Source organism: Lutra lutra, chromosome 3, assembly GCF_902655055.1.
Source record: "Lutra lutra chromosome 3, mLutLut1.2, whole genome shotgun sequence".
Lineage (NCBI taxonomy): Eukaryota > Metazoa > Chordata > Mammalia > Carnivora > Mustelidae > Lutra > Lutra lutra.
The window spans coordinates 29,509,178-29,615,131 of NC_062280.1; the positions used below are offsets into that span (position 1 = coordinate 29,509,178).

At 49.4% G+C, this 105,954-nt stretch overlaps 6 protein-coding genes across 19 annotated transcripts; 2 read left to right on the plus strand and 4 right to left on the minus strand.

Moving 5' to 3' along the window:
- Positions 1 to 1,837: 1,837 nt before the first annotated feature.
- LOC125095116 (tubulin alpha-4A chain-like) lies at positions 1,838 to 12,023 on the plus strand. 2 transcript variants are annotated; one of them, XM_047721105.1, is made up of 2 exons: positions 1,838 to 2,782; positions 12,012 to 12,023. In XM_047721105.1, exon 1 carries the CDS (start codon positions 1,931 to 1,933, stop codon positions 2,765 to 2,767), a length of 837 nt encoding a protein of 278 aa, XP_047577061.1. In that variant the 5' UTR covers positions 1,838 to 1,930; the 3' UTR covers positions 2,768 to 2,782; positions 12,012 to 12,023. The 2 variants fall into 2 exon arrangements, with proteins under 2 accessions (XP_047577061.1, XP_047577062.1); XM_047721106.1 differs by lacking the exon at positions 12,012 to 12,023 and adding an exon at positions 5,536 to 5,554.
- DNAJB2 (DnaJ heat shock protein family (Hsp40) member B2) lies at positions 10,198 to 17,771 on the plus strand. 3 transcript variants are annotated; one of them, XM_047721104.1, is made up of 10 exons: positions 10,198 to 10,336; positions 10,626 to 10,726; positions 11,348 to 11,457; positions 12,801 to 12,854; positions 13,041 to 13,163; positions 13,897 to 13,989; positions 14,213 to 14,315; positions 14,506 to 14,576; positions 15,473 to 15,679; positions 16,825 to 17,771. In XM_047721104.1, exons 2-10 carry the CDS (start codon positions 10,662 to 10,664, stop codon positions 16,833 to 16,835), a joined length of 837 nt encoding a protein of 278 aa, XP_047577060.1. In that variant the 5' UTR covers positions 10,198 to 10,336; positions 10,626 to 10,661; the 3' UTR covers positions 16,836 to 17,771. The 3 variants fall into 3 exon arrangements, with proteins under 3 accessions (XP_047577060.1, XP_047577058.1, XP_047577059.1); XM_047721102.1 differs by having other exon boundaries at positions 15,473 to 17,771; XM_047721103.1 differs by lacking the exon at positions 13,897 to 13,989 and having other exon boundaries at positions 15,473 to 17,771.
- Positions 17,772 to 19,375: 1,604 nt separating this feature from the next.
- On the minus strand, positions 19,376 to 37,512 carry PTPRN (protein tyrosine phosphatase receptor type N). Of its 3 annotated transcripts, none has more exons than XM_047722765.1 (23): positions 37,238 to 37,512; positions 35,558 to 35,608; positions 35,209 to 35,322; positions 32,240 to 32,336; positions 31,144 to 31,405; positions 30,704 to 31,058; positions 30,133 to 30,264; positions 29,494 to 29,528; positions 28,560 to 28,834; positions 28,253 to 28,339; positions 27,755 to 27,834; positions 27,544 to 27,608; positions 26,602 to 26,820; positions 25,964 to 26,164; positions 25,718 to 25,865; positions 25,483 to 25,556; positions 25,169 to 25,246; positions 24,964 to 25,083; positions 23,889 to 24,055; positions 20,873 to 20,926; positions 20,130 to 20,194; positions 19,900 to 19,973; positions 19,376 to 19,649 (listed from the first exon to the last, which is right to left on the minus strand). In XM_047722765.1, the coding sequence occupies exons 1-23, from the start codon at positions 37,350 to 37,352 to the stop codon at positions 19,578 to 19,580; spliced, it is 2,940 nt and encodes a 979-aa protein (XP_047578721.1). In that variant the 5' UTR covers positions 37,353 to 37,512; the 3' UTR covers positions 19,376 to 19,577. The 3 variants fall into 3 exon arrangements, with proteins under 3 accessions (XP_047578721.1, XP_047578720.1, XP_047578722.1); XM_047722764.1 differs by having other exon boundaries at positions 30,133 to 30,267; XM_047722766.1 differs by lacking the exon at positions 37,238 to 37,512 and adding an exon at positions 36,503 to 36,524 and having other exon boundaries at positions 30,133 to 30,267.
- A 13,376-nt stretch (positions 37,513 to 50,888) lies between these two features.
- Positions 50,889 to 71,691, minus strand: RESP18 (regulated endocrine specific protein 18). The gene is given in 7 exon segments (XM_047722012.1): positions 50,889 to 50,900; positions 51,836 to 51,925; positions 52,048 to 52,087; positions 52,305 to 52,431; positions 53,853 to 53,958; positions 55,655 to 55,737; positions 71,652 to 71,691. Coding segments are annotated over 7 exon segments (498 nt in total).
- On the minus strand, positions 67,910 to 74,643 carry LOC125095820 (regulated endocrine-specific protein 18-like). 5 transcript variants are annotated; one of them, XM_047722344.1, is made up of 7 exons: positions 74,482 to 74,643; positions 73,539 to 73,589; positions 73,261 to 73,365; positions 72,128 to 72,260; positions 71,848 to 71,887; positions 70,932 to 71,736; positions 67,910 to 67,980 (listed from the first exon to the last, which is right to left on the minus strand). In XM_047722344.1, exons 1-4 carry the CDS (start codon positions 74,597 to 74,599, stop codon positions 72,160 to 72,162), a joined length of 375 nt encoding a protein of 124 aa, XP_047578300.1. In that variant the 5' UTR covers positions 74,600 to 74,643; the 3' UTR covers positions 67,910 to 67,980; positions 70,932 to 71,736; positions 71,848 to 71,887; positions 72,128 to 72,159. The 5 variants fall into 5 exon arrangements, with proteins under 5 accessions (XP_047578300.1, XP_047578299.1, XP_047578297.1 ...); XM_047722343.1 differs by lacking the exon at positions 71,848 to 71,887; XM_047722341.1 differs by having other exon boundaries at positions 70,932 to 71,887.
- A 9,307-nt stretch (positions 74,644 to 83,950) lies between these two features.
- Positions 83,951 to 103,715, minus strand: DNPEP (aspartyl aminopeptidase). Of its 5 annotated transcripts, XM_047722335.1 has the most exons (16): positions 103,527 to 103,715; positions 94,642 to 94,689; positions 93,595 to 93,688; positions 93,419 to 93,507; positions 93,190 to 93,303; positions 92,812 to 92,937; positions 92,465 to 92,595; positions 92,117 to 92,192; positions 91,892 to 91,999; positions 90,894 to 90,971; positions 89,887 to 89,970; positions 88,683 to 88,843; positions 88,280 to 88,319; positions 88,054 to 88,155; positions 84,403 to 84,570; positions 83,951 to 84,082 (listed from the first exon to the last, which is right to left on the minus strand). In XM_047722335.1, exons 1-16 carry the CDS (start codon positions 103,584 to 103,586, stop codon positions 84,032 to 84,034), a joined length of 1,530 nt encoding a protein of 509 aa, XP_047578291.1. In that variant the 5' UTR covers positions 103,587 to 103,715; the 3' UTR covers positions 83,951 to 84,031. The 5 variants fall into 5 exon arrangements, with proteins under 5 accessions (XP_047578291.1, XP_047578292.1, XP_047578293.1 ...); XM_047722336.1 differs by lacking the exons at positions 94,642 to 94,689; positions 103,527 to 103,715 and adding an exon at positions 94,318 to 94,397; XM_047722337.1 differs by lacking the exons at positions 94,642 to 94,689; positions 103,527 to 103,715 and adding an exon at positions 94,231 to 94,380.
- Between the last annotated feature and the right edge of the window lie 2,239 nt (positions 103,716 to 105,954).

Genomic DNA, 105,954 nt, shown 5'->3' on the forward strand with positions numbered 1-105,954 from the left:
CTGCTTCTCTCACCCATGGGCCTTCATTTCTTTCTGAACATGAGTGGATTGGACTATTATGCTCTGCCGGACTCATCTGACCTCCTCAACACTCTTAAGATGCTTAGTCACTGAGTGAGACTCTATAATCTTAGAACTAACTGCCCACATCTGCTTCCTCTGAGGGTTTTGGCCCAGCCCCTGGAGCCACTGCCTGTGGGTCCTCAAGGCCACCAGTAAATCCTTAGACACAGGAGGTGGGGCAAGGAGAGCAGGAACCTTTGCCCTCAGCCAGAGAACCATGCAAGGAAGGATTTTGGGCAGGAATGGTGTCCAGGAACGACAGGCTTCTCTTTGCTAAGAGTGTTCTCTGCGCTTTGCCTGCTCAGTGTGAGTGCATCTCAGTCCATGTGGGACAGGCCAATGTGCAAATTGGCAATGCCTGCTGGGAGTGCTACTGCTTGGAACACGGGATCCAACCAGATCGACAGATGCCCAGCAACAAGACCATCGGTGGAGGGGACAACTCCTTCAACAACTTCTTTAGTGAAACCGGGGCTGGGAAGCATGTGCTCGGGGCTGTGTTTGTGTATCTGGAGCCCACGGGGATTGGTGAGTGACCATCCGTCTCTGTCACGTGTGTCACCTTGTCCTGGGCACCACAGCAAGTCCCTCCCCATGCCTGGAGCTCTCGAATTTGTAGCTCACGGGACCGGCAGCCTGTTAAACCACAGATCCGCTGCCACTCAGCCCAAGTCTCAGGGTCACTCTGTAACCCTTTCCTTTTCATTGATGAACACTCAAAGTCAAGGGCCATAACACCTGCATGAATGGAGCTCCTCTAGGGTAGGACTAGGGGTCTGGTGGCCTTGCCCTTTCTGGGTAACTCGGGGAGTCAGGCTGCAGGGGAGGGTGGGTGTCTAAAACTCTGCCCATTGCAGATGAAGTTCTGACGGGCACATACCACCTGCTCTTCCATCCAGAGCAGCTCATCACCAGCAAGGAAGGCACTGCCAATAACTATGCCTGAGGTCACTACACCATTGGAAAGGAGCTCATCGACCTGGTACTGGACCAAATTCGGAAGCTTGTGAGTGGTGGCGGGGGGCTGGGGAGGCGGGAATCTAGATTCCTGCAGTGAAGAAGTCTGGACACCAGACAGGAAGAGAGCCTCCTGGGTGAGTTTTATTTTGCTTTATTTTATTTGTGGATGAGTTTTAAAAGATGTAGGATCAGGACTAGTGAGGGGGAGCCCTGCATACTGATCAGGGGAGGCAGAGGGTATGCTCTGGCCTGGAGCTGGGTGTCTTCTTTACCTCCTATAGCAACTGGCCTGAGGCTGGGCAGAGTGGTGACAGGGGTAAACATGACCATGAGCTGTCTGGCCTAACTGTGGAGGTCCGTAGGCATTCCCAGAGTCTCGCCTTGTGTTGCAGGGATGTGGGGAGAGGGCCCTGTGAAAAAAAGGGATCCAAATAATCCTGAGCCAAGTATCTGTGATTGGGTTTGACCTCCATCAAGGATGGGGATCAGGATTCTGGATTGTTGATTTTAGTAGGGAAGCTCTCCAGAAACATGGGAAATTAAGTCAGGAGAAAGCACGTATGGAGCTGGATGGGTTATGATGTTATGAGGACAAAAATGACCATATCATAAGATTCTAGAGAGCTGTGTCTTAGAGACCTCAAGAGGGTTTAGAGAGGAGAAAAAACAAGAGTAGAGAGAATGGGTCCTCCCTATGATGACCTGCTTTGTGCTCTTGGAAAGGATTTAAGGAAAGTTTTGGGGAATTTGAAACAGTTGACTTTTTTCCCTTTCCTCCACTGTGCTTCGTATCCCGTATTTCCCTTCATAGCCCACGGTTTAGGCTGAGCAGTGCACGGGACTCCAAGGCTTCCTGGTCTTCCACAGCTTCGGAGGGGGCACCGGCTCAGGCTTCACGTCTCTCCTGATGGAGCGGCTCTCGGTTGACTATGGCAAGAAGTCCAAGCTGGAGTTCTCCATCTACCCCGCGCCCCAGGTGTCCACGGCCGTGGTGGAGCCCTACAACTCCATCCTGACCACCCACACCACCCTGGAGCACTCGGACTGTGCCTTCATGGTGGACAACGAGGCCATCTATGACATCTGCCGCCGCAACCTGGACATCGAGCGCCCCACCTACACCAACCTCAACCGGCTCATCAGCCAGATCGTGTCCTCCATCACGGCCTCCGTGCGCTTCGACGGGGCCCTCAACGTGGACCTGACGGAGTTCCAGACCAACCTGGTGCCCTACCCCCGCATCCACTTCCCCCTGGCCACCTACGCGCCGGTCATCTCTGCGGAGAAGGCCTACCACGAGCAGCTGTCGGTGGCAGAGATCACCAACGCCTGCTTCGAGCCTGCCAACCAGATGGTGAAGTGTGACCCCCGCCACGGCAAGTACATGGCCTGCTGCCTGCTGTACCGGGGCGACGTGGTGCCCAAGGACGTCAACGCCGCCATCGCCGCCATCAAGACCAAGCGCAGTATTCAGTTTGTGGACTGGTGCCCCACGGGCTTCAAGGTCGGGATCAACTACCAGCCCCCCACCGTGGTGCCCGGGGGCGACCTGGCCAAGGTGCAGCGCGCCGTGTGCATGCTGAGCAACACAACCGCCATCGCCGAGGCCTGGGCCCGCCTGGACCACAAGTTCGACCTGATGTACGCCAAGAGGGCCTTTGTGCACTGGTACGTGGGTGAGGGCATGGAGGAAGGGGAGTTCTCGGAGGCCCGGGAGGATATGGCTGCCCTGGAGAAGGATTAGATGGATAGCGTGTGTGTGGGGGGGTGAATACTAGCAGAATCCTGTGTGTCTGTCCTAAGTAAATTGCTGTATCCTCACCATCTCGCAAAGTGTCTTTTTCTCTTGGGAAAATTTGCGGAGCAGGGGTTTCTCCTTCAAGAGAGACAGGAAGGCTGGCATCTTAGCCTGGGTGCCCCAGAAACCAGATCTGGCTCCAGATTTTATTAAAGCGTGCGATTCCAGGAAGAACAGGGATCCAGGAGAATACAGCAGAGAAGGAGGCAGAATTCACCCTAGGGAACATGCAGCTGAATAAACTTAGAATCAGCCCTTGGGTGAGGGGGCAGGAGAGGAAGTAAAGGTGGGGAAAGGCAGGCACTGGCTTCATTCTGCCATTGCCGAAGCCTTCGCCCCACAACACAGGAACTCCCCTGCACGTCTGGGTGGCACCCACTTAGGCTGCAGCATCAACAGCAAAACCCCCAAGCCCCGGGGCAGGAGGGGAGTGAAGTTGGTCCCAGCCACCCAGGGCTGCAACAAGAGCGTGGCTCTCACCCAGGAGGGTCTCAAGTGCGCCTTCCAGCTGTCTGCCAGAGCAGGTGCTCACCAACCCCACCCCACAGATTGGTGGTTTGTCTCCTTCAGGCAGGAAGTTCGGGTATAGAGAGTCCAGAAGCTGGCATTAAGGCAGAGCAGTGGCGCAGTGACAGCAATGATGGGGAAATGGCTGGCATCTCCATCAATACTCACCACTTTTTGATAATGACAATTGACCCTTATTTCCATCCCATGCTTCGGGCTATGCAAGCACAGCTTCCAAACCCCCACTTCCAACTAAATGGCTGGCCCTAAAATCCTTATATATGGATTTTCTGTAGCCTCTGGTGGCCTGGAGGGATGATTTAACCAGTGGAGGGATTGAAACTAGAGCAATCCCCCGCCCCCCGCCCCCAAGAGATTCAATGCTCAGCATTGCCCTCAGCTCTGTCCTTCCTGTGCCTTCCCTTTCCCAGGACGGGAGGCTGAGAAGGCAACAGAAATGTCAGCAACACCAGCAAGCTGCTAGCGACCCAAAGGGCTGGAGGAGCCAAGGGATGAGACGGTGAAGCCAGACCCTTGGAGCTGGGATGCCAGGTGGGAGCTGGAGCCACAGCAGAGCCACCGGAGGGGGCAGGAGGCGCCAAGGAGGGAGGGACATCTGGCAGGGTCCACAGCCTCTGCCCAAGGTGCCCTCTGATTTAGAGCGAGGGGGAGGAAAACCCTGGCTTTTCCTTCCTCCCACCCTCAATCTCCGGCTAGCGGCTCCCATTCTCTGAACTCAGACGGGAGCTAGTCCGCAAGGGAGGCTAAGTACAAGGAAGGGCAGCAAGTGGGATACCAAGAGAAAGGCCGGGAAGGTGGGAGGAATGGATCTCAGAGCAAACACATACCTACACTGGGTCTAGCATTCAGGGCCTTTGGTGGATCAAATAAGAAAAGGAGAGACTCCTAGTCCCCGTCACCTGTCCCTGTCTTGTCCTAATAATTACTCTGTAGTCAGCAGAGGATGGAGGGGAAGCCACAGGAGGGTGAGGGGCTAGGGGAGAAAATGGGCATGCCCAGCACAGCAGTTTGCTCCTTCCGTTTTGTAATTACCTGCCCAGGAACAGCAAGTATTCTCAACTCCTCTTCTAGGATTTAAGCTTACAGGGGTCGCTCTGTCCCGGGCAGAGAGGCCTGCAGTTTTGTGTATGTATGTGTGTGTGGTGGTGGTGGGAATCTTTTAATTCAGTGGGAGCATTTAGAAGCCCATTTTGGCTGAAGAGCTCCGCTGTACCCTCAAATCCACCACCCACCCCTACCCCAAAAGGGGTGACTTTCAAATCTCTACTTGACTCCTGTGTCTTTCACTCTCTCAGCTGGTTTCAGACGTGGGAAGAGAAGAAGGGTCATTTGGAAGCCCTTCAAATCCCAAGAAACACCATTTATTGAGTACCTACTATGTCCTAGGCCCTGTACCCATATCACCTTGTTTAATCCTAAGGTAAATACAGTGATACGTACTGGACTGGAAGCTTCAGGGGAACAAAGTTTGTTCTAGTCTCAGCACCTAGAATGTTGCTGGATGAACATATTAGGCAACACGTGTGTTGAATATTTGTCGGATAGACTTGCTGAATGAATGGCTCTTCTGCAGAAGAGGAGACTGCGGCTCAGAGAAGTCACAGCACTTCCCCAAGGTTACTCAGTTATGAATGGAGGAGTTGGGATTCGAACCCAGGTCAGCCTGGACAGAAACTTCTGCTGCTGTCCTCCCCTCCTTCCCACTCCTTCCCACTCCTGCCTCAGCGGTTCCAGGCACCCCTCCAGACGCCACTCTCTGAACCTGCTAGTTCTCTAATGCCCAGAGAGTGACTCAGGCACCTCAAAGGCAAGGAGGGAGTGACGCCTGACACTCCCTTGCCCAGGCGCTGGGGTGGAGGGCACAGGGGAGGGGGGTTTGCAAATAAATAGCTTCTGGGACCGAGTGAGGGCAGGTTTGGGAGCTATCAGTGTCCTCTGGAAAGGGCCCCGGCCCCAACATCTCATAGAAAGTAAGGTAAGGGCTTGGGAGAGGCCAAAAAGATGTGAGGTCTTCACCTGTCAGGATGTCTGGGCATCCAGTGTGTGGGGGGGGCCCGGCACCCCTTCTGTCTGCTGCACCAGCCCACCTGCCCACCCTGGGCAGCTGTGTGGCCATCTCAAACCCTGAAAGGCCTTCCCAGCTAGTAACTCTGCTGGCAGGCACTGGCAGTCCTCGGTTACACTAGGTGTGGGTGTGGGGAGGTGGCAACCCACCCCTCCATGAGGCAGCCAGGAGCGCCACCCAGCCTGGCTCCCCGGGACTCCCTCAGTGCAGGGAATGCTTTCATCCCTGATGCTTCTAAAGCCAGGGTACAATTACCTCCTGCAGGCAGACACAGGAGACAGATTCCCAACTTGGATTTCACCTAACACATTTATTCCTTCATCTCTGGTGTGTCGGGAACATGCCTGCCTCCAAAGCTGCGTTCTCACCATTCCCTCCTTCTGGAACACCAGCTCTCCCTGCTTGTCTCGATGTTGCCGTTCCTCCCAGCTTAGATCACAGTCACCCAGAATGAGCCAGCCCCGGGGAAGCTCCCTGCTCGAGTCTCCCAGCACCTTCTGGCTGTCTCTATCACTCATTCAGTGCTTAGCATGGACTGCCTTGTATGCGGGCACTCAGCTTCTTGCCAATATCTCATTTCTCCAGCTAGATTTGGAAAAATGCTGTATATAGTCAAAGTTATTATGTGAACATGCTTCCAAATTGAAAAGACACAAAAAAGATTTCCAAACAGCAAACATAAGGCTATAAGTGAAAATAAGTCCCCTTCTTTTGTTCTGCTCTTGACAGCCTCCACTATTAACTTTTTTGTTCATGTTTCTTTCCAGAGACATCTACATATGTTAATGTGTATGCAGTATGTTCAAGACATATGTTCAAGACCCCCACGGATGCCTGAAACCAGGGATAGTACTAGACTCCATATATATATATATTATGTCTTTTGCTACACATGCATCCCTATGATAAATTTACTTTGTAAATTAGGCACAGTAAGAGGTTAACAATAACAATAAAATAAAACGAGTCTAATAATACTCTGTAACAAAAGTTAAGCCAATGTGGTCTCTCTCAAAATATCTCGTGCTATACTCCCCTCCTTCTCATGATGATGTGGATGCTTAAATACCTACAGGACGAGATAAAGCAATGTGAATGCTGTAGGTATGGTGATGTAGTGTTTGGCTACTACTGACTTTTTTTTTTTTAAAGATTTTATTTATTTATTTGACAGACAGAGATCACAAGTAGGTAGAGAGGCAGGCAGAGAGAGAGAGGAGGAAGGAGGCTCCCCGCTGAGCAGAGAGCCCAATGCGGGGCTTGATTCCAGGACCCTGGGATCATGACCTGAGCTGAAGGCAGAGGCTTTAACCCACTGAGCCACCCAGGTGCCCCTACTACTGACTTTCTGATGGTACATCAGAAGGAGGATCTGCTTCCAGACTGTAGTTGACTGTGGGCAACTGAAACCGTGGATAAGGGGGACTACCGTACACACACTTACATATATGCGCTTTGTCTTACCCTCTTTTCATTTAGCAAAAAACCCTGAAGATGGTCCTTAACAGTCCATAAAGATGTGCCTCCTTCTTTTTTTTTTTTTTTTTTTTTTTATTTGACAGAGAGATCACAAGCAGGCAGAGAGGCAGGCAGAGAGAGAGGAGGAAGCAGGCTCCCCGAGAGAGCAGAGAGCCCGATGCGGGGCTCCATCCCAGGACTCCAAGATCATGACCTGAGCCGAAGGCAGCGGCTTAACCCACTGAGCCACCCAGGCGCCCCTGCCTCCTTCTTTTTGGTAACAATGTAACAACGCACGATTCTCCAGGCAGTTCCCTTGCTTGTTTCAGGGGGGCTGCTACTGGTGAGAATTTAGGTTGTTTCCAATTCTTTGCTTTGGAAACAAATTCTGGAACCCTTGTACATACTTCTTTGCCCATATGTACAACCATAAACTCTCAGAATCAGAACCGCTGGGTCAAAGGCTCTGCACTTTTTTTTTTTTTAAAGATTTTATTTATTTATTTGACAGAGAGATCACAAGCAGGCAGAGAGGCAGGCAGAGTGAGAGGAGGAAGCAGGCTCCCTGCTGAGCAGAGAGCCCGATGCGGGGCTCAATCCCAGGACTCTGAGATCATGACCTGAGCTGAAGGCAGCGGCTTAACCCACTGAGCCACCCAGGCGCCCCATGGCTCTGCACTTTTAACTTTGATACGCACAGTATTGCTCTCCCACTACCAATGTACTAGCATGCCTGTGCCCAGAGCCTTGCCCACCCAGTGTATAAAACATTTTGATCTTTGTCCATCATCTGATAAGTGAAACAAAGTATTTTATTGCCACTTTCCTTATAACTCTCTTGCTATGAATAAGGTCGAGGATCTTTTCATATGTTTAAAAATCAATAGTTTCTCTTCTATAAACTCTTGTCTGTGCCTTTTGCCCATTTAAAAAACTGCAGTGTTGGGGCGCCTGGGTGGCTCAGTGGGTTAAAGCCGCTGCATTCGGCTCAGGTCATGATCCCAGGGTCCTGGGATCGAGCCCCGCATCAGGCTCTCTGCTCAGCGGGGAGCCTGCTTCCCTTCCTCTCTCTCTCTGCCTGCCTCTCTGCCTACTTGTGATCTCTGTCAAATAAATAAATAAATAAATAAATCTTAAAAAAAAAAACAACTGCAGTGTTTTGACTTTTCTTGTGAACAAACGAAATTAACCCTTTGATTGCTACATGTGTTTGATATAATTTCCCTTGGTTGTCATTTGACAATGTCCCAACTAGATTTTTACCACCTTGAGTACAAGGACTGGAACTTAAACCCCTTTGTTTTCCCAATTCTTAATATAATATCACATACACAGTAGGTGCTAGACAAACGTCTGTTGAGATAGGAGAAGTAAGAAGAAAGAGATTTGGAAGATTTTGGAGTGACCTAACCTATTCCTTCCTCTTATACTAAGGCCAGTCAAGACTCTCACTGTAAACAGCAGAAATTAGCTCTGGCAAATTAAAATAAAGGAAAAAGACATCCCCCTCCCCACCTTCCTGCACACACACACACACACACATTGGAGAGACACTGGGTAGCACACAGAATTAATACAAGGGTTGTCAGATAAGATTCCGTGAACAGGTAGGCATCAAGGGAAGCCAAGCATCCAGCACCATAGTCAAGGTCAGGGCACAGGACAGCCTGCCTAAAAGACCCCGCCCAGTTCCCTACAGAACTGGCGGCTGCAATGAGGGTTCTTCCCACCTAGGCTCTGAGACCGACATTTCCTCCTCCAGACACTAGAGGCTGCTGCTGGCTCCGCTGTCACAATTACCGCAGAAATGAATTCTCAACTGCCCCAGCTTCTCTGTGACTTGCTCCACATTCAAAGTCCCAGTTGGAGCTTTCAACTGGCAAAGTTAATGACCACATACCCCTAGAGCCGACAAGTCTGGGAGAGCATGTGTCAGGGCTTTGTGACAGGGGGTGGCCTGCCTCCCATCAAGGCCTACACATGGGGAATTCCCCAAAAGTATTCGGAAGGTTCAAACTGTGGGCAGCCAGGGAAAGTGGGCAAATGGATGTCACCTTCTTTCCTCTTGTCTGTCTTAAGCCGTTCCCTTTGGTGAAGCATTTCTGGGCCACCCAGCAGAAAACACTCTTCTGGACTCACATAAGCATGACTGCTTGGGCCAGTCATGATGCCAGAGAGGTACATACTAAGACCCAGATGAACCATGTACCACACCTCGTTTGACTTTCAAACAGCCCTAGTCATTACCTGTATTTAGGTAGGAAAAACTGAGTTCTTAGAGGTTTTGCCAAGTCACACAATAGTGCCAGGTTGCAAAGCCAGGTCTGTCTGTTTTTAAAACCTTGGAATTTCCCACTGGGCTGTCTTGTTGGGCTGGAATCTTATCACACTGGAGCTCTGTGAAGCCAGGGACTGGGTCATACTCTTCATTTTACATCCTGACTGCATCTACTATGTAGATGTTCAGGGAATACTTATGGATTAGCCTGAAGGATATCAAGCAGGAGCCAATTCTGGAAAGTTCTCTGTTTCATGAGGCCTGAACTCAGGAATCATTTTGAGGTAAGATATATTTGGGATCACTCTGGGAGGGGGGGTGGATCCCACAAAAGCAAAAAGCCAAAAAACCTTGAATCTGGGGAATTTCCTTTTCCCTTTTTTTTGTTTGTTTTTCTTTTATCCTTTAACCCCACCTTCCCTACATGTGTCAAAACTGTCAACAATCCAACAGCTATTTTTGAACCCCACAACTGCCCTAAATACTCAAGGGCAAAAAAAAAAAAAAAAAAAAAAAAGACACAATTTCTGTCCGGTGGAATTTACATTCTAATGGGGCAGGTGAATGTCCATCAAAGAATCGAGCAGGTAAGGGCAGATTTGCAGCTCTGACGAGCGTGATGGTGTCACGAAACGCTGACAGGCAGGTCTGACCTACTCAGGGAAGTTAGGACAGCCTCTTTTCAGGACCTGAGGCGGGAGCAAAGATCTGAAGGGGGAGGATTTAGACCCAGAGGGTTTGTCTGTGAGTCCTTGATATGGGGGATTTTTTCCGGAGTGAGTAGCAGTCAATCACCGAGCCTGTTACAGGGAAAGGACAGAGGGACCGGGGCCGGGCGGCTCGTTGGCCCGCGAGTGCGTCACGCCAGGACGCAGCCGGCAACCGTCTCCCAGGTCCCGTCTGGGGATGACGTCGCCCGGGAGCAAGCCCAAAATAGCCGGCTCCGCCCCCATCTCCCGGCAGCCCCTGCAGCCGTCCCCCAACCCCCCTCCCCGCTGGGTGACAGGCCCGGTTGGCCTCGTCTGGGTCTCTAGTAGTTTCCGTGCAGCTGACGCACGCTTGCGCGCACAGCTGGGTCGGGCGCGTCCTACGCAGCAGCCGCGAGCCGGGGCGGCCGGTGCCAGACGGTTCCGGCGGGGGGCAGGGGCGGGGCGCTGCAGGAGGCCAGGGACTCCCGACCGAGGAGGTGCGGGCGGGGGGCCCCGGTCAGGCTGGGAGGCCCTGGGCAGGGCTGCTGGAGTCTCGGGGCTGCGATAGGGCTCCCCGGGCCCTGGGCGCCAAGATAGCCCGCGGCCCCGGCCTGCGGGGGCCAGATAAGGCTGCCGGAGGGAACCTCGTTACTGGTCCCAACCAGAACCCAGTGGGCGCCGCTTCCTCCTGGGAGCGCCTCCCGCTCCCTCCGGGGGGTGGGGGTCTCCAGGCCCAGGGAGGGGACCCTGGATTCTTCCTGCCTGACTCCTCCTCCTCTCCTGCAGCCCCACGGAGGCCCATCTGACTCCTGACGAGTTGCCATGGCATCCTACTACGACATCCTAGACGTGCCGCGAAGTGCGTCCGCTGATGACATCAAGAAGGCGTAAGTGCCTCCGTTGCGCATCAGAAAACCTCTCACCCCCCAACCCCTCCCCATCACCACCATGGGGTCCTTCAGAGGCCTCGCTGAGAGACCTAGGTCCTTAGGATTGGGGGCTCCCTCCATAGGAGGGAAGAAGACCCCTGGAAGAGTAGGAGAAGGCCCCTAGCATGAAGAAGTTTTGCTGGGAGCTGCACTGTGGGTCCTTCTCCAGTGGATCACACCCCCCTTCCCCATCACTCCTGCCTCAAGCGTCAGCCCCTAGGTGTGGGCTTTCTCAGGATGCCTGCAAAAATGTCCAGGCCCTGTGACCAGGAGGGTCCAGAGCCCTGTATGCCATGGCCACACAGATTTCCAATTTTTGCAGCCCCTGTGAGCTCCAGAGGGGTTAGGGCGAGGGCTGTCTCCTGCCCTTGTTTTCTGCTGCTACAAGTCATCTTAGCACTGGCCGCAGAGGGGGAGAGAGAGGGACTCCATTATAGCTGGGCAGCAGAGGCAGCCCTAGCACCTGGGACAGAAGGGGATCTGAATGGGGAAAGAAATGGGCAAGCAGGTCTTTCTGTTTCTTGGCAAGAGGTGCTTTCTCATGTCTTCCGACCTGCCCACTGGTCCCACTTCCCGCAGGTATCGGCGGAAGGCTCTTCAGTGGCATCCAGACAAGAACCCGGATAATAAAGAATTTGCTGAGAGAAAGTTCAAGGAGGTGGCGGAGGCCTATGAAGTGCTGTCAGACAGTAAGGGGGGGGCAGGGCAGGGCAGCGCCTAACGCCCCCATTTCATGCCCCATCCTACTCCTTCCCAAAGACATGCTGCCACCTCCTGTCCCCTCCATGCGTGTTTCTAACCTGGCAGTTAAGTGCCCCCTCTGACAGGGAGCTCTGCAACTTTCTTTTTCTTTTTTTTTTTTTTTTTGCTTCAGTTCAAGTGAGCACCTACTATGTGCAAAGCACCCTTTTACTCTTTCCCTAATCCCTGCGCTCAGTGTCTGCGCCCTGGGATCTGGTATGGTAGTTGCAGCATGGGTCTTGACAAGGGGATGGGAGCAGGCCCGGTAACCTACATGTGTGCCAAGCCTTCTTTGTGCCATGCATCGGTGGGTGTAATCCCCAAGGGTCTGACAGCCATCCTGCCAGGCAGAATTTATCATCCCCACTTTATAGGCAAGGAAACAGGCTGAGAGAGATGGGGTGGTTTGCTCAAGGTCACACAGAGCTGGAATACAAATCCAGGTCTGTTGTTGGTTTTGTTTGTTTTTTTTTTTTTTTAAGATTTTATTTATTTATTTTAGAGGGAAAGAGAGAGTGTGAGTGAGGGGGAGGAGCAGGGGGGAGGGGGAAGGAGGGGGAAAAGGTCTCAATCAGACTCCACACTGTGCGTGGAGCCCTATGCTGGGCTCCATCTCAGGACCCTGAGATCGTGACCCGAGCCAAAATCAAGAGTCAGACACTTAACCGACTCCGGGTCTGTCATTTATTTATTTATTCATTCATTCAAAAAATATTCATTAAGTGTTGATGGTGCTGGGCCCTTGCTGAGTGCTGGGAACAACGGAGGACAAACAGACACTGTCCTTGTCATCATGGGTTTATTGCGTCTTGTCCCCAGAAACCCAGCATTAACCAAGGAAATACATAACCACCAGTATTCTGCAGGGGAGCCACTGGGTGTTGTTGTTGGGGAATATGGGCACCCCTCTTGTTACAATGATCACAGAAGGCCTCTCTGCGGAGGCAACATGGAGGCTAAGCCCTGATTAATAGCATAGTAACAATTAGCTGATATTTGCTGAACACTTTACTGGGTTATCAGGCACCGTGCTAAGCAGTTTCCGTGGATTGTCTTATTTAATCCTGGCAATGACCCTGCGAGGTCAGTGCTGTGATTGTGCCCATTCTACAGATGAGAGGGAGCCACACTGCAAAGAGCTGGCACTGCTGAAACCTATGGCCCATGTCCCCTGTGCACCCTGCTGCCCCCCCCCAGCCTCCGTCACTGGGCAATCCTCTGAGGGTTCTAGCCTAGAAGGGGAGGCCGTCATCCCAGAGGGAGGGAGAAATGATTGGGTCTCTTTTTCCAGAGCACAAGCGAGAGATCTACGACCGCTATGGCCGGGAGGGGCTGACTGGGGCTGGTAGGTGGAGCGGTGGAGTGGGGGTGGGGGTGCCCAGGGAGGGAAGTGGGTCACAGAGGAGAGGGGGAGGGCAGGGTAGTGCTGTGGATGCTTTCCTAAGGCTCCAGGCCGTGCCTTCGCTGGAGTCCCCTGGCTCAGGGCAAGATGCATGCCCTGAGCCCCCTCTTCCTCCTGCCTCTACTCCAGGAACTGGCCCATCCCGCGCAGAACCTGGTGGTGGTGGGCCGGGCTTCACCTTCACCTTCCGCAGCCCCGAGGAGGTCTTCCGGGAGTTCTTTGGGAGTGGAGACCCTTTTGCGGAGCTCTTTGGTAAGTGGGCTTGGGAGGCCTCTGACCAGCTCCAACTCCCGCTCCAGGCCCTGCCCTCCATCAGCCGGGAGCCCCTGAGGGAGGAGGCCGAGAGGGCAGCAGAATTCCGCAGACAGAAGATTTTGTTGGGGTAGGTCTAGGGACAGCGAGGACAGAACCTGACACAGGCCTGAACCCACAGAGACTCGCTTTATGAAACGAGGGCAACAATGGTATATTGTTAGGCTTGCACAATAGCAGCCGTGAAAGCAGGACTCAGGGCACCGTGTGACCATCACAGTGACATCACACATGACAGATAGCATGTTCGCAGCGAAGACCGTGAGCCCTGTGAGGTGGACAGTTTTCTCCCCACTTACAGACGAGAGCACAAACGTTCTTGCACGTAACTTGCTTAAGAGTCACCCAGCCAACGGTAGAGTTGGGCCTCCTCACCGGGTGGGCCTGATTTCATGCCACGCCTACCTGCCTGTGCCAAAGGAGCTAGCCAACCCCCCCCCTCTCTTTTCCCTTCCCTCCTCCATTGTCTACTGTGGAGGGAATTTGCCAGGGATCTTTTTCATACCTAATATTAAAAAGAAATTTAATTTGTAAACAAGTCCACGATCAAAAGAGGAAAAAAAATCAGACATGCTTAGTAGGCTCTATTTCAAGGCTGAAAGGCAGGGCGCACACATTTTGGGGGGAACAGCACTCTTTGCCCAATGATTTTTAATCTGTGTGTTTGTTGCAGATGACCTGGGCCCCTTCTCCGAGCTTCAGAGCCGGGGTTCCCGACACTCGGGCCCCTTCTTCACCTTCTCTTCCTCCTTCCCTGGGCACTCTGGTATGTGCTGTCCGTTAGTGTTTTTGCAAGCTCTGGGTCCTGGAACCCCTCATCCTGACTCGTTCCTTTTCCAAGCCTTCTCTCCTGAGTGTCTGGAGACCTGTCTTCAGGCATCTCTGCGGGGAGACCCCCACAGTGGTTCCCGGCCCCCTCGTGACTGCGGCATGCCAGCGCCATCTTCCCTCTGACCACCTCTCTGCTTCCTCCCTTGTCTCCATGCCAGATTTCTCCTCCTCCTCTTTCTCCTTCAGTCCCGGGGCTGGTGCTTTTCGCTCTGTTTCTACGTCCACCACCTTTGTCCAAGGACGCCGCATCACGACACGCAGGTGAGGGCCCCTTTGGGATCATCCTGGGGGCAGGGGTGCGGGGGTGAGGGGTAGAGGGGGAGTGGCATACGACTAGGTCAGCTGCCTGTGGGCAGAATCTGTCCCGTTCGCCATGGCTATCCCAGAGTGCGGACAGGCACCTGTGGGGTTTGTGCGTGGCTCGCTGAGTGAACTATGCCATCCCCCACAGAATCATGGAGAACGGGCAGGAGCGGGTGGAAGTGGAAGAAGACGGACAGCTGAAGTCAGTCACAATCAATGGTGAGGAGTGGATCTGCCACCCAGTCCCTGGCAGGAAGCCCCAGCACCAGGCCCCAGGCGCCCCCCCCCCCCCCCGCAACACTGTCCTCTCTCAATTCCTTTGGGGCAGGGGAGGAATGGTGGCCACAGGCCCCACTGGTGGAATCAGAGAGGCAGCTCCCTGCGAAGGGGCCGGGAACTGAGGAGTCCTGGATGCCAGGCACCCACCGTCATCCTTAGTGGGTGCCTGGCGTTTGCAGAGCATGGACTGTTTTGAAAGCACTTGTGCACAGAACATGGGCTCCATGCGGAAGCAGGCGGGGGGAAGGCAGGGTTTTGGTAGCCATCCTGTTCTCCACATGAGGAGAATTGTTACCTCAGCAGGGTTAAATGGCCCAAACGCCCAAGTAGCCCCAGGCCCAAGGCTTTGTCCCACTTAGGAAGAGGAGAAGCAAGGAGTGACCCTCAGGACGCAGGATTCCTGGGCTAGAAGCCTTCCCCCAGCATCCCACTGAGTGGGATGGTCAGAAAGGACCTGACCTTCCTGGAAGGATCACAGAAGGACGCCCTTCCGTGCCTGCCGCCTCTCAGAGCACTGCACGCCAAGTGTGCTTCCTGAGCTGTCTTCTTTAGTTGTGGGAATAGTTTGACAGCATAGGTGCTCTCACTACCTCCATTCTATAGACGAGGACAGGGAGGCTTACGGAGGTTGAGTGACTTGCTGAAGGAGATGGCTTGTACCTGCTGGAGCTGGGTACCTGCCCACACGCACGAGCACCGTGCCAGCTGCCGGAATGCGTGCGTGCCAGTTCCAGAGGAGGGGCTATAAGTGGTCCAAGTCGCCCCTGCATGAGACAGCCTGGCAGGATTCCTCTGGCCTGGGTTGGAGGGTGTTATGGCGGCCATGACTCCTGCAGGTGTCCCGGATGACCTGGCGCTGGGCTTGGAGCTGAGCCGTCGAGAGCAGCAACAGGCTGTCGCCTCCAGGTCCGGGGGCACACGGGTCCGGCAGACTCCTGCCTCCCGCCCCTCTGACAGCGACCTCTCTGAGGATGACGAGGACCTACAGCTTGCCATGGCCTACAGCCTGTCCGAGATGGAGGCGGCTGGGAAGAAACCCGCAGGTGGGCGGGGGGCGCAGCGTCGACGGCAGGGGCGGCCCAAGGCCCAGGACCGAGATCCCAGCACAGGGGGGACCCCTGAGGCTGCAAGGGGGGATGCGGCCAAGCCTAGCCCATCCCCAGAGGAGAAGGCCTCTCGCTGCCTCATCCTCTGATCACCAGGCCCAGACCACCACCCTTTGAGGGTGACCGGGGGTCCTGCTCACTGTCAGGAGCAGAGGGGCAGGGCCTGAGCTGTAGAAGCTCTTCTCCACCTCAGTGCCGCCCCCACGGGTTTCCCTCCCATGTCCACTCGCACTCCAGTGTGGACTCGGGATTTGCTCTGCTCAGCCACAGCTGATAGGTCCCTGGCGAAGCCCAGGGTGGGGAGCCAACAGGGGGCCTCCGGGCAGTGGGAGGGCCTCCCAGGAGCCAGGATGCACTTATTCCTACTAGATGGGGAGTTTCTGAGGGGCATTAGTGGTTTGGGTCAGGCCTTTTGTGCCCAGGTCTGTGGCCACCTGTGTTGCTGATGACGTCAAGGAAGGAGGACTTGGCCTGGGGTTCTCTGGGCCGGAGTCGGCAGCTACAGCAGGGAGTCTCCCGTGCTCCTTGTCCAGCTGCAGATATCCCACCCTGGTTTCTGTGCAGCGTTGAGTTCTGACATCTCTGTTGCTTCCCTTCTGGTGCTGCTGCTCCTCCCTCGCTCTCTTCTCTCTGCACTTCCCTGCGGGCCGCATCGCTTGCTTTCACTGCCATCTGGCTAGGACTCCCTCCTTCCTTCCCCGAGAAAGCCTCAGTGTGACCAGGAAGATGCTGTGGCCGGTAGGGCCATAAGGTCTTCTGGGGAGGCTAGCTGGGTGGGGCGGGAGCCTCTCATCCAGATTCGGAACCGGAGCCCACTCCTCCTCCCTTCCTCTTGCTGCCTCAGCCTGCCCCAGGCCTCGGGACTAGGCAGAGGTGAGGCTGGCTATCCCTGGAGAGGTGGGATAAGGCCAGGGTGCCCCAGGAGGGAGGCTAAGGAGGGGACCGGACCCCATCCTACTTCACCATGCATCAGGGCTCAGGGAGAGGCCACAGGGCTAGCCCAGGTCTGCATGCTCAGCTCCGTCCTCCACGGCTTGCTGCTGACCCTGTCTCCTATCACCCCGCCCCCGCTCTCTCCTCAGATGTGTTCTGAGCTGGATGTCCGGGATCCAGAGCCGCTGCACAGTTCCAACAGGACAGCGCCCTCCCCTGTGCGCTGGGAGGGGACCCACCATTCCTCTCCCTCACCCATGCTAAGCGCAGAGCTGGGCCTGGGTGGTGGGTGGGGGCCGGGTGGGAGGCATCCTTAGTCTTAGCCTGTGAACTCTTCCCTGGGTGTTTGGTGCTGTCTCTTGGGGACTACAAGTCCCAGAATGCAACACACCCTGCCTCATTTCTGATAGATCATGCTAGGGGAAGCGGTGAGTGGTTGTGGAGCTGTGCATATTGGGACATGTAGTTCCAGCCCAGGTCGGCTTGTCACTTGCTGTGAGAAGGGGAGATCTTGTCATCTGATTGGACTCTGGCGGGGGTGGCAAGAATGTGGATGAAGGGGTAGTGGACCAAGCTTCGGTTCCCCTGACACGGCTTGCTAGCCTCTGGCTTAGAGTGTACAAATGAAAACCCTGCAGCATCTGGGAGAGGCTCTTCTGCGCAGTCGGATCCGATGGGACGGATGAGCAGGGCATGGCCCCAGGAGGCGACTGACAGGCGTGGGCGGGCAGAGAGCTTGGAAGGGGAGGCCACCAGTGTGAGAGAGTGTGTGCGTGTGTGCATGTGCGTGTGAGCGTGAGAACACGCACGCATGCGCGTGGCCGGGGTTGGTGTGTGATGGGTCCTCCGGGCATGTTGCTGCTTGTATGGCTTCATTGGCCTCTAACCCTGCTGCCCATTCTTCTTCTCCAACACCACAAATGAGCTGCCTCTCCTCCTCCCTGCCTGGGGAGCCCCGTGGCCAGGGAGGGGAGTGGTGGAAACAGGGTGTTGCCTGCCCTGTGACCCGGCATCCCAGAGACCTATCAAAGCCAGCTGGGCTGAGCTCAGACCGAGAGAGAAACACTGGAAGTCAATAAATAAAAATGTTTTGAGAGCTCGGTGGTGTACTGTGTTCCTGTGTTCTTTCTTTACGGGGTGGCCCCAAAGGGGACCCTACGGGACCAGTGGGTGACATAGCCCCCTTTATTGCCCAAACACCCAGAGGTCACAAGGCTTCCCAGTTCACAGCAGAAGTCCCCTGTTTGACCAGGCTGCACTCCCCAAGTACACTGTTGAGTCCCAAGAAATTCATTCTTCTGGCCTTGCCTCTTGTGGTTCCACCACTGGCCTTTCCCAGGCAGGGACCCGCTGTCCACTAGCCTGCTCCACAGCAAGGACCAGGCTAAGTTATGACTCAACCACAAGTATGGGAACGACAGAAAGTAGGGAACACGTGGTGAAAACGTGTAAAAACTACTCCTAAGGCCCACAGACTGAGCCCCTCCCTGGGTTCCCTCACCTCAAGGCCGGGGCCAGTCTCAGAGGCCTGCCTCTCCCAGGTGGAGCAGTCCAAGTCCCCCCCCACCCAGGGTCCAGGTCCTAAACTTGTCAGGACCCAGATGGGAAAAAGCCAGGGACCTCCTCCTCCCTGCTCTCCAGACACCTTCAGAGATGCCCTTCACGGGACAAACAACTTACCCCTGTCAAACAGAGTGAGGTGGCTCCCTTGTGACTCTCTCTTCCATTCCAGGAGAGTTGCCTAGCTTCATGTTCTACAGCCAGAGGGCCTGTACTGTACTTTTCTCAAAGCAAGGAACCAGCAAGGAAGTTCCTTGAAGAGGAACTTCAAGCCTCTATCTTGAAAGAAAGAATCTGCTGGAAGTTTGTAAAATGGCTGTTTTGCCCACTCTTGGTCTTTGAGATGTCAAACATTGGATCTGAGCCTCAGCAGAGCACAGGTGAGGTGTAGGGGGTCCTGTGGTCTGTTCCCAGGTCTGTTTGCTCCCTGTGCCAGGCAGGTGGCAGTCACCCTCTGTTGTTTATATGAGGGGACAGCCTTGGCAAGGTTAAGTGTTCCTAATTCCCAAGTTGCTCCAGGCCCAAGGCTCTTTTTGCCTAATTTCTGTGTCCATCACCTTTGTCCAAGGATGCCTCCTGATATGCACGTGTGGAGGACATGGGGCCCTATAAGAAGGAGGGTTGGGAGAGGGGGAGGAAGTGCCCCTGCCCCCAGGTGGATGGATGCCTGTTGTGATGTCTCACAGGCCTGGTGTACAAGCTACTACCAGAGTCTAGCTAGTTTTGCTTGTGGTGTGCCAGGTGCTTGGCCTGCATGAGGTTCATTATCCTGGGGCAGAAGGGCACAAAGAGATGGAGTCTGGAAGCAGAGACGACACAAAAGTGTAGGAGTCCGGGTTGCAGCTGCACGCATGACACACTAACTTTATTCACATTGATACAAAAGTAGATTTTTCTAGAAATGTTCTCTTGTGCCAGAGGGCGAGAGTGGAGTGGCACGTGGCAGGAGGGCAGGGGAAGAGGCCCTAGGGAGGCAGGGAGGGCAGGGGCCAGAGTGTGGGCCACAGAGGCAGGGCGGCAGGCAGCGGGGGATGGGCAAGCAAGGAGGACGGGCCCTCCACCGGGTTGGTCCATACAGACATCCTGGGAGCTCTCAGAAGAATGGGAGCTGGGCTGGGGAACTCCAGCCCCCCCCCTGCCTCCCATGGGACTTCCTGGGGGCTCTGACAGGTGAGAGGCTGGATAGGTTTGCCCCTTCCCACATCCCCTGCTTTACAACTGGCCATGCCCAAGAGGGACCCAGGTGGTGGGGTTGGGGGAAAGGAGTGGGTACACAGAGAGATGCTCATACAGGCAAAGAGGGAGCAGAGGCTGGTCTGCCCACTGAGGGGCCCCAGGGGTCTCACTGGGGCAGGGCCTTGAGGATGGCGTTCACCTCCTCCGCCACAGCTGTCAGAGCAAATTCAAACTGGTCCTGGTGAAGGGCAGGGGGAGAATGGTCATGGAGAGGACTGACCTCTGCTCTTGCCCTGTGGCGGGGGGGCATGGGGAGGCGGGGGGCTTTTGGGCAAGGGAGGGGGGCTTTTGGGCAGGGGAGCCAGGGAGGTCACTTAGGCCAGGGGGAGTCCCCCCGGAGCAGGTGGGGGCAGGTGGGGGAGGCAGGATGTTGCCGGTCTCCCTGGGTGAGGCTAGCAGCTCAGGTCAGTGTGGGGAGGAACAGTCACCTTCGAGCGGACAAGTCCAGGCCGTTGGTCACGGACGTGCTCCAGGGTGGCAGCGATGTCGATCTCCTTTACTCCTGGAGATTGGAAAGGGCCCAGGGTTTGCCCAGAGGACAGGACCCAGAAAGCCTGGAGTGCCCTGGGCTGGGAGGCTTGGAGGACTGGGCAGGAGCCTGGGTGCTGGGATAGCTCATCGGGGGCAGGGCTGCGGGTGCTGTGGGGAAGGTCCTCACCTTTTGCCATGCGGTTCAGTACCATATCAATAAGGATGTAAGTGCCAGTCCTCCCCGCACCGTCGCTGAAACAGGAGAGGATGACAGGCTCGGCTCAGGACCCAGCAGAAAGGGGGAGGGGCAGAGGAGACAGGGAGGCTCCTCGGGGTGGGGAAGACACTGGTGGGGCCAGTAGGCATGGTTGAGGAGGCATCAGTCAGAGCCCCGGGGGCCCCTGGGAATTGGGCCTTGAGTGGGGGACCTGTGAGCCACAGGGTGTCACTTGGGTAGTGGGCCAGCCTAAAAGAAGAGCCCTGGCTCAGTCTTAAGGTGAAATCAGCTGGGGCAGAGGCGGGATAAGAACGGTCCTTTCCAGCCTCTGGGCAGGCTTTTGTTCAGCAATCTTTTGGTGTAAATGGTCAGAGGGTAAATATTCTCAACTTTGTGTGTGACATACAGAGAGTCTCCGTCACACATTCTTTTTTACTTTTCTTCAACCATTTAAAAATGTGAACACCATTCTTAGCTCATGGGCCATTTAAAAAAAAAAAAAAAACAGATGGTATGTTGAACTTGGCCCATGGGCTGTTGTTGGCCAGCATCAAGGGGCCAGACAGGCAGCATGCATGGGAGATGTGCCCAGAGAGGAGGACCAGAGAGAGGGGTGGCAATCAGGAATGCCCCACCTCAGGACCCTCTGGCCTGGGCTGTCCTGTCCAATGTGGCCCCACCCCCACCCCTGCCCCTAGCCCTTCCGCACGCACCTGCAGTGCACAATGATGGGGCAGGAGCGGCCCCGGTAGCACTTGTTCACTTTCCTGCAACAAGAAGTGGATGTGAGGGGGGGCACTAGCACATACCTGGGGGCCGCTTTTTCTTCTTGTTTTCCCCATGTGCCCAGGGCAGAGGAGGGAAGAGAGCTGGAGAAATGAGTCAGGGTAGGAGGCAAAGAACCAGGATGATGTGGGTGGCCCTGGGCTTGCCTTGTCACTTAATGAGCTTGATGCCCAAGTGACGCACCTGGGATCAACAGACTTGGCCTCTTTGAGCCTCAGTTTTCTTGTCTGTAAAATGAGGGTATAATAATAGTAACCCTCTTCTTAGGGTTGTCACCATGATTGCATGAGATAATCCATGTAAAGAATTAAGTGTGAGGTTTGACATACAGTAGGTGCTCAATAAATGGTAGTACTATTAATGATACTACGTAATATTAATAGCCCCCTCTGCTAGAAGTCCCGCGAGAATAGGCTTTCTGGTGACGTCAAGGTTGTCAATCTCATCACATTCCTGCTCTGCCCCTCTGCCCTCCTTTACAACTGCCCAGGCTGTTCCACTCCCCAGTCAGGCTCCTGGTGGTCCTCACTAGCAATGAGGTCAGGTAGCCCTAGGCACAAAATTCCTTTCACAAAGGGAAGACAATCTTCTGCTCTGAATGTTATACAGCTCTCTGTCTCCCTGAATCAGCCTCATCCCAGCACAGGTGTTCTGTGGTTGGGTCATATTTAGACTTGGGGTCCACTTGGACCTCAGACTCTTTTCTGTTACACTGACAGCTGCCCTTTCAGCAGGGAGCAGAGGATTTCTCCCTTCCTCAGTGGCCTAGTCTAACCTGCCCTTGTCCCTTATGACTTTCCTCCTTTGAGAATTACCTGCAGAATCCTGATACCCCCAGTGGGCCAGGACCAGGGAGGACCACCTGAAGAGTTATTAGATTGTTTCAGGGGAAGCTTGGAATTTAATGATCTACCATTGAGACTCCCCCAGACTTGCAAGGGCCAGGTGACTCTGAATGATTTTACAGGTGTCCACATGGTTTTCTAGCAAGTTGGCTCATGTATTAGAGAGCTGGGGTTGAAAAGAAGTATCTGCAGTAGCTCCCAATCATTTAATAATAATGACAGTGAATCATATCTAGAATTCATTGAGCCTTTCCTATGCACAGGCACTTAAACGAGATTTTACAGACTTTATCCCGTTGACTCTTGTAACAATCCTGAAGTATGGGTCATCATCCTCATTTCACAGGTAAGAAAAACAGAAATCGAGCAACTTGTTCAGAGTCGCTTTTTAGCACTTAAAAAAAATGAGTTTGCCTTCCCTCTGTGTAGACCTCCAACAAACCATATTTATTAAGCAGCAGTTAATTTGTTCTGGGTGTCCGGTGCCAACTGAGTTTACATCATTCTGGCCTAAAGCAAAGAAACGTAATCTTTTAGCTTACCTGTGCAGTCTTAAAAATGGTCCATGCACTAATTCTATAAGGATTTTTTAAATGTGGAAAGCAAGAAATAACTCTATGACCCCTGGCATTGTTTTTGAGGACCCTGGGCCTCAGGCTCCAGGGAGCCCAGTGAGAAACCATCATCCTGAGGCTCAGACACTATCCCCAGCTGGGGCGCCTGGCTGGCTCAATGGGAAAAGCATGCGATCTCGGGGTCCTGAGTTTGAGCCCCAGGTTGGGTGTAGAGATCACTTAAATAAACTTAGAAAGAAAGAAGAAAAGAAAAGAAAGAAGAAAAGAAAAGAAAGAAAAAAAACTATCCCCAGCTTCTTCCCCCAGCTCTGCTCCTCTGCTCTCTGTCTAGCACCTGGAGACCTCAGGCCAGCCTGGCAAGAGGCAGGAGGAGGCTGCAGTGTGGGCCAGGGGGAAGACTGGGAATGCCAGAGGACTGGCCTGGTGGGTATTTTGTTGTCAGAACAGGGAAAGGCCCCTAGTTAGCTTCCTGTCCCAGCCACCACCTGCTCTACTGAGTCCCCAGTAATCCTGAGAGCCTCCCAACTGTCTTGGATAGTGTTTGTCTCCTCAGAGTTCCCCCACCCACCAGCTCTCCCAGCAGCCTTCAGGGGGCCCCAGGGCCCACAAGTCCTGATTAGATTGTCCTGTCCATGCAGCGGCCACGCCTTCCAATGATCACTTTTGTGACTATGCAACTGGAGAGAGAACACTAGCTGCAGATCACAAAAATGACACTGGCAGCCGTGAGAGGGAGAGAGAGACAGAGGACAGGGGAAGGACAGAAGGACAGAGTGGGGAGACAGACAGAGGGAGGGAGAGACAGAGAGAGGGCAGGGAGGTGGAGAAGGCAGGGAGAGAGGGGACAGAACAGCGGAGAGATGCAGAACAGGAGAAATGGATAGAAAACAGACTCAGAGACAGTGGGAGAGACAAAGAGATGGGGGCGAGGCAGGGGAAGGGGAGAGAGAGGGCAAGGAAGGAAAGAAGGTCGGGGGAGAAATAACAGAGGCAAAGAAACAGCGAGGGATAAAGGACAGATGGGCAGGAGGGAGTGAGAGATGAAGGGAGAGCAGACACACAGAATATGCTGGAGATCGCAAGAGCGGCACTGGAGGCGACGAACAGGAGAGACGGGAGCCGGGACCCAAGAGAGGGAGAGCAGGCGAGAAGAAGGGAGCTTGAACTGAGGTGAGCCCTTCTTGGGGGCGGGGGTAACGGAGGAGCCAGATACGGGGAGGCAGGGAGAGAAAAGGGGCGAGGGGGGACTCAGCAGGCAGAACAGCGGAGCGAGAGCAGCGCGGGAGCGGGAGCGCAGGGGTGGAGGGATGCGCGCAGCCAGCCAGAGCATCCGTCCGGGCTTGTGGGGTCTGGAAGTGGGCGACTGGAGGTCAGAGGCGGAGGCTCCAGGTCAGCCTGGAGGGCCCGCCTCACAAGACCGGGGCCCCCAGGAAGAGTGGTCTTGGGGTGGGGGGCGCGGTGGGGACGCCCAGCTCCCGGGCCCCCGCTCGCGTGCCGCTCTCTCCCCGCGCTCCCTCCCTCACCTGCGGAAGTCCAGCAGCGGCCGGGTGGACGCCGGAGTGCCCTCTGCCGGCCAGCTGAGGAAGTGGAACTGCGTGAGCGTGCGCGTCTCCTGGGTCTGCACGTTCTTCAGGTAGAAGCTGCGCACCAGGAAGTCCTCGCACCAGATGTGCTCCGACACCAGGTTCACCTGCCAAGGAGTGGGCCGGGTCTGAGGACGGCAGCGCCTCTCCAGATCCTCGCAGCCTCCCAGGCCGGCTCAAACTCTCCATCCTCCTGGAAGTTTACCCAACCGCCCGCTGCTACTGCCCCAGTTCTCCCCAGGATCCCCAGTTGTCTGTGTCACTTATTGGCTGCTCAGGACAACGGGTGGCTTTTCCACCTGGACACAGCCACTGAGGGCGTCTTGAGGCCAGAGTTCTTCTTTCCTCTTCCTCACAGAGTCTAGCACATGCCTGTGCTACACATACCATCAACCTGGATGAGATTCTGTATTTTTATTCATTTTTAACCATGAGCAACACCAATTAAAAAAAAAAGCTTTAAAAAAAAAGACTGCTGGATGCTTATCGGATGATGAAAAACTACTATTTGGTGCTCCCTTGGTGAGGAGAAGCTTGTTGTCTCTTAGTGTCTCCTGCTTTACAGGGGGTCACCTTCCATGTAGCAAGAATCTGTTCCTCTTTCCTCGGCTCTGCCTCTCCCCAGTATCCCCTCCCCCAATACCTATCTTCTCTCCTAATGAAAAAGCTTGTTTCTATTCTATTTGTGACTGGTGGTTATTTCTTTCCTGGCTTTGGAAACTCAGCGCTAAGTGAGGCTCGATTAATGTAGGTCTTAATGTTGGTCCCATCTCATACACTCTTGGCTCTCAGCTTCTTACCTCGGTTTTGGTTGTTTTATAGTTTTATTTCTGTACCTTTCATGATAGGTCCCTACAGATGCTTCCTGGCCCTGGCTGGACACACACATGTAAACATATAGTACATGTACATGTGTGTGCACGTGCATATATGCATATACAATTCATACATGTATGAATGGGTCACCATCCACTCTCTCCATTCCCTCGTCCCCCTGCCATGGGGTCTTGCTGACCTCATATACGTGGTAGAGGGAGGACCCCTCATCTGGCCAGTAGCGGTCACACTGCTTGACACCATCCTCCACCAGTGGGGTCAGCATGACAATGACGGTGCAGCCACTCTCCCACACCATCTAGGGACAGAGATTCCACTCTAACCTCTCCAGCTCCCCTCAAGGACCACTGGTCCCCGGAGAAGCCCTCCTTCCAAGAACTCACCTGCCAGAAGTCTGCGATGGTGTGTGACAGCGGGCCCTGGGTGGCTATGTAGGCTGGCATCCGAGGGTCGTGCTCAATCTGGGGCAGGGGAGACATGTCATGAGCCAGAATGGGAAATGCTGCTATGGAGAGGCTTGGTCAAAGGGAGCGGGTCAGGATCTGGGAGAGCTTAAAAAATCCCCATTTCCATGCCGGGATATCAGGCCCCATAATTCCAGGGCATCAGGTGGTATGGACAGTGACCATGAGGAAATGGAGTTTCCAGGCAGGATAAAAATGGGGCAGAGGAGGGGGCTGGAGCTAGGGCCACTTACAATGGGGCTGGCATTGATGTAATCACTCCGAGAAGGGCTGCTCTCCACCTTCAGCTTGATGCGCGCGTGATCATCTGCACAGACCCCACATCCCACCTCAGGTGCCCCTCCAGTTACTGGGGTCCTGGTACCCCTGCCACTTGGCCGGAGCCAGGAGCCTGGCCCTTCCCCCAAGCCCTCCAGAGCTCCCTGCAGAGAGAGGGCTGGGCCAGGCTGACCAGCAGGACTCACTCACAAGGCAGAAAGTCAGGGTGGCGGTTCTTTTTGATGTTGCCCTCCCCCTGGGCCGCAGCACAGGTGTTGGGCTCCGCCTGGTAGGCGCACAGGGCCTGCCACTCCTTGGCCAGGCGGTCCCGGTTCCGCAGGTGGTCCTCCATGTACGCCTGCAGGGATACCACAGCCTGCTTTGGCCCACACCCCGGGCCAGCCTCTTCCAGCATCCCAGCCCTTCACCCGCCCTGGGCCCCGGGCCCGTCCTGACCAGAATCATGTGTCCCGTGGAGATGTCCATGTTGGCCTGGGCGGGCTCCTCGCACCAGGACGGTGTGCTGCTGTGGGAGCTGGGGCTGGCCTGGGCCGCGTCACTAAACTGGGAGGACACGCTGCTCACCCGAGAAGGCTCCGGGGGACCCTCTGCCCGGCTGAACAGGGACTTTGTGGCCATGTGCTGGCGGCACAAGTCCTGCAGAAGAAAGATCAGGCAGGGGCCCCGGGGCCCCCAAAACCCTTTCAGCAGCGTCCTGGGTTCCAGTCCAGACTCCTCCCTGACTGATTCTGTATGAAACCCATCTCCTCGGAGAGAGAGGGGTAGGCTCTGCTGCCAGGACCCTCATTCTTTTCCAGGCTGTTCTGTTTGTGGGGTGCCTCTGACAAGCTCAGAGATGAGAATGGGATCCCGAAGCATGGCCCCAGGAAGAACCTTAGGAAGCATCTGCTCCCAATTCCCACCCATTCAAGATGTCCCCACAACACCCCAGCTTGGGTTTCTGTAGCCCCAGCAGGGCTATTCCCAGGGATGTGTGCTCAACCTCCATCAAACACCCACCCTCACCCTGTGTGAGACCCAGACTCCCAAGCCCCTTCTACTCACTCTCATCCACAAGTTTTTGGGCCACACACCTGGTACTCGAAGGTGGTGTCACCATGGGCCCCTTCGGGCCCTAGGGCTGCCAGGCGCTCCTTGTCCCGCTGCCGCGCATGCTGCCGCACACACAAGGCCACTGCCAGAGCCACCAGCAGCCCGGCCACACCCGCTAGGGCCACCAGAGTGAGCAGCACCGAGCGCATGGGAGATGTGCTGCGGGCTGGTCGGGGAAGGACGGCAGCCGCCTCCTCCCTCTGTGGGAGCAAGGCTAGAATCAAGGAGGGCAGTGGCAGGGGGTATTTAGGAGCTGTTCCTCAACCCCTGCCCCCCACCCCGGGGCCGCAATCCCTGCTAGGGTATCTGAAAGGGCAAAGCTGGTAGGGCAAGGGCATGGTGGCTCAGGCAGAAGGGCTCATTTAGACCCAAGACCCTCCTTCTCAAGCCCCATCGGACAACTGAACCACACAGCACTGCCTGAAACTTAGTGGATGACCCCCACCAGGAGTTTTTGCATTTAAAAAATGAATGTAGAGAAGTTTGGAGAGTCCTAAGGAATGGCATAGTAGAATGTGAGGCAACAGTGTTGCAGAATAGAAATACATATTGAGTTTAATGTCCTTACTGCATTGGGTTTTCCCTTGGAATTTAGAAACTTTGTTCCAGAAGGCTATGGACACCTCAGGTGGTGTTTCCATGCTGCAGGCCTTCCTATGGAAGGGTCGTGCCCTTGAGGAGGAGGGGGAGGAGGAGGAAGGGCAAGGAGAGGGAGGAGGAAGCGGAAGGGCAGAGGAGCAGCGCTACTGGAGCCATCTGTTGGCCAGAAAAAGAACTGCAAGGGGAGGGCTGCTTTGGTAAAGCTGGTGGGCCCACCAAGTACAAGAGGTTTCAGCTCTGGTTTTCCTGCCAAGTTTGCCCCCATCTCTTGTGGGCAATGGCAGCCCTCTGGGGTTTCAGCTGATTCTTCAGTTAGCTCATACCTGTCCCACTCCTGTCTGCAAGATCTGGAGCCCTGTCTGGGCTTCCAGCTCCGACTTCACCAGCCCTGCAGGGAAGATGTGGGTCAGACTCTCTCCAGCTCCAGGTGGTCTCCATAGGGCCCATGTGTGTTGGGAATATTTCAAGGGGGGCATCAGCCACAGGCCTGGGTATGTCCTACTAACGCTGGGGCTGGGACCGGGCAGTATTTACCAGCTTGATGGGTCACATCGGCCAAAGACAGGTTCTGTTCATTGTGTCGGATGCGGAAGGTGAGGGCTGGTCCCACCACACTGCCAAACAGGAGCTACATTACTGCCTCACCCATCACAGACCCCAGACTGTAACAGAGAGGCCAGCTCTGGCCCTCTCTCCATGAGAGGATGAAGCTGAGGCCAAACAGAGATGCCTTACAGGAATACTGGAGAGGAATGCTGGATGAGGCCAGCATCGTGTGTGTGCATGTGTGTGTGTGTGTGTGTGTGTGTGAGACCATGGGCCCCCTCAGGCCCCATGGCTGCCAGGTGCTCGTCCTGCTGCCGCACACACAAGGTGTGTGTGTTGTGGGGGGCACCTTCAATGCAGCTGGGACCCCACCGTGGCCACTTACCCTAGACTTTGTCTTCCCTTCCTTCCCCAAGCCCCTCCAGCCACCTCTCCCCTCAAGGCACCTTCTAGATCCTTTCTGCCCCAGCTAGATACCAGCCCCACCTGATATTGATGAAGCTGCCCGAGGACACGTGCACATGTTCAGCAAGGATCTCCAGCAGCTTCACTCCTGCAGCCAGACTCAGGGGCCTGAAGGTGGGGAGAAGGGAGAGGAAGGCAAGTAGGGATCCTCTTGGCCACTTTCTTGAAACAAGCTACCTCCAGGGGTGCAGAGAAGCCCACCCCCTGTCCACTTCACATCTGGATTTCTGTTCTCTGCTTCTTGCCAGGCAAGCCTGCCCATATAACATCCCCTCCTCGGGGGATGGGAGGGGGCGACTGGAAGGCTTCCCCAGGCTGAAACCCTTACTTCTGGTCAGTGACAATGTAGCCATACTCCTCTGCTGATGGCTGAGCTGACGGCTGCCTCGCTGCTGGGGACTGGCTCTGGCTCAGGGGACTTTTCTTCTCCAGCAGGACAGGTGTGGCAAGTTGGGTAGCAGCTTTGGGGGACTCGGAGGATCCAGAGCTCAGCACCTGCTGGGCTTTATTGGAAGTGGGGCTGGCAGTGGGGTATTCAGGCAGGGAGGGCGTGGGGGGTGGAGGCTCCACTGTGTTTTCACCCTGCACCTGCTCCTCTGTTGTCTGTTTAGAAGAGAGGATAGAGATGTAGTCTCTGGATAGTATAGGCGGTGGGGCGATGGGAGTCTGAGGTCCCTAAAGAGGACCTTGGGACTTGTTTCTTTCTAATTCCCAGGGCCCAAGGCAGCACTGGGCACATAGAGGTTACCCAGAAAAGTGAGTCAGCTGGATGGATGAATGAATGAATGCATAAAGGATTAAATGAGTGCAACACGGTCAGTAATGATCCACAGGATGGAGCTGGAGTAGGGAGACCCTCTGGAGTGAGGGGAGGTGGTGTTAGGAGAGATGAAGGCAGGCAATGATTTTTAGACTTCTGTTTAGCCACAAAAATCTCAGAAGTCACACATGTGGAAAAGATAGAGCTCTTCGGGCTACAGGGAGGGTCAGGAGCCTGCGTGCAACTCCCCTCTTCACCTAAGGATCCTCAGAGCAGGATCTGAAATGACTGTAGTGAAATAAAGCAGCAAATTGAGAATTCCAGCTTCTAGACCCAGCTCTGCCATCAGCTTGAGGTGAGAGCTTAAGGGAAGGACATGTGGTCTCTGGGCCAATGAGGAGGGTTGGAAGATACAGATCTGGGTCCCAAGGCTGAGGTTTAGATTCTGACAAGGGGGGTTGCTGCTAGGGGCACTGAGGGTCAGGGAGGTGCCCAAACTCACTTTCTTGATGTCGGCTCCAACATTCACAACCCCTCCTGTAGAGACAGGAAAAACAAGACTCTGGGCAAAGAGCCAAGGTGAAGGTCCGCACAACACAGGTAGGAGAAAGAGCCAGCGGCCCTGAGCCTGTTGCACTTGCTGTGGCCTCTTTGCCCTCAGTCAGTGACCCAGTCCAGTCTTTGATCTCATCCTAAGCATAGTCTCATGCCTGTTTGCTTCTACCTTATGATTGTTTTCTCAGCTCTTTCTGGAGTTATTGGCCACACTTGTCAAAACTATTCGTTGTTCAGTCCTCCCCCTCCCCATCGATTACTGGCTTCACTTGGCATTGGCCACTTCCTTTGAGGCTGTTATCAACCACTCACCTTCCCTGGTGCCTCCTGATCGCTGTTCATACCCCCTGTTGGCTTCTTCTTCCATTACTCCCATCCTCCGGTTCTTTCCCACTCTAACTCAGCTCACCACCCCAGTCCCTTGCTTCCTGCCCTTGGCAGGCAATGACCCTGTGCTCATGTCTCAAAGGAACTCTTTTCTCTGCCCCTGACCTTGCCCTCTAGGCTGCTCCATGTGGTCTTGAGACATGGGGCAAGAGGCCATCATGGAGCTGGTGGTTGCAAGTCTCTGTGCCTGGATACTCACCCAGGTTTCGTCCTGCGCCCTTGGGCAGCAGCTGCAACAGGGTTGAGAGGGTGGAGAGCTGCTCAGGGGTCAGCTGACGCAGCTCTACCCCATAGCCCGCCAGCACAGCTGCCAGTCTCTGGAGAGTCACATCTGCTGGGAGCCAGACACAGAGCTTATGGCGAGATGGTGGCAGAGAGGTGGTGGTGGCAAGATGAACTTGTAGGAGGCATTTGGTGGGGGGAGGGTACTATCACACTTAAGAATTTCTTCTCAACCCTAGGAGACTGATGCCCTCCACCTTCCAGCCCTCATCCATACTTGTGGGGAAAGGCCTTCTTAGGGCCAAGACCAAACTTCAGGCCCACCATGAACATCTTGACTCTCCGGCTGAAGAAGAGTTATGCCATCTCCATGCCCCACAGTATCCCCACTGCCTACCTAGTGCCCAGCATAGATCAGGTTGTCAGTAGGGATATTAGTTACACATATAATGACTTTAAGGACAAATTAACAAATGTGTGGGTCGTTGGGAAGGAGCCCCCAAATGCAGCCCCCACAGGAAGGGAATGGATGCCAAGAAGTCTGTTACCTGGCTGCTCTGCTGGAGAAGAAGGTTTCTCCCTGCGACCTTCTAGCCCTTCCTCCTCGTAGCCCTCTGAGGAGTCCTTTGCCTGGCTGCTGCCCCCTTGCTCTGGCAGCCTTGGTGCCCTGACCCTGCTGGGCACTGGCAACTCCTGGGCCAGGTAGAGAAGCCCTGAGTCCTGGAAGAGTTGACCAGGCGAAGGCCCTGGAGGGTCCCCATAGGAGTGGTCAGAGTGAGCCCCAAAGAGGTCCTTGGAGGCAGTTCTGCTGAAGAGGGTAGATGGTTCGGCCTTGGGCAGGGGGCCGACACTGATCATCCCTGGTGAGCCCTCTGAGCCCCGGGAGCCATCGCGGGAGCCAAACTGTGGGGGAATCAGAGATCCAGGTAAAAGCACATATCAGGGCTTGGGGACAGGTATTGGTGTGGGGCCAGTGTTTAAGGCTCACCTGGTGGAACAGGTAGGGCTGCAGCAGGGCGGGTTCATAACTCAGAGCAGGGTGCGGGGCCTGCGGGGGCAGTAGCAGGTGCTCCAAAAGAGGGGGCAGCAGCTCAGCCTGCAGAGGGGAGAGTGGAGAGCCCACCCCAGTTCCACCCCCACCCCCTGGAGGTTGAGGAAGTCGGTGCTGGGCTGCAGGGGTAGAGCCAGTAGGGATGCCCTGCAAGAGCAGCTCTCCGGCAGGACCAGGTCTCCTGGGCACCAAGCCAGATCTGGGGAAGAAAGCAAAGGGTATGTGTGTGTGTTGTGACCTCTTACAAAATGAGCTAGCCTCAGGGGAAGAGAGAGTAGCATGGGGAAGGGCCAGAGGGCCAAGCCTGGGCACAGGTCATTGCCTCCCCGGAAAGCATGCGCAGGTCCCTGAAACACAGCAGGGGAGGTTAGGGTTGTGTGAGACGAGGAATGGAGTAAAGAATGGGTGCAGGGAAAGGCAGCCACGAGCCTCTATAGATAAACTGAGGCTGCAGTTTGCCCCATTCCTCCTGTATTCGTGTCCCCACACCTGGCTCTCTAAGCGTGCATTCAAACACTCAGTTCAAACATTCGGTACCGTTCTCCCCTACTCTGCCCTCCTACTGTACTCTGCCTTTTTCATCCTGCTATCATCATCGGAGCCCCATGGCCCTCGTTGACTTTCCTCTGCTTGCAGAGTCTGAACAATGCCTTCAGAGGCCCCAACTGCAGAAAGACGATGGTCTCTCCACATACACTTCCACATAGTAATGAAATGGAACATTAAACATTTTCCGTATGACAAAATTCTCATTTGTCCCATACTGACTCCTTTGATGTTTCTTTTAGATTATGAAAATGTCCAAGTTTTCCAAAACTTTTTTCCCCCACCATTTTGCTGGATCCCTGGGGGTGAGCTCAGCTCATACTGAGCACGTGAACATGTCAGATGACCACTCTTGAACATCTTTAAACCCATGCCTGTGGCTCCTGACCTTGGTGCCCACTTCCCTCCCTCTTCCTTCTGTCAGTCAGGACAAGACCACAGACCCACCAGCCTTGCCACACGAGAGCTGTTGAAAAAGGATGCCTACCTGTCCCTTGGACGGGGCTCTGGGGGATGAAGCCTGGGTATGCGTTCCATCTCCTGGGAGATCACATACTGGGTCAGGTCATCGTGCCAGGACAATCCTGTCAGGAGACAGGATAGGTGAGGTTGGCTCAGGAGAGTCTGAAAGCCCAGTAACAGGGACCAGTGGAAACCAAAACCGCACTCCCTACCCTGTGGTGCATTGAGTTTGGCAGAGCAAGGGGGCAGTGGAGGTGGTCCAGAGACCTGGTGGGTGATCTGAACTGTCCCCTTCTCACACTCAGGTACAGATTTTGGAGTCAGACTGCCGCCAGTGAGACTATGTTTGAATCTTCTGCGGTTTACTCATTGTGCAACTTTGGGCAAATTGCTAAACCTGTCTGAACCTCAGTTCTCTCATCTGTAAAATGGGGGTTTATACCTCCTAAGATTGTGACAATTGACCCAATGTAACATGGTAAGAATAGGACCTGTCACATAGTGAACTTTAACGAGCTGTTATCATCATCATCATCATCACCATCACCATCATCATCATTACTTCTTTTTGTTGATCTTGAACCTTACTTTTCTTTGTAAAGTGGGAATAATTACATACTTCGTGGGGCTATTGTGAAGATCAAGTGTGATCAGAGAAATGAAAGTGCTTACAAAGTCCTAAAGCCCTATACACATTTTAAACATTCACCACCTCCACCACCATCAATCATCTTATGACTCTTTCCTTTCATGAAACCACTCTCAGGAAAGATTAGTTACCTATTCTTAAGACATAATCTCCCACTCTCCACCTCCATTCCTTCTTTCCTGCTTCTGAGTTAACAGTCTGTACCGCTCCTAACTCATATCCTAAGACTGACTAGCATCCATACCTGCCTTGTCGCCTCTGGACATTAGAGAACTCATCCTATCCAAGGCCAATTCCTCCACCTGAGCACTGGATTTCACCCCTTACTACCTGCTAAAGAACATCTCTGCAATTTCTCCCTATTTCCTACATGATCATTTTCCTCTGTTCTCTACTGAATTATTCCCTTTAGCATACAAACATGATGGAATTCTTTTCATCTTAAAAAGTTACTGCATGACCCCACATTCCTCTCCAGTGATCACACCATTTCTTTCCTTTTCTTTGCAGCAAGACTCCTTGAAGTTACCTCTACTGGCTGTATCCAGTTCTTTTCCTCTCCTTCCCTCTTCACCTACTCTATTCAGGATTTTATTCCCACTTATTCTACCAAAACGATTTTCATCCAGATCACCAGTGACTTCTGCTTATCTAAAGCCAGTGGCCAATTTGCCAATCTCATCTTACTTCACTCACCATCATTATTTGACACTGTTGATCACCCCTTCCTCTGCAATACACTTCCACTTGGCTTCTAGGACACCAAACATTCTTGTTTTTCCTCCTACCTCTGTGGCTCCCCCTTCCCAGTCTCCCTTGTTGGCTCCTCTCCTTGTCTTGGTCCTCTTAATATTATAATTCTTTAGACTTCTTCGTATACACTAAAACATTTGGTTATCTCATCTACCTCATGGGTTTAACTGCCATTAATATGCCAAAGAATTCCAAATTCCTATCTCTACTCCAGAATCCTCCAACTCTCTTTCAAAATAGAATTTCATACTTTCAACTTCCCGCTCTATTTGAATGAACATCTTAAATTTAGTATTTTCAAAACTGAACACCCCCTTCCCCAGGTTGGTCCTTTTGCATAGCTAATGACATCTTCATTAACCCACTTATTCAGGCAATAAAACCTGGTGTCATCCTTGGCACTTCCCTTTCTTTCACAGCACTGTCCAGTATTTCATGAAGTTTCACTTACTACTTTTAAAATATATGCAGAATTCTGTCATTCCTTTCTACCTCCCTGCAACCACCTGACCCATACCATGTTCATCTCTTACATGAGTTATTGTGGTAGCTTTTAACAATCTCCCCGCTTCTACCCTTGACTCACTTCTTTATATCATTGACAGGAGCAAGCATGATTATGCACCTCTATGCTCAAAATCTTGTCATAGGTTCTTCTTTTACTCAGAGTAAAGACAACATCCATCCATACATTCTGTTATAAGTCCCTGTGATGATCTGCATCCCTTCCCCCAACACCCATCTGACTGCATCTTCCATTTTTCCTCTCTATCACTCCTCTACAGCCAGATCATAGAGATGTTCTCCATGGTATTCCTCAAACTCGTGCTCCTGCTTTAATACAGGTTTTTGTTCTAGCTCTTTGATCAGGTTGAAACATTGCCCCCAGATAAACTTCTGGAAAACACTTCCACTTTTGATGTCTTTGTTCAAATTTCATAGTCTCAATAAGGTTTACCTTGACCACTAAATTTGATACTGAAGCTTTCTACCCCACCATATCTGCCCCTTTATCATGCTATAATATTTGTTTTTTTTCCATGACACTTATCACTTTTTAACATACTATATATTTTCTAATTTATATATTGTATTCCCCTTATGCCCCAAAATGCCCCAGTAGACAGAGATCTTTATCTGTTTTATTCCCTGATACAACCCAAGCACCTAAAACTAAGCTGGCCATGTAGTAAATACTCAATAAATAGTTGTTGAATGAGTGAATTTGATTAATTGGGGGGGGGTTCTCCTGGCTGAAGACTCCAGAATTCATGGTTCTGGAGCACTCAGACAGTTCCATAGAGTGGGTTAGTTCTAAGGAGATGGATGCTGGCCTCTTCCAGTGGCTCCTTCTGTGGAGGCCCCCTCTAGACTCCTCCAAAGAGTCCAAGTGTGAACAGCCCCTCTCTCTGGCTCTACCCCCACTCCTGTCTTTCCCCCTTCTCTAGCAAGGTCTGGGAAGGTAAGGTTCTAGAAGTAGGTGTGATAAGAATGTTTCATAAAGAGAAATTCTTGAGTCAGGTGGCCCCTCACTTCCCCACCCTTATCTAACAAAGCCCCCATGTCTTTCCTTCAGTGCAGCTAGACCTCACCTTGGGACATGAGCTGTCGGAGCACACTTTGTAAGCGCTGAAGAACTGGGGAGGTGACTTGCAAAAGGGGCCGGGCCTGCCCCACTCCCACCTGGCACTGTCCAAACAAGCCATCTAAGAGCACAAAAGTGGTGTCAGCAGGAGGCTTGGACAAGAGGTTTTCCAAAGTCCAGGTTGCAAATGGGCATCACTCTCTCCATCTCCTCTCTTGGCTTCAGAGAACTCTGCTCCTTCAGGCCATTTCCTATTTTCCCCAAGACTGGTACTCCATCCCCCTTCCAGGCCTCCCACACACTTCTTTTTTACTGTGTCCCCTGTCTGGTAAATCTTATGCCCAGGCCTCACTCACCCTGAATACAGACTTCAAGGTGAGAACAGAGTCTGCGGTCAAACAGACAGCCTGTAGAGGGAAAAGGGAGCAGAGGCTCAGACATCCCCACACACAGAATGGTCAGAGGATGGACATGCTGGGGAAGGGGGAAACAGATAGGGTCCATTCTTTCATCCTAAGAAAGGCTTTCAGCTGGGGGGGAGGGGGAGTAGGGAAGAAGCCTAGAATTCTTTTTTTTTTTTTTTAAAGATTTTATTTATTTATTTGACAGAGAGAAATCACAAGTAGGCAGAGAGGCAGGCAGAGAGAGAGGAGGAAGCAGGCTCCCCGCTGAGCAGAAAGCCCTATGTGGGGCCTGAACCCAGGACCTGGGATCATGACCTGAGCTGAAGGCAGGGGCTTAACCCACTGAGCCACCCAGGCGCCCCAGAAGCCTAGAATTCTTAAGAGAAGGAAGCACAGGTCTGAGAGTCTGGATCCTTTCCTTGAAAGCCTCAGTTTGCTTAACTGAGTGATGGGGAGAAGGCTTGCAGGTGTAGGGAGTAGTCGAGGATCAAATACTCCTACTCTCATAGAATTACTATAGGGGGGAATTTGGGGCCAAATTCTGAGGAAAACGGGACTTTCCTCCCCAAATCTCCAAAAGCATTTTAACTATGATGAGCTAGGGCCCAAAAAGATGGAAACCCTAACACACCTTCCTTCCATGTGGGAAAGGGGTATGGCTGAGGTGTCTCTAAAGCAAGGCCCCCCACACTGTCCCTATAGTCAGCGGCCCCCAGAGCCACTAGCGCTGTCCGCAGTGCTGAACTCTGAATCTGGCACCGCCGAGGGCTACCTAGCCTGGAAGCAGTTATGGGGGAGGGAAGGTTGCTAGGGTCAGGAGTCTCCACAAGACCTGACCCCTCCGCCGTTCCAGACTTCATTTACCACCCTACCATCCCACGGCGCCACAGGAAGTACCTTGCATTGGCCTCCAACCCAGGTGGGAAAGGAGGGCGTCAGATGATGAGGCTGTGCCCCTTCCCCCACGCGCCCCACCACCCCACCCTCCCCCGGCCCATGAGTCAGCGCTGACTCTCTCTGTCCGCTCAGATGTGAGTCAGCACAGGCCTGGCTGTGGGGAGGGGGAGAGGTAAAGACCCTTCTCTCTTCACCCTCTTTTGCCGCCTCCCCGGGCCTTTCTCCTCTTACTGGCGATCTGATAGCAGTAATCTGCCTTTCAAAGCTTAAAGAGAAACCCTGGCCCCTCCTTCAGCCTGATCCTCTCCTGGGAACTGGGACCCCCCATGCTCGTGTCCCCAACTCCTCCTGCTCGGACATCAGGGCTCTCTCTTCCTACCCCTCCCTCCCACCCCCATTCCCTCAGCGCGACTTCTCCCGTGGCCCTGTAGCCAGTCTCTAAGCCCTTCTGTCCATATGCACCCTCATTCTTCCTCCCAAACCCGCAATCTTGCCCTGAGCCTGCTTCTCTTAGGTCCCGCCCCCGTATTCCCAGCCCCACCTCCAGGCCTACGCCCCTTTCCTCTCAGACGCCCTCTCATCTTCCTCACCTTCCAGTGCTAGCCCCTACCCTACTCCAGACACATATTCTACCTGAACTTGCTACCTTCATGACACCCCTCCCCACCCCCCACCGAGTTTTGCTCCCAGCACCTCACTCCACCCCACCCCCCACCCCCCTCATTTCCTCCTGACCGTGGGCACTAATGGCGCTGCAGCCTCCCGGGCGGCTGCTCAGCAGCAGGAGGCAGAGGAGCACCCGGAGATCCCCGGATCCCCCGGGACCCCCAGGCCGCCGCGGGCGCCGCATCTTTCCGGGCTCCGCGCGCTAGCTCCCCTGCCACCACCGCAGCGACGCGGGCCGGAGCCAGCCACAGGGGCCGAGGCGGGACTTGCCACTCCCCACCCACCTACGAGGCGGGGTCTATACGCCCCTCTCGCGGCAGCTCGGCCAACCCTGGGCTGGTGGTGACGGCATCTCCACCCCCGGGTCTTACGCTTATTTGCGTCATACGTGGCGTAAGAGCTCTGGCTTTCCGAGGTGCCTACCCGCAGCTGTTCTCCACCAAATAGTAGGCGCTTCGCTAGAATTCCCACTTGGCCCCACCCCCTTTTGACATATGCTTCTCCCCAAGGACTACCACCTCTATCACCCAATCCCAAGGTTGGAGAAAAGGGCTACAGCTGGGTGGGGGCCAGGAAATAAATGTGAGTTGGCTGGTGTAAGCCCTAGGATGAGCTTAAAAGTGAGCAGAATAGGTACTGTTACGCATCTCACTTGTTGGTACCGGTATCATCCTTAGCGGGGATGGTTTTGCGTGTGTGCCTGGATTCCAGCTCTAGCAATGCCACCTACTAGGAGTATAACTTTGGGCAAGTTGCTTAACCTCTCTGCGCCCAAATTCCTAATCTGTAAAATAGATGTGCTAATAATTCCTACCTCACAAGGTGGTTGTGAGGATTCCACGAGTTAAACTCATCTGGCTCACTTACAGCAATGAATGCACTGGCGCATACTCAACACATGACACAGATTCGCTTTCGTTATTAGCCTTGACTCTCTTTTCTTTTAACCTCTCCCACCTCAAGCCTATCAACATCTTATGGTTTTCTACCTGCAAAATGGATCTCCCATCTGTCTATTTTTTCTTTCCTCCTTATTCTCTACTTTATCTAAACCACTGTGCTCTTTCATCGCGAATAGTACTGTAATCATCTAACAAATCTTTTGCTTTTACTCTTCACACCCAATAAGCTAGGGAGTGAGCTTTCTGAAGCTCAAATTTGATCACTTTATTCTCTTAGTTTTCATTTAAAAATTTCCAAAATACAAGAAAAGATAGGGTGCACAGTAAATACTCATATACTCATCATCTAGACTTAACAGTTATTGCTATTTTGTGAAATCTGCTTCTTTTAAAAAGTCAATTATAGACATCATATTTCCCTTATAAGTATTTCAATATGCATCTCCAAGAAGTAAGGCTATTTTCCTACATAATCCAAATGCTGTTATGACAGCTAACAAAATTTACAATAACTCTCTAATATCATTTAATGCTCAGTTCATATTCAAATTCTCAAATTGTTTCCAAAAATGTCTTTTTCCATCTGTTTTGTTCAGAATAGGAGTAAAAAAAAAAAATAGGAGCCAAAGACCACCATTGCATGTGGTTATATTTCTTAATTCTCTTTAAATTAACATAGACACCCCCCCCCCCATTTTGGGCACTGTCTTGTTGAATAGACAAGACAGGTTAGTTTTTTTTTTTAAGATTTTATTTATTTATTTGGGGCGCCTGGGTGGCTCAGTGGGTTAAAGCCGCTGCCTTCGGCTCAGGTCATGATCTCAGGGTCCTGGGATGGAGCCCCGCATCGGGCTCTCTGCTCAGCAGGGAGCCTGCTTCCCTTCCTCTCTCTGTCTGCCTCTCTGCCTACCTGTGATCTCTGTCTGTCAAATAAATAAATAAAATCTTTTAAAAAAAGATTTTATTTATTTATTTGACAGACAGAGATCACAAGTAGGCAGCGAAGCAGGCAGAGAGAGAGGAGGAAGCAGGCTCCCCGCAGAGCAGAGAGTCTGATGCCGGACTCGATCCCAGGACCCTGCGATCACCACCAAAGGAAGAGGCTTTAACCCACTGAGCCACCCAGGCCCCCCCCCCAGGTTAGTTTTCCTTACAACTCCCCACCTTCTGAATTTGTCTGATAGTTTCCATATGATAGTTTTCCCAGTATTTCCCCTCCCCTGTGTATATCCTATATATTCCCTGCATTTACTGTAAACTAGAAGTTACATCTCAAATCTTGATTGGGGGCACCTGGGTGGCTCAGTCATTACGTGTCTGCCTTAGGTTGGGGTCATGATCCCAGGATCCTGGGATAGCCCTGCATCAGGCTTCCTGCTCCGTGGGAAGCCTACTTGTTCCTCTTCCACTCCCCCTGCTTGTGTTCCCTCTCTCACTGTGTCTTTTTCTGTCAAAGAAATAAATAGAAAATCTAAAATAACAAATAAATAATAAATACTGATTGGATCAAGTTAAATAGTTTTTAAGTAAAATGCCTTATAGGTGATGCTTATACCTTCAATTGTCATTTCAGGAAAGGGGTAATGTCTTCCTGTCATACTCTTAGTGATGCTAAAATTGATCACTGGTTTAAGATAAAGACAGATCACTGTATGTAAAATTGTGTTTCCCTCTAGTGACTAATATGTAATCGATGGGATGATATTTTGGCACTGTGAAAATATTTAGTTCCCATCAACTTTTCACCTAATGGATTTGCTATTCCTTGATGGTCCTCAACTAAATTATTTCATTAGAGGCCACTAAATAGTGACTTCTAATTCTATCATTCCTTTAACATTTATTAGCTGATATTGTTTTATAAAGAAGTCTCTTCATCAACTGGAGTTATTTACCCTGAAATACAATTCCAACTGGAAAGGTAGCATACATTCTTATTTTTTTGGTTTACCAATCTGCAGCGTAATGAATTTAGGTATAGTAGTTATCTCCAATGGTGACAAATAAAATTTTAAAAAATATTTTAATGACGTTTCTTGTTTGAGCATTACTATAGAAGTATGGATTTTCATATATTCAATGTGCATCAATCAATTGCAGTAATTTTTTTAATATTCAAATTGCCTCAGAATAAGTCAGTGAAAACTCCTTTAAACTGGCCCTGGTGTTCTTTTGAAACATCCTATTAATCACTGACAGTTCTCTTGCTTTCTATCACTCAAGAGGTACCAGGTACATGTCTTTTATTCCCTGCCCTAGACATGGAAGCAGCCATTCTTCCAAAGAAACTTGGTAGCTTTTGGTAAGGACTGATTTTAGAGATCACAGTCAGGGATTTAAGGGTGATAATAGCAACTGAGATGACATTGCTTATAGATCCCTTCAGCACCCAGAGCTAGAATATTAAGATATACACACACAGACACACACACATTCACACACACTCACATTTCCAATTAAAATTTAACTGTGATTTTTAAAAAGATTTTATTTATTTATTTGAGAGAGAGACAGTGAGAGAGAGCATGAGCAAGGAGAAGGTCAGAGGGAGAAGCAGACTCTCCATGGAGCTGGGAGCCCCATGAGGGACTCGATCCCTGGACTCCGGGATCATGACCTGAGCCGAAGGCAGTCGTCCAACCAACTGAGCCACCCAGGTGTCCCTAACTGTGATTTTTACTGAGCTCTTTTGATTTTGTACTTGTATCTCTTTATTCTTACACTGAAAACGTTGGTTACTTATGACATTAATGTAATCGCTTATATGTGTAGTTCTACAATATAAATACAATAATTTACAAATAAGAATGCAAATATTACTCTACTACTAAAACAAAAAAGACAAATAAGATCTGTGGTAGTTTACTTTGTCCTTGGAATATAATTACTTAGGGTATACCATCAAAATACTGAATTCTAAAGTCATTTGAAATAGTTCTTTTGTTTGTGCTGTCATTTTTACCAATACGATATATAATCCAGTTTGTTTCAGTTTGTTCTCAACTTTAGTTTTTTTACATATAATTTTATTTTTTTGAATATGTAAAATATTTACATTTTTCAAAAATCAAAACTATATAATAAAGTATACTTCAGGAAATTCTTTGCATCTTCCACAGTTTCTCCTGCCATTTTAAAAGAAAAATATTTATTTATTTTAGAGAGAGACAGAGAGAGAGAGAGAGAGCAGGGGTGGAAGGAGAAGGAGAGGGAGGGAATCCTCAAGCAGACACCCCACTAAGCACGAGTCCAATATGAGGCTTGAATCCAGGACACTGAGATCATGACCTGAGCTGAAACCAAGAGTTGGACACTCAGCCAACTGAGCTGCCCAGGCGCCCCCCTCCTGTCATCTTTATCACTTCACTATTTATTTTCTTTTTAAAAGCTGTGTAAATTGTGAAATAAATTTACATAGAACAAAAATGAGTAGCTCAATAATTTATCACAAAGTGAGCACCCATGTAATCCAGGTCAAGAAATAGAACATGTCTAGACTCTAGAAAACTTATTATGTCCCACAGTCATTACCTCTTCTCAAAGGTAACCATTTTTTTAAAAAAGATTTTACTTATTTATTTGACAGAGAGAGAGAGAGAGCACAAAAAGGAGGAGCAGCAAGCAAAAGCGGGCTGAAGCATGCTCCCTGCTGAGCAGAGAGCCTGATTCCAGCTCCATCCCAGGACCTTGGGATCAGGACCTGAGCCAAAGGCAGATGCTTAACTGACTGAGACATCCAGGCACCCCTCCCCCACAAAGGTGACCATTATTCATTATTTTTTTGACCATATTTCTTTGATTTTTCCTTACAATTTTATAACCTAGGGATGCATGGTTAGGTTATGAAACTGTAAAGAAGAGTAAAGTTGTATAGATTTTGGATTATCCCCAGTCTTGGTTTATCATGAGTAGTGTGACTACGTATACCATTGTACATGTGTCCTGTTGCTCATGGGTGCCAGGGGGAGCAGACAGCCTGTAACAACCTTAAAGGGAGGAAGATGGGAGGAAAAACACACCTGTTCTCATTCTCCTTGTTCCCTCCCTTTGATCTCTCCTAGGTATTCCCATTGTCCTAAACTAATAAGAATCCAGAAGAAGAGAGAGCTCACTGAAGTGGTCCATACAGGTTAGCCTGTTGGGAGAGAAAATAGGGTAAAGTCAAATAGAGTAGATCCTAGTAATAAAGTTGAGATCTCTTGGTATCTGCTTTTGATCCCCTCCCCTCCTTTCTCTCTCTCTTTTTGAGAAATCATCTGTCAGTATAATTGTTACTCTTTTGTAGGTAACCTGTCTTTGATTGTCGACAGCTTTACTAGACTGTGATGAGAGAGACATTTCTTTTCTTTTATTCTCCTTGAAATTCAAAGAGCTTCTTGAATACATAGCTTGATGTCTTTCATCAATTTTGAAGCATTCTCAGACATTATCTCCTTAAATATTGATTCAACCCCATTTTCTTGTTCCCTTCTTTCTGGAACTCCAAGTAAATGTATATTAGACTGTCATGTATTATATTTTATGGTTCTACCTTATCTTTTGTATTTTCCATTCTTCTGTCTCTCTGTACTTAATTTTGGACATTTTCTTTTGAACTACAGTCCAGTTTACTAATTTTCTCTTCACATGTACGCAGTCTGATGCCTTGAACTCAGCCAGAAATCATGGTATACTCAATCTAGTTTAACTATAGAACTATTTATAAATGTATGGACAAGTAAAGAAATATAGACCTTTGTCAACTCACAACCCATCAGGGAGGGAGCCAGAGGAATGCATACCCTGAATTCTTTCCCTTTTTGGACTCTGATGTCTTGCCAATACCTTCTATTGGCCAAATCCAACCATAAGCCAGTGAGCGAGGACCTACAGTTGATACATTTCATAGACATTAACCTGGATCCATAGAGCAGGGTGAGGCAAGATGGAGCATGAATATGATAGAAAAATGGGGAATATCTAGCTTAATCCCGGCTTATACTCTTGTCATTTATTTGGAAGAAAACCCTGTATTCTTATGACAAGTGACACACACATTCTTTAATTCAAGTACACTCTCATATGAAACCTAAAACATAGTGCAATGCTGTTGTTCCTGATACAAAATAGCAGGTAAGAGAAATGGGAGGGAAAAAAGAAACTACTGTGCCAAGTTATTTTAAACACAGCTGCTAAAATCCCTTCTCCTGGAGGGGATCCTGAGGCCTAAACTGACAGCTACAACTTCCTTATGCTCCCACCCATTTCATGGCTTTCTTACTGTGGTCAGCACCTTGACTGGATCAGATTTTTGTACTGGTGGGTTGAGCCCAATCTTTATTTCTGCAGGATCTGAATCTTTGATGTTTCTGGCTTTGTTTGGCTTCTACAGCCAGTAGAAGTATTGAACCAGTACTACTAGGAAGAATAATACAAAGAGCCCAGGTTAATTCCTCTGGCTCCAGTTATAACCCTTTTTTGCCCTCATTTTGTAGCAGTAACTCAACTTCTCCCTGGCAATGGAGTCAACCACTACAGCTACTTTAGTGATACCCATATCTGTCTATCAGTTCAGTGGCATGAGGAACACAAAGTGACCAGGTGGTAGTCTCTGATTATAACTGTGGTGTAAACATTCTTTTCTTGGGCACTAGCACCTGCAAACTCATCATTCAGGAGATGGGAAGCAAAGAATCCTTCAGAGATTTTAAGGTATAATAGTCAGGGGGCCACTCGGAACTTTACCCTTTGGCTCTAAAACTCTTGGAGATGAGTAAAACAACCACTCTTTAAGTTCACTAATGGTGAGTGAGTGTTGTCAGAAGTATTGTGGACAGAAAGGGCAAATCCATATCCAGAATATAATTCACTGCCTTTTTTCATGGTGAAAGGGGTTCAAAATAAAAATCTGTCACCAGATGTACCATATTGGGACCTCAGTATTATCCTCTGCTGCTGGAAAATTGGTATTCAGAGGTGGCTGTAATCATACCAGTCATGAGGAGGGAAATTCATGTTGGTAAGCCCATGTGTAGCCTCATTTCCTGCCACCACATCCATTGATATGTGGGCTCATTAAGAAAGTACCAGGCTGGGGATGACTGGGTGGCTCAGTTGGTTAAGCGGCTGCCTTCGGCTCAGGTCATGATCCCAGCGTCCTGGGATCGGGTCCTGCATCGGGCTCCTTGCTCAGTGGGGAGCCTGCTTCTCCCACTGTCTCTGCCTGCCACTCTGTTTGCCACTCTTTTTATTTGTGAAGTAAATAAAATCTTAAAAAAAAATCACACACAAAAATGAAAGTACCAGGCTGGTTGGAGAAAGAGAATGACTGATATCCACAGAATTGGTCATTTCATAACATGATTATTGACAAGCTTTTTCTATAGTCTTTGTCTTTTCATGGTTATTTACACAGGAGACCATGACTATGTTCACACTCTGTGTTCATCCCAGGTGATCTCTCGTAGACTCTCTTGCCACAGATTTTCTTACATTGTTCTATTCAAACCCCAGATCAGCCGACCAACCTGTTAGTCATGGAATATTGTTATCAATATAAACACATACTTCAATTCTTTTCTTCTTCAATTCCAAGTGGACCACCGGATCTACCAATAAAACTTCCCACAGTGGGGTTATTCTTCACCAATGTAATCCACCAACACTTCTGAATTGTGTTGTAATGTAGCAGTTTTCGACTTCTAGCTGACACCTGCATTTTGTGCAAACACGTGTAAATTGGCTCTGTGCTTCCCCCCGCCAGTCTGTTAGCTAGTCATAGAGAATTCGCCATAAGGCCATAATAAGGTTGTGGGAAAGGCAGTGAAGCAAGGAAGCTACGTTCTCATGCAACTTATGATCTTATGAAGATCTTATGAACTTATGAAGATCATCCAGATCTTCTTGGGCCCAGTCTTGTGTACACCATTTCCATTTAACCTCCAATGTTATGGGTTAGTGGATTGGATGATACCCAATGCATAATTACTGGTTGTCCCATGGCCAGGTGTTCAGTATTCCACGGCCTGGTAGGAAATTAAGCTGCTCTTTAAATAGAGAATAGCTGATGGCCTAAAAGGGCACCACCTTCCTTTAAAATCCTAGGGATCTACACTCTAATAATCTTACTGGGGCTTGCCAGAGGATTCATATGACATACAGTCTGCTGCAGACCCTTCCAATGCTTCTGAGACCACTGGTTATAATTATCCAAGTGAAAAGACAACTTGCATTGCAACCTGGAATTGCTGCAGAATGTTTCCTTGTTTCGGGCCACACTAAAAGCTTGATGGGTTACTGGTAAATGGGTCAGAGTAGCACATTAAAATGTGTTTTAGGTTGCCTCAAATGCCAAAGAAGCTCATTCTTCCACAAAGAGGTTTGTCTCTTTTTTATTGTGGTAGATGTTCAAGGTTAATTAATTTGTCTCACTTTAAAGAGGGTAGCTCAACATGCCACAGATAACTGAACCCTAGAAACTTCATTAATGTAGCAGGGCTCTGACCTTTCTTGACATTCTTCTTCCATGCATGTGTCTTGCGACCTCTAGGGTACATGCTGTTCTGCCCACCATATCCAGTTGCCACAATATCGTCAAAATAATGGACCGTTGTGATTTCCTGTTTCCTCTGATGTCTTGGGTTGAGATCTGAAATGATGAGGCTCTTCGGCTTCTTTGGAGGACTCCTCATGCTTTTGTGTTGATTTGTGGCTTTGAGCAGGTGTTTGTAAGCTGTAATAAGCATGGGCTTCAGGTCAGAATTAAACAAAAGCCTTATTTGTATTACCAGCAACCCCAGTCTTATGAAATATACCTGGGAACTGGCTGTCCTACAACACGATGGCTGTTGGATTTCTTTGAGTTCCTTTACCCTCTCTCTTCTTGTGGAATCAAAGCTGAAGGGTGCCCATAGGGTAATTTCAATGAAAGTCAATCACTTGGGGCGCCTGGGTGGCTCAGTGGGTTAAAGCCTCTGCCTTCGGCTTGGGTCATGATCTCAGGGTCCTGGGATAGAGCCCCGAATTGGGCTTTCTGCTCTGTAGCAAGTCTGCTTCCCTCTCTCTCTCTCTGCCTGCCTCTCTGCCTACTTGTGATCTCTGTCAAAGAAATAAATAAAATCTTAAAAAAAAAAAAAAAGAGGGGCGCCTGGGTCGCTCAGTGGGTTAAGGCCTCTGTCTTCGGCTCAGGTCATGATCCCTGGGTCCTGGGATGGAGTCCCGCATCGGCCTCTCTGCTAGGCGGGGAGCCTGCTCCCTCCTCTCTCTCTGCCTACCACTCTGCCTACTTGTGATCTCTGTCTGTCAAATAAATAAATAAAATCTTTAAAAAAAATAAAAGAAAGAAAGAAAGTCAATTACTTATGAGCCAGCAAATTTAAATATCACTGGTTACCTCCCAATATCATACTATAATCAAAGTAAGTTTTTGCTCACCTTTGGGCAAAAAGAGATCAAGAATAAAAGTCGTACACATGGGGAACCATCCCAAGGGCGAGTGGGACAGGAAAAGTCAGTATTACCTCAAATGGAAAATGTGGGGACTCATCCATGAATGTCTTTTAGGTATAGTTGCCCCCCCTTTGGACCACATAAACTTTACCCTTTTCTGTAACGTGTGGGAATTAACCTATAAATTCTAGACAGTGAGGCAAACTTGCTGGCCTTGGCATGGTGACTGTCTGAGGATTGCACTGTGTATCAGAAGCTGCATGGTGCCCATGGATATCATCTTTTACCAAGTCATAAATGTTAACTTCCAATGAAGAACTTGCTCCAATGACTATATTTATGAACTCTTTGGGTAGAGGAAAAAAGAGCTTCCCTAGATTTCAAATTTGTAATAAAGGCCTATTTAAAAAGAAAAATGGCCTCAGGGATGTCTGAGTGGTTCAGTCGGTTAAGTGTCTGCCACCAGCTCAGGTCATGATCCTGGGCTTCTTGCTCAGGGACACCCTGCTTCTCTCTCTGACTGCCACTCCTCCCACTTGTACTTGTTCTCTCTCTCTCTCTCCCTCTCTCTCTCACACACACAAATCAATAAATAAAAATCTTTAAAAAAAAAAGAAAAAGAGAAATGACCACCACCACAACAGATAATGGATCAGTGTGATTTTCTGTGCAATAGCAAAGTAAAAAATATCTTTCTAAGCTGCACTTTTACAGAGAAAAGGAAACTTGGTGGAACCTTGTTTCTTTTTCACCTTTTAAAATATGTTGGGGCGCCTGGGTGTCCCAGTTGTTAAGCATCTGCCTTTGGCTCAGGTCATGATCCTAGGGTCCTGGGATCGAGCCCTGCGTTGGACTCCCTGCTCTTCGGGGACCCTGCTTCTCCCTCTCCCACTCCCCCTGCTTGTGTTTCCTCTGTTGCTGTATCTCTCTCTGTCAAATGAATAAAAAAAATCTTTAAAAAATAATAAAAAATAATAAAATAAAAAATGTAAGTACTAGAACATTTTTTGAAAATTTTAAGTTACATATATAATTATAAATTATATTTCTACTGAACAACACTGATTTAGAAAATTCTTTCTTTTCCATTCTTATCAGGGAAGATATCTGGAAGAAGTTTGTATTCACATGGCAGAGATAATAATATATCTTAAAACTGTCTTATTTCAATTGTGTTTATATATATTCGTTTTTAAAAAGATTTATTTATTTATTTTAGAGAGAAAGGGTGTACACAAGTGTGGGGAGGGGCAGAGGGGAAGAGAGAATCCCAAGCAGACTTACTGGCAAGCATGGAGCCCAATGCAAGGCTCAATGTGGGGCTCAATTGCACGACCCTGAGATCATGACTTGAGCCGAAATCAAAAGTCAGAACCTTAACCAACTGAGCTACCCAGGCACCCCTAGAGTTTATAGATATTCTTTATTTAGTGTACCTTCTTTTTCTTTATTTCTTGCACTTTCATTTCCTCTTTAAGAAATCTTTTCTAACCATTAGGACATGAAGGTATTCTTATATTATCATCTATTCTTTTTAAAGATTTTGTTTTATTTATTTATTTATTTGAGAGAGACACAGAGCATGAATCAGGTGGAGGGCAGAGGGAGTGGAAGAAGCAGATCCCCGATGAGCAGTGGTCTCCATGTGGGACTCGATCTAGGACCCCAGGGTCATGCCCTGAGCCAGGGCAGATACCCACCGACCAAGCCACCCAGGTGCCTCAATACCACACTTTTTTTTTAAGATTAATTACTTATTTATTTGATATATATATAGAGAGAGACAGCAAGAGAGGGAGCATGAGCAGGGGAAGTGGGAGAGGGAGAAGCAGGCTTCCCACCAAGCAGGGAGCCTAGTGTGGGGCTTGATCCCAGGACTCCAGGATCATGATCCAAGCAGAGGGCAGATGCTTAACGACTGAGCCACCCAGGTGCCCCACCACACTTTCTTAATTATTACAGCTTCCTACTGGGTATTGATAGCAGGTAGAGCAATTCATCCCATCTTCTTCTTGGAAATATCTTTCTTGTATTCACTTTTTACATTTTTTACTGTGAGAAGTTCATAGTTATTATTTATTATTGAAATATATCTTATAGCTGGGAAAGTCTGTAAACTTAGGTTTATAACTACTTGATCATTAGTGGAGGCATACAACTCCATAACTCCTTAGAGAAATCTAAATCCTGATTTCTGCCCATTTGCTTACACTGAGTATCCAGTGAGTGTGAGAGTACTTAAGATGTATAAAGCTCTGCAAACAAGGTATTCTGGTATTCAGCTGGGCTGAGTGCAGGTGGTCAGATTACCTACTCCCTTGCAGATTTTCAGCTACCAGGAGTAAACTGGCAAGAGCCATCAAAAAAATTTTTTTTTATTTGACAGACAGAGATCACAAGTAGGCAGAGAGGCAGGCAGAGAGAGAAGGAGGAAGCAGGCACCCCACTGAACAGAGAGCCCGATATGGGGCTTGATCCCAGGATCCTGGGATCATGACCCGAGCCGAAGGCAGAGGCTTTAACCCACTGAGCCACCCAGGTGCCCCAGCCATCAAAATATTTAATGTGTGTACACTTTAGTTACAGCCCTTCATCTTGATTCTTGGGAGGAGGATGAGTGGGAGGTGGCTGGCAGGAAGACCCTCATAGAACAGTAGGGTCCAGGCATGTCAGACACGGAAGGGAAAGCAACTGGACCTCACAGTGCAGGTAGGTGCATCCCAGCTGTGGTCTTTCTCTCACTTTCCCCACTTCAGGTCACTGGAGGGAAGACAAGACTGTTATGCCCAAATAATGGGTCCGTGATTAAAGGAGCGAGACTGATACAAAGCGAAAGTCAAGCAAAGCTTTATTTCGCGCCAAGCATCAAGAATCAAACTGGCGGGCCAGGGCCAGTTACCTCTTACAAAGAGAGGGCGACCCTTCCCTGCTTTCCACACTAACTTTTATAGAGCAAAGGCCATGTGGTTGGGCCTGGCCACACATAGGTGGCTAATTGAATTACAGTTCACCCCACAGTAGCCATAGGAACTAGCCCATTACCTTGGTAGCTAGGAGACAGTATGCGCCCCCACTGATCGGATGTCTCCACCTGGCCTGATCCACCCTTGTATTTGAGCTTTGTTACCTGAGGCTGGTTTCTGGGACTTGTTTTTAAGTAAGTCCTCTGGGGGAAGGGGAGCAGGGACAGTTTTAGGGTTAAGCAACAAAGTTATTGTTTAACCTCAATGGAAGCCTCTGGCTAAAATATAAAAATATAAAATAGGTCCTTTCAAAGACAAAACCCAGCCTTCAACCAGCACCGAAGAGCTGTGTCTTTTCCCTGCATACCAGTTCGGGTCCACTCTTACTCTCTCACGTTAGGAGCTCTGGCCATGTCCAAACCACACCCATCCTGCCTCAAGACAAATCACAGAAAGAGTCTGCATGAAAGTTCACTTTAATGATCCAGATTAGGGTCATCCTAGAACCGCCCCTCTTGAGGGTAGACCGGAGGGCACTGGGGCAGAGGGGCTCCACCTGAGGTCTCAGTCAGCAACAAGACTTCGGCCCACAGTGGGGGGTGGCTCAAAGAAGCCCTAAAACAAGAAGAAACAAAAGATTGGAATCAGTATATGGGGAGGTGGTCCCCTTCCTTACCTACTCTCCTTCACAAAATGCTTCAATAAGAGCCTGTTTTATGTAAGCTACAGTGACTCAGCCCAACCATTGTCTGTCCCCTTGGCTCCCACAAATAGTTCACCCTCCCTCCCATGCTTTTCCCTTGGGCTCTGGGCTGGAGAAGAATGGCAGCACCTTGTTTGCATTCACAGAAACACCATGGCAACCATCCCTCACAAGTGGGTCTGTCACTTAGCTCTAAATGCCTCGACCCAGCAACCAATCCAGGCTTAGGAAGACCAGCTGTCACTTGATGGAGTGAGAACAGGTTTCCTAGGAGAGCCTGAGGGGCTGGAAGCCCCCTGAGGTGCAGGTTCCTTGCAGGCTCTCAATTTTCAAGCTTGCCCTTCTCACAGATATTATACCCCAATATCATGAGAGGTGCCCTTTGAAATCCAGTATCACATTATGAAATCCCCTTCCTTGAAAGTTCACTGCACTTAAAATACAAACTTTTCACTATGATCCATGAGCCCCTGAATAGTCATTCTGGGGCCTATTTTCCAACCTAATCTTCTGCCACTGACTTTTCCATCCGTTCCTTAAAGTGAATGGTATACCTGCCTCGGGCTATTTGTCACAGTAGTGTCCTCTGCCTGGGATGTCCATCCCTTATACCGTCCTCTGGCTGCCACCTTCTTGCAATTAGGTCTTAGTTCAAACAAACAAACACACAAACAAAAAGACTTTCAGCAATATGGAGGAGTCTGACCTTTGGAACAGCCCAATTCTCACTGCAGTCCCTGAGAGGAAGGGCAGGGGCTATGCAAGGAAAAGGTCCAGGAATCAGGAGACCTGGGTCTAGTCTTGGCTCTGCCATGAACTTGCTGTGCAGCTCTGAGTGAGTCCCTTGATAAGCCTAGGCCATGTCTCATCTATAAAGATAGATGGGAGTGTTAGATGGGTGGGGTTTTTTTTTTTAAGATTTTATTTATTTATTTATTTATTTATTTATTTAGAGCATTAACAGGGGGAGGGGCAGAGGGAGAAGGAGAGGGAGAATCCCAAGCAGACTTTGTGTTGAGCGTGGAGCCCAACTCAGAGCTTGATCTCATAACCCTAAGGTCATGACCTGTGCTGAAATTAAAAGTTGGATGCTTAACTGACTGAGCCACCCAGGCGCCCCTAGATTGGGTTTTTAAATCTAGATTCTGAAGCATTCAAGCATCTCAAGGAGATAACCTAGAGCCTTGCCCAGGTCACATTGCCCAGGTTATGGAGTAGGGCAAAGAGAGGAGGGAGTGCTGAATATGAAGGCCTCTGGGCTACCTCTCCCATTGATCCAAAGGAGCCTTCCTATCCCTTGCTATATGCAAAGGAGTATATGGAGACAGAAGGACTTTTAATTTAATTTTTTTTAATTTGGCAACTTTCAATGCCTAATTGAGACTTGGCAATTTTCCATGCCTATTTGAGACTCAATGTCTATGCACAATCTTTAGATCATCTCATCCTTAGAGGCTCCTAGCATCTGCCCTCCCAACTTCTTGTACTGATACCCACAGGTGCTTCTGTGAGGGAGAAGGAAGATGGGATACCCTTTGATTGGGAAAGGAAAGAACTTTCCTTCAGCTTATCTGTTCACACCTCAATATCCATTCCCTTCTTCATAGGGGCCTCCCTCATGTAAACACATTGTTGGTAATTCCAACCACTGGAGAAAAAGTTAACTCTTTACCTCAACAGGATTGGCAACCTCTCATTGAAGGGTCTTCAAATCCACTTTGGTGGTAAAGCACTGCTCTCTCTTCACTTTGGCCATTGAGGTCTGGGAGGTGAGAAGCCAGGAGTCAAGAACAAGGCAGAAAATGATGACAGGGCTCCAGAAGGGAAAGGAATAGGACCCAAAGTAAGGGATTGAAAAATATAGAGGAGACACATAAGTCTTACCTTGGGGAATAGGAGTCGAAGTTTCTCCTCTTGCTTGCCCCTAAAGATACAGGAATGACAGACGGAAGCTAAACTTGCTAACACCCATCTCCTCTCCCTTTGCAGATATCACTAATGGCTAATGGATTTGTTTTTCGTGGATCCCAGACAGAACCTCTCATAGATCATTCTCATAGTCCTGATGGCAGTTTTAACATCAGTTCCCTCCCTGCTTTCTGTCTGCTAGATAGTATGGACCAACCATAAGTCTCACGAACCTTATTCCAGTGGTTTTCATTGGAAATGCTGCCTGCCCCTGCCTCAGACATGGATCTGTGGGGTGGAGTCTGCTGCTGTGCTTCTGGGTCATCATATCCTGGATAATGTCATCCTTCCAGAACAAGTCTGCAGAGTAAAAAGATGTGGTGAATTGACACCTAGGACACACTGACTGGTCCACTCCAGGAGCCAGAGTGAGACCAGCAATCCCTCTCTTCCTCAAGTAGATAAAGAATCACAACTTGTGCAGAGAACTAAATGAGCTGGTGTATAAAATTGCTTAGCATAAAGTCTGGTGTATAGTAAACCTTCAACTAGGATTGTATTCTGTTTGCTGATTCATTTGGTGCTATTGTGAGGACTAAATGAGATTTGTTGTGTACATGCTTAGAAAACTAGGCAGTGATTCCTAAACTTTAGTGTGAATCAGAATTTCCAAATTCTGGAATTTCCAATTCCAACAAATTAGGGGTACCTGGGAGGCTCAGTCGGTTAAGTGTCTGCTTTCAGCTCAAGTCATGATCTCAGGGTCCTGGGATGGAGCCCTGAGTTGGGCGCCCTGCCCAGTGGGGAGTCTGCTTCTCCCTCAACCTCTCTCCTGCCCCCACCCTACTCATGCTCTCTTTCTCTCTCTCAAATCTTTAAAAACCAAAAATCCCACAAATTACTGTTCCTCACCCCCAGAGTTTTTGATTCAATAAGTCTGGGGTGAAGCTCAAGAATGAGCATTTCTAACAAGTTCTCTGGTGATGCTGATGCTGCTGGTCCTGAGATACTCTGTGAGAACCACCGCTCTAAGTCATTACACATATATTAGACATCAGTAGTAGTAGCAGTAATATGAACTCAAGGTAGATTTCCTTTCTGACCCTTCCCCCATCCATGAAATTATACACTAAGGCAGGTCAGTCATCTGTCTCCAAGGGACTTTTCACTCCCTTTCATTCCTCCTGTCCACTTGTTATGCCATTTGCTCTGCTTCCTTCTCAGAGGCTGAGGGGTGCATATGTGTGTTCCTGAGAACCTAAGGATTGCTGTCTATGAAAAAGCTCAGATACCATGGGGGTTGGGACTCATCAGAAGGATGCTGGCCTCTTCCAGGGGTTTCTTTCTTTCTTTTTTTTTAAGATTTCATTTATTTATTTGACAGACAGAACACAAGTAGGCAGAGAGGCAGGCAGAGAGAGAGGGAGAAACAGGCTCACCACTGAGCAGAGAGCCTGATGCAGGGCTTGATCCCAGGACCCTGGGATCATGACCTGAGCTGAAGGCAGAGGGTCCAGCCCACTGAGCCACCAGGTGCCCCTTCCAGGGGTTTCTTCTAGAAGTCTCTGCTGGGCTCCTCCAGGGTGTTCAAGGGCAAACAGCCTACCCATCCAACTCCACTCCCCATTCCAGTCATACCCCCTTCTCCATGAGGTGAGCATGATAGGGAAATTTCAAGTAGAGACATCTGGGGAAGAAAGCTCATCCTCAGATCAAACAGCCCCTCACTCACCCAACCTTTCTGATCATGTCCCAGCCTCTCTTCCCCAGCCCTTACCCACCTTGGGACACAATCTGCTGGAGTACAACTTGTAAGTGCTGGAAGACCGGAGTGGCAAACCCTTGGAGGGGCCAGAGCTGCCCCACTCCCACTTGACCCTGACCATCTAAGGGTCAGAATGGTGAAATCAGCAAGGAACTTGGCCAGAAGCCTTTCAGATCCCAGCTGAAGAAAAGCAGCTGTCTTCCACTATCATTCCTGTGTTTCCTGGTCTCTGCCTGCCTCACCAGACCCCTTCTTCCTCTCAAGTCCTTCTTTTCATTTTTTCCTTCCCCCATCACCACCCACCCTGTTCTTCAGAATCGCATTCACCTTTGATGCCAACTTCCAGATAAAAACCATGCTTACAAGCAATGAGCAGCCTGTGGGGGAAGAAGTGAACAGAGACTCAGGAAGCTATAAACATGGAAAGGATAATCAGGCAAACAAATGGGGCATGGGAAGCAGGCAAACTGCATCTCAAAGCCTTGGGTGCCTGGAGGGGATTAGAAAGGAGGCCTGGAATCCTTTGAGGAAGAAACTATTTGTATGTATAGGGTTTGTGTGTCTGGATCTTTTTCCTGAAAGCCAGTTTATCTAACTGTGCATAGGGGAATGACAGAGTGTGGGGGAGGATAATCCCTAAAGCTATAACACCTTCATTAATCCAAGTAGATGGGGTAGAGTTGGCATAGAGTCCAGTTTTTATATAGTGGAATTACCATAAGTCATTGTGGACACGCGTTAAGAAAAGGGAATGGTCCTCCGAAGTCAAATGGATTCCCATACCAATTTCCTGTTTTTCGGAAGGAGCAGAGCCTCTAGCACCCTCATGAGAAAGAAAAGAGCTTCTTTCTGGAAGGGGAGATTGTTGTCTGAGGCATCGCTCCAGGACTGATAGGGAAAGTGGTAACCTGGACACCCTCTGCGAAACCCACAGGGAGGTTGGCGCTGTCCGTGGTGCTGAGGGAGTGACCGAAGCCTGGCTTAAGGGGCGTCTGGGCGGCAGAGAAGGCGAGGCATCCCTACAAGAACGTCCCCTTACCCCGCCACACACACATCTCTCCTGTCATCCGCTACCAGGTCTCCTCCCACAGTTCTTCGCGAGCCCTCTGCACTGGCCTCTAAACCCAAGCGGAGAAAGTTGGCGTCAGACTAGGAGTTTGCGCGCTCTTCCCCCACACTCCTGGCGCTGGAATCCTCGAGTCTGCGCAGGCGGTCTCTGGCCGCTCAGATCTGAGTCAGCGCTGGTCTACACCGAAGGCTCAGAGTGGAGGGAGAGGAAGGATGGATTCTTAACCCCTCTATTCTCTTTTACCCTAGTTTAACAATCCCCTTTCTATCAGAAACCAGAGAGCAAATACCAGGCTCTGAAGGCTTTTGGTGAAATCCTAGCTCGTTTCTCTGCCCAGCTCTCTGTCTGGAGCCAGGACCCTGTACCCGTGAGTCCCTGTTGCTATCGTCCAGAAATCCGGGTCCCCTTCCTATCCCTCAGCCCTGGTCATCTCTTCCTTGGCCCCTCGGTGCGTCTTACTTCTCCTATGGAGGCATAGACGGGCTTACTTCCCTCCGCCCACTCGTCTTTCCATCCTCCTACTGGATCCACAATCTTCCCCTGAGGTCGCTTCTCTTAAGTCCAATCCCATATGCGGAGCCCCACCTCAAGCCCACGTCTCTTTCTACAAGACGCTCTCTATATTTATCTCTTCTCGCGCTCCCCAACACATCCTTTTCCTCCTGAGTTCCTAACCTTGAGGCCCCCTCACCCACTTCTCTCAGGAGACCTCTCTGGCCTGCCCGCACCGCCCCTTCCCTAACCCCCGGGTGGCCACTAATGTTGCTGCAGCACCCTGGGCGGCTATTCAGAAGCAGGAAGCAATGGAGCAGCCAGACCCCCACCCCATCCCCTAGAGTACAGCAAGTGCTGCATCCTCCCCAGCTCCGCGCGCTCGTCCCCCCTCCTAAATCTCAGAGAAAGTTGAGACAGCAGCTGGAGAGGCTGAGCGGGACTGTAGTTTCCCACCCGCAATGTGGCTGGATCTGCACAACCCTCCTTTGGCCGCTTGGCCAATCGCGGTTGGTCCCTGCCGCTGAGGAAGTGTAGCCAACTCCTCCTTCCCTTTACCACCCACAGAGCCATCCCAACTCACCCCCAGGTGCCCGCTTCTTTACCCAGGTCCCAAGGACCACTGCCTCTACTCCCAGTCCCAAAGTTGTACAAAGGGATTGCAAGTAAGATGTGGGTGTGCATGGTACCTTCCTAATAAGCTTGTTATGAGGATTAAATATGAATAGTTCCTGGACAGTAGACAATCAATGTAATTAGTCTGTTTTTATTATCCTTGATGCTTACTTTACCCTCACCTTTTAAAAATCTTCAACATACATGAGTTCAACCTGCAAAATATATCGCACCTCCATCCACTTCTCTCCACATCCACTACCATCGTCTTGGTTCACTGTACTCTGATAATTAGCGAACAAGCTAACTGATCTTTTGCGTCCATTCTTGTTTAGTTATAGGCTAGTGTGTGAGCTTTCTAAACCATAGACTGGCACTTCAACATTGTTTTTTACATTAAAAAAATTTTTAAGTAATCTCTATCCCCAATGTGGGGCTCAAACTCATGACCTCAAGATCAAGAGTCACATGCTTTACCTACTGAGCTGGCCAAGCACCCTGCAATGCTTTTTTTTTTTCATTAAGCTTAACAAATTTATTATGAAAATTCTCAAATATTAAAAAAGAGAAGAATCTAATGGAACACTTATATATGTATCATTTAGACTTAACAGTTATTAAGATTTTGTCAGAATTGCTTTTTCCTCTTGAAGTATTTAAAAGTAACTTACAGGGAAGCCTGGGTGGCTCAGTTGGTTGGACAACTGCCTTCGGCTCAGGTCATGATCCCGGGGTCCCGGGATCGAGTCCCACATTGGGCTCCCAGCTCCATGGGGAGTCTGCTTCTCCCTCTGACCTTCTCCTCGCTCATGCTCTCTCTCACTGTCTCTCTCTCAAATAAAAAAAAATCCTTAAAAGTAACTTACAGACATCATGACGTTTCGCTCCTATATAATTCAATATGTCTCTCTTAGAACAAACAATAGTTTCCTACATAACCACAATACCAGACATCTGTGGTGGGCTGAATAATGGCCCCTAAAGATGTCCATGTCGGAGTCCCTGGAACCTAAGAATATGTTACTTTATATGGTAAAAGAGACTTTGCAGTGTGATTACTCTTAGAAGTTGATTAACCTCAGAAAAGATTAGCCTGGATTTTCCAGGTATATGCCATGCAATCACGATGGTCTTTATAAGAGAAAAGCAGGAGGGTCAGAGACAGTAGTGGGAGATGAGACATTAGAAGAAGTTGGAGAGATGCCAAGAAGAGGCTACAAGCCAAGGAATGCAAACAGCATCTGGAAGTTGAAAAAGGCAAGAAAGTGATTCTTCATTTAAGACTCCAGAACGGGGGGCACCTGGCTGGCTCACTGGGTTAAGTAAGACTCTGCCTTTGGCTTGGGTCATGATCCCAGGGTGCTTGGATCGAGCCTCCACAACTCCCCTTCCTTCTCTCATTCTCTCTCTCACAAACAAATAAAAATCTTTAAAAATAAATAAATAAAAGGTAGTTAAGTATTTGAGGGAAATTCGTATGTGAATTATGGGTTCACCTGTAGCTCACTCATTTCCCAGATTTCCTCCTCAATTTCCAGTTGCTCTGGCAACTGTGTTCCAACCTGTGTTTCTGAGGGTAGTCAGATGGCCACTTTCTGCCTGAGCTCTGTTTCCCCATGTGCTACAGGAAACTGTGAGGTGTCCTTAGGAGAGCCTGTGAAATGTAGGACTCACCTGTGAACTTCCTTTTTTTTCAAGGATTATATTCCCTCTAGCTTTTCTTGCTTTTGGGTGGTCTCCATGTTTTCAAATAGTTATTTTTATATTTTGACTAGGGTATATATATTCAATGTTGGAAGGAGAATAACACAAGCTGCTTTGTCACACCAGGAACTGGAGGTTTTTTTTTTTTTTTTTTTTTTTTTTTTTTTGAACTGGAGTTTTATCTGATTATCACTGACTTGTGTTATACGTTTGAAAATTGTTTACAGAAATAATTTGAGGCCTAAGAGCAAATGGGTCTGAATCTACTTTGATTCAGAAAGGAAAAAGGAGCATACCGGGTTTGGGGTAGTTGAGCAGAAATGGCACTGCTTCTCTCTTCCTTCTAAGATTTCAAACTGCCGAGGGAAGTAGCTAACACAATAATAACTTATGCTTGCATCGATACGGCTCTTCTTTTTGCTATTCGTCAGAGGGCATCTTAACATTGGAAGTAATAACCTCAGAAGACCAAGCAGGTTCTCAGGCCTATTGGGCCTGGAGTTCAAAGGGAAGAATTCCCTTTCCTACAAGGAAAAAGAGGACCAGAAAGTGTGGTGGGGTAGGAGGAGTGGGTGAGGAAACATGGCAGTTCAGCTGTGGTTCCACCCTGCCTTGCATTCACGTGATTGAATGATGTCTGGAAGGAGAAAGGGATCAGAAGACAGGCTACCATCTGCACCATCAGGACCCCAAATGTCTTCACTGTTCTGGCCCTACATATTTTACATCAGAGGCTCTGGTTGGAGCCCACCTGTCCTGCCACCAGACAAGCCCATAGAAAGAGTTTTGATAAAAACCCGCTTTAAAAATCCAGAAGCAATTGGCAGCAGACTTATCCACAGAGACCTGGCAGGCCAGAAAGAGCTGGCATGATATATTCAGAGTACTAAATGAGAAAACATGCAGCCAAGAATACTATATCCAGCTAGGCTATCATTGAAAATAGAAGGAGAGATTAAAAGCTTCCAGGACAAACAAAAACTGAAAGAATTTGCAAACACCAAACCAGCTCTACAGGAAATATTGAAAGGGGTCCTCTAAGCAAAGAGAGACCCTAAAAGTAGTAGATCAGAAAGAAACAGAGACAATATACAATAACAGTCACCTTACAGGCAATACAATGGCACTAAATTCATATCTCTCAATACTTACCCTGAATGTTAATGGGCTAAATGCCCCAATCAAAAGACACAGGGTATCAGAATAGATCAAAAAACAAAACCCATCTATATGTTGCCTACAAGAAACTCATCTTAAACCCGAAGACACCTCCAGGTTTAAAGTGAGGGGGTGGAAAAGAATTTACCATGCTAATGGACATCAGAAGAAAGCAGGAGTGGCAATCCTTATAGCAGATCAATTAGATTTTAAGCCAAAGACTATAATAAGAGATGAGGAAGGACACTATATCATACTCAAAGGAACAGTCCAACAAGAAGATCTAACAATTTTAAATATCTATGCCCCTAACGTGGGAGCAGCCAACTATATAAACCAATTAATAACAAAATCAAAGAGACACATCGACAAGAATACAATAATAGTAGGGGATTTTAACACTCCCTTCACTGAAATGGACAGATCATCCAAGCAAAAGATCAACAAGGAAATCAAGGCCTTAAATGACACACTGGACCAGATGGACATCACAGATATATTCAGAACATTTCATCCCAAAGCAACAGAATACACATTCTTCTCTAGTGCACATGGAACATTCTCCAGAATAGATCACATTCTTGGTCCTAAATCAAGTCTCAACCGGTATCAAAGATTGGGATCATTCCCTGCATATTTTCAGACCACAATGCTCTAAAGCTAGAACTCAATAACAAGAGGAAATTTGGAAAGAACCCAAATACATGGAGACTAAACAGCATCCTTCTAAAGAATGAATGGGTCAACCAGGAAATTAAAGAAGAATTGAAAAAATTTATGGAAACAAATGATAATGAAAACACAACGGTTCAGAATCTGTGGGACACAACAAAGGCAGTCCTGAGAGGAAAATATAGAGCGGTACAAGCCTTTCTCAAGAAACAAGAAAGGGCTCAGGTACACAACCTAACCCTACACCTAAAGGAGCTGGAGAAAGAACAAGAAAGAAACCCTAAACCCAGCAGGAGAAGAGAAATCATAAAGATTAGAGCAGAAATCAATGAAATAGAAACCAAAAAAACAATAGAACAAATCAACGAAACTAGGAGCTGGTTCTTTGAAAGAATTAATAAGATTGATAAACCCCTGGCCAGACTTATCAAAAAGAAAAGAGAAAGGACCCAAATAAATAAAATCATGAATGAAAGAGGAGAGATCACAATGAACACCAAAGTAATACAGACAATTATAAGAACACACTATGAGCAACTCTACGCCAACAAATTTGACAATCTGGAAGAAATGGATGCATTCTTAGAGACATATAAACTACCACAACTGAACCAGGAAGAAATAGAAAGCCTCAACAGACCCATAACCAGTAAGGAGATTGAAACAGTCATCAAAAATCTCCAAACAAACAAAAGCCCAGGGCCAGACGGCTTCCCGGGGGAATTCTACCAAACATTTAAAGAAGAACTAATTCCTATTCTCCTGAAACTGTTCCAAAAAATAGAAATAGAAGGAAAACTTCCAAACTCATTTTATGAGGCCAGCATCACCTTGATCCCAAAACCAGACAAGGATCCCAACAAAAAAGAGAACTACAGACCAATATCCTTGATGAACACAGATGCAAAAATTCTCGCCAAAATACTAGCCAATAGGATTCAACAGTACATTAAAAGGATTATTCACCACGACCAAGTGGGATTTATTCCAGGGCTGCAAGGTTGGTTCAACATCCGCAAATCAATCAATGTGATACAACACATTAATAAAAGAAAGAACAAGAACCATATGATACTCTCCATAGATGCTGAAAAAGCATTTGACAAAGTACAACATCCCTTCCTGATCAAAACTCTTCAAAGTGTAGGGATAGACGGCACATACCTCAATATTATCAAAGCCATCTATGAAAAACCCACCGCAAATATCATTCTCAATGGAGAAAAACTGAAAGCTTTTCCGCTAAGGTCAGGAACATGGCAGGGATGTCCGTTTTCACCACTGCTATTCAACATAGTACTAGAAGTCCTAGCCTCAGCAATCAGACAACAAAAGGAAATTAAAGGCATCCAAATCGGCAAAGAAGAAGTCAAACTATCACTCTTTGCAGATGATATGATACTCTATGTGGAAAACCCAAAAGACTCCACTCCAAAACTGCTAGAACTGGTACAGGAATTCAGTAAAGTGTCAGGATATAAAATCAATGCACAGAAATCAGTTGCATTTCTCTACACCAACAACAAGACAGAAGAAAGAGAAATTAAGGAGTCCATCCCATTTACAATTGCACCCAAAACTATAAGATACCTAGGAATAAACCTAACCAAAGAGACTAAGAATCTATACTCAGAAAACTATAAAGTACTCATGAAAGAAATTGAGGAAGACACAAAGAAATGGAAAAATGTTCCATGCTCCTGGATTGGAAGAATAAATATTGTGAAAATGTCTATGCTACCTAAAGCAATCTACACATTTAATGCAATTCCTATCAAAGTACCATCCATTTTTTTCAAAGAAATGGAACAAATAATCCTAAAATGTATATGGAACCAGAAAAGACCTCGAATAGCCAAAGGAATATTGAAAAAGAAAGCCAAAGTTGGTGGCATCACAATTCCAGACTTCAAGCTCTATTACAAATTGTCATCATCAAGACAGCATGGTACTGGCACAAAAACAGACACATAGATCAATGGAACAGAATAGAGAGCCCAGAAATGGACCCTCAACTCTATGGTCAACTCATCTTCGACAAAGCAGGAAAGAATGTCCAATGGAAAAAAGACAGCCTCTTCAATAAATGGTGTTGGGAAAATTGGACAGCCACATGCAGAAAAATGAAATTGGATCATTTCCTTACACCACACACGAAAATAGACTCAAAATGGATGAAGGATCTCAATGTGAGAAAGGAATCCATCAAAATCCTCAAGGAGAACACAGGCAGCAACCTCTTCGACCTCAGCCGCAGCAACATCTTCCTAGGAACATCACCAAAGGCAAGGGAAGCAAGGGCAAAAATGAACTTTTGGGATTTTATCAAGATCAAAAGCTTTTGCACAGCAAAGGAAACAGTGAACAAAACCAAAAGACAACTGACAGAATGGGAGAAGATATTTGCAAATGACATATCAGATAAAGGGCTAGTGTCCAAAATCTATAAAGAACTTAGCAAACTCTACACCCAAAGAACAAATAATCCAATCAAGAAATGGGCAGAGGACATGAACAGACATTTCTGCAAAGAAGACATCCAGATGGCCAACAGACACATGAAAAAGTGCTCCATATCACTCGGCATCAGGGAAATACAAATCAAAACCACCATGAGATATCACCTCACACCAGTCAGAATGGCTAAAATTAACAAGTCAGGAAATGACAGATGCTGGCGAGGATGCAGAGAAAGGGGAACCCTCCTACACTGTTGGTGGGAATGCAAGCTAGTGCAACCACTCTGGAAAACAGCATGGAGGTTCGCAAAATGTTGAAAATAGAACTACCCTATGACCCTGCAATTGCACTGCTGGGTATTTACCCTAAAGATACAAACGTAGTGATCCGAAGGGGCACGTGCACCCGAATGTTTATAGCAGCAATGTCTACAATAGCCAAACTATGGAAAGAACCTAGATGTCCATCTACAGACGAATGGATAAAGAAGATGTGGTATATATACACAATGGAATACTATGCAGCCATCAAAAGAAATGAAATCTTGCCATTTGCGACGACGTGGATGGAACTAGAGGGTATCATGCTTAGCGAAATAAGTCAATCGGAGAAAGACAACTATCATATGATCTCCCTGATATGAGGGAGAGGAGATGCAACATGGGGGGTTGAGGGGGTAGGAGAAGAGTAAATGAAACAAGATGGGATTGGGAGGAAGACAAACCATAAGTGACTCTTAATCTTACAAAACAAACTGAGGGTTTATGGGGGGAGGGGGTTGGGAGAGGGGGGTGGGGTTATGGATATTGGGGAGGGTATGTACTATGGTGAGTAGTGTAGTAGTAGTAGTAGTAGTAGTAGTATGCTGTGAAGTGTGTAAACCTGGCGATTCGCAGACCTGTACCCCTGGGGATAAAAATATATGTTTATAAAGCTGTAAAAAAAAAAAAAAAGAAAAAAGAAAGGATGAATACCCAAGTTTTGTAGCAACATGGACGGGACTGGAAGAGATTATGCTGAGTGAAATAAGTCAAGCAGAGAGAGTCAATTATCATATGGTTTCACTTATTTGTGGAGCATAACAAATAGCATGGAGGACAAGGGGAGATGGAGAGGAGAAGGGAGTTGAGGGAAATTGGAAGGGGAGGTGAACCATGAGAGACTATGGACTCTGAAAAACGATCTGAGAATTTTGAAGGGGTGGGGGGTGGGAGGTTGGGGGCACCAGGTGGTGGGTATTGTAGAGGGCACGGATTGCATGGAGCACTGGGTGTGGTGCAAAAATAATGAATACTGTTATGCTGAAAAAAAAATAATGAATACTGTTATGCTGAAAAAATAAAAAATTAAAAAAAAAATCCAGAAGCAGGGGCACCTGGGTGGCTCAGTGGGCTAAGCCTCTGCCTTTGGCTCAGGTCATGATCTCAGGGTCCTGGGATCAAGTCCCGCATCAGGCTCTCTGCTCAGCGGGGAGCCTGCTTCCCCTTCTCTCTCTCTGCCTGCCTCTCTGCCTGCTTGTGATCTCTGTCTGTCAAATGAAAAAAAAAAATCCAAAAGCAGGTTGTCCTAGAACTTCCCTTCTAGATGGGGATAGAGGAGGTGGGGGATAGGGATGCCTCAGTCAACTACAAAGATTTGGGGCACCTGGGTGGTTCAGTGGGTTAAAGCTTCTGCCTTCAGCGCAGGTCATGATCTCAGAGTCCTGGGATCGGGCCCCGCATGGGGCTCTCTGCTCAGTGGGGAGCCTGCTTCCTCCTCTCTCTGCCTACTTGAATCTCTATCTGTCAAATAAATAAATAAAAATCTTAAAAAAAAAAAGATCTGGTCAGAGAAGGAGACAGTTTATAAAGTTCTGAAGTGTAAGGAAACATGGGATTTGTAATTTGTGTGTATATGTGCTGGAGGACTTTCCACCTACAACATAAACTACCTCTCCCCCAATAAATAATGGGCTCTAATAGCAGTCCTGATTTGGGCCTGTCCTGAAGCATAGTGACTCAGGGACTGCCTGACAGCTACTACACGTGGGTCCTGTATCTGATCTTCTCTTCCCTCCCCTGATGTCCTCACAGTTTTAGAGCTAGTCAAGGACTTCGACTTGGGGAAAAGGGGTGGATTCTTTTATGTATACTTTTAGTACCATGGCAACTAGTCTTCACTGTAGGGATGAGTCATTTAGTGCTGCTGATGTCATCACAGCAGCCAATCCCAGCAGGTGAAGCACAGTTGCCATGGTGATGGGAGACAGAAGATGTTTCCTTGGAGAGCATGAGGGTCTGGACTCCCTGCTGAGGTTCAGGCTGTCACTGGGTAGAGTGCTTGGTCAGCTGGAAGTACCCAGCTCTGACTGCCCAGTCCAAGCTATCACAATGTCCCCTAGGCCAAAAAAATACTTCCTCATAGTCCCATCTGTTCCATTATGGCCCTCTATCAATACATTGTCCAGCAGTGCTAAGGTGGTCTTTTATTATTTTTTTTTAATTTTATTTATTTGACAGGGAGAGAGAGTACAAGCAGGGTGAACAGCAGGCAGAGGGAGAGGGAGAAGCCGACTCCCTCCTGAGCAAGGAGCCCAATCTGGGGCTTGGTCCCAGGTTTGTGGGATCGTGACCTGAGCCAAAGGAGATGCTTAACCTACTGAGCCCCCCAGGCACCCCTAGGGTGGTCTTTTAAAATTGTACATCACATCATTCTGTTCATTTCCTTAAAATCCCTAGTGATTTTCCTCTGCCCTTTGTATAAAATCTAGACTCTTTGCTACCAACTGCAAGGCCCCAAATAGCCAGTTCTGGGCTTACTTCTCCAACTGCCTTTCCTACCACTGGCCGTTCTGTTTGTTCCTCTAATGTGCTATTTTATTCATTCATTCATTCATTCACTCATTCACTCATTCTGCTATTTTAGAACCCAAAATACAATAACTAAAATAAAAAACTTACTGCTCAGTAACAGAATAGGAATACAGAAGAAATTATCAGTCAACTTGAAGATTGAATAAGTGATCCAATCAGAACAACAGAGAGAAAGACATTGGGCAAAAAAGTAAACAGCCTCAGGGACTTGTGGGACAATGCTACAAGTCTAACAAGCATGTCACTGGAGTCCCAAAGAAGAGGAGAAAAGGGGGTAGTTCATTAAAAATATTTGAAGAAATAATGCCTGAAGACTTCCCAAATTTGTCAAAAGACAGAAACCTACGGATCCAATACTTCAGTGAACTCCAAGTGGAACCCGCAACCAAAGGGCTAATGGGGCAGCTAAGCACAGCTGCAATGTTTTTACTGGAATCTGCTTGTTCTGAGACTGCTGTCCACCATCCCATTTCTATAAGATAATATCCTTGCCTGACACCATGATAACAACAGGTGTTGACTTAGTTTTGCAGAGACCCAAGGTTTCAGGAAGAAGCTGGCCTGAACCAGTCAGGACCAAAGGCCACCTCTTTGAAATGAAAAATCAAAATGAAATGTAACTGCCTTTATTTTTTTTCAAGTTTTTATTTAAATTCATTAATGTACAGTGTAGTATTAGTTTCAGGTGTAGAATTTAATGATTTAGCACTTATATACAACACCAATGCTCATCACAAGTGCCCTCCTGAATACCCATCACCCATTTAGCCCATCCCCCTACCCACCACCCCTCCAGCCACCCTCAGTTTGTCTATAGTTAAGAGTCTGTTTTCTGATTTGCTTCTCTTTTTTCTCCCCCCTCTATGTTCATCTGTTTTATTTCTTAAATTCCACATGTGAGTGAAATCGTATGGTATTTGTCTGTCTCTGACTAATTTATCTTGCTTTGTATAATACTCTCTAAGTTCCTTTATTTTGGGGTCACAAAGCTTCTTTCTCCCTTATCCAGATGCTTTTCTGCTTGCCTTTAAAAATCCTTGACTCTCCCTCTTTGGGGAGGCAAATTTGAGGCTTGCCGTTCAGTCTCCTCACTTGGGTCGCTCTTGAATAAGCCTTCTCCTTGCCGCATACTCCATGTCTCAGTGACTGACCTTCACCTTGTGTCAGGCAGATGAACTTGGGTCTGGTTACACAAACAGGAGAAACTTGAAGATATCCATGCCCTGATGCATCATAATCAAGCTTCTAAAAACTAAATCAAAGATAAAATCTTGAAAACAGCCAGAGAAAAACAACGTATCAGTTACAGGAAAACAATAATCCAAATAACTGTGGATTTTTCATGATGAACCATGACGACTAGAAGGGAATAAAATAACATTTTTAAAGTGGTGAAAGAAAAGAGCTGTCAAGGCAGCATTCTACATCCAGTAAAATATACTTCAGGAACGAAGGTGAAATAAAGATGGAGGAAAACTATTTTGTATCCAGCAGACTTGTTCTAAATGAATTGCTAAGGGAAGCTCTTCAGATAAAAGGGAATGATATCAGAAGGAAACCTAGAACATCAAGAATGGAGAAAGTAATAGAAATAGGAACTATCTGTGTAAACATTATAGGCTATTCCTCCCCTTTTTGAATTACTTACAGTGCATTTGATGAATCTGACATTGTCTGACAGAGTTTCCAATGAATGTAGATGTAATTGATTTTAGTCGACAGCTATGACTTAAATGAGGAAGAGGGAAGGAACATATGCTGGTAAGACCTCTGCATTCCACTTAATATGGTAAAACAGTGATTTTTTTTTAAGATTTTATTTTTAGGTAATCTTTACACCCAACATGGGGCTAAAACTCCCAACCCTGAGATCAAGAGTTGCACGCTCTACTGACCCATAAAACAGCAAGTGGAAAGTTAAATGTGTATACTCAGATGCCTAGAGCAACCACTTAAAAAGTATAGGAAGATAATTAAAAACATAATTGATGTATTAAAATCAAATACGGAAAAGTGTTTCAATAACCCCAAGTGAAGACATAAAGGGTGCACACGATGATGGAAGTTGAAAAATCCCATGGTTTGCAGTCCACAGGCAGAGAGTCAGGAAAGCTGTGTCCTAAGACCTGAGAACCAGGGGAGCTGATGATGATAAAAGTTCCAACCTGAGTCCAAAGGACCGAAAACCAGAAGTACCAATGTCCAGGGGCAGGAGGCGATGGACATCCCAGCTCAAGCAGAGAATGTAGTCACCCTTCCTCCACCTTTTTGTTCTGTTTGGGCCCTTGAAGGACTGGCTGATACCCACAGCATGAGTGAAGACATCTTCTGTACTCAGCCTACTAATTCGAATGCTGATCTCTTCCAGAAACATCTGCACAGACATACTCAGATATAATGTTTTACCATCTATCTGGGCATCCTTTCACCCCGTCACACTGACATATAAAATTAACCATCACCATGGGCAACTGGGAATAAACCCTACTGGGGACCCCTGGGGATCTGTGCAGAACTTGTCTCAGATTTTCCCTGCTGGGGATGGATCTGCTGGAATTTTTATCCACTAAACTTGGTCCTTAACTGGTTGAGAGCTGCCTCTGGGGGGTGTGGAGTCCCAGACACCTCAGAGCTGTCTTGAGCACGGGTAGGCAAGATCCCTGGCATTCTAGAAAACTCACAGGACAAGATGCAGAGTCCTAGCTTGAGATGGGAAGCTGTTGGCATGTACAGACATGGTCTCCCTGAAGCTACAGGGGAACTCAGAGATGGGCTGGGGAATATATGTTGTATGTATATCTTCCTTCTCTAAGCTTCAGTTGCCTTGAGGCAGGAACCATGTGTCATGGTGGCCAGAGACCACAGAGATCATACAGTGAATGTATGATCAGGAAAAGTAGGCTAGATGGTAGGGGTCAACCTAACTAATAAAAACCAGATGTAAAAAAAAAAAAAAAAAAAAAAAACAGATGTAGACCAATGCAATGAATTGAACATTATGCTTAGCTGTGTCCTTAGATGCACAGATGCAGGGGTTAGCACTGGCAACATGGTGAAGCCTGTATTATCAGAGGAGTGTCTCTTAATTTCCCTGGGGTCTATAAGTAGGTAGGTGAGATGGTCTGAATATTTGCATCCCCCCAAAATTCATATGTTGAAATCCTAACCCTCAAGGTGATAAGATAGCATTTGCAAGTGGAGCCCTTGTGAGGTGATTAGGGCCTAAGGATGGACCCCTCATGAATGGAATTAGTGCCCTTATAGAAAAAAGATCCCAGAGTGATCTGTTGTCCCTTCCTCCATGTGAGGACGCAGTGAAAAAGCACCATCTATGAGCCAGAAAGCAGGTCCCCACCAGACACCAATTCTTCCAGAGCCTCATACTGGCTTCCCAACCTCTAGAACCATGAGAAATAAATTTCTATTGTATTTTGTTACAACAGCCTGAACAGACAGTAGGCTTGGGACTTTCCCAATTGTTCCTGTTCCTGAGGATCAAAGGAGTTAAGTGGTTTGAGATATATTAAGCTTGAGGCATGGGATGCCCAGGGTTTAGTGGGATTGAGCAGTGGTGGCCAGTCCCCTTCTCCCAGCAGCAAAGTGACCACAGGTATCAGAATGTTAAACGTGCAAATCTTGTAGTCACAGAATTCTCTGTGTGGGTTCTTGGGCTTGAGATTGGCATGACTGCTCTGTAGGGGATCCTAATGCTCAGAGGGTACCATGAACCTCAAAGGCAGAGCAAGGTTCCAGGCCTGCCAAACCCTACGTCTGGAAGGATGTAGATGGAAGAGAGACCAAGAAGACACTGTGGGTGGGGATGGCTGCCCATCCAGCTGTGATTCCATCTTGCCTTTCATCTGCCTTAGAAATGATCTGTGAGGGGAGGAGGGACCAGAACCCAGGCAGGAGGCTCCAGTCTGTTCCAAACCCTACCCGTCCTGGCTCCAGACAAGTCTGTAGAGTTTGCTTGAAAATAGGCTTTAATGATCCAAATTTGGGTCAGACTGAAGTTGTCCTTGTAAAAAAAAAAGATTTTATAGGGTGCCTGAGTGGCTCATTGGGTTGAAGCCTCTGCCTTCGGCTCAGGTCATGATCCCAGGGTCCTGGGATCGAACCCTGCATCTGGCTCTCTGCTCAGCAGGGAGCCTGCTTCCCCCTATTTCTGCCTGCCTCTCTGCCTACTTGTGATCTATCTGTTAAATAAATAAATTTTTTAAAAAAGATTTTATTTATTCATCTGAGAGAGACACACAAATACAACACAAGCGAGGGGAGAGGCAGAGGGAGAGGGCGAAGCAGACTCCCCACTGAGCTGGGAGCCTGACATGGAGCTCGATCCCAGGACCTGGAGACCGTGACCCAAGCTAAAGGCAGACGCCCAACGATCTGAGCCACCCAGGTGCCCCTGAAACTGTCCTTCTTGAAAGCACCAAGACGGTGTGGGGGATGGGAAGCCTCCCCTTAGGCCTCAATCAGCTGTGAGGTTGTGACTCGTGACTCATGACTCAGACTAGGGAATGGCTCAAAGCCAGTCTAAAATGGGAAGAAACAAGGAATTTTCAGTGAATGCTCTGAGGCAGGGGTTGCGACTCCTTTCCCCACCCCTCCCCACCAAATTCAGAGCAGGTCTTCGTGGCAGTCTTGATGTGAATAAGGTCTGAGACAAGGGACTCTGGTGCTCTCAGACCACAGGCCTTTCCCGGTCCCCATCTTTAATCTTATCTCCTTCCAGGGATTTTCCATGAAACACAGAGCTCTTTGGTACCCCGGGCCTGGAGAATGGCAGCTCCTTGTTTGCACACTTGGTAGAACCATGGCAACCGGTCCCCATCGCGGGGTCAGTCACAGGACCAACGATGTGGCCCAGCAACCAATCCAAGCTAAGGAGGCCTGGCTGCCATGGTGACACAGAGGAGGACCAGTTTCTTTGAAAGGGGTAAAAGGCTGGAGCGCCTCTGAGGGGCAGGCTGCCTCTGGGTGGAGTCCAGCTCAGAGCTTTCCAGCCACGCTGCCTCGACCTTAGTCCAGGGTCCCTCCTGGACAACTCGGTAGCCCCAAACAGTTTACTTGGTTCTACTCTTATCTGTTTCATAATCCATCTTCCAGCAGCATCCCTGTATCTTTTTTTTTTTCTTTAGGATTTTATTTATTTATCGGTGCCTGGGTGGCTCAGTGGGTTAAGCCTCTGCCTTCAGCTCAGGTCATGATCTCAGGGTCCTGGGATCAAGCCCCGCATCAGGCTCTCTGCTCAGCGGGGAGCCTGTTTCCCACCCCCCTCTCTCTGCCTGCCTCTCTGCCTACTTGTGATCTTTCTCTGTCAAATAAATAAATAAAATCTTTTTTAAAAAAGATTTTATTTATTTATTTGACAGAGAGAGAGAGACACCAAGAGGGAACACACGCAGGGGGAGTGGGAGAGGGAGAAGCAGACTTCCTGCCAAGCAGGGAGCCCAATGCGGGGCTCCATCCCAGGACTCTGGAATCATGACGGGAGCCAAAGGCAGAGGCTTAACGACTGAGCCGCCCAGGCGCTCCAACATGACTGTATCTTTATAAAATATTTATCACATTGCTCTTGCTTGTCTTGCTGTCTGTTCTCCAAAGAAGCCTGCAATCTTGCCCAGGGGCAATTGTACTGGTCACCCTCTCTGACTTAGGGATTCTTCCACCAGATCTTCCTGGGGCTGCTTCCTTGTGTCCCTTAGGTCAAAGTCCAAATGTCACCTCCTCAGGCTTTCATTAGTGTGGAGAAGTCGGATGTGCGCATGTGCGAAGCAGCCCACCCTCTACTGGGGGCCCTGGAGACAAAGGGTGGGGCTGGGGTGGGGGGGAAGGTGGGGTCAGGAGACCAGGTCTGGCCCTGCTCCAGGCCTGCCCACTCAGGTTCTCAGCTGGAAAGATGGATGATAACCAAGAAGTGAGTAGTTTTCTTCCTGGGCTCCCAAGAGCTCAAGTGTCCAAAGGGATGCCTGAGAGCTTTTTCCTCAGGTGACTTCTTTCATACCACAGAGAAGAGCAAAGGGGAGGCTGGATGTGAGGGGTTCTGAGTACTCCTGTCCCGTTTAAGAACCGTAGCTTTAGATTTATATATAGAGGTATCTCTGTATGTATGTATGTCTGTGTGTGTATAGGGAAAGAGAAATTTACATAGATACATAGGGATGGATGGTTGGATGGATGCATGGGCAAGGAAAAGCTTAGGGTCATGCCACTCAAAATTTTCTTAGAAAGACAGAGAGCCCATATTATTTTTTAAGTTGTAAAACCTCCAAAGTAGATTTCTGTGGGCCCTTAAGCTCTGTGCCTGTGCTGGGTCTTACTTAAGAGGCCACTGAAGGCCCCCCAGTCCCTGCACCCCGCAGCTGGGGGAAATCTGGAAAGTTCTGTGAGAAAGTGGGGATGCTCTCCGGTGGGGAAAGGGAGGATTTCCCCTCAATCCAGCAACCACTGGCGTTGTTCGTATATTGTCTTTAATCCACACAGCAACACCAAGGGGTCACCTTTATTACCATTCCCATTTTACAGATGTGGAAGAAGGGACATGAAGAGCCTAGGGAAGGTGTCCAAGGTCATAGCTGGGCAGCGCCAGAACCAGGATTGGGCTGGCTCTGTACAGAAAGCTCTGTTCTTTTCCATCCTCCAGGCCCTCTCTTCCAGAAGGTTCTCCATCAGCCTCAGTGAAGTCTTGTCATCCCTTATCAACCAACGTCTATTCCCTCCTTTACCCTGCCTCCCTCTATAAACAGGCCCTTGGTAGGCTCAGCCTTCCTAGACAAGGCCAGGCCCTCACCTGCGGTGCTCATCTCTTGGTTCTGGAACTCTGAAACCATTTCCTAGTCCAAGCATTGTTCCTTGTTCACCTTGATCACTGGGCTCTGAGGGGAAGGAAGGCAGGAGTCAAAGGTGAAGAGGAAATGGTGAAAAGGCCCAGAGGAAAAGAGATGGGATCCAAATGAAGAATTTCTAAATTCCTGAGGGCCCCTCACCTTAGGGAACAACAGTCAGAATTTCTCTTTGCACTTGCCCCTAGAAGACAAAGACTAAGTCAGGGAATAACCAAGCAGTGGCCATGTGACCCAATCCCCTCCCTTCGCAGACAACACCAGTATCATGGGATTGCTTCAGGCGGAAATCAGACAGGTGCTCTCTCCATTCTATTCACTGGACTTCTGATGCCTCCTACCTACAGCCCTGACACTCCTTCCCTTCCCAGTCATTCTGTCTATCAGTCACATGCAGTGTGGACAGACCGCAGGTCTCACACACCTCAGCGTGGTGGTTTTGGTGGAAAAGGCTGTCTACCCCTCTCTCAGGCAGGTCTCTGAGGCATGGAGCCTGGGCATGTACTCCATTTTCTGGGTCTTCACATTTTGAGGGATGTCATCCTTCCAAAACAGTCCTGCAGGAAGAAAGGGAGGAGCGTGAGGTGACACTTGGAACAGCTGGATTGGCCCACCCCAGAAACCAGAGTGTGATTAGAATTTCTGCTTTCGCCCAAGCATAAGGACCACAGGGCACTGGAAGGATCCAGAGATGGGCTAGGGTACAGGAGTTTGCCTTCTGCCCACTTCGGCATTGGAATCCCTGCTCTTCCTAGTTCTGTGGCCCTGGGAAACTTAATTAAATTGGCCGAGCTTCAGTTTTCTTATCCGTGAAACGATGAACCATTGTTGAGAGAATTACAGGAGATAATCCATGTAAGTTTCTTAGCACGGTGCTTGGTGTGCAGTAAGTGGTCAAATGTGAGTTTAACAACGGTGCTGCTACGAGACCTGAATGAAGCTGAGGATGAACAGTGGTTTCAAAACTCTAAGGCATTACTTGCACATTAGACACCATGATCATTAGTAGCAGTCATCTGAACTCCAAGCAGCTCTCCCTTCTGAACCTTGCAACCATGAAACCCTGTTTCCAAGAAGGGTATGATGCTTTTCCCCAAGAAATCCCCTCCCACTCTCCACCCACCTCTGTCGTACCTCTATTTGCCATATACTCTGAGCTGCCTACTCTTCCCAGTTCAGAATCTGGAATATGGTGTGGGGGAGGGTAGGGTCTGACTGGAGCCTCCATGATTCCTGGCTCTGAGCACTTGGATAGCAATGTGGGGTGAGGTACGGGGCTCGTCCCAAGGAGCTGGATGCTGACCTCTTCCAGGGACTTCTAATCGCCTCTACTGCACTCCTCTAAAGAAGGCAAGTGAGAACAGCTTCCCTACAAAGGCTGGGAGACCCCCACCCCTGTCTCGCTCTGGGTCTGGGCTGGTGAGGTTCCAACGGTGAGTGTGATGAGAAAGTTTCAGGCACAGAAATTTGTGGAAGGTGCTTTTCATGTCAAGTTGGGGACTCCTCCCCCATCTTTGCACCTGACAGCCTAGTCTCTCTCAGCTCTTCTGTGCTCACCTTGAGGCACAAGCCGCTGGAGGACACTTCGAAAGTAAGGGAAGGCCAGGCTGGTGACTTCTTGCCGGGACCTGACCAGCTGGATTCCCACTTGGCCCTGTCCCCCTAAGGACACAGAATGGCGTTAGCAGAGATGTTGGCCGAAAGCCTTCAGTAGGTGCGGGGTGCAGGAAAGCCGCCCCCTTTCCACCATCACTCTCAGATCCCTCCCACTTCCCGGGTGATCTGCTCTCCCTTCATCTCTGCCCCTGGCTCTTTATCCGCTGGGTCTCACTCACCCCCGGCACAGACTTCCAGGTAAGAGCAGAGTCTTCGGGCCAAGAGCCAGCCTGTAGATGGACAGGTGAGCAGAGCCTCAGACGGCTACAAAAACTAAACGGACAGACAGGCGAACAGGCTAGGGATGGGGGAAGAATTTCGGCTGCTTCCAGGTGGGGAGCTGAAAAGAGTTCTGAATCCTTGGAAGAATAAACCTGGAACCTGGGTTCAGACTGATAGGGCGGGCAGCCCAGGTTCTCACCCTGGAAGCCACAGGATACCCAGCTGCGCGATGTGGGGAATAACCTTTCCACCACACAGACCCTCCTCAGTCCTGGTAGACAGGGTGGGGTTGGGGAGAATCCAGAAGGCCCAGGGTTCCGGCATCTGCACCGGGCCTGCCGCTCCTTCGCGCGCACCCAGCCCTCCGCGGAGCGCCGGCACCGCCTGGAGTCCTTCACACTGGTCTCCAAGGTCAAGGACCGGCTGAGAACGGGTGGAGAAGGAGGGAGGGACACGAGTGCGGGGAAGGCTAGGCGTCCTCCCATACCGGGAGGGTAAGTAAGCCCAGGGGCCTGGCTGGGCCCAGTCATCTACCCGAGGTCATCAGGACTGGATGCCCGAAAGGCACGGCTCCTTCTGCCCACCGCTCGGCTCCGGGCACCTCCGCCCTGGTCCTCAGCGCGTGCTGTTTCTCCCGTGGCCTAGTGGCCCGGATCTGTATCCCCTGCACCACTCGGGGGTCCTCTCCATTCCTCCTGCTGAACCCCCAGCCTCCCTTGGGGCCCGCTTCTTTTCCGTCCTACCTCCACCTTCCGATTTTCAACGCCCCTCCAAACCTCCCCACCCGCGCCTTTAAGACGCCCTCGGACTCTCCCCACCCCGCACTGTTCCCGGAGCTTCGCACACCCACCGCTCCCGCAGCCCACGTTTCCCGGCCCTCCCCCCAGCTTTCCTCCTGACCGTGGGGACTAACGGCGTGCCAGCCCCCCGGGCAGCTGCTCAACAGCAGGAAGCAAAGAATCAGACGCATCCCCACAGGTCCCCGGGCCCCCCGCGCCCGCCGCGCCGGCTGCTGCATGGCTGCTCCCGAGCGTCTGCTCCAGCGCGCGAACCTCCGCGGCCAAGGCCAGACCCCGACGGCAGCTGCGAGCGCCCCCCTGCGGCAGCTCGGCCAATGGCGCGGCTTGTAACAAGGCTCACAGCCCCAGCTCTTGGGGTCTTGGCGTCAGAGTCCTGCTTTTAAGATGGATTGCTCCCGAATATAATTGACCCTCGCTCTAGAACCCCCTCCAGATACCCCCATCACACACCACAGGAGCATCGCCCCATCTCCTTCTCTCCAAGGATTAAAGATTGGGGGGACAGGGGAGGTGGGTCTCACGTGGAATTGAAAATCAATAAACAGCACCTGGGCACCATTCTTGAGAAGTAGGATGCCCTATTTGGGGACTCCTTAAGACCGTGTGCTGGGTAAGATTGCCTGGGGTCAGCCCGAGCACCTGCAGTCAGCCCTTTAACTTCTCTGGGCCCCTGTTCACCTCTAAGATGAGGATGATTCTAGTATGTAGCTCACAGTGTTTCTAGGAGGATTAATTAGTTTAATACCCTGGAGAAGCATTTAGAAGTAGGACCGGACTGACACACAGTAAGCACTCATTTAACATTGGCCATGACTGTCTTCTGACCCTGCCTTTCTATCATTGCCCTCCCACCCCACCCCCTGACACCCCAGGCCTTGATAAGCTTTCTCCCTGCAAACATGTTCTCCTGTCAGTCCATGTCTTTTCCAGACCCCTACCACTGCCATCATCTCTTACCTGCTGAGATTGCTTCTCATCTGGTTGCTTGGAGCAACTGATAAATTAGGATGTGATCCAGGAGCCTAGAATTCATGTTGTTCCACTCTTGCCTCACAATAATCTCTTTTATAAGCACCAGGAGGAGCTAACTAAAATAGAAATTGAAGTATGTTTCTCCGTTGCTTACCCCTCTTCCATAGCTTTCCTTTACACCTCAGACTAGTCATTGATCCCCCCCACCATGCCAAGAAGACGCAGCATGCCCTAGTCTCCCCTCCCTCCGTGTTCCAGCCACACCAGTTTCCTCTCCATTCATGAACGCCTGAGCTCTTCTTTCCTCCTCTCCCTGTCCTCACGGTTGTCCCTCTGTTTCAGCATAAACAGCACCCTGTCAGAGATGTGTTTCTTCTCCCTACGCAGCATTACCGCCTCACTTCTGTCCCTCTTCTCCTCCGCAATGCACACCACAATTTATAACGACTTGTTCCTTTCTGCCTCTTCCTTGGAGTGTAGTTGCAAGAGGGTTGGGGGGGGGCTGGGGGGACATGTCAGGGTCTAGCTCCAGACCCATCTCAGAGTAGATTCTCAGTACATATTTGTTGAACAAACTAAAGGGACTGGGGGTCCAGAGAAAGGTATGAAATGTCTCTGCCTCAGTGTTCTCATCCGTTAGATGGGCTCCGCGTGAGGGAGCCTTGTGAGAATGGAATCCGATGATGGATGTAAGAACAGCGCATGCTCCACAAACACGGTGTGCGTGGAATTCTGCTCCACCTCAGCTTCGGCCTCCCTGGGATTCTCCCACCACAGCCCAAGCCCTACAGGTGGGTGGGAGACCTTGAGACCCAGAAGGGCAGGCCTGGTCTGGAGGAGCATCAGGAGCAGAACTCAGGAGTCCTGCTTCACAGCTCATCCTCGAGATGGGAGAGCCCCCAGCTAGTCCCAGAGCACAGAGGCTGCCCATCCTGATGGGGAGGGGGATCCCTGAGGCAGCCTTACCAAACCAGACCAAAGCCCGACCAAAGCCTCACTCAGCCTCCGAGGCTCCCCGGTAGCCTCTTGTCTGCGAGGGTATTCAAGGAGTGGTGGTGGGAGAGGGGTAGTGAGCAAGGCATGGGCCTCTAGTACTAGTACTGTGCCTCCTCGTGGTTATCCAGGGAAGGAGATAATATCATTGTGTTGAAGGCTGCAAAACCCTTTTTCGGGGAACAGGGCCTTCCCTCAGGATGTGATCATCCTGATGGAAATCTGGAAAAGAGGCTGTGCGCTAAGGTAGCGAAGGAGGGGGGTGGGTGGTCTCCAGTCCCCGGAAGCTGAATTCAGTGGAGAGTAGCACCCCCTGGGGGAAGCAAGGGGAGCCAGGCCAGGGAAAGGGGATTTCCAGAAGAGCCCCACGGACCCTCTCATCTACTCTCTCTGCCCAGGGCCCACCCTGAGTTTCTCCGGTATATTGAGCAAGAAGGGGACATTTCTTTATATCTAATAACCCAATCATCTTGGAGGAACTCCTCTCCTCTTTCAATTTAGAATATGTCTAATGCCAACTTTTGTGATGGGAGGACCTTACGATTCCTACACTCCACCTTTTAAGTAGGCTCCATGCCCAGCGTGGAGCCCAACACAGGGATTGAACTTACAACCCTAAGATCAAGGCTTGAGCTGAGATCCAAAGTTAGACACTTGACTGACTGAGCCACTCAGGTGCTCCCTTCCCCTCCCCCCTTAATGAGAATTTTTACCTGGTGGTTGTGAAAAGCAATACCATGTAAACTAAAGTGAAGAAGACGTAAGGGTGCAGCTCAACAGATTATTAAGCTGTGAACAGCCACATCCTGCTCTCCAGGAAACAGAACGCTGCCAGGACCCGCGGAAACACTGCCTTGTCCTTGCTAGGTTCCATCTCCACTCCTTCTTCCCGATGTTAATCACTCTCCTGACTTTGGGGACATAACTCTCTCCCTTATCTTTGTCATTGTGCAGCAATGACATGCATTGTGTTACTTAAGCACACATTTCTTTTTTTTTTTTTAAAGATTTTATTTATTTATTTGACAGAGATCACAAGTAGGCTGAGAGGCAGGCAGAGAGAGAGAGGTAGAAGCAGGCTCCCCACTGAGCAGAGAGCCCGATGCGGGGCTCGATCCCAGGACCCTGGGATCATGACCTGAGCCGAAGGCAGACGCTTTAACCCACTGAGCCACCCAGGCGCCCCTAAGCACATGTTTCTAAAGAGCGGTGTTTAAAAGTGTAATTATATGGTGGACTAGCTTCCTAGGGCTCCTGCAACAAATTACAAGCATGGTGACTTCAACACGTCTCAGGAGCATGCTACAAAGGAGCACACACACGCATTGTACCTTCCCACAATGTCAGCTTTATTCAGTCATAAAGCAAAGTTAATTCGTAGTTATAAAGCAGGTTCAGGACTCCGAACTCAGTTCAGGACTCCGAACATCACACCATGTGATTAGACTCGGCTTCTTAACACACACAGCAGGGCAGAAGACAAATCACGCCACAAGCAAGGTAACAGAAGGGTGTAGGAAGGGAATAAACCAAACACGAAGTCAGGGTGTGGGCCTGCGGTTGAGATAAGGCCTGGGTCTGGTCCGGGTCAGCTCTCAGCGCTGACTGCCTCCGACGTTCAAGCAGGCAAGGGAAGGTTCTAGGTTCTGTTTAGAGATCAATTGGAGAAGTTGCCTTTTTTAAGTGGTCAAAGAGGGGTCATGTCTGAAGATTGTGACAGTTTGCTGCCCAAATCCTCCCCTTTTTAAAGGGATTTAATTGGTTTCGGGGACCCGCAGACCTGCTCTGGTTCTGCTCATTATCAGTTCTGGAGTGACATCTGACGCTGGTCCCCGCAATATTGCCAAGCAGCAGTACCTTATCTGCTCATGTCATTGCTTGACGCAAGCCCTTTCATGACATGAGAGACTCCATTTTGGTCGTTACAGCAAAAATGTATGCTTTCATGGTTCTGGAGGCCAGAAGTCCAAAATCAAGGTGTTGGCAGAGCAGTGCTCCCTCCAGAGGCTCTGTGCAGTGTCCTTGTTTGCCTTGGTCAGCTTCTAGGGACTCCTGGCATTCATTGGCTTGTGATGGCATCTCCGCTGTGTCCACATCTCTCTCTCCTTTCTCTTATAAAGACACTGATCATGGGGTTTAGAGACCACCCTAATCCAGGAGGATTTCCTCTCCAGAACTTTAACCAACTACATCTGCAGGAGCCAATCTCCAAATTAGGACACGTTCTTGGGGTCCAGGGAGACAGCGATTTTGGGGAGACACTATTTAACTCACTAAATTACAATATGTATTATTTTGTGCTGACTGCTTTTGTTCAACATATTGTATTTTTTTAAAGATTTTATTTGAGAGAGTGTGTAAGCGTGAGTGGGGGTAGGGGCAGAGGGTGAGGGACAAGCAGACTTTCTACTGGGCAGGGACCCCAACATGGGACTTGATCTCAGGACCACGAGATCATGACCTGAGCAGAAGGCAGATGCTTCACTGACTGATCTACCCAGGCACCCTATATTTGATTTTTTTTAAGTAATCTCTACACCCAGTGTGGGGCTCAAACTCCCTGAGATCAAGAGTCACATGCTCTACTGGCTGAGACAGCCAGGCGTCCCAACATCGTATTTTATTTATTTTATGTATTTGAGAGAGTATGCCCATGCATGAGCAGGGGGAGGGGCAGAGAAAGAGGGAGAAGTCGACGCCCCACTGAATGGGGAGCCCGAGGTGGGTCTTGATCCCAGGACCCCGAGATCATGACCTGAGCTGCCATCAGATGTTTAATAACTGAGCCACCCAGGTGCCTTCTCCGAACATTATACTTTAAAGATTTACCCATATCATCAAATGAAACACTATTGTATTCATTTTCATTGCTTTATAGTCTTCCATTGTGTGATAACTTGACACTAGGATCCAGAAGCTGAAGAACCTCCAGCCTTCGGGGTCCTCCTCTTCCCAGATCCCTTCCAAGGCTCTGGGAGGAGCCCTAGCCGTGTGTTCACATGATCAAATATTTTTATATGATTTGCAAAAGTAACTTGTTATACTATATTTTCTACTTCTAGCTATGCTTTTTCTTGCCTCACTGGCCTGGATAGAAGCTACAGTCTAATGTTGACTAAAATTGGTGAGAGCAGACTTCCTTGCCTGTGTCTGACCTTTCAGGGGATGGCTTTCAGTCCTTCATCACTGAGTATGATGTTTATCTGTGGGTTTTTCATGGATACTCTTTATCAGGTTAGGAAGTTCCCTCCTATTTCTGGGTGTGACTTTTTTTTAATGAAAGGATGTTGGATTTGGTCGATGCTTTTTCTGCATCTATTGAGATGGTGATGTGGCTTTTACGTTTGTCCTCATTCTTTTTTTTTGTTTGTCCTCATCCTTTTTTTTTATCAAAGATTTTATTTATTTATTTGACACAGAGAGAGACAGAGAGAGAGTACAAGCAGGCAGAGAGGCAGACAGAGGGAGAGGGAGAAGCAGACTCCCCACTGAGCAGGGCGCTCGATGTGGGGCTCGATCCCAGGACCCTGAGATCCTGGCCTGAGCCAAAGGCAGATGCCCAACAGACTGAGCCACCCAGGCACCCCTGTTTGTCCTCATTCTTATGAGATATTTGCTTTCATACTAAGTTCTTATCTGCAATTTTGTATTCTTCTACTTAAAGAGGGTCCCCCAAATTGTATGTTTCAGCCCCCACAAAACTGGCATCTCTCCCAGTATCTACTGTATTGTGTATGGACTCTTGGGTTGTTGCCAGTTTGGGAATCTTATGAACAGTTGCTGTGAGTATTTGTGGTGCACATGCAAATGCTTCTGATGCCAGCAGGCTGGGGCCAGGGACCCAGAAGAGGTCCCACAGGACCAGCCAAGAGGATTCCTGGCTGCGTGCAGGGTAAAAATCAAATGCAAGCCAGCAGGAGATGAAAGCAGAGTTTACTGAGGGTAGAGAGTGAGTGCAGGCTCAGAGTGTCTAGGAGACTCAGAAAGGAAAAAAGAGAGAGTCTCCTCTTTGCTTGAGACCTAAGGGTATTTATTGAGGACTGTGGTCCAGTGTACATGTCCTCTCAAGCATCCAGGAACCGGCTGGAACAAAGACAAGGGCCCAGGTATTATTCCTTGGAGCTGGGGGGCTTGGCATTGAGATGGCTAGTGTGGGTTGTCTGGAATATGCATAGGAGGGCTTCATCCAGTCATTCTCATCTGGTCCTTGCTTAGATGTTAGCTAGTCTAAAGAAAGCATTAACTTGGGGGTGCCTGGGTGGCTAAGTGGGTTAAGCCTCTGCCTTCGGCTCAGGTCATGATCTCAGGGTCCTGGGATCGAGCCCCACATCGGGCTCCCTGCTCAGCAGGGAGCCTGCTTTCCCCTCTCTCTTTGCCTGCCTCTCTGCCTACCTGTGATCTCAAAAATAAATTTAAAAAATCTTAAAAAAAAAAAAAAAAAGCATTAACTCTTTGTCCCCTCCAAGGAGGGCATATGCTGTTTGCATTACACAGTATGTGTATGTGGGTGTATGGCCTTAGCAGGAAGAGAAGCAGGAAATGGGAGCAAAACGTAGATTTTTACGGAGTCCTTCGGTTTCCTTATCTCAGTTCTATGGAGGTGGTCTGGGGGAGTAAAGTAGCTGCGTCAACAAGGCTAACGCTGATGTCCTAAACTGTTGTCACTTTACATTCGCACTGACGTTTAAGACTTCTTGTTGCTCCACATCCTTACCAACACTTGGTATTATAGGATTTTAAAATTTTAAAATCATGTATATCACGATGGGGTGTGTAATGGTGACCCGTCGTGGTTTTAATTTATATTAGATTAAAGCACATGAAATTGCCATTTTGTAGGTCAAAATGGTCAAACATAAACAATTTCATGATTCAACCCAACATTTCTCTGATGACTGTGGAAGAAGAGCATGTTTTCATATATTTAATGGCTTTTTATTATGGAGTGCCCACTTAAGTATTTTGCCCATTCTTTTAGATACCTGACTTTTCTTACTGTCTGTAGGTCTTATGTACTCTGAATAGGAGCTCTATGTCAATTACATGTGTTGCAAATAAGCCTCCTTAATCCTCTTAATGATGTCTTAATTTCGATGAGGTCAAATATATCAATATTTTCCTCTATGCTAGTGTTCTTTGTATCCTATTTAAATCTTACCCAACCGAGATCATAAAGATACTCTCCCCTTTTTTTTTTTCTTTTAAAGATTTTTTATTTATTTGACAGAGACCACAAGTAGGCAGAGAGGCAGGCAGAGGGGGGGAGGGGGAAGCAGGCTCCCTGCTGAGCAGAGAGCCCGATGTGGGGCTCAATCCCAGGACCCTGGAATCATTACCTGAACTGAAGGCAGAGGCTTTAACCCACCGAGCCACCCAGGTGCCCTGGTACTCTCTTTTAATATTTTCTAAAAGCTTTATTTATTTGCCATCTATATTTAGATCTAAAATCCATTTGCAATCAATTTTGCATATTGTGGGAGGGAGGGTTCCAACTTAATTTTTCCATGTGGATATCCAATTTTCATAGCACAGTTTATTGAAAAGATCATCTGAATTGCCACTTACATCATAAATCAAGTGTCAGATACTTGTCTCTGTTGGTTCTACTGGTCAATCAACCCTTGAACCAATTAATATATTGTCTTAATCAGTTTTGTAATAAGCTTTGGTAATTGATAAGGTGATTGTCTTCAAAGTGTTGTAGCTATTTCTATATATATTATAGAATCCACATGTCAACTTCCATTATTTATAAGTAGAGAGAAGCAAACCCATTACATTATTAGGATTGCACTGAGTCTATGTATGAATTTGAAGGATAACCAGTATTTTTACAATATTGATTTTCACATCCACAAATAACACCTATCTTCCAAATTATTGGACCTCTTCTATGGAAATCTTTTAATACTTATTTGTATGTACTTTTGCCTTGTAGAAGTTGTCCTTTAAAATTTTTCGTTTTCTAACTATCCATTGCTGGTCTAAATAAATAGAATTAATTTTGGTATATTGATTTTTCAGCCAGCTACCTTTGGTAAACTCTTATTAATTCAAGTAATATAGCCTTTGGATTTTCTATGTAACAAATCATATCAAAAGGACGTTTACTCCTCCGCTTTCAGTGTTCCTTTTATCCTCTGTATCACTTTTCCACCAAGCTAGAGACCAACAGTACAATGTTGACTGGAAATAGAAAACCAGGCGTCCCTGTCTTATTCCAGCTCTCAAAGGAACACTAGCTTAGTTTAAGCTCCCCCAGCAGCAGACCTGAGATGAGGATAAGTGCAAGGAGTTCATTTGGGAGGTGGAGGGAAACACCAGTGGGGGTGTGGGGATGTGAGACAGAGGGAGGGAGGCCAGTAAAGGGGTGTGTTATCAGGCTTAATTCTGCTGGGAATTCAGGAAGCCAGGGTCAACTTCCCATGTCAGAATATCTCCCAGGATGTGAGGGAGCTGAAGTCTTCTTGGAGCCTTGGCAGTCTCTGGTTGGTCTCTGGGGTGGGGAGCATTAGTTCCCTAGCACTTCCAAATGCCTTCACAGGGAAACTTGTCAAACAGCAAACACGCCCCCGGGGCAAAGAAGTGCTACTGTTGGCAGGTGGAAGTTGGGCCAAGTCTACGGAAGCGATCAAAGTGAGGGACATTGTGGGTTACTAAGTGTCTTCTATCAACACCGTCCACGTTTTACTATTACAAAGAGCACTGGCAGTCCCCGTGGGATGGCAGCAGCTGCCTGAGCCCAGATCTCTCTGGACATCCTCCAAAAGTCACCCAGTTCAACCAAAGGACAAGGAAGGAAATAAAAATACTCCTATCACATGTTTACGGCATACTGAGAAAATACTAGACTTTGGTGATCAAGGGCCACCCCCTGGTCTCTGAGATGCGGAAATCCTAGGACCCCATCGACACTAGGGGGCGCTCGGTTCCAAAGCAGACTGCCTCAGAAAGGCGGGTAACCCCAGGGTGTCCTGTGCCAGTGTCCGCCACCAGCACACTTACACTAACATGTAACACTGCTGTGCTCTGGGGAAAGCCATTAATTAGGCAAACTGTAAAGCAAAAAAGGGGATGAACAAACTCAAGAAGAGGAGCAGGAGGAGGAGGACATGGAGGAGGAGGAAGAGGAAGAAAAAGAGGAAGGAAGGAGGGGAAAAGAGAGAAAGGAGAAAAGACAGAAATGACAGGAAATTATTAACCAGAGAAAAAACACTGAATAATAAGAGACTGCTTATAAAAGTTTATGAGACTGAGAGGCGCAGGGAGGGGAACGGTGCCTGGGCCTCGTACTGAGTGTGGAGACCTCACGTCACTGAGATGGGGTCCTGGACTCTTCTGGTAATGGCAGAGCACTGAAGCCACTTCCCAGAAGAGAGGACCAGGGATGGGAGAAGGGATGTTCCAACTCTGGACACACCTACCTGTCTCTGACTTCAGACATGGCCTTGAGGAAAGGATATTTGAGATCAGGCCTCCATCTGCTGCCCGGAGCTGGGGCCTCCTCTACCTGCCCCCTCCCGCCCCCTCTGTTCTGGTTCCAGAAGTCAAGCCAGGTTCAACTCCCACCCTTCCAATCTCCAAAATAAGCACCACAGAAGGAGTCTGAGTGAGAAATCCACTTTAATACTCCAGCTTCAGCTCAGCTGATCACTTCTCAAGCACAAGAGTCTTTCCAAGAAGCCTCAATCCACTAAAAGGTTACGGCTCAGAGAAGGGAACAACTCAAAGAAGCCCTAAAATGGAAAGCAACATGGGATCTGGAATCAGTGGAGGGCAGCTGGGGGTGCCCTCCCGCACACCTCCCGCCAACACAGCCCAAGCCAGAGAGGCACAGTGTTCACCCACGCCTGACAACTGCCCCAGTTCTCCCATCCCCCCAACCCCATCCTCTCATTATCCGCTGGAGGCTGATCATGGCCCCTGTGCCTGGAGAAGGGCGACCCTTCCTTTCCTACATGGTAGCCCCAAGACAACCAGCTCCCGTCACCCAAACCGGTCCCTGAGAGACAGCGACATGCCCGGGTGTCCCGAGGACGAGTGGGGCAGGAGTCACCTTGAAGAGGGTGAGGGTCTGGAGTACTCCTGAGGTGCAGGCGGTCTCCCGGATGGAGTGCATGGCCAGCTGAGGGCTGCCTAAATCTAGAACCCGCAGCCCCAGCCGAGAAGCCAAGATAGGTCCGATGGTGGTTCCACAGGGAGAGTCATTCCGGACCATGAGATCCTAGGGAGGGAAGGAGAGGCTCATTAACCACAAAGAGGGGCTGAAAGGTGCCCACTGGTGGATGCCGCCTCAGAGAGCGGGATGGGAACAGGAAGGCTACATTACATGGCAGGCCCAAAGCACAGAATATTCTGGATTGGTCCCATTCTCTCCATCTGAACTACCGCCACTCTAATTGCAGCTACCACCATCTTGCCTTCCATTAAGAATCCATTCTCCAAATAGCAGGGAGGGGAATTAAAAAATAATAATTAAAAAAAATGTACCGTTTCTATCAACCTCTTGCTTAACATACATTCTCTCCCTGCCCCCATACACACACAACAATCATTCAGCAGTTTCAGTGTTTGCAGAAATATTGCTGTGGCATGCTGAAACCATTTTCTTTATATTCTGGTACAGAAATAAGTAAAAAAAGCCATAATATGACGTTCAGTGTTAAGATTTTCAGTGTAAGGGAACAAAGAATTATAAAACTAGATAATTAAATAGTAACTATTATTTTTTTGAATAAGAATTATAGTATTAACTCATGGTTTTCAAAAAATACATATTTTTTTCCAGCTATGTCAACAGAAATGACCCCAAAGCACTGTCTCCTGTGATAACAACGAACAGTTCCATGGTGCCAGACCATGGTCTCTAAAATCCCCATCCTTCCAAAGCTGCCACGCCTGGGGAGAGAAATGAACAAGATGAGCCTGCAATTTCCTGCCGTAGAGAAAGCAAGAACACTTCGAGAGTCCTGTCAAAGGACACATGTTGAAAGGACTCCCATCAGGCAAAGTTATGATCATCTGAGGGTGAAATAAAGTGACTACATGGGGGGCGCCTGGGTGGCTCAGTGGGTTAGAGCCTCTGCCTTCGGCTCAGGTCATGATCCCAGGGTCCTGGGATCGAGCCCCACACTGGGCTCTCTGCTCCGCAGGGAGCCTGCTTCCTCTTCTTTCTCTCTCTGCCTACTTGTGATCTCTGTCTGTTGAATAAATAAATAAAATCTTAAAAAAAAAAAAGTGACTACAGGGGTGCCTGGGTGGCTCAGTCAGTTAAGCATCTGACTCCTGATTTCAGTTTGGGTCATGATCTCAAGGTCATGGGATCTCAGGGCCCTGTGTTGGGCTCCATGCTCAGTGGGGAGTCTCCTTGAGATTCTGTCTCTCCCCCTCCCCCTCTGCCCCTCCCTCTGCACATGCACACTCTCCCTCAAATAAATAAAATCTTTGAAAAAAAATTACTAGGGGTGTCTGGGTGGCTCAGTGGGTTAAGGCTCTGCCTTCGGCTCAGGTCATGATCTCAGGGTCCTGGGATCGAGCCTTACATCAGGCCTTCTGCTCAGCAGGGAGCCTGCTTCCCCCTCTCTCTCTGCCTGCCTCTCTGCCTACTTGTGAGCTCTCTCTCTGTCAAATAAATAAAATCTTTTTTTAAAAAATCAGTTAGCTTTAAAAAAAAAAATTACTACATGCCATTGGATCCACCCTGAACCAATAAAAATCTGATTTAATATCAGAAAAGGAAAAGAAAGAAACCCCTATGTGTCCCCATTTGGAGTGGCTATTAACATACCACACCTTGAAAACCGGTTATTTAAGGGAAAGAACGAGCATCTATTGGGTCTTTCCAGCAGAAACCATAGGTCATGATAACCAAACAGCCCTAGTGGATGGGCACAAAGTTCTGCCTCCCAGAATAGCCGCTAATATCTGCAAAAGGGAAGACTCGTAGAAGGGATGAACTGGAGGAACAAAATTATTGATTTCGGCAAGGATTATCAATGGGTGTCAAAACCATCAGGTGTCTGGTGGATAGGGGACTCATCATTGGTACAGGTTACCGTCCAGCCAAAGGGAGAAAGCCCTCCTATAATGGCGGGATTGGAGGCACCCCAAGTCGACGTTATTTTCTTTTTTTATTATTATTTTTTAAAATATTTTATTTATTTTTCAGAGAGAGAGAGAGCACACAAGCAGGGGAAAACGGTAGAGGGAGAAGCAGGCTGAGCACTGAGCCCCATGCGGGACTTGATTTCAGGACCCTGGGATCATGACCTGAGCCAAAGGCAGACGCTTAACGACTGAGCCACCCAGGTGCCCCAAGAATATTTTGGAGATAACCAGGGAAAACTGAAATTGATCTGGGGGTGCCTGGCTGGCTCAGTTGGTAGAACATGCAACTCTTGATCTCGGGGTTGTGAGATCAAGCCCCATGTTGGGCGCAGACCTTACTCAAAAAAACACAAAACAAAAAAACAAAAAAAACCCAAAATGATCTGTGCATTAGGATTAGATATAAATTTACTGAACCAAAAGTGTACTGAGATGAAAAGGTAGAGAATACAGAGTGAAGAGGAAGCAAACATATTCAAAATGATTAAACTTTTTATAAAATAGGTGTTAAGTATATATGTATTAAAAAAAACTGGAAGCATATATGCTAATTTCTGTGGGTTCATGTTTTATTTGCATTTGTGTTTCCTGAATTTTTAAAGTATACATGTCCTGCTTCTGCTGTGAGTTTGATTAAAGAAATTCCCCCAATGTCTCCTCACTGCCTTAGAATAGAGAGACCCTCTTCCACATCCTAGGAGGCCCTGCGGGACCAGCCTGGGCAGACTTCTCTCCCCGGCACTCAAGCCCTTGCCTGGGCAGGCTTCTCTCCCCGGCACTCAAGCCCTTGCCCCGCCTCTACTCTTCTCACTCTGTCCCAAGGCTGCTCTGTCCCCTGAGGCCGAGGGAGCGCACTCCTGTGCCCCTGGGGGCCTTTGCACTCATTCCCTCTGCAGGGATGCTCTCCCTGCAGACTCGCCCACAGCTGCCTCTTCCTGGGTAGTCAAGTCTCAGCTCCAAGTGTCACTTCCTCAGAGAGGCTTCCCCAAGAAGGGAAAGGTCAGGTCTACATGGGGCAGGGAGGGGGAGGTGTGTGGCAGAGAGTGCCCTGAGCCGGGAGGCAGGGAGGCAGGGGCCCTAGTCCTGACCCACCAGGTTCTGCTTGCTATGTGTCGCCAGACCCCCTGCACCCCAGTCCCTCATAGCTCTACCTCCACCTATTTCTGACGACCCGAGCCATTGCCACGGCAAGAATAAAATGAGCAGGTGGGAGTTCCAGTCTCCCCAGCCCTGAACTTCACTTATGGAGGAGCCCAGGGTATGGGAGAGAGCCACGGGGAACTGGATGGGAAGAAAGGACTAAACCCAGATGCCATGAGCACACTGTACCTTCAGTTCTCACACAAAGCTAGAAGACGCATCATCATCAGTTCCATTTTACAGGTGTGGAAACGGACTCCGAGAAACGAAGTGCCTAGCCCCACAGCACACCCAGCATGGATCCCAGCTCTGCCCAGATCCAAAACCCATTTTTCTCTACGAACTCCACCCACCAAAGGTGGGCTCCCAGGTGCTTCACCTTCCATGGGGGCCCATCTGCTTATGCCCCCCACAACCCCATTCCCCCCATCCTGTCCTCACAGGCAGGGCCCGGCCTCACCTGCAGGGGCACCCCGACCTTACTGGCCACCTCTCGGATCAGGGCCTCTGAAACTGCATTTGAGGCATAGCGCTGCTTGCTGTTCACCTTGATCACAGGGCCCTGGGGAGGGGGAAACCAGGAAGGCTGGGTGAGGCACACACGGAGGGTAGGCCCACAGGGAAAGAGACGGGGCCCAGAACCAGGCAGGCCTTCAAGTCCCTAAGGAGAAACAGGAGCATCTCACCTTATGGAATAAAGGCCGGTGGTTCTCCTCATGCTTGTCCCTGTAGGAAACCGAGTCAAGGATGGGGATGGCAAACAGGTGGTGGGCCCCCCAACAGCCGCCTCTATCTATCCCTGGACAACATTCCTTCCCACCCAGTGCGGTGGGACCTGAGACACATGACGAACACAGTGTCCCAGGCAGCCTCTAGCAGCAGGCGGAAAAAAGTCTGTAGAGTCTATTCAACACACCCGGGTTGGGCATTACATGACTTTGACCCACATGGGTCTTGGCGCTGTCCAGAGGAAGCCACCACTGACCTTCCTACCAGAACAAGGGGGAAGGTGAAGGGGAAGGGAGAGAGGCTGGGGCTGGGGTGGAGCCTGCAGCTATGAGGACTGCACGCCTGGCCCAGCAGACTCACAGGTAGTTGGGGTGCACGGCATGGGCCATGTCTGCACTGATCATGTAGGACTTGGGGATGGCTTCCTCAAAGGCCGTCAGGTGCTGGAATGAGGCTGAGATCCGGCGCAGCACCAGCTCTGTCAGCAACGACTGGGCCCCCTGGGCACTCTCGGAGCCCACCTACCAACAACAGAGACGGCTCTGGGGTCTGGGCTCAGTGGCCAGAGTTGGAAGCCAGGGAGAGGGGCCCCACGCCTGGGACCACCACTGGCCCAGGACCCTGCTGACTCCAGGGATGAGGAATGCAGGGTGTTGCGAGCAACCTCCCCAATGCTGTGCCCCTGAAAACCTGATGGTGGGCCGGAGCTGGACAAATCCTATGTCACGCCTGGGGCAGAAAGAGAACTTTCTGGGGGCTTCCTGACCTGCCTCCCCTCCTCCTCTCCTGACCTTCACATCTGGGGCTCAGAAATGCCCTACCACACTGGCCAATCGATCATCTTTTATGCATGTAACAGAGATTACTAACTATCCACACTATCCTGCACAAGAAAACACTCAAATTGGAGCTAAGCACGGGACTACCCAGTTAGAGAGGACCCTCCTAGCTTTCCCTTGCAGCTTAAATCTGGCCAGGACGATGGAGTTCTGTGGAACACAGGTAGCGAGGAACACCACCTTCGGCTTGCACCTTAAAAGGTTGGGCACGTACTCTCCCTCCGCCCTTTCCTCTCATCCTCCTCTCTCAGTACAGACAAGATGGCAATGGCAGGGGCTTGAACAGGTAGCCAGCCTGGATCCCGAGATGGAAGCCGAGGGCTCGGGACAGCAGAGACTTGTCCTGAACTGCTCCCTCTGACCTGTGCAGTCCCAAGCAAGCGAAGGACCCGTCTGCTCAGGATCTGGGACCTGAGAGGGCATCTCATGGGAGCGCACAGAGCCAGGCCCCACCATACCCTAAGCCCTGAGCCTGCAGGATGGAGGGCAGAGTCCCTGTGTCCTCGAGGAGCTCACTGTGTGGCACACGCAGCAATGTGGGCAGTACAGTCACACCTCTAGAAGCAGACTCATGCTGAGCCAGGGCAGCCAAGGGCTAAGGGAGCACAGGCAGGGCCTTCCCATCTTGGTGGCTTCTAGAACAGCCCTGGCTTACCACGGGTGCCTGGCACAAGCTGGCTGCGGGAAGCTTCCCACAAGGGACCCCCACAGAGCCCTCCACGTACCTCTTCGTTGTCATAGAGCGCGATCATGCGCACGTGGGGCTCCGCGGCCAAAGAGGCAGGGGCTGAACAGGAGTCGATCAAAGCCTGTTGGCGGAGAGCAAGAGCATCCTCCTCACTCCTCCTTCTTCCATAACCCCGCCCAGCAGCACCTGGCAGGTTCATGCTCCCCGCCTGCCTTTCCGTCACTACAGCCGTAATGAAGTGGGCTGGGGCTCTGACTGGCCTTCGTCTCTTAGGGCTCTGCCTGGCACATGGGAGACCCTTTCAGCTGGGCTGGGAGAATCCCCCCCTTGAGATGTGCTCCCATCCCTGCCTATGTGAAAGGCAGAAGGATGAATAAAATGCAGGAGAAGAATGGAGAAGTTTGGGAAGTCAAAACCACCACACAGAGCACATAAACTTGTCGGCTCCAGTGAAAAGATCAAGGTCCACAGAGGTGACAGGGACTCCATCAGGGGGACACAGCTGGCTGGCTGCGGGAGCTGACACAGGTCCCAGGCTCAGCTCTGGTCTCTATTATGGCCCAAAGCCTATCTCTGAGAATAGGATGGGAGCAGGAGGGAGAGGTATGAAAAGAGAGAGAACAGGAGGAAAGGAAGAAATAGAACTGCTTAGAGTAGAAAGAAGGCAGGGATTCTAAGGTGACCAGAAGGGATTGAGACGGGCCCCACAGAGACCCCCAAGGCACAGACAGAAGGCTGGGTGGGCATAAACTTGGAGAGCAGGGTGAGCAGAGGGAAGGGGGCAATGCTGCCTTAGGAGGCCCTAAGGCCTCTCCCCGAAAGCAGAGGCTAACTCCTCATGGTTAGGAGACACCGTGACGCCCCAGCCAGCCTCTCAACCTTCTCCAACCCCAGCCATGGCCCCTCCCCATGGTCCACCTAACACCAGCATACGGAGGAGGTGGCCAGTGGCTCTTTTAGGCCTGCTAGGCCTTAAGGCAGTCCCCCGACCACTGGTTCTCCCAGCCGTGTACCCCGTCCGGGGTGCCCCCCTGCCCCGCTCACCTGCAGGGCACAGAAGCAGCTGTGCAGATTGTCCAGCCGAGGGGCAAAGATGAACTCCTCATAGGCACCACCTAGGACCTAGAAAGATGGGACAATCAGCCCAACCTTCAACCCTCCACCCCAACTCACATGCTTCTCCCTGCTCCCAGAGGCCTGGGTTGGAGTGAGCCTCCTTGGGTCTGTGTGCAAACTCGTGCCATCCCCCCCGCCCCCCAGCTTAGGGGACCAGGACCCTGCTGGGTGGGGCTGAGTGGACAATGGGGAATGGAGCTGGGCAAAAGCTTAGAGATGGGTGGGTGACGTCTATGTTTCCCACCAGTTCCCATGGGACCGGGAAAAGGGAGGTGAATGGACACAAGAAAAGCTAAGGAAATAAACAGAAGAGGAGACCAGCCCAGAAACAGTGCACATTCAAACAGGACCGAACATCCGAAGATTTCACAACTGGGAGGGACTTGAAGGCAGGCTCTAGAAAAAGGGGGCTGCATCCGGGCCTTCTGCCCTCAGAGGGGCAGGGCCAGGGTGGGTTCGAAGTACACAGCGAGGGGCGTCTGGGTGGCTCAGTGGGTTAAAGCCTCTGCCTTCGGCTCAGGTCATGATCCCAGGGTCCTGGGATCAAGCCCCGCATCGGGCTCTCTGCTCAGCAGGGAGCCTGCTTCCCCCTCTCTCTGCCTACTTGTGATTTCTGCCTGTCAAATAAACAAACAAATAAAATCTTCAAAGAACACAGCGAGCCCTGGTAGCAGAAACTACAACGTGTGGGGAAAAAAAAATCTGTGGAGGGGCTGATTCCCCAGGGCCCACGCAAGGATCCAAGAAGGCAGGTCTGGAGGACGAAAGTGACCTTTTGAGAACCACTGGCCTGGAAGCAGAGGAACATGGTGTCTACTGGGAAAAAGAGGGATGAGAGTAACTAGAGGACTGGCTGAAATGGAATATACTGGGCAGGCCAGGATCCCTGCAATCCCCACCCGTGAGTCCCTGCAGCCATGCCTTACCGCGGGCTGGGTGTCAGCAAGGCAGAGCTCCATCTCCAAGATATCCTCGGGGCTCAGTCCCAGATGGGCACAGAGAAGGGACATGAGGACCGAGTGGTGCCGGTCATCCTGCAGGGCAAAAGCACGCTGGGAGGAAGAAGGTCTGCTCTCTCCCTCCTCCCCTTCTCCAGGGAATCAGTCCCTTCCCCCTCCTCCCCCCTTCCTAGGAGCAGGGGACACTCTTACAGCAGCACTGACAGGCCCAGCCTCCGGAGTCCCCTTCTCCAGCTCCTCCTGGACTGCCGTGGCAAGAATGGGGACTCTGTGGAGAGACACGTGAGGGAAGCGTGGGGCGAGCCAGAGGGTATGGCACCCCTGAGCTCAGATCTCCCCATGGGAACTGTCCTTGTACCTCGATTCCCAGCTTCCCAAACGGCACAGCTAAGAGGGCCCGCTGGTATCGTCAGCTGGGTCCCACGAGTAGAACCTGTGGCGACCATGAGGTAGCGCGGTCCCAGGTCCCATGGGAACCCTGCCATCACTTGGTGACACAGCCATCCCTCCCGGTCACCACAGCCCTGGCCCCAGGCTCACAAGTGCATCTCCATGTTGGGCCCGAAGTTCTCGTTGACGTTGCGCTGCAGGTGGATGGCCAGGTGTGGGATTCGAAGGATGGGTCGCTCTACGTGCACCAGCCGCTGCTCCAGCTGGCCTGAGGTAGGGCACTATGGCCCGCCAGGCCAGGTCAAACCCAGGTGCCTCTCAACCCCAGCAGGTTAATACCCCCACTTCGCCCACACTAACTAACATGATCCTCAAACCCACGCTGCCCCACTCTCCCTTCCCTGCGGGGCTCCCCACAGGTACCCCCAAAGGAAGGTCACTGTCAATCTTTGGGCTGCTGAAGGTGAGAACCTCCTGGGTCCAACCCCAGTTCCCACCTTGACAATGACACGTCCAGCCAAGGTCAGGTCCCGGTCAAACCAGGTGCTCCAGATCCCACCACCATAGGTCTCCACGCCAACCTGCTGGAAACCCACCTGGCTGCGGCGGGACCGCCGTTTCACCTAAGTGTGAAGTTGGGGAATGAGAAGTAAGAGAAGGCAAAAGGCAGGATTTGGACATGAGACAGACGGATGGAGGCCCAAAGACCAAAGGAAGAATATCGCTGACAGAGAAGGGCTCCAAGTGTGGAGGAAGGGGGCGACCAGTCTGCCCGGGTCTGAGGACAGAGTCCCCAATTTGTACTCTCCACTGGCTTTTGCTGTGTATTTCCCTGATGCCCCCACCCCCACCCCAGTGCAGCCTCAGTTCCTCACCCGGAGACAAGGGCTGTCCGTGTGGGCTCCAATGAGGCTGAAACCATTGCCAGGAACATACTGGCCTCCAACAGCAAAAGCGATGATCGTTGAGGAGTTCCTGGTCAGAAAGTACTGGGGGGTGGGGGGGGGGGAGATTGACTGATTATCTAGCCAGTTGGCTCAAAGGACTTTGAGCTCCGGTCTGGGGACCTGCTTTTCTCCCCCCACCCCGCCCCACCCCACGTACCTTGCTCTCCGGCTTGATATCCCAGCTCTCCGTCTCTTTGAGTTCATGGAAGCCAGCCTGGAGGAGGCGGCTGCGGCACTCGGCCACGGCTGTAGAAAAAGAGCCCTTTCATAGCGATGGAAGCGGATTAGGAGGCACACCGGTCACCACCCTCCTCTCCTGTCCTGGTCACTTACCGTGGAAAGGAGAGGGGCTCCGGTTCACGAACTTGAGGAGTTCCCGGGCCGCGGCCTGCACCGCCTCTTTGCGGGCCCTACCGGTCATGGCCACCTAGTGGAGGCGGGGTAGGGGGGCTGCTCAGACTCCTACCAGGTTTGGGACCCTTGATTTATATTATCCAGGCCCCGGGAACCACCTTCCCCCCACAAACCCCATCCCTGCGAAGTGATCGGTCCAGGGCTCGGATCTCTGCTTCCGCCCCTCTCCCCACCGACTGGACGCAGATGCAGGGCCAAACCTCTTTGCCGAAAGCTCTGGCCCTCCAGCCGAAGTATCAGAACCCCAGCAGCGCTCACCGCCCAGCTCTTCCAAGACGGCCCGCCTCCTAATCCGAGCTTTAGCCCGGCCCCCTAAACCCCACCCCCACGTGCCCGCCCAGCCCAGAAATCCCGGTCGGTTCCGAGCTCCAAGCTTCCAAGCGGGCCCCTAACTCAAGAGCCGGCCTGCACTAAGGAGCCAAAGTCCTACTGGCCGGGGAATACCCTGCCTCCACGACCCCAGTCTTTAGCAGGCCACCCTTTTCCACCCCCCGGGAAGATCAGGTCACGGAGGCCGAACTTTCGGTTTCGCTTTGGGTCAGGCACAGCCCTCACCTCGGCGCGCTGTTGAGGTTAGGCCCAAGCGGGCTCCGAGCCGGATCTGGGGTCGGAGTTAGAGCTGGGCGGGCGGTGGACACCTACCTGCATAGCGCCCCACGCGTGGGCCCGCGTCCACTAACCCTGCCCCCGTGCTAGTCCCGCCCCGTAAACCGGCCGCGCGCCCCGCCCCCGCCGCCCCCGCCAACCCGCCGACCCGTTTGCTCCGCCCCTCGCTAGGTCGCTCCGCCCACCCGCCCCCGCCACTCCGTCTGCTCCGCCCCTCGCTAGGCCGCGCCGCCCGCCCCGCCCTCTCTGTCCGCGTTGGGGGCGGGGGCCCTCTGCTGCCCGGGAGGTGCCAGGACAGCTGCGAGCCGCGCGCCCCCACGCCTGCCCCGGGTGAGGAAAAACTCGCCCGCGCCAGCTCACCTGGTCCGACGAGTACTGTACAGAGTGCTCTCTCTCTCCACAGGCACCCTTGTGATAATAAAAGCAACAGGGCCAGTGTTCATGGAGCGCTCACGGTGAGCTTTTGCTTTATGATAAGGCTTCGCGTGTTACCTGCTTATCTTCCCAGCTGCTCTATCAACTTTGTCCTTTCACTGTCCCCATTTTATACATGAACAAAACAAGTACAGAGACGAATCACCTGTCCAGGGCAGTAAGTGGCAGAGGTGAGGTTTGGGCTCAATTAATTTGTCCCCAGGAACCTGGAACAAGCCACTCTCAGATCTTTTCTGGCCCTTTTTCATACGCACCTCGGTATGTGTTAGGTGCCCCGGGAAGTCCCTGAGGGACAGAGAAATTAATGACTTGCCCAAGATCACACAGCCATTTGGATGCATCTAGAATTTGACTCCTATCTGCACTCTTCCCACGTCTTAAAACGACAAGTGAAACAAACTCCACATGTTCTTGGAGGCAATCCCAATATTCATATGTCAAGAGCGGTGAGTGGCAATTTAAAAAATCAAGATACCCGCCTAGTCAGATTCTGATCAGAACTCTAGGTGGCCCCTGGGTCCAAAACAAGGCCTAGCAACCAGGCGTGTTAGCACTCCAGGGATTACAGGTCAACAGCACAATCTGCCCTTTATATGCCGGAATAGGAACATTGGGAGAGGGGTGGGAAGCAGTGGGAGAGTCCCACTAGCCCTCAGTTCGAAGGAGTAGGTATTGCAGGTGTCCAAGAATGTACAGGTGGTGGGGTAAATTCATGGCATTCCCTAACCGTTCATTGAAATGTCATTAGGTATAAAGTTTCAGTGCTGAGTGGGTCATGGAGAAAACATTCTTTTCCTCAGAGCCAGAGGCTGGCTACTAGTGGGGAAGGGACACATTCATGGAAGTGACAACTGCTGAAACAGGGGTACAATGTATAAGGGAAGGACACAACTTAAAAAAATTGTAATGCTCTTCTGAGTACAAAAAAAGAGTACATGCTAATGTGAGAAATTCAAATATCATCAAAATGGGTAACTTAGAAAGTGAAATAAACCTTGGATAAATTGAACATCCATTCTTGATTTAAAAAAAAAAACAACGAAATCCTCTTTACAAGCCAGAAGGAGAAAGGGTAAAAGCGTAACTGCAGAAATTAGTGGGGAAATAACAGAAATGCTCCTTTCAAGTCAGAAATAAGACACTGGTGAGCTTTACTGCTGTTATAAACATGGAAAAAATGTCTCATTACTTATAGATTATTTGGTTACCTAGAATCTCTAAAAATATAAACTGACAAGCTATTTGAACTAGTAGGAGGAGTGGCCTGATTTTATTTTTTTTATTTTTTAATTTTTTTTTAAGATTTTATTTATTTACTTGACAGAGAGAAATCACAAGTAAGCAGAGAGGCAGGCAGAGAGAGAGGAGGAAGTAGGCTCCCTGCTGAGCAGAAAGCCCGATGTGGGGCTCGAACCCAGGACCTGGGATCATGACCTGAGCCGAAGGCAGGGGCTTAACCCACTGAGCCACCCAGGCGCCCCTATTTTATTTTTTTTAAAGATTTTATTTATTTATTTGACAGAGAGAGAGAGTTCACAAGCAGGGAGAGAGGCAGGCAGAGAGGAGGGGAAGCAGGCTCCCTGCTGAACAGAAAGCCCGACGTGGGGCTTGATCCCAGGACCCTGAGATCATGACCTGAGCCGAAGGTAGAGGCTTAACCCACTGAGCCACCCAGGCTCCCCAGTGGCTTGATTTTAAAAGTCATCAGCCTTCCTGAGCAATAATCAACTAGAAAATATACTAGTAAAAGGGTCCTATTTACAAGAACAAGAAATACTATTAAATTTCTAGGAATGAGGGGCACCTGGGTAGCTCAGTCGGTTAAGCATCTGCGTTTGGCTCAAGTCATGATCCCAGGGTCCTGGGGTCAAGACCCACATCAGACTCCCTGCTCAGCAGGGAGTCTGCTAGTCCCTCTCCTCCCGGCTTGTGCTCCCTTTCTTTCAAATAAATACATAAAATCTTTAAAAATAAATAAATTCCTAGGAATGCATATGAGAGAGACTTGGTCTCATTGTAATCAGGGAAATGCAAGTTAATAGGAGATACCATTTTTGATTTGTCAGATCGGCAAAAATGAAAAAATTGGTCATATGAAGTGTGGGAGAAGGTCTGGGGAAATGCGTGCCTTTATACCAATTTCTGTGCTATAATTAATCCCTGGGGCTGGTTCTAAGCTGCCAACATAAGCTGAGTGTGGAGTTGGGAGGAGACACACAGAAGCACGCCACTGGATAGATTTGTACCCTATGGACATTATAGACATAAATAACCTTAAGAACATAGATTGATAATAAAATAGCTAGGAAGTTCATGATTTTTGAGTATTTATCTGTTGGCAATATAATTTAAGTTTACATAATTGAATTTTTTTTAATGAGTGCTACGTTTAGTGACGGGATCACAAAATTCCTGGCAATTTGACAGTCGTTTTCATGGGCTGGTCCAGGCCAGCTCTGACACACAGCTTCACCCATACCCTACATCTTTGTTCCTCACAGTGTGATTTCTTGACCAGCAGCATCTACAACACTCGGCAACTTTCTAGAAATGCAGAAAGAACTTCAAGGCTTACCTCAAACCTACCAGATCATAATCTGCATGTTATCAAGGTCCCTAGATAATCTGAATGCAAGTTCAAGTTTGAGAATGCCATGCGGCAGTTAAAAAACAATGAGGTTAATTTTTATGCACTATCATAGGAAAAAAAGTGCTGAATATATTGAGTGAATAAAAAAAAACAATTTCCAGAATACGACTTACAGGGCAAGAGCATTTAGGTATAACTCACATAATGAACCAAATGTCTGGATTTTGTGTATGTATATGTGTAAGTACATGGAAACAGGTTTGGAAAGAGAATGGGATTGCATTGGTTATGAAATGCGGGGGGGGGGATGTTCAAGTGTAGGACCTTAGCTATCTCAAAAACATTTCTGAGAATCTTCTTGCCCTTAGCCTGCTGAGAAAATCTTCCCCACAAGTCCGTAGCTGGTGTTCACGAGGCTACCATCATTCATTTCTGTTTGGCTGAACAACTACTAAAGTGCAAATGCCTGTAAGTTACCATAGCAATTGGTAACAATACTTCAGTGTGCCTTCATTTGATATACATGTCCTTTCTGATCCCTTAGTTTGTGAGAGAAGCTTCCTAAGTAGTAATTTGTCACATAATTGTTAAGAGTGATTTGAGGGGCGACTGGGTGGCTCAGTGGGTTAAGCCTCTGCCTTCGGCTCAGGTCATGATCTCAGCGTCCTGGGATCGAGCCCCGCATCGGGCTCTCTGCTCAGCAGGGAGCCTGCTTCCTCCTCTCTCTCTATGCCTGCCTCTTTGCCTACTTGTGATCTCTCTGTCAAATAAATAAATAAATAAAATCTTAAAAAAAAAAAGAGCGATTTGATATACTGAAGACCAAAGCAATGGTGTAAGGAAGAGAAAGTGCGTGTGTGTGTGTGTGTGTGTGTGTGTGTGTGTGTGTGTGTACTGTCCCTGTCTGCAAAAATCATCTTGATTTCCTGATGGCAAGACAGCCTTGGGTATCTCATTGCTGGTAGATATCTTGGTTGTTTAAATGCATGAATAATTTGCGTCTGGGCATAATGATAGGAGCGTGCATAGGATACAATATGGTATGTCCATCTTCAGTGTCATTGGAAGGACACTTGTTTCCGACACATGTCTTCTGCTCAAGTTCTGTTTTCCATGCAAGTCTCAACTGATCAAGAACTACCAATCCCAGGATGCCTTGAGGTGAGCAGCTTCAGCAAGATTGTAATTTTCAACCAGTTATGTTCTAGGAGGGAGGCTTTAGAGGCACCTGGGTAGCTTAGTCCGTTGAGTGGTCAGCTTCTGATTTTGGCTCAGGTCATGATCTCGGGGTCCTGAAATAGAGCCCTGTGTGGGACTCTGAACTCAGCGCAGAGTCTGCATGTCCCTCTCCCTCTGCTCCTCCCCCTGCTCATGCTCTCTCCCTCCCTCTCTTTCTCTCTCTCTCTCGTAAATAAAATCTTTTCTTTTTCTTTTCTTTTCTTTTATTTTTTTATTTTTTTAAGATTTTATTTATTTATTTGACAGACAGAGATCACAAGTAGGCAGAGACGCAGGCAGAGAGAGAGAGAGAGGAGGAAGCAGGCTCCCTGCTGAGCAGAGAGCCTGATGCGGGGCTCGATCCCAGGACCCTGGGATCATGACCGGAGCCGAAGGCAGAGGCTTTAACCCACTGAGCCACCCAGGCGCCCCAAATCTTTTCTTTTCTTTTCTTTTCTTTTTTAAGATTATTTATTTATTTATTTGACAGAGAGAGAGCACAAGCAGGCAGAGAGGCAGGCAGAGAGAGAGGAGGAAGCAGGCTCCCTGCTGAGCAGAGAGCCTGATGCGGGGCTCGATCCCAGGACCCTGAGATCATGACCTGAACCGAAGGCAGTGGCTTAACCCACTGAGCCACCCAGGCGCCCCAAATCTTTTCTTTTTAATGTACTTTGTGTGGTTAAAAAGAATCCAGCACTTTTATAGGTACTGATAGGGAACAATTTCCAAGATATACTAAATGAAAAAACAAGGTGCAAAATAGCAGTTATGGTTTGTTCTGTGTATAAATACGCAGACACACATATATATTCTTATACGTTCAAAAGTGGTCACAAGAAAATAGTAACTGACTCTAGGATGGAGAAATTTTGGCTAAAGTTCTGTGGTAAGAGAAACGCTTCTCTTTTCCTGTAAATCCCTTTGCACTTTTTGAATTTTTTTCTGTATCCATCCACATATTACCTACTTTTAAAACTAAATAGCAAATTTAAAAAGTAACAGGTGGAAAGATGATCTTTAAGTACTTTCTGTGACTGAAATTTTATTTTCTTCTGAACCCCTACTGATTTAGTAAGCAATTTGTTGGTTGGCATTTATCCCTAAAACCTTCAGTTTAAAAATGCCCACAATAAGGGGCCCTTGGGTGGCTCAGTAAGTTAAGCATCTGTCCTTGGCTCAGGTCATGATCTCAGGATTCTAGGATTGAGCCCCACTTTGGGCTCCCTGCTCTGCAGGAGTCTGCTTCTCTCTCTGCCTGCAGCTCACCCTGCTTGTGCGCTCTCTCCCTCTCTCAGATAAATAACTTTTTAAAAATGCCCACGTAAAACTGTATTACTTCTGATTTGGAAATTGTGTCTACACGTGGAAGGGAAAGCAGATGGGATACTTCTTTTTTTTTAATATTTTATTTATTTATTTGACAGACAGAGATCACAAGTAGGCAGAGAGGCAGGCAGAGAGAGAGAGGGAAGCAGGCTCCCTGCTGAGCAGAGATCCCGCTTCGGGGCTCGATCCCAGGACCCTGAGATCATGACCTGAGCCAGCCAGGTGCCCTGGGATACTACTTTTGATGCTGATATTTATACAAAAAATGAACTGGGGGTGAGATAAGGAACGCTTCTGGAAAAGGTACCCAACTCTATTAATTCTTCACTTACACAGAACTATGAAAAATTGATCCTGCCCCTCCCGGCTCTAGGCTTTGCTTCCCTCCCACCCAGCATGTCATCCACTCAGTTCTCTTCGTCATCCCCATGCCTTGCCCCTCTGCCTTTGCTCACTTCTCTGGCAAAAACCCAACCCTGATTGCAACAGCTCCCCCGCTGCTCCGTGTCTGCACCTGGCACACAGTAGTGATACAATAAATATTTATCCAATGAATGAGATCTTTAAATTTTTTTTTGTTAAAATTTGCCCTCAGAGAATACTCCCCAGCAATAAAAAGGACCAGAGTATTGAAAACTTCAACAACTTGGATGGATTTCATGAGCATTATGCTATGTGGGAAAAAAAATGACAAAATTATTGGTTGGGCCACAGTCTAGGGAGGATGGGGGACTAGATGTGACTGTAAAGGAGTAGCATAAAGATTATCTTTGTGGTGGGGTGCCTGGGTGGCTCAGTTGTGTTAAGCAGCTGCCTTCAGTTCAGGTCATGATCCCAGAGTCCTGGGATCAAGCCCCACATTGGGCTCCCTGCTCAGCGAGAAGCCTGCTTCTCCCTCTCCCACTCCCCCTGCTTGTGTTCCCTCTCTCACTGTGTCTCTCCCTGTCAAATAAATAAAAATCTTTTAAAAAAATTGATAAATATTGGCAAACCCTTTAAAAAAAGGATTATCTTTGTGGTAGCAGAATCGTTCTCTATCTGTATTAGAATAGTGGTTGCTTGATACCACAGGTGTGATACAGCTAACATGCAGGGCACCCAATTAAATTTGCATTTCAGATAAAGAATAATTTTCTAGTATAAGTATGTCCCAAATATTGCATGGGAAATCCATCCACTAAAAACGAAACAAGGCCCAAAGACAAAATTTAACCGAGCAGCCTGTATTCTTATTTGCTAAATCTGGCAATGCTAGTTAACAGGACATAGAAATATCCACACACTGTAGTTATTTAAGATGGGACCATGGAGGGAAAGTGGGTGAAAGGTACACAGGACCTCTCCGTACTATTTTTTGCAACCTCCTGTGAATGATAATTATTCCAAAATTAGAAGTTTTTTCAATGGCTCTCAAAAGAAAACCAACTGTCCCTATTGGTGATAAACACAGAGATAGAGGAAGCACAGGCTAGTAACCAGCCAAGAAGTTTTATGGATCCTTGTAAACTTTTGGCCCTTCTCCGGGGTCTTAAGATGTATCCCCTTTTCCAACGTCAGCGGTCTCATGGAGGTTATTGATGGTGTAACACAAAGGTTACGCGTGGCGGGGGCGGGGCTTGGGATCACGCCCGTCCGCGCTCAAGTGCTGGCTCCTCCCCTGCTTAGCTGGAAGACTTGTCTGCACTTGGGATGCTGGACCCAGCCCCCACCCCGTGCCTCTTTCCAACTCCACGTTCAGGGACAGCGGACTGGTAGCTTGAAACCTGCCGGGGAGGATTTACACTCCCGAGATCAGCAAACACTACAAATCAGGGTTTGTTTGTTTTTTCTCCTTCTTTCAAAGAGAGCTATTTATTACCCACATGCCATCACACCGCAGACACCGAGCCTCAGTCGACAGGTCTGTCAAATGGGGAGAGGCAACAGTAGTAACTGCATGACATTAGGAAGAGTCAATGAGATCCAGAATGTTCTATGAGGATTAAAAAGTGCATGGAGGGTTCCTGTCGTTAAGTTTGTCAAATCCTAAGTGAACGATAAATATTACCATTTGTTACTGTTTCTTTCATAGTAAACTGCTCAACTTAAGGGCACCCTTAGGCCTTACTTATCTGGATATCTTTAGTGACTGGTTCAGGGCCTAACTCAGCAAAGTGCTGAATAAATGGTCACTAAATTCAGGAATAAATGGCAGATAATAGTGACTCGAGGTTCTCTACACCTCTGGGAAATGTGCATTTTATCAGAGGCCTTCTAGGGCACACTTCTTTTTTTTTTTTTTTTTTAAAGATTTTATTTATTTGACAGAGGGAGAGCTCACAAGCAGGCAGAGAGGCAGGCAGAGAGAGAGGAGGAAGCAGGCTCCCCGCTGAGCAGAGAGCCCGATGTGGGGCTCGATCTCAGGACCCCGAGATCATGACCTGAGCCGAAGGCAGAGGCTTAACCCACTGAGCCACCCAGGTGCCCCTAGGGCACACTTCTTGATCTTTAACCTGATTTTCAGGCTGGCAGGGAAGGCTAGGGAGCACCCATATCTCCCAGGATACTGTCTGCAGGCCTAGCCATGACCAACAGGGCTGCGATCCTGGCACGTGCCCCCAAGGTGATGGAGGCAGGCCTCCCGTCTCCTTCCTCCTGGAGCCAGGAGGCATTTCTGGCTCTGAGCCTGTCTGACTAGAGGTCATTTAATCCTCGCTGGATTTGTCCTGTTTATTTTAGTGAACAGGGCTGTTTACTTTCAGTTTGTATTTCTAGGGGTGCTTGCTCATTTTGCTTCCCTTTTATTTACTTTTTGCAAGTACTTGGGTTTGAGTAAATATGTCTATAAAGTTCCAGGGACTGGGTTATTCTGTGTCTGGTATTTTAATGGCTTTTAAACAGTGTCTGCTCAGGTAAGCATTTTATGGATGGATCGAAAAGATAGAGAATTCTGTTCTTAGTGGCCTCTGATTCCTTCCAAACTGACAGCCAGCCACCAGGAGCCTGTGAATCATGGCTTTTCATCAGTAATAAAAATATCAAAACCAACACCCATCTCAGACAGAGAAACCTACACACTCTGGTCAGCCAGACTGCCTGGTATTTAAAACCAGGACAACAAACAAAGAACAGAAAAAAACCCCCAAAACCCAAAACCAAAAACTGAAAAACACCGGGGCAACGGGGCAAGGCTTAGGGTAAGAGTTACCTAGAGTGTTTTTTAAAATGCAGATTCATGAACCCCATGCTTGACAGTTCTGCTTTGCAAGGTTTGGGCTGAGGCTCAGGAATGTGCATTTTTAACCCATGCTGCAAATTCTATCATTAGATCACCCCGAGAAACACTAGTCTAGATTCTCAAAAACACTAGTGCCAATGGGTGAGCCACCCTTGAAGATAGCGCCTTGTGGTGGGGCACCACAGAGAGAAGCTGGGGGCCCAGAGAGAGCTGTTTGGAATGATTCTGTCAACAATTAGCATCCTGCTCCTCCTAAGTTAGCCCAGAGAGGGCACAGAGGATTGAGCCAGTAACCCTCTCGCTTATGGTCTAATTTGTCAGCAACTTGAGGGCAGGGGCTGAAGCTCCCTCCCGTTACTATCCCCCACAATACCTAGGACGATGTTTGGCTTACAGGTTGGCACCTGCTCTGGCTGGGACACTCCCACCCAAGACAGACCTAGAAGACAGGCCGGTTACCTCAGGGTAGCCTGGGAGCCAGTTGTTGGGAATGGATGTGGCGGAGAGGCTGAGCGCCATGGTCACCTGCTCACCTCCTCCCGAGAGGGATGGAGTCTGTCAGAGGCTGAATAGATGCCTGGGGCGGGGGGAGGGGGGGCGGGTGGATACTGCCTTTTTTGCCAGCTCCTCCCCCACCTCTGCCCCTTTGCTCCAACGCCCAGAGTCTTCAGTCCCTGTCCCCCTGGGGCCCATTGTGACATCATCAATACAGTTAGAAACAGTGAGTCCCTCATAGCGCAGCTGAGCCTCAGGCTAGCCTCTAGTGGCCAATGTCTACATGGAGACCACTGACCTGAGGGGCAGGAAGCTGCAGACAGACTTTCGTTTTCACTTGAAGAATTCCACCTCTCCTTCTCTATCTGGACCCCTTTGTTTCCCTTCCGGGAGAGTGTGCTCATTAGTTCATTTGTGAAGATTTACTCATTTATCCTCCATTTCCTTCCCCCCAACCCTTCCCCCAACCAGAAGGTGAGCTCCGGGAGGGCCTGGCCCACATCTGCTTTTCACTGCTGGATCCCTAGTGCCTAGCACAGAGCCTGATATGTAGCAAATGCTCCATAAATGCTTTTCGGGTGCGGGAGAGGCTTCGCTGACTCCGGCCAGCGGGTCCTTTAATCACTCGACAAGCAAGCTTTGTACATCCATTGTGGGTCTGGCTCTTGTCAACCTGAACAAGTCCTTTTCTGCCCCCAGAAGCCCCCAGCCCGGTGGTGGGATGCTGGAGCTAAGTCCTTCGTGTAACACACCGGACGAGGGTGCTCTCCCAGCTCTGCAGAGATGCGGCTGCGGGCAGGATTGCGCTGTGTTCACGACAGGCTCTTAAGCCAGAGAAATGGGCTGTGGTCTGGGAGGATTTCCCCTGCCCGATTCAGGGAGTCCTGCCTGCCCCGAGGCCTCTGCCTCTGCCTCAGCTGACAAGCTCCGCTGCTTGTTTGCGCTAACATTGCAGCGGGTGCTTCTATGGGAGCAATCCATAAAACACCATTTACAGCCATAACTAAACCACAAAATCAATCCCCAGTGTTCACTCCCATCAACAAACATGTTTGGAGGGCCTCCTGAGGGTTCCACAGGAGGGGCAGGGGAGTGAAATGAGGACTCAGGCCCAGGGGGCTTCTAATCTCCCACGGGAGACACACCCCTTAGGGATGAGCCGATTAAGCACACATAATGAAAGTGTGTAAGCCAAGTAGTAAATGAAGGCTCTAAAACTGCCCTGCCCAGGAGAGTAGCCACTGGCCGATGTGGCTCCTGAGCCCGCGGAGGGTGACTGTCTGAAAGGAGAGGTGCCACACATATAAAATAATATACACATCAGGTTATGAAAAAAATATACATCTCAATTTTAAAACACTGATCACACGTTGAAATGTTAAAATGTTGGATACCTTGGCTTAACATACTATATTATTAAAATTAATCTCACCCTGGGTTGCCTGGGTGGTGCAGTTGGTTAAGCATCTGACTCTTGGTTTCGGCTCAGGTCCTGACCTCAGATCGACGCCCACCATAGGCTCTGTGCTCAGCTCAGAGTCTGCTTGTCCCTCTCCCTCTGCTCCTCTCACCTGCGCGCACTCGATCTCTCTCTCAAATTAATAAATAAAATATTAAAAAATAAAAATTAACCTCACCTGTTTCTTTTACCTTTTAAAAATGTGGCTGCTTGGGGCACCTGGGTGGCTCTGATGGTTAAGCATCTGCCTTCAGCTCGGGTCATGATCTCCAGGTCCTGGGATCGAGCCCCGCATTGCATCGGGGATGCTCAGTGGGGAGCCTGCTTCTCCCTCTCCTTCTGCCTCTCCCCCTGCTTGTGTTTTTTCTGTTTCTTTCCCAGATGAATAAATAAAATCCTTAAAAATAAATAAAAAAATAAGTAAAAATGTGGCTGCTAGAATATTTAAAGTGACATAGATGAGGCTGTCATTACACTTCTGTTAGATGGGTCCAGGAGTGGAGGGGACCCAAAGATGGACCAGTAGCCTGTGCTGAGGCACTGGGAAGAATTCTAAGGAAATGGAAATATTAGGAACAAGCAAGGGGTGGGAAGGGACGGGAAGACATTTGAGAGGTTTGATCATGAAGGGAAAGAGGGAGGATGACAGCTCGGGGAGGCAACAGAGTCCCAGGAACAATGCACACATCGCCCACCGGCTCTTCCTCCTCCACCTGTCATCTTCCCAACAGACGAACCTTGGGCGCCTCCAGTCACCAACCCCCCACCCTCACCCCAATGCAATGACTCTAGAGTAAAGCTCCTTTCTCTCAATCCTGGACAATGGGGAGTTGGCCAGCCATGGCCAGTGATCTGGGTTTGGATGGTAAGTATCAGGTAAGTAAATTGCCCATCCAGGCCATCCACTGCAAAGCTAACTCCCATCAACCCTCC

Excerpts from the sequence above, each read along its gene's own strand:
- DNPEP (XM_047722335.1), bottom strand. The coding sequence starts at position 103,586 with ATGGCGCTCAGCCTCTCCGCCACATCCATTCCCAACAACTGGCTCCCA. Across the intron at positions 93,508-93,594 it reads GAGCCCCTCTCCTTTCCACG|CCGTGGCCGAGTGCCGCAGC; the intron begins GTAAGTGACCAG and ends CTTTTTCTACAG. Across the intron at positions 88,844-89,886 it reads CGCTCTATGACAACGAAGAG|GTGGGCTCCGAGAGTGCCCA; the intron begins GTACGTGGAGGG and ends TGTTGTTGGTAG.
- LOC125095820 (XM_047722343.1), bottom strand. The coding sequence starts at position 74,599 with ATGCAGCAGCCGGCGCGGCGGGCGCGGGGGGCCCGGGGACCTGTGGGG. Across the intron at positions 73,590-74,481 it reads GCACGCCGTTAGTCCCCACG|GCTGGCTCTTGGCCCGAAGA; the intron begins GTCAGGAGGAAA and ends GTCCATCTACAG. Across the intron at positions 72,261-73,260 it reads CCAGCGGCTTGTGCCTCAAG|GACTGTTTTGGAAGGATGAC; the intron begins GTGAGCACAGAA and ends TTCTTCCTGCAG.
- PTPRN (XM_047722764.1), bottom strand. The coding sequence starts at position 37,352 with ATGCGGCGCCCGCGGCGGCCTGGGGGTCCCGGGGGATCCGGGGATCTC. Across the intron at positions 32,337-35,208 it reads CCGACAGCTCATGTCCCAAG|GATTGTCCTGGCACGATGAC; the intron begins GTGAGGTCTAGC and ends GTCTCCTGACAG. Across the intron at positions 28,835-29,493 it reads TTGGAGCCGACATCAAGAAA|ACAACAGAGGAGCAGGTGCA; the intron begins GTGAGTTTGGGC and ends TCTTCTAAACAG.
- LOC125095116 (XM_047721105.1), top strand. The coding sequence starts at position 1,931 with ATGGAGCGGCTCTCGGTTGACTATGGCAAGAAGTCCAAGCTGGAGTTC.
- DNAJB2 (XM_047721102.1), top strand. The coding sequence starts at position 10,662 with ATGGCATCCTACTACGACATCCTAGACGTGCCGCGAAGTGCGTCCGCT. Across the intron at positions 14,316-14,505 it reads CGCCGCATCACGACACGCAG|AATCATGGAGAACGGGCAGG; the intron begins GTGAGGGCCCCT and ends CATCCCCCACAG. Across the intron at positions 14,577-15,472 it reads GAAGTCAGTCACAATCAATG|GTGTCCCGGATGACCTGGCG; the intron begins GTGAGGAGTGGA and ends TGACTCCTGCAG.